This window comes from Coenobita brevimanus, chromosome 80 (genome assembly GCF_032717465.1).
Source record: "Coenobita brevimanus isolate Jiangsu-jjx chromosome 80, ASM3271746v2, whole genome shotgun sequence".
Taxonomy (NCBI): Eukaryota; Metazoa; Arthropoda; class Malacostraca; order Decapoda; family Coenobitidae; genus Coenobita; species Coenobita brevimanus.
The window spans coordinates 35,800,685-35,944,863 of record NC_137033.1 but is presented as its reverse complement, the minus strand read 5'-3'; the positions used below and the strand labels follow the sequence as shown (position 1 = coordinate 35,944,863).

At 40.8% G+C, this 144,179-nt stretch overlaps 1 non-coding gene across 1 annotated transcript; it reads left to right on the top strand.

Annotated features, from left to right (window-relative positions):
- The first annotated feature begins 73,124 nt into the window (after window positions 1–73,124).
- On the top strand, window positions 73,125–73,243 carry LOC145409437 (5S ribosomal RNA). The gene has a single exon (XR_013899093.1). It is a non-coding gene; the product is annotated as a 5S ribosomal RNA (ribosomal RNA).
- The last annotated feature ends 70,936 nt before the right edge of the window (window positions 73,244–144,179 follow it).

The following is a 144,179-nucleotide window of genomic DNA, read 5'->3' as shown; positions in this document are numbered from 1 at the left end:
GTTCTTTCATACAGTTTTTTACCAGCTAGCGAAGGTGGTATTGTCTTCAATTTGTCTGTGTGTCTGTGTGTGCGTGTCTGTTAGCACGATAACTTCGCCACCGGTAAAGGATATCATTATAAAAGATCGAGGTCAAGGTCATATTCTGAGCCGTGCTAGATATGTATCGGCTTGCGGCTGGTGTGATTCCCTTCTTGGGAGGGCAACTAATTTTAAACTATTTCGCCTGTTCCTAGGAATGTCGTTTGTCTTCATATTTTACGAAGAGTGATCGACGAGTTGCATCGACCCTCCTGACCATGAGAGGTTTACCATAGGCTGCAGTACATCGTCTAGCAGTGGTAAGAATGATTATTAGATGGTCGAAAACACAATGTCGGCGTTAGGTAAAATGCATCTATTAATTCACTGCAAGAGGTCTTTCCTTATCTAAACAAGGACATTCAGATAGCACATGCTTCCATCAAAACGGCAGACTGCCCTCTCTTGACCTCGATCTTTTATGTTTTTCAACCAGAATCTAATAACTTGTTCTTCTTATGGCCCTCAATCATTATTCCAATTCTGGTGTCGTTCCATCAAAGAGATTTCCATGATGTTGCTAACAGACAGACAGACAGATAGAAAAACCGACCCAAAAGCCTACCTACCTTGGTGGAGGTAACAAAAGTGTCAGATGATATCAAGATTAAAAATTAAGCAGACGTCATCGTAACAGTGATATATTCATCAACCGATGAACAACAAAACAGGACATTTGGTGGGCATCCCATACTCTGTTTGATTTAGAATGTATGTCACATCATTGTAAGAATTCAAGACTCTCGATTGTACTTAGTCCTTGCTATTAGCCTACTGTCTTTCTCCTATCGTCCTCAGTATCACTTGATGTTTTTCCTCGTTCCCGCTCTTGCTCTATCCCAAACAAATTATGTAACCCAACCCTCTACTCCCAATATAACTTGGCATCCCGTCCCTCTGCTTTATCCCGTATATGTTCCGTTGTCGCAGCAGTTCCGGGAGTATCCATGTCCCATTATCCCTCCCCGTGCCCCGAGTCTACCGCACCTCACCCCACGTCCCTTATCTACCCCATCTCACCCCACGCCCCCTTATCTACTCCATCTCACTGTTTTCATGTCAGGTTTTGCTCACCAACAATTCCAGCTCCACCGTCCAATTTCCCGAACATAAATGGTCTTCGTCTCTGCACTCACTAGTTTCTGTCTGGATAATGAAGGTGATTGCTTCTCTCTTCTTTTCTTACACGCAGCTATAAGTGGATGTCAAGATGATTTCAAATGCTCTAACTCCCGTCTCCCACAGTCTACCCTCCATCTGCCAACTCCATCATTATCCACTGCCATCTCATACACACAACTCACAGCTCTTCTGAATCTTTGTCTGTCCTGTTCCCCCAGTTTCTTGACCAGTCCTATTCCCTTTCCCCTCGCCTATCCCCTTTCTTCACCTCCAGGCCAACCTTTCCTCGTCCCCAGCCATCCCTCCTCCCATCCCTGCCTGTCGACGTACTGCCCTTACTCCTCCCCTACCTCCATGGATCCGTATGTCCAATCTATATGCTATAGTAACAGCATAATGATGAAGTGCAGTGTCCGGATTCAAAATCACACTCATGCTACTTCCTCACGTAACTAAGATGAGTTACTGGATGAGAAACAGGAAACTTGGGAAGACTTTGCACTACCATTCTTTATTAATACTGCAAAAAGCAAATCATAGTTTCGCAAGGGAACTGACTGTAGGCTTGTGAATTTATTTTCAGATAGCGTCGTTGATAATTGCAAGACATTTTTTTTATTTTTTTTTATCCATAACCAAAATATGAACACATTCTTTATAATGGATATGGCGCAGGATTTTCACAGTATATGCCTACTAAGAATAAAACGAGAAAGAGGAGGAGAAAAATTCTATATATGAGTCTGAGGTATACTCGTGCATTTAGGCCCATCATAATTACAGTAATTGTAGCCATCTATGCTTACATCTTCCGCATTTGAAGTCAAGGCAGTGTGCGTACGGAATTTGTTTCTCTCTCCTTTTTAGCCGTCCACTGCAGTTCGGAATTTATAGCCCCCCATAAAGCCATAAAACCACCATATATTCATCGTTATCTTGTTAACAGTTACAGGTGCGGTCATTTTCACATTTGTTTTCTGAGGTTAATCTTTTTCTATGTTATTCCAGCTGTCATCATACATATTTATCTCCCATAAAAGAGACTCTTTGTAGTGAAGGAATTAACGAGTCTAGTTTACTTCTCTAATTAAACCTTAGGGAATATAAATTAATGGTCAATAAGAAACAAGAGTAAAACTATGGTGGTGTAAAAATCTAAACTGGCGGCTAGGGTGTGGCGAGACCCTCTGCACAATGTTGCTATGTTTCCCAAACCCGCGATGTGAAACGGCTGTTATATATGTAAAAGGCATCACAAATAAGATAAACACATATGAATACAATGTTAACGTGTGTATTATAATATATGAGAGAACAGTAAACTTATTATGCATGAAATATTTATACGGCAATACAGAAACGTGGCATAAATATTTTACAATTTGCTAAAAAAAATGTAGTCACTTTTATTGGCATTTACCGTATTTCTGGGGTGGGTAATAATGTCGCAATTATGATTATAAGATAATGTGCAGGAAAATAAGTAAAAATATGCCAATCTCTTAGTAAAAGAAAAAATAATACATTAAACCCTCGTGAGCGGCAACACTCACACAGATCCAGACTAACCCGGCCAGAGCCTCCTCGTGTCACGTTCCTTTGTGTCCTTACCTCCTGGGTGGTGTGGAAATAAAGTCAGATTTACAGTATGTACAATATAATTTTAATGAAAATAACCAAAATGTATCCTAAAACACCACAGATGAGAGAGAGAGAGAGAGAGAGAGAGAGAGAGAGAGAGAGAGAGAGAGAGAGAGAGAGAGAGAGAGAGAAGGGGGGGAAGGCAGGCCAGGTGGAGGGGTTGAGGGATGGAGGATGGGTGGGAAGGAGGAGGGAGAGAGTGATTGAAAAATCATGGCACCGCACCAGCGAGGTCATCTGGCGACAAATGTAAAACAATAATAATTATTTTTAAATATAATTAGATATTAAAAAAAAATAAAGAAATGAAAGCATAAGTTTATAAGTCACTCATAAAAGGAACAAAATTCCCCAGGGTAGCGCACATCTCCCACAGAAGAGAGAGAGAGAGAGGGAGAGAGAGAGAGGGGGGGGCATCGCGCGTATGGAAAACGTGGCACACTGTACAGAGCTTCGTGCCCCACCCTAGCCGCCAGTTTAGATTTGTCCTACCGTAGACAGCGTTTGATGTCAAAGCTCCGCGATCACCAATAAAATTTATGATTTACTGCTGTAATTCCTCTTTCCTACCACACGAATCCCATTACGATCTTCCATAATCAATTAATCTTGCGGCCTTGCTCTGCCCTGTTACATAGTTTCGGAGAGCGCATACCTTCTCCCACGCCACGAAATTTATGATTTATTCCTGCAATCGGATACAGATCCACTTCAAAATCTATTCAGCCATTCCTTATCACACTGGTCACCCATCCACCATACTTCATTGAACTCTGATAACTTTTGAGATATGTTGTACACAAACTGACAAACGGATACGGTTGAATATGTTACCTCCATATAACTTCGTTGGCAGAGGTAATAAAAAAAAGTCATTGAGCTAGTGATTATTCTTCTTTTTTATGCTTGGATGGAAGTTAGAAAGCGTATTCATCATCATCATCATCATCATCTTCATTACCATTATCATTACCACCACCATCACCATCATCATCATCACCATCATCACATAAATCCCCCCCCACAAAAAAAAATATGGGCGGGGGGGGAAGGGTTCGAGATGTGGACAGTGCAAATGGGAATTTAACAAATGAAATACAATGACTTCTCTGTTATTTTAATATTGCTCCGGGCAGACTATTCTGTTCTGCTTATGTGAGATTTATTGAACTGGAGTGGGTTTGATACCTTCTTACTACCCTTTTCACTATGGAAGGACTAATTTTTTACGAAGTAAAATTAACTGGATAGTGCAGGGGCTTAGCATCGGTTAGCCAGTTCAAATAAAATCTTAAAATGGCTGTGTCCCCTTCACTCTTAGAACGAAGTGACTCCACAATGAAACTGTATTAGCAAGTCCGGTATACAACAATGAGTTTCTCAGTAATAAGCCTAGTGCCAGTAATAATACACGTTTAGCGGTTGTCAGTTCCTTCGCTTAAAAAATTCTATAACAATGTTTATTTGAATCACAATATAAAGTGACCGGTTACTGAAACTGGATTGTTAACTCTGGTGAACGAGGATGTTACCCATGGATAAGTTTAGTGCTAGATAAGTGAAAAGCTTAATACTTGTAAGTCAGTCTGCATAAAACTATCCAAATACTGTTTTTTCTTCTCTTTAAGTACAAGGTGACTGGATACTAAAATAGTTTGGCCGGGTGTGGTACAAAAGAATAAATTTAATATGAGGGTACGTTCGTCTCTATAAATCAGCTGATCCACCAGGTTAATATTATGAACGTGATTACAGTGTCAAGGCAATGTTTATCCTGCGACACAGGAAATTTACCAAGACTCCGGAAAAACGCGATTTTTTTTTTTTTTTTTTTTTTTTTTGCATATGCTTGGAACGACTAAGGCGTTTATTATGTTTACTGGCCAGACAAAGGATGAGGTTGGCCCTGCTGGCGCGGAAGCTGGGGAAACTCTATGGCTCAGGTAGTCGGTGGGGAAACGATATATGCCCAAGGGTGTGCGGGGAGGGCAGGTGTGTGTGTGTGGAGAGAGAGAGAGAGAGAGAGAGACAGACAGACAGAGACAGACAGAGAGACAGACACAGAGACAGAGACAGACAGACAGACAGGCAGACAGATATGGAATGACATGTGTGAGGTGGACGCAATGTGAGGCCAAATAATTATGGAAACGTGAGAGTACTCCAGTGTGGACATGAGGCTGAACAGGTGTGGCAGAAATGGGTAGGAAAATGTATGTAGGTGTGGGTGGTAGGGGTAGTTGATATGGGGAGAGAGAAAGAAAGGCAGGTAATATAGGCAGAGAGGGATGGTGGGAAGGAGAACAGGTTTGGGACTTGGGTGACATGATGAAAGTTGAGTAAGGCGATGTTGTGAAAAGAGATTACTTCTTGAAAAAAAATTAGTTTTAGAGTGACAGAGAACCACATTTTTCCCAGTGATATTCACAAGACTACCTGCAATATATTTTATGAGGAATAACATAAGATCTGGGAAGATACTGACCTCTCCAGTAGTTCCCTGTCTTTCAGACCAAAGCCGTGATTACGCCAGGGAAGTATTCTAAAGTGTATTTGTCGAGAAAAGTCCAGGTGTGTAGGAGAATGCCTTGGTACTAAGCGGGTGATGAGAATGTGATAGCTGGAAATTTGACAGAAAATTAGGCTACATAGAAGACAGCGGCTATAATTATATAGAAATTATGCTTGTATGACGAGTCATTTAGCAATCGATTAAGTAATCACAATTTATGCATCTACATAATATGTATAGCATATATACATCTATATGATATATATAAAATAAATATTATTATATTTATATTTTGTATAACATATATAATACACTATATATATATATATATATATATATATATATATATATATATATATATATATATATATATATATATATATACAGTATATAAACAGAACAGAGGAAGGAAAAACATATGAGTAAAAAAAATATATATAATCCATACACCAGATTACTGGTGTCCTCCATTCATAAAATATCTGTAACAGTTGGACTTGAACAGCTGTAGTTTGAAGTTTGTAGGGAAACAACTCTGGGGAAGCGAGTTCTAGAGAGAAGCAGCTCGGGGAATGAAAGAATTCTGATAGGCAGAATTTCTGCAATATTGCTGAGTGACGGTCCAGTCATGAACGCTACCAGATGCCCGTGTAGCGCTAGGGAATGCATGGAGAGGTGGCACAATGGACGTAACTTCGTCTGAGCATTTGCCAAAAAATTATCTGTAAAATGATGCAAGAGAGGAAACATTCCTTCTTACTTGTAGGGAAGGTATTTTATTAATAATAGCAGGGTTATTAATACTTCCAGCAGCTTTGCTCTGAATTTTGTCTAATTGTTTTAATGCAACCTCTGCACATCCATTCCACAAGGGTGAACAATATTCAAGCTGAGAGCGCACATGACACTTATAAGTTATAGCTAACTGCTCGTCAGTGAAGAAGTTACGGACTCTATACAATAATCCAAGTTTCTTTGAGGCGGATTTAGGAAGTGATCTGACATAAGAGGTCCGACTGAGGGTATTGTTAAGTGAGACACCGAGAATTCCACTACCTTTGGAGATGAGAATATTAGTAGCACTGAAGGTAATATACGAATTTGGCAATATCTGTCTATTAGTAAATTGTATACATTTGGTGTTACGGAACAGAGAAAGATAATGTACACATTAAGTGAGAATACTAAGAGTCACTTCTGTCCCGCAAAGTTCCCGGTTCAAAACAAAAGAGTTAGGTAAAATTACAAGTTAAAGTTTAATGCTCAAACTAACAACAAAACATTCAGGACTCATAAGGATAATGTAATGGCAAAAACAGGTTAAATATATGGTTAACTGCAATAGCCTCTATTAACACGAAATTAGCAAGAATAAATTTATCTAAGTCAGCCCTGTTAAAATGAGATAACCAGATAATACTCAGTGAATGCCAGATATATTATTACAGATACAAAATATTATTAATGATGGCTGACAACAAGAACCCTACATAAATTACAAAAACCTTACTAGGCCTAAGAATCAACCTTATGCTACACAGGACAAGAACAAAATGCAATAACACTTATACTCAAATTACACAGCTGCTAGATGGTTGGAGACTTCCTGAGCACTCACAATAATAACTGTACAGGGGAGGACAGAGATGTGGACAAAATGAGGAGTAGATCTAAGTGGCAATAATGCAGAGACTGAGCTCATTATATAGGGGCCAGCAGAGATTGATACAACTTGTAAGAAGGACGCGCAAATGAAGCCATAGGGGACAAAGAGCTGACAATCCTGCTCTGAACAACAGAAAGGACGACTTACTCTACTATAACGGTAGAAGGGGGGAACTGAGGCAGAACACGCTCGTGATCAAACATGCAGCATACTGTGCGTTAAAATTACACAAAGGATGATGAAATCATAGGCTATGTAACATTGGTTTTACTGGTATTAAATGGGACAAGGTTCTTTTGTCCCCATTCATTGATCATAGATAAGTCTTGATTTATGGAGATGGCTGTACTAAGTTGAGAGTTAGAGATATTAGACTTTGTAAATGGGTGTCTGAGTGTGAATGAACTATGAAGTGTCGAGTCATCTGCATATGAATGGATGGGATTGTGGGTGACAGATAAGAGATCATTAATATGAACCAGGAACTTCGTTTGGCACCAGAACTGACCCCTGTGGTACGCCGGCATTAATTGAGTGGAAATTAGAATATACGTCATCTACTTTTACTCTTATTTTTCTGTTGCTGAGATATGAGGAAAGCAGAGGAACAAAAGACGTTAGTCCATAGCAAGGGAGTTTGGATAGCAGGGAACGGTGCCATACGCTGTCGAAAACTTTAGAAATATCAAGAGCTACTGCATGAGTTTCTCCATGTAGGTCGATTGACTGCTGGATGGTATGAGTCAGGAGATTGAGTATGTTAGTGGTGGATCTTTCGTGGTGAAAACCATATTGTCTATCACTATTTAGGTTGTTGGATTCAAGATGTTTAACTACGTGCTTATTACTTAAAGTTTCAAATACTTTACCAAGAGAAGATGTGACAGCTAATGCTCAGTAATCAGAGGGGTCAGAGGAACTTCCTTTCTTTGGAACTGGGTGGATATTGGGTTCTTTCCATGAATTAGGGAATGAAGAAGTACGTATGTATAGTCTGAATAATTTAGGTAGAGCAGAGGCAAGTTCTGGGGAACATTTTTTCAAAACAATTGGAGGACTTCCGTCTGGTCCTGGTGCTTTGTTGGTAGGGAAATTGTCTAGGATGGATTTTACGTATCTTGTCTGAACATTTTAAGTGGAACAGTTACGGGAGAGTCAAGTTCTAGTACTGGGACGTTCTGACTGACTTCTTCTACGGTAGAATTTCTGGCAAATGTACTGGCAAAGATATCTGCTTTCCCACGCGAGTCATTAGTAATGTTGCTATCTGAAGATTTTAGTGGGGGAATAGATGATGACTTGTTAAAGTTATTATTGAAAAAGTTGAGAGTTGACCAGAATATTCTATTGTCATTAGGGCTGTTATGTAGTTTTGATGCTTGATTGTGAAGAAAGTTTGTTTCAGCGAGATTTATTACAGCTTTTGCATGGTTTCTAGCAATTTTAGATTGAGTGAGTGATTCAAATGTTTTTGATTTTAAGTAAGAGTTATATGCTAATGACTTTTGGGCTGTTGCTCTGGCACAGATGCTATCAAACCATTTTGGAGAGTTCGATCTTTTGGTGAACTGTTGACTTTGTATGAATAAATCCATACCAGCTAGTATTAAGTCGCAAATGTGAGACTAGTTAGAAGTGGGATCACTAGAGAAGAAAGACTGCCATGAAATGTCAGCAAGATAATTTCTAAATCCATCCCAGTTTTCCCTATCAAAGTGCCATTGGGTCACCCTGACAGGTTCAGAATGGGGAGGTTTGAGGGCGCTAACTAATGAGGCTTTGATGAGATTGTGGTCGGAGGATCCAAGTGGTGACAGTACCTGTGTCCCGTATTGATCTGGATTATTTGTCAGGAATAGATCCAAGAGATGGGCATTATGGTCAGGATTATCTGGTATTCTGATTGGTTGCTTTACCAGCTGCGTGAGATTAAACGATTCTGCAAACAGCTCGCACTCTAGACCAGCATCAACAGTCCTGGCAGAAATATCTATGATGATATCTCCCAGATTATGGAAGAAAAGACCACATATACATATACTATACTCGTGAGAGACTTCAATGTAAATGATGGCAAATCAAAAAATTAAGAAGCATGTTGGGAAAATTTACTGTGAGAAATGAATGAAAAGGGAGAAATGCTGGTAAATTTTGCTGAAATGTATAACATGAGAATATTGAACTCATTCTTTCACAAAAGAACAGGGAGCAAATGGACCTGGATAAGTCCAAATGGAGAAACAAAGAATGAAATCGACTTCATTATAGCAGATAAGAATAATTCGATCATAAAGGTCAGTTATCAACAAAGTAAATATAGGAAGTGACCACAGAAAGTTGCACAGCAAGATTCAATTTCAGAAGTGAAAGAAAGATTAAAGTTAAAAAGATAAGCTCAATAAAAGTAACGAAAACAAAGCAGCCTTTCAGTTGGAAATAACGAATATGTTTCAGGCTCTAAGTAATGCTGAATGTGACACTGATGAGTTGAATGACAGAATAACGAAAGTGCTAAGAGAATCAGCGGAACCAGTAGGAAAACCTAATAAACCAAAGCCAAGAAGTAGTTGGAAAAGACTTTCGAGCTCATGAAAATAGAAAAAGGAAATGAAATTAAAAACAATGAAAGAAGAAATTAACCGAGCGGAATTAAATAAGCTTATCAACAAGAGACATAGAGAAGAAAAACGAAAGACAAACATAGATCACATCAAAGAAACCATCAAAAAAAGGAAAGAGTCTGAAACAGGTCTGAAGTAAAATGGTACTAGGACTGCAACAATTTACATCACTGAACGACAAAAACGGTGAAGTCATTAAATGCAGAGATAAGATGGTGAAGAGAGTTGAAGAATTTTACAAAGAACTGTATGCATCAAAGACAGTAGTACCAAAAGCTAACAATTGTGTTGAAGCAAGTGAAATAAATACCTGAGGTAACACCAGACGGAGTAAACATTTCTTTTAAAAATATGAAAAAAGGGAAGGCTCCGGAAGATGATGGGTTTACTGTTGGATGCAGGAGTAGAAACACAAAACAGGCTCTCCCACTTATTGACTCAATGTATACAAAAGAAAAAAATTACCAAAACCTGGCGTATTGCAATAGCTATTTTGCTTTATATAGACGCAACTCAAAAGATCTTAGTAACTATCGACCCATTTGCTTATTATCAGTTACTTACAAACTCTTCACTGAAGTTCTTACGAACAGAATAGCAACAAATTTGGAAGAAAACCAACCTCGTGAACAGGCAGGGTTCCGAAGCGAGTACAATATTCGACTACTGATCATCTACACACAATGAATCAACTAATTGAGAGAACTACAGAATATAATAAACCACTATGCTTAGGTTTTGTTGATTACGGAAAGGCTTTTGACTCAGTGGAGCACATAGCAATTATAAATTAATTGCGAGAACAAGGAGTAAATGAGAACATTGTAAAACTGCTCGAAAATAGAGAACTGCTATAGTTATACATAAAGACTAGGAAAAACTTAAGACCGAGAAGGGCGTACGTCAGGGAAGTACAACGTCACCAAAATTATTTACAGCATGCCTAGAAAGCATATTCAGAAAGTTAGATTGGTAAAACAAAGCAGTAATCATAGGTGGTGAAAAGCTAAACCATTTAAGACTTGCAGAGGACATTGTCCGAATCTCAGAAACAGCAGAGACATTGCAAGAAATGTTAAATGACCTGAAAAGAGAAAGTCTAAAATTAGCGCTAAATAGGAACCGGAGTAAAACTAAAGTAATATTTAATCCACATACTGTACACCAATGAGCGTCATCAGAATAAGCGAAGAAATTCTTGAAGAAGTAAACGAGTACAATTGCTTGGGGCAAATAGTACAACTAACGAAAGACCATGATAGCGAAATGAAGGGATGCATTACAATTGGATGAAAAGCCTTGCGTAAATACTGAGACATTATGAAAAGTAGCTTGCCAATATGTATGAAACGAAAAGTATATAGCGGATGAATAATTCCAGCAATGGCATACGGTTTTTAGACTTGGAAACTGACAAAATCGGTGGGAAATAAACTAATCCGTTCTCAGAGAACAATGGAAATGTCAATGTTGGGAATATCTATTAGAGACAGGAAAAGATCAACTTGGGTGAGAGAGCAGATTAAAGTCAAAGACATTATAAAAGTTATGACAGAAAAGAAATGGAGGTGGAAGGTGAGCAGGCCATGTAGCAAGAATAAGGGATATCCAATGCAGCAAGAAGCTGACTGACTGGACACCAAGAGATTGTATGCGTAGCAGAGAAAGGCCAGACAGGAGGTGGAGAGATGAAATACAGAGAAATTTGCAGGGAAAACGTGGCAAAGATTGGCTCAGTCAAGGAAGTTGTGGTGAAGGTTGGTGAAGGCCTTTGCTCAGCAGTGGAATTGTAATGGTTGATGATATATATATATATATATATATATATATATATATATATATATATATATATATATACACGACCTCAAATGGTAAACATTTAAAGTTTTTATCATTCTTCCCATTTTAGAACTCATTTCCATTATTTTAAGCTTTTTTCTCTTTTAAGATAGGCCTTTTTGTGACCAAACAAGTGGATATTGAATTTCATGTATCTGCAGTGCAGCTGTGCCAACAGTAATCATGTATTAGTGGGGTGGCATTAATGACAGGGTGGGTGAGGTAAGTGTTGGCTCATTGCGTGAGGAATGGTAGGTGACGCCTCCAGTGAGAGATCACGCCCTGCCCTCAGGGATTATGACGTAGCCTCTTCCCACAGGTGGCACTATGAGGGCAAAAAGTGGTGACTCGGTAAGCAGACACGATAAAACATCAGAGAGGAATCTTCTGTGGTGGTCATGCATGCGCCGCACCTTGCCAGACCCTGCACACACACACACACACACACACACACACACACACACACACACACACACACACACACACACACACACACACACACCTTTACAACGTCTTCCATCCCTCCGAAATGACTTTTCACCGCACTTTAACGCCTGTCCACGCTCTATTACTCCATGGCACCACTTACTTCCAATTAAAAAAGAAAAAAAATCGACGTCTCCAGTACGATTAATCATGCCTCTACCCACAATCCTTGCCTCACCATCAGAAACCCTACCACACCACCACAAACCCTCCCATGTTACCACCACCCCCGGCACACCGCTCCAACACCTGCCACAGCACACCACCACATCTGTCACATCTCCACCAACCATGCCACACGACTACAGCCTCTGGCACAATACCTCCACCCCTGCCAAATCACCACTACCCCTTCCACACTACCACCAGCCCTACCACACCAATACCACACCCTGCCAAATCACAGCCAGCCCCTACCAATCCACCACTATCTCTGTATTGCAACTTACCATTATATAACATTCGCTTCACTCCATCACCATATCCAGGTACCAGTTCAAGCTATTAGCATAGTTTGGTCCAGCATTGTCACACCATATAGCGCTCATCAACATTACATGCCTTTACAGCTATCATATAATTTCTCACACACTAAGTTCATCTATTCTAAAGTCATTTCCCTCAACTCTGTCTCATTGTAGTGATTCAGACACACTCAGATTAAAGGAACAAACACACCTGTCTTCGTCCCTAACTCCATCTTCCACCACTTGCACACTAATTTTTATACCCTCACATCCACCAACCTGACCACAGCAGTCTAACATCATAAATTCATAATGCATTTGGTGTCCCTCACATCAGCACCACATTTGTTTCTACTACGACAGGATATTCCCATTCAACCGCCACAAACATTGACTCTCCACCACCTTGCCTGCTCACACTGTCAACAAACCTATTCATGCCACCATTACACCTGACCCTATCACCAGCAATTCTGTTCACACGACCACCGCACATGAGTGAGACACCAGAATCTTAGTTTTCCACATTACCACAGCACGTGCTGACCTCACCACAGTTACAAGAATTGGTTAATCCCTGTCGCAGTATTCCATCCTATTACCACAGTTTGTACATCACCTTCACACTAACTGACCCTTCTCATTTTCACCATCACCAGAGAGTAACACCAATCAAGTTTTTGTTCACGACGAAAGCTTTTACACATTTTAACCGAAATTTTCTTGCAGTAGAATGAATATCGTAGCAAGATGAGTCACTCTGCTGCAGATGTTAATGGAAGATTGTTTTTAATCCATGTCTTACAAAAATCTTTCCTAAGATTGCTGACATTGTCTATTAGGTACATGGATAGAATCTAAAGCGTATTTTAGAAACATTAATGACGATTTTTTTTTTTCCTCACCCAGTCGTTAAACGAGAAACAGAACCGTTCAAGGCCGCATAATATCATATGGCATAAACATGAGTAAGATCGTCTGAGTGTAACATGAGCAAAATAATCACATAGCATTATACTGAAGCGGTTGACCTCTTTAACAGAGATGTCTATCAGTCTTATTCTGAAGGACGACCGACGACATTTGTCAGCTGTGGAAAAAAAGACCCACGCCGGATACACTGTTGGTGTTTGGTGACTTCAGTGTTGTTACCGGTAATAATGGAAATGTTTTGACGAAAATATAAGTACACATGGTTCTGAAACCTCCTGGATTTGGCAAAATCTTGTAGGTTGAGAAATGCTGGATCCTAGTTCCGGTGGCCATAGCTTAACGGCTGGACTTGGTATTCCAATGACGCTGGTGTTGCTAGACAGACTGACCACGACTTGTAAGTAGTCAGTGGAGAACCCATTGTAACTGCTGGATTTCCAAGAGTGCCGAGTTCTTTGCTATTTATCCAAGGCTTGTTGTTGCTGCTTTGAAGCTGCAAATCAAGACTGTGAGAAATCCAATACGCAAACTAAAACTGTTACATTTTGAGAATCTCAGGGATAAGAAGTGGGTTCATGAGTATGAGGGAGCACTCTGAAATCGCTTTGAAGTGCTCAGTGCTCCTTTGGACCCTGTTGAAGAATGAGATTCCTTTAAACGTAATACCCTGGCAGTAGCTGATGAATGTGTTGGAGATTACTCAAGATTTAAGAAAGGTTACTTCTCACCAAAGCACCGGCTAAAAGTGAAGAGGGTCCTGCTGCCAGAATGACTGAGATTGGGAGCAGCGCATACTCCTATATTGTTGGGCAAGAGTTTTTCTGAAAGGGAGAAGAGGTAGGTAAGGGATTTTGTCAGAGATGAAGGATCCATTTTCATCTGAAAATTTTCCAACAGCTGTCAAGCCCTCACAAAAATCCGATAAAGACCCACTTATCAGGTCAGTTCTGTTGAAACAAAGATGAACGGTTTGATGTCAAAGATGAATGAGTACAGGACTCACTTGGTCGAGTGTTTTGAACAATTTCACATGGTAGAGCCCCTCAGGAAAGTGCTTCCATTTGTTGATGTGCAGTCACTGCCTGCTTTCCCACAAATCGATGATGCCGTGCATTTTCTAAATGAAATCCGGGAAGCAATTGTTAAGGTGAAAAGTTGAAGGACTAGTGTTTGTGGCATCTCTGTAGAACTGATCAAATCTGAGGGTGCTCCCGTGATCCGGGGTTCACCTGGAGTCATGGAAGCCGTTTGGCAGTATGGTGTTATTCTCTCTGGCTAAACAAAGGGTTTCATTAACCCTTTCTAAATATAGAAAGGAGTGCAACGTGACTGCAGTGATTGCCGTAATCTTATGGTGCTCTGTGAGTTAGATAATGTTCTTGCTCATGTGCTTTTGATGTAAATCTGGGTCCCGGTACCACAGTTTCAGAGTCCTGGGCACCACGGATTCACAGTTAAAAAGTCTACAATTGACAGGATTCCACAACTCTGAGCTCTCATGGAACGTTGATGGGAGCAGCAGGAGGGACTGACAGCAGTCTATGTTAATCTCAAGAAGGTATTGTTCTAGTAAACCAGGAGGACTATGGGATTCCTGCAATTCCGTATGTCCTCTATAGGAATTTTCTAGGTCATTGCTGGCCTGTGCTCGGACACCAAGCGTGGAAGATGAACGTCCGATTTCTTTTCACTAAGATGTGTAGTACAACAGAGATTTTCTTGCCATCACACATTCAACATATGCATGGAATGTGTGTTGGGTGGGGTTGTAGTTCAGAGTTACTTCAGAGTACCAATTCCCAATTTTGTGGTTTCCTACCCTGATTTTGCTGATGATGCAGCTATCTTAGTGGAGTCCCTGCAAGTTCTCCTGTGTGCTCTCGAGGTATTTCATGAGGAAGCAAAACCACAGGAACGAAAGGAAACCTGAGCCAAGAACAAGGTTCAGGTATTTCGCGGCTTGCTGGATGAAGCTGTACACTCTGTTCAGGCATCTGGTGAAGATATACAGGACTTGTTAATTTTAACAGTGTGATTCATAATGGTGGGTCAGGTGGTGAGATTACTCTTTGCATAAGTCTAGCTTAGCGGTACAAGAGACTCACTCAGTTCGAGTATTTGGCACTAACGATTATGTGCAGCAGGAAGAATATTCCCATCTTCGTGACGATGGTGCTCCTTGTCTTTCATTATGGCTGTGAGACGTTGATATTAGACAGCGCTATCTCACGATCCTTCAGAGGATCATGAAATAAAATTGATATGACCGAGTGCGTAATGAACAATTACCTGATAAAACTGAGTCAAACTCTGTTACCTGGATAATATGTGAACTTCAAATCCAGCTATAAAGAAACATGGCACTTCCTGGGAATGATCTTGTTCATATGGCGCAACCTGAGATACAATTTGGATTGCTGGAGACCAAGGGAGAGGTAGCAAACTTGCCTGCGAAAAGGACGACAACATCTGCCGCGAGTTGCTTGGAATGGGAAGAACTGCTGCCTGGAGACTTGCACAATGGCACCGCAGTGGAGTCAGATCATAAGCTAACGTGTGCACCGTCTCACCGTTTGAGTGAGCGAGTAAGTGAAGGTCTGATGATTATTTTTAACTTAGATGTCGCAGGACTATAAAAATTAATATTCTCTGCATATGCCTACCTTTTCACCAGAATACATCATCATCACTTCCTCCACACCCACTCAAACGTTTCTTCCATGGTTCTCAGGACGTAGCTGTATTTCCTGTTACACTCATCAGCACAATGAACCGTATTCTATGCTGGCTAAAATGTAACACTTCCTCAGCGATATATTTTTGAAAGCTACATCGTAACATCCTCCAATATGGTGCTAATGCATTTTCGGTATTTCGAACAAATAGCACATAAAAGAATATCAGAACATTATTCTTAAGAAACCACAAAGGAAAAGGTGCAAGGACGTCCCTTACGATGAGAACTGTTTTCATAGTAAAATTATATTTATAAATCAAGTGAACATTAAAGTATATTATGCATGATAAATCGCCGGGTTAAGAGTTGCCAAGAAATTAGTGCCAACAACAATACGGCTCATTTTCAAAGTATCATGGCTTAATAGGTTAAGTACATAGCTAAGGTTGGAGTACTACAAAATACGAAATACAAAACTGCGGCTCATTAATAAACGCACAATACTGAAAAAATGAAAAGATTAAAATGTGCTACGAGATCCATGCTGAAAGAAAACTAGTTACATGATCCTTCACGCTCTGCAGCACTTAAAGTCCTCCTTCATTTCACTGAGTTCTATAATATGGAGAGGCTATCTCCGCAGCCAGCATGTAGCTTTGGCCGCCGCATAGAAACACCACCACTCGTCGTTTCCGCCATGGAAATGCAGTTGGATCACTGTTCTTTGCTTGTTTCTGTTTAGCTGTTGCTTACATAAGCTAAGCAGTGGGCCACGGCATTAAATTTTCTGAATTCATCAGCTGATTTCAAAAGACGTGGGCGTCCGTATGGTGTAGATAAACATCAGCTCCGTCCCGGGCCCCTGTCGGCTGTTACACAAACTACATGGTCCTACCCATGAGAAAGCCTCTCTATACTATAGAGCTCAGTGCTTCATATTCACTTTAACCTCCGCCTTATCGCCCATCTGCTGCTCCACGCCCCTCATTCCCCACCGATTTCTCACAGCACATGGCATTATCCCCAAAACCCTTCTCTACGCCCTATTATCTCACCTCACCCTTTGTCCCTACCCCCTCCCTCTCATTCCCACTCCACCTCCTCTCTCTCTCTCTCTCTCTCTCTCTCTCTCTCTCTCTCTACTGCCGTCTTTCTGTTTATCTGCCTCCTACATTCATATCTCATTTACCATTAGCCTTCACTTTTCTGATTTACTTCATATGGTGTTAGAAAGTGGGTAGGACTGATACAAAGCACAGGTGGTGAAACATGACAGCTGAAGCAGACAGTTTTATGGTGTAGGTTTCGATGCTTTATTGTTACGGACTGAAATTAGCATGTGAACGTTCTCCCCACAAATTCAGTGGCAGTCGGTGTGCCTCGAACATATCACTCGCTAGAGCATCCTCCAGGCATAAGGCAACACTAAAACGACCAAGCCACCGAGTCACATCTCTTAATCACCAGCTCATGCTCCCTCACTCTCTCAACCCATGCACTCACCGTCACCCACTGCACACCCCGTCCTACAAAGCCATCGGTGTCTGAGAGCGGTCTTGGTTTCTTTGATCTCGAGGTTTACGAGTGGGCCAATACTGCCTTGAATTATGAACAGTAAAGTTGGTGGGGAACACGAGTGAGTTTGGTTAGGAGTTACCGTAAACTGTGTGAATGATGACCACCCTCTAACGCACCTAGACCAATGCTTATCTTTTCAGCCCTTGACAGAATCTCAGTCTCTCTCTCTCTCTCTCTCTCTCTCTCTCTCATAACTTGTATCCCCCCTCTAATTCTTCCTTTCTCCTTCCTTCCCTGATTCTCATCTCTCTTATATTCTTTTTTACTTTTCTTTCATCTCTTAAGTATGTATCAGTATTGCCAAAGCTCCTAGCGAACCTCTGAGCTTTTTTCTACTAGTTTGGCTTCAGAAAGGAAAAAAAAAAATTTCCTTTCTCTGAATCACTTACTTTTGTCTTTTTCCATCTCCTCGCCCCACCTTGGATTCACATGCACTCCCCTTGTTATCTTCCCATTATATTCTCTTCTACTATCCTCTCCAATTGCTAGTCAAGGCTGACTCTGATTAGGCGTGACCATTAAGTGTATGAGTGATGGTCGGCTCCTGCATGCACCTAAGGAACCTCCTCTCTTAGCAATCTCTTCCTCTTCCCTTCCCCTCATTTCTTTTTGAATCCCTTCTGATCTTCTCCACAGTCCCCTCCAATCCTAACCTGTCATTTCCTTATCTTTCACCTCCTCTTGTTCTGCTGTTCTTTTCATCCGCATCATATCCTTTTGCTGCTCAGCTCTCACTGTAGTCCCTTGCTCTCCTCTCCCTTCTTTGAAGTGATGAGGCTTTACTGGAAAGAGCATGGGTGGTGCTGAGGCTAAAACACAAACACACACACACACACGCAAACTCATGCTCGCACGTGCGCACGAACAGCTTGTAACTTCAGTAGTAATAGCTGGTGCTCCAAGGCAGTCTAACCCAGTTTGTTGATCCCGAATTCGTTCATCAGTTCACCTATACTTATCAAGACCATCGAATTCCTATACATTTATACATTGCTGCATTTATGTCAGGACAAGAGAAGTCTGCTGTTGGTGGTTTTCCTGGTTTTAATTTTCTTCGTACTGGAAACTCTAGTACTGTCCGCCCATGGCCAACATGACCAGGATTGTTTTCACAACCTGGATTATTTACACGACCACGACTACTTACACCCACCACAACTTGTTTAGCCTAGGAAAAGGTAACAGCTATCCACAAACCACTGTGATCAACAAACTTAAGGCAGCATACTTGTTTCAAGCAAGAGGAAATAAAAGAGGTCGGCCTTTTTCAATGGAAAAGCAGCGTTTTGACCAACAAAAGCAAGGTCGCTGAAGTCATTAGTTCCAAACCGTACAAGCATTTCGAAATTCCTCGTATATAATATTAACTTCCATTTCCGTTGTTGTCTAACACCACATCAATCTCTTATAAACTAAATGAAATTATTACCGTGACAGAATCCAACTCACCTGGAATTATCGCCATTACTGAAGACTGGCAAATTCTCCCGAAAACTATCAACATCACAAACTACAGCCTCTTCTATCACTTCGCTCTGAGCAACGAGGTGGCGGTGTAGTCATTTTCTGCTGGGATGAACTCATTTTTATTATAGTCTTTGTAGGCTTTTTAGTACCCTCACCTTAGCGATCTCTTTTAAATTATAACCTTAGAAATTTTAACACTATTAGTTATGGCTTAAGTATCTGCATTTTCTGCATAAATAGCGTACAACGGAATATTAATGTGCCATATCCAGAAGTGAAATTGAAACTCCCATGGAAAAAGAAAGACTACACCTCAGACACATTACATTTCTTGATCCACTGTTGTATGTACTGTTTCTTCTAAATTCCAACCTTCATATACTCACTCCTCCTTTTGGTACCTCTTCAGATATAGCTTCTCTTCCATCCTTATACTTCACGTCATTTCATAGCCCCTTCTCCCTGTGGTATGCCCTTCGTTTCCACTTCTCTTCCATTATGACAATTACTGTTTACTTTTTCTACATTCCAGCCTCGTATAAACTTGTAATTTTGATACAACTTCCAGAATCGATTTTCTTCCAGTTTCAAATATATTTTCTTTTCTGCCTGATAAGTCTTTCGAAAAATCTTTCCTTCCACTCTTCTGGCTATTTTATCTCCGTAATTTCCTGCTATCACCAGTGTTATTATATATTGACCTGTCTGTCTGTCTGTGTCTGTCTGTCTGTCTGTCTGTTGCTGAAGATTACAGTGTAACAGGCATAACAGAGTCTTGACTCAAAAACCAACAATGAATTTTTCTCAGCAGGATGCAACACAGAAGGTTGCAACATTTTCAATAGTGAGAGAAATAATAGAGTGAGGGCAATGTACTATTACACATTAAAGTAGTTGTAATTCCTGAATGCTCTATCGATAACAATGACAGCATATCCAGCTTAGCAGTATTCCCATAGCAAAAAATATTTGGCCTAATTTATTGTTCTCCGCACAGTCCATTAACAATGGCAGCAAAATTTACCACTTAATTGTTGAATTATGTAGCACCTCAAATACTATAATCTTTGGTGATTTTAATTTACCAGTTGCTTAATGAGGAGAGATTCTATCTTCACACACAGGATCGTGTCACTGTTTTGTCTAATGATTAAGTGAAACACATGAAACATTATGAGAGCTGTATCACAATTACATATTCGTGGTTGACTTGCCAGACTTCCTTAAGTTTCATATCTATTACTGATGGGATGACAGTATAATTTAACCCAGGAAATTCCAAAGCCTTAACACTGATTTTCGAAAATTGCTGCGGCCAAGAGACATATTCGGTCAGGCGATAATCGCCTGGCCGTTTTACCTTACCACAAAAGGCCAAGCACACTTAGTATACACCATGGTATAGAAAGATAAAGCAATCAGTATGCATCCAACTACTAGGGACATGAGAGACGGCATGGTTTGTCGTTGTTTAAGAGGAGAGAAAACTAAACATACTGTACAGTGCAAACATTCGGTTTAAGCTGAACTGTAGAAAGATGGATTACATTTTGCCATTCTTAACAGAGCATTCAATTATCATTATGCAGTAGATGTATATTAAAAATAATTTGGACAATTTTGTTTGAGAGCACTGAAAAAATTAATGACAATTACAGTTCATAATTATCAACTTAAGCGAAGAAAAAGTTAAATGAATAAAAAAAGAAATTATTTTAGGACAGTTTATTAATTATTGCAATACTGCTGACATGACAGTAAAAGAGAGAACAGATGAGTAATGGTTCATATATTTCAAGTAAATGTAATAGAAAAACACAATATATACATAAAAAAAAAAAAAAAAAATGCTGGCATCCACCTCCTCATCACCAGGATCAAATGGCATATCATGTCAGTGCTACCAAACGTCCGTATGATACACTGCAAAGCACACCGAAACTTGAACCTTTCAAATGATGTTTTCACCAAAATTCATGACACGACTTGAGTCTTTGATTTTACACTAACGCTCAAGAAAGCTCATTGCATCAGCTGGTAGATTGTCCAACATGAGGAGGTACTTCAATAGATATGGTTTTGGCCACATCAGAAAACTTAAAAAGTAATGTTATGGTAGAAGTTTAGTACTAATGACCATTGTATGAAAACCTTATATTTAGTGACGAAAATCTCAGGGTTAGTTACAAGAAAGTGTCGGACTATAGATGAGCGGATGTTCAGAAATTAAAGAAAATTATTGGTTCTAGTGACTGGAAATCGTTTGTTCTAACAATAGATATTAATGTAGCATGAAAATTATTCACAGATATTCTCAGTAACGCATAAAAGTTACATATTCCAACAAACAACAGACGGGCCGCTATAAATATTAAACACAAATGAAGGAATATGGTTACCAACTGTTGACCAGCAAAAAAAAAAAAAAAAAAAAAAAAAAAAAGAAAGCACAATAATTATATTACCAAAAGAAGGAAATTAAAAAAAATATGACCTTTGTCGTAAAGGAATCAAATTAATAAAATGAAGCATGAAAACCTCGTATCAGTAAATTCAGCCCTAAAGAATTTTTGATCTGTATCAGAAACAAGGTCATAGCACCAACACTTGGCTCATTAGTTGCAGAAAATGGAGAGCATACTGATGATCTAATGGAAATGGCAATGATTCTCAACACTTTCTTTGCATCCATATATACAATTGAAAATAAAAAAAATCCATTCCTCCACCTTTTCCTGTGGTCTTGGAAGAGGGTAAACTAATCAGTGACATTATTGATAGTGAAAATGATGTATGACTTGACATTGGTAAACTTATAGCGAATAAAACACGGGGACAAGATAAAATATCTCCGTGCACTCTGAAGGAAGCAGTGAATGAAATATCTAAGTCATTAACTGAGCTAGTCAAGAAATCACTAAGAAATAATAAGGTTTCTCAAGAGTGGAAACTAGCAAATGTAACTCCAGTATTTAAAAAAAAAAATCTCAAACAGAAAATTATCGATCAATAAGCTTAATTTCAGTGGTGTGCAGGTCGTTGGAAACCCTTATCAGAGACCAGTTTGTTTTGCTCATAGAAATCATCTCATAAATTTTTTACAACACAGTTTTCGAAATCGCTGCTCGTGCCTTACAAAAATATTGGATTTTTTCAATGATATGTTCAATAGTCACAATGAGACCAGATCAACTGAAACTGTCGATTTAAGAAAAAAATTGATAAAGTTCCCCATAAAAGACTACTGCAGAAATTGAGAGTGCATGTGTTCAACGGCAATCTGCCCAGGTGGATCGATAATTGACTTCAAGAACATAAATAGGGAGTCGTAATACCTGTAAATGATAAAGAGTCAGACTGGAGAGATGTTATAAGTGGAGTGCCACAGGATTGGGACCTATTCTGTTTTTTTAAAAAGTAAATTTTATAGATGAAGGTATATTTTGAAAAATATCCAAATATGCTGAATATTGTACAGTTGGAAACAGAACAGACATCCTGGCAGAGACAGGTAATTCAAAGTGACCATAATTGATCGTTTAACTTGGCCCAAACATCGAAGATGGATATTAATGTTAGTAAATGCAAAGTGCTAGACACTGGTAATAGAAATGAAAAAGCCAGTTGCACTATAAACAATATTCATCTCGATAATGTCAGTCTTGGAAAAGACTTGGGAATTATATTAACTGATCTTACAGTAGACCAAGCAACCAATATAAGGAGGTTGTTAAGAGAAACAAGAAACTAATCGAATTCATTGGTAGAACTTTCTAATCAAGTGATTTTTTTTTTTTTTTTTTTTTGAGTGCATGGAGGAAGGAAAAACAAAGAAAAAAAACACAAGGTATGTGCCTAAGGTCAGTGTTGTAGGTCTCGAGACCGGTCTCGAGACCAGTTTAATGTGGTCTTGGACTTGATATTGGTCTCGCTTGACGTGGTCTTGGTCTTGATCTTTGTCTCGAAGTTTCTGGTCTTGGAGTTTTGGCTCGAGACCAGGTCGAGACCAGCATTACAAAGTGCATGGTGGCGTGGGAAAGGTCGGAATTTATGTTCATGTATCTACCTATCTATCTACAGCCCGACGCCCTAATCACGCAAAGGGTGGCTGCAGACAAAACGCCTCCAAGTCACTCTGTCACCCACCATTTGACTGCCCTCCCCCAACTCACTCCCCCCTCCCTCATATACCTCTCAACTCCATCCCTCCACCTCATCCTCGGTCTTCCCCTCCCTCTCCCTCCCTCCACTTCACCTACATACACCCTCTTAGTCAGTCTTTCATTCTCCATTCGCTCCACATGTCCAAACCACCTCAGTGTATTTCTCCTAATTTTCTCAACCACACCCACATCGACCCCACAACGTTCCTTCACTTCTTTACTCGTTAACCTGTCTCTCCATGCCACTCCACACTCTCCCCCCAAGCAACCCACCCCCACTGCTCCCACTCCTGACTTGTTTCCCCCTAGCAAGGTCCATGCCCCACCTCCACACGTCAGGGCAGTGATCACATCACTATCATGCAACGACTTCTCAACTTCCACACTCACCTCCCTATTTCCCATTACTGCTCTCAGCAAACCAACAACTTTCCCTTTCCGCTGCACCCCCTCAAGCACCTCACCACCAAAAGTTCCATCCCCACTCATTACACCATCCAAGTACTCAAATGCACTCACATTATCCACATCCCTACCATCCAACCTCACTGTGCACTCCGTGACCCCACTCTTCTCAAACACCACAACTTCAATCTTGTTTACATTAACTTTCAGAATCCTCTTCCTACACATTGTCCCAAATTCATTCACCAAACCTTGCAACTCCCATTCATCTTCATTCAGCAATACTGAATCATCAGCAAACAGTAACACCGGAATCTTCCACATCTCACCCTCATTCACTAGAGCCACCCCCACATCCACTGCCCTACCTTGCACCTCCTTTACAACCCCATCCGTGCATATATTAAACAGCCATGGAGACATCACACATCCCTGTTTCAGTCCCACATTTACATCAAAGAACTCACTCTGGCCTCTATTCATTTGCATTGTAGCCCTAGCTCCTTCTTACATACTTTTCACAGCATTCAACAATTTCCCCTCCACTCCATATATTCTTAATATCTGTCACATACCTTGCCTATCTATTCTGCCATAAGCTTTCTCCAAGTCCATGAAGGCAGCATACACTTTCTTTCCCATCTCTAAATACTTCTCCACTAAAAATCTTAGAACAAATACCTAATCAACACACCCTTTTCCCTTCCTAAATCCCTCTTGTTCTTCTCAGGCTAGCTCCTCTGATATAAGTCTAACCCTGTCAGTGAGTATTCTACCATATATTTTTCCACTCACACTAAGAAGGCAGATACTCCTATGGTTACCAAACTCTTCTCTCTCCATTTTTCCTTTGTATAAAGGAACAATTATACCTGATTGCCAGTCCTCTGGAAGCCTTCCCTCTTCCCAAGCCAAGCTACACAACTTCCATATCCACTCCACAACAATCTCACCCCCATACTTCAGCATTTCATCACACAATCCATCAATTCCTGGGGCCTTTCTCATATTGATCTTCTTCATTGCTTCCACTACTTCCGCGTTACTGATCTCTTCCTCTCTCCTCTCACCTCTTCTTCTCCCAGCCATTCCCCAACCACTTATACTCGCACTGCTCTCACTCTCTACATGCAACAAATCCTTGAAGTGCTCCTTCCATCTCCTCAGTTTCTCTCTCTTCTCCACCAACAATCTATTATTCCCATCTTTCACTCCCTTTCTATTTCCCCTTTCACACTGTCTTATTTTCTTTACCTCCTTCCAAAACAATTTCTTACTCTCCCTCCATTTTCCACTTAGATTCCTCCCAAACTCTTCATCCACTTTCTTCTTACTCTCATTCACCAATATCTTCATCTCCCTTCTCCCGCTCACATATACCTCTCTCTTCTCTCTCTCATCTTCTCCCCTACCTCAGTTCGCTAACCATTCACTATATGCCTTCTTCTTTTGTTTCACAGCTCGTTTCACCTCATCATTCCACCATGCCGTCCCTTGCACACCCCTGCATTTCCTCCTCACTCCACAAACCACCTCACACGCTGCGCCTGTCTCTTCCGTGAATATCTTATATACATCTTCCATCCCATCATCTGCTCTAACCCATACCTTCCCAATCTTTCTTCCACTATGCTCTTATACTCTGCCATTTTCTCACTATCTTGCAGCTTCTCTACTCTTCTCACAGGAGCTGTTTCCTCCTGTCTTTCCCTTCGTCTCTTCATCCATTTTCTTTGCAACCTTACCCTGTTCCGAGATTCCATTCCCCCACCCTCTCCACACTCCTGCATCCAACACTTGTCTTCTCATTCGCTCATCCACACACACGTAGTCTATCATTGCCTTTCGTTCAACAAGTTCACCATCCATCCTCCTCATTACTCTCCATGTATACTGGTGGATCATCTTATGCCGAAAGTAGGTGTTGGCTATTGTCAACCCCTTACCAGCACAGATGTCCACCAAAGCACTACCATTCCCATTTACTTCAGCTGGCACACCCCACTGACCAACCACTCCATCCACTCGTACATTCCCAACTTTGCCATTCACGTCTCCAGTCAAAAACACTCTCTCGCTCCTATCAAACTTGCCCATACAGGCTTCTACACTTGTTCAAAACTCATCTTTCACTCTTGCCACTTGGTCCTCTGTTGGTGCATAAGCACATACAATCGCCCAAGCTTGTATACCTACTTTCATCCTCACCCATACAATTCTTGCACCCACAGTTCCATACTCTCTTATATTCTCCTTCCATCTCTTGTTTATAATCAAACATACTCCCTCTCTTGCCCTTTCATTCTCATTAACTCTCGCACATATTCCTAAACCATATTACCATTCTCTCACCCTTTCACCTTCCCATTTAGTTTCAGTCGATCCACATACATCCATTCTTGCATCCTCAAGCACCTGAACAATATCTCTTTCTTTCACTTCATCATTTGCTCCTCTCACATTCCATGTCCCCATCCTTAGAATGTCCTTTGTCCATTCCTTAGTCGTCAATGTATGGTCCATCCTTGTCCGAGGCGCTTTATTCGCTTGTTTAGATAGTTCTTTTTTGCAGGGTGGGGCACTAGCCCACCACCAACCCTTTCAGTCACCCCATACGACAAGCAGGGATTCTGGGGTAGTATTTTTGAAATCCCCCTACTCCCAGCGGGTTTCATACACGGAGAAAAATCATGGCTGATTCGATTCATGGCCCGCCATACATCTTTGTACTGTTTATAGATAGTGCCTGGCTAACGCTACGGTGATGATGCATGAGCCCTGCGAGCACCGATGGAGTGCGTGCGAGTCGAGAGATCATGCATGACGTGGCCATTCTCGCAGTGATAATCACCGTTTGGATACTAGCATGTTTGCAGCTCTGTTCACCTCTGTGTACTATCATATACGTGTATGGTGTATGCAATCCCCACACCCTTCATACACGAACACCACAGGTTTAGCTAGTTTGCTCGGAAAATGTAACCACAAAAAATTTCTATTTTCCCATGTTTCTTTCTTCATGTCAATGAAACAACGAAAGCAGAAATATTTTACCTAGATGTTCAGTTGTTCACATATATTAATTTTTTTAATATATTTCCTCCCATACAGGAGCGTAGCCAGTATATTGGAGTGATGGGGGCCAAGGCAGACATCAGTGACTTCCAATCTTTTGAGTTATGATCCTTCAGAGCTTCCAAATGGCTATCACTGAAGCCTGAAGTGACTTCTGTGACCTGCTTACAAGAAATCAGAATATTTTCTAGTGTTTCACAGCCACCCTCGTATTTCATACAACTTATTCACCCATGAGCAGTGGGCCATGACCATGTGGCCCAGTGGCGTTTCTAGCCCCACTGAAGTGGGGGGGGCCACCTGGGGGCCGATAAATCACCTGTAGTAGCAAGAAGGGCAGTGAGCAGGCTCGAATGAGAGCCCCTTTCAAGAAGGAAAGTTAGTGACAACTGTTCACTTAAAACAAATAGTGGGTACGACCGTAAGAAGTCTTTGGAGCACTTATGGAAGTAAAATGTATATTTTAAATTTATGAATATTTTTTGCTTCCCACCTCTGTATTCCGAAACCCCTTCGGTCTCTTGTGTAATTATCCTGAAAAATAGGCAGTCCCCCTCGACTGTTCACGAGAAACGAAAGATGAATATGTTGTGTATGGAACATTTGGGCACGAGTAAAAGCTCGGAGAGAAGTGCAAAAATTAGTCTTCCGAAAACCAGCTTTCGCATGAGGAAGATACAGCTATCCATGAGTACCCTGGCACTGACAAAGTATGTAACACCACACATTATAACTTCAATAAACGGACTTTCAAAAGTTTAAAAACTTAAAAAACTTTCAAAAGCCGGAACATCGGTGTGCAGGGCCGTAGAGATCTATGACCGCGCCCTGGGGTGCCTGGAAAAAGTTTGACAGTCCAGAAAAAGAAGCAAAATTGTCACAGTCCTGGTGTGGGCCCTGGTCCCTCCATACTCTTGAGTTTTGGCCCCGAGAATTATCCTCATTGCCCTCTTCTCTCTTTCATTCAACTCACGTACGATAATCAACTTAAATTCGTTTAAACGGTGTTGAATATCCCATCAATACATAATCTGCAACTGTGTGATTGGGGTACTAGTGCACTCATTTGAGGGGTCGAGACGCCATGAAAACTGACCAGCAGTGCAGCACCCGCAGGCTGCAGCTACTTTTCATTCATTCAGCAGACACATTAATTTTTGGTCTTGGTCTTGGTCTCGGAGGGTCGTTTCTTGGTCTTGGTCTTAGTCTCGGAGGATCTGGTCTTGGTCTTGGTCTTGGTCTCGAGGTGCCTGGTCTTGACTACAACACTGCTAAAGGTATCCTCCATTCATAAAATATTTATAACATCTGGATCTAAATATAAGTGGATTTAATGTTTGTGCGAAGCAACTCCCAGGAAGTGAATTCCAGAGAGCAGTAGTTCTGGGGTCAAATGAATTTTGATAAGCCAAGGTTCTGCATTGCGGGGGAAAAAGTGTAAGTTCATGGGAGCTCCCAGCTGCCCGAATAATTCGGGAGAAAATGTTAGAGGGAGGCACAATTGAAGCAAGTTCGTCAGAGCACTTACGGTAAAAATATCGGGAAAATAATGCCAAAGATGCAAAATCTCTACGTACTGATAATGAACAAAGGTCCTGTGTAATGGCCGGATTATTGATTAATCTAATGGCTTTATTTTGTTCAACTGCCTCATTGCAACCGCTCCACATCCAGTCCACAGTGGCGAACAGTATTCGATCTGAGAACACTCATGACTTTTGTATATTGTGGCCAACTGCTCGTTAGTGAAGAATTCACGAACTCTATACATAAGTCCCAATTTTTTTGAAGCATTTTTAGCAAGAGATTCAACATAAGCTGTCCAGCTTAGGTTGGTGTTTAGTGTGACACCTAGGATATTAATTGTAGTGGATATGGGAAAATTGACATCATTTACAATAATGTGGGAGTCTAAGGGATTCTTTCTGTTGGAGAAACTAATGTATATAGTTTACTGAGCATTAAATGAGACCAGATTTGTTTGTCCCCATTGAATAATTTTGGAAAGGTCCTGGTTCAGAGAAATTGCTGTTTATTTGTGAATTTATAATATCAGACTGTGTAAAGGAGGTACTAAATGTGGAAAAACTATGAAGTGTTGAGTCATCAGCATAAGAGTGTATTGGGTTATGAGTGACAGATGGGAAGTAATTTATATGAATGAGAAAGAGGGTTGGGCCAAAATTTAAACCCTGAGGTACGACAGCATTTATGGAATGAAATTGGAAATAAATTCCATCTACCATGACACTTATTTTTCTGTTATGAAGGTTAGAAGAAATTAGAGGAACCAGTGATGCAAGACCATAATGTGACTTCTTAAACAATATGGCCTGGTGCCACACTCAGACAAATGCTTTTGAAATAAAGTGCTATTGTGTATGTTTCACCTTGTTGGTCTATTGTTTTGTTAATCTGATGGGTAAGAAGGCAAAGAATGTCAACAGTTGATTGTTCTTGTCTAATTCCATACTGCTGATCATTGATTAATTTATTGATTTCTAGGTGCGTGAGTATGTGTTTGTTTATTAGTGTCTCAAAAACTTTACCGAGAATGGACGTTATAGGGATTGGTCTGTAGTTTCATTGATCAGAAGTGGCCTCCTTTTGGAGAACAGGATGGATATTTGCTTCTTTCAAGGAGGCTGGAAAACTTGAGGTACAGATGCATAAACGGAAAAATTTTGCCAATACAGGGGCCAACCCTGGGGAGAAATTTTTAAGTACTATTGAAGAAATTTCATCTTGACCAGTGGCTTTGTCTACTGAGAGATTCTGTAATACAGCTTGTACATATCTTGCATAAATCTTGAAAGGGGGTACTTGAGGGGAATAAAATCAAGTACAGGAATATTGTGATTTTCTGTATTTAGGGTTGAGTTTGTTGAAAAAGTATCAACAAGAGGGTTGGCTTTTCCATGTGGGTCACTTACTAGATTTCCATTGGGGGACTGTAACGGTGGAATGGAAGAGGTGGTAGTGAAGTTAGATTTGAATGAATTAAGGATAGACCAGAATATTTTATCATAAGGGTTGTTTAGTAGTTTGTTAGCTTGTCTATGAAGAAACTTTAATTTATAAAGATTAATAATAGTTTTGGCATGGTTTCTGATATTTCTATAATGGTTAAAAGCTTCTTTAATTTTGGTTCTTGTATAAGTGTTAAAGGCTATTGTTTTATGTTCTGTTACTCTAGCACAATTGTGGTCAAACCATTAGGTGTCCAAGGGGTGGAACACTGGTCACCGAAGTAAGGTGACCACATTCTTCTCTTGCAAAACAAACGCGTTGAAGTTGTTAAGATGGTGGCCACCTTACTCCAGCGACCACCATTAAATCCCATGAATGCCTTCACTTGATTTTATATATAGTAAATTAATTTTAATTTTTTGTGAAGATGAATGTCATGAAAAAATTTTGATTGTGATCGTAATGTTTATATAATTCCTGTTGTGGATAAATTCTGAGGAATCATTTCGTGAATAGAAAATAAGCTTAAATTTATCCAATTTCTACTTTTCATAGTGTGCCTTTTGTGCCAAACAAAGATGAGTAATCTCCAGTAAAAGTATGGGGAAGATTGGTTCATTAATTTATTTAACTTTTAACAGTTATATTCTTAGAATTATTTTTTTGACATTTTGTTTCCCTAAATTAGTTTCTTCACCACCTAGCGGTCAAAATTTCAACTTCTCCGTAAGTTTCCCTTTATGTCAACCTAAAAGGAATCTTAGTAAAAATCTGTACAAAATTGGTGTATAAATAAGGATTTTTTTTTTCCGCACTCCTACTGGTGATTTTGTAGGATTTTTTTTTTCAACTTTCAAAATATATAAGCATATTGCACCATCCACTAGCCTGCATTTTTTAATTTAGACATTTTCTCGTACTTGGAAATTTTCTCAATACAGACAAGTACGTAAAATCCATCCTAGACAATTTGCCTGTCAACAAAGCTCCAGGCCCAGATGAAATTCCTCCAATCATTTTGAAAAAAGTTTTCCCCAGAACTTGCCCCTGTTCTACCTAAATTATTCAGACTATGCATACGTACTTCTTCATTTCCTAATTCATGGAAAAAGCCAATATCCACCCAGTTCCAAAGAAAGGAAGTTCCTCTGACGCCTCTGATTACAGACCAATAGCTTTTACATCTTCTCGTGGTAGAGTATTTGAAATTTTAATGAATGAGCACATAATTAAACATCTTGAATCCAACAACTTAATTAGTGATAGACAATGTGGTTTTCGCCATGAAAGATCCACCATTGACATACTCAGTCCCCTGACTCATACCATCCATCAATCAATCGACCTACATGGAGATATTCATGCAGTAGCCCTTGATATTTTTAAAGCTTTCGACAGAGTGTGGCCCCGTTCCCTGCTGTCCAAACTCCCTTGCTGTGGACTAATGTCTCTTGTTTCTTTGGTGTCCTCATATCTTAGGGACGGAAAAACAAGAGAAGAAATAGATGATGTACATTTCAGTTTCCACTTAGTTATCGCCGGCGTGCCACAGGGATCAGTCTTGGTGCCAACCCTGTTCCAGGTTCACATTAATAATCTTTTATCTCTCACCCACAATCCCATCCATTCATATGCAGATGACTCAACACTTCGTAGTTCATTCACATTCAGACACCCATTTACAAAGTCTAATATCTAACTCTCAACTCAGTACAGCCATCTCCATAAATCAAGAGTAATCTATGATCAATGAATGGGGACAAAACAACCTTGTCTTATTTAATACTAGTAAAACCAAATATATACAATTTATTAATAGACAGATATTACCAGATTCGTATATTACCTTCAATGCTATTAATATACCCATCTCCAAAAGTATCGAAATTCTCGGTGTCTCACTTAACAATGCCCTCAGCTGGACCTCTTAATGTAAGATCACTTGCTATAGCCGCCTCATAGAAACTTGGATTGTTGTACAGAGTCCGTAACTTCTTCACTGACGAGCAGTTAGCTATAATTTATAAAAGTCATGTGCACCCTCAGCTTGAATATTACTCACCCTTGTGGAATGGATGTGGAGACGTTGCATTAAAACAATTAGACAAAATTCAGAGCAAAGCTGTTGGAATTAGTAATAACCCTGCTCTTATAAACTACCTCCCTACAAGTAAGAGGGAATGTTGCCTGCCTTGAATTATTTTTCAGATATTTTTATGGCAAATGCTCAGACGAAGTTGCGTCCATTGTGCCACCTCTACATGCCTTCCCTCGTGCTACACGGGCATCTGGCATTGCTCATGAATGGAATGTCATTCAGCCATATTGCAAAACTCCTACTTATCATTCCCCGAACTGCATCTCTCTGGAACTTGCTTCCCCACAGTTGTTTCCCTCCAGACTCAAACTACAGCTGTTCAAGTCCAGTTGTTACAAATGTTTTATGAATGGAGGACACCAGTAATCTGTTGTGTGGATTTTTTTTTTTTTCATTTATTTTTCTTCCTGTGTTCTGTTATTAAAAAAAATAATAATAATAAGTGCTAAGCTTAGAGGAATTTCTGCTTAAAATCACTGCAAAGTTGACCCATAAATAAGGATTTTATCCCAATTTTCCTTTTTGTTTTTCTTTTTTTTTTCAAACTTTAAATATTTATTAGCCTTTTGTGCCACGTGATGGCCTGAATCTTTGAGTTTTCACATTTTCTATCAGCACCAATCACAGAGGAACCTCCAGTTAAAATTTTTGTTAAATTGGTCAGTATATAAGGATTTTATCCCATTTTTACCATTTTTTTGTTTCGGCAAAGTTTGAAAACGAATCAGCATACTGCTGTGCCTGGTGACCTGATTTGTTTATTTTTGATGTTTTTCCTGTGTCCTGAGCACAGAAGACCTCCAGTTAAAATCTGAGCAAAACTGGTTCATAGATATGGATTTTATAAACCATTCATGGAGCATTGAGAAGTCCTGAATCTCTTTATCTTAACTAAGTATAGGTTACAAGACTTAATACAAGAATTCAAATTAAACAAAATCATTCGGGGGGGGGGGGAGGAATGCTAATCGCCTAGCAAATACATACAAGTTACCTACAACCATATATGAAGAAAATTCGTAAAACTCTACGTAATTCAGTCAACGCGATTAACATAATGCCAATCCGGATTTAAAAATATATGGCGGCTGATATTCAGCCGTCCTTGATCAAATCCTCACCAAAAGTGATAAAATTCTGCACATCCACATAGCTGCTGTTCCATCGAAGATGGATATTAATGTTAGTAAATGCAAAGTGCTAGACACTGGTAATAGAAATGAAAAAGCCAGTTGCACTATAAACAATATTCAACTCGATAATGTCAGTCTTGGAAAAGACTTGGGAATTATATTAACTGATCTTACAGTAGACCAAGCAACCAATATAAGGAGGTTGTTAAGAGAACCAAGAAACTAATCGAATTCATTGGTAGAACTTTCTAATCAAGTGATTTTTTTTTTTTTTTTTTGAGTGCATGGAGGAAGGAAAAACAAAGAAAAAAAAAAGATATGTGCCTAAGGTCAGTGTTGTAGGTCTCGAGACCGGTCTCGAGACCAGTTTAATGTGGTCTTGGTCTTGATATTGGTCTCGCTTGACGTGGTCTTCGTCTTGATCTTTGTCTCGAAGTTTCTGGTCTTGGAGTTTTGGCTCGAGACCAGGTCGAGACCAGCATTACAAAGTGCATCGCGGTGTGGGAAAGGCCGGAATTTATGATCATGTATCTACCTATCTATCTACAGCCCGACGCCCTAATCCCGCAAAGGGTGGCTGCAGACAAAACGCCTCCAAGTCACTCTGTCACCCACCATTTGACTGCCCTCCCCCAACTCACTCCCCCCTCCCTCATATACCTCTCAACTCCATCCCTCCACCTCATCCTCGGTCTTCCCCTCCCTCTCCCTCCCTCCACTTCACCTACATACACCCTCTTAGTCAGTCTTTCATTCTCCATTCACTCCACATGTCCAAACCACCTCAGTGTATTTCTCCTAATTTTCTCAACCACACCCACATCGACCCAACAACGTTCCTTCACTTCTTTACTCGTTAACCTGTCCCTCCATGCCACTCCACATGCTCCCCCCAAGCAACCTACCCCCACTGCTGCCACTCCTGACTTGTTTCCCCCTAGCAAGGTCCATGCCCCACCTCCACACGTCAGGGCAGTGATCACATCACTATCATGCAACGACTTCTCAACTTCCACACTCACCTCCCTATTTCCCATTACTGCTCTCAGCGAACCAACAACCTTCCCTTCCCGCTGCACCCCCTCAAGCACCTCACCCCCAAAAGTTCCATCCCCACTCATTACACCATCCAAGTACTCAAATGCACTCACATTCTCCACATCCCCACCATCCAACCTCACTGTGCACTCCGTGACCCCACTCTTCTCAAACACTACAACTTCACTCTTGTTTACATTAACTTTCAGAATCCTCTTCCTACACATTGTCCCAAATTCATTCACCAAACCTTGCAACTCCCATTCATCTTCATTCAACAATACTGAATCATCAGCAAACAGCAACACCGGAATCTTCCACATCTCACCCTCATTCACTAGAGCCACCCCCACATCCACTGCCCTACCTTGCACCTCCTTTACAACCCGATCCGTGCATATATTAAACAGCCATGGAGACATCACACATCCCTGTTTCAGTCCCACATTTACATCAAAGAACTCACTCTGGCCACTATTCATTTGCATCGTAGCCCTAGCTCCTTCTTACATACTTTTCACAGTACTCAACAATTTCCCCTCCATTCCATATATTCTTAATATCTGTCACATACCTTGCCTATCTATTCTGCCATAAGCTTTCTCCAAGTCCATGAAGGCAACATACACTTTCTTTCCCATCTCTAAATACTTCTCCACTAAAAATCTTAGAACAAATACCTAATCAACACACCCTTTTCCCTTCCTAAATCCCCCTTGTTCTTCTCAGGCTAGCTCCTCTGTTATAAGTCTAACCCTGTCAGTGAGTATTCTACCATATATTTTTCCACTCACACTAAGAAGGCAGATACTCCTATGGTTACCAAACTCTTCTCTCTCCATTTTTCCTTTGTATAAAGGAACAATTATACCTGATTGCCAGTCCTCTGGAACCCTTCCCTCTTCCCAAGCCAATCTACACAACTGCCATATCCACTCCACAACAATCTCACCCCCATACTTCAGCATTTCATCACACAATCCATCAATTCCTGGGGCCTTTCTCATATTGATCTTCCTCATTGCTTCCACTACTTCCGCGTTACTGATCTCTTCCTCTCTCCTCTCACCTCTTCTTCTCCCAGCCATTCCCCAACCACTTATACTCGCACTGCTCTCACTCTCTACATGCAACAAATCCTTGAAGTGCTCCTTCCATCTCCTCAGTTTCTCTCTCTTCTCCACCAACAATCTATTATTCCCATCTTTCACTCCCTTTCTATTTCCCCTTTCACACTGTCTTATTTTCTTTGCCTCCTTCCAAAACAATTTCTTACTCTCCCTCCATTTTCCACTTAGATTCCTCCCAAACTCTTCATCCACTTTCTTCTTACTCTCCTTCACCAATCTCTTCATTTCCCTTCTCCCGCTCACATATACCTCTCTCTTCTCTCTCTCATCTTCTCTCCTACCTCAGCTCGCTAGCCATTCACTATATGCCTTCTTCTTTTGTTTCACAGCTCGTTTCACTTCATCATTCCACCATGCTGTCCCTTGCACACCCCTGAATTTCCTCCTCACTCCACAAACCACCTCACACGCTGCGCCTGTCTCTTCCGTGAATATCTTACATACATCTTCCAGCCCATCATCTGCTCTAACCCATACCTTCCCAATCTTTCTTCCACTATGCTCTTATACTCTGCCATTTTCTCACTATCTTGCAACTTCTCTACTCTTCTCACAGGAGGTGTTTCCTCCTTTTTTTTTTCCTTTCGTCTCTTCACCTATTTTCTTTGGAACCTTACCTTGTTCCGAGATTCCATTCCCCCACCCTCTCCACACTCTTGCATCCAACACTTGTCCTCTCATTCGCTCATCCACACACATGTAATCTATTACTGTCTTTCGTTCAACAAGTTCACCGTCCATCCTCCTCACGACTTTCCAAGTATGCCTGTGGATCATCTTATGCCGAAAGTAGGTGTTGGCTATTACCAACCCCTTACCAGCACAGATGTCCACCAAAGCACTACCATTCCCATTTACTTCAGCTGGCACACCCCGCTGACCAACCACTCTATCCACTCGTACATTCCCAACTTTACCATTCACGTCTGCATTCAAAAACACTCTCTCGCTCCTATCAAACTTGCCCATACAGGCTTCTACACTTGTTCAAAACTCACCTTTCACTCTTGCCACTCGGTCCTCTGTTGGTGCATAAGCACATACAATCGCCCAAGCTTGTATACCTACTTTCATCCTTATCCATACAATCCTTGTACCCACTGTTCCATACTTTCTTTTATTCTCCTTCCATTTCTTGTTTATAATCACACACACTCCCTCTCTTGCCCTCTCATTCTCTTTAACACCCGCACATATTCCTAAACCATATTCCCATTCTCTCACCCTTTCACCTTCCCATTTAGTTTCAGTCGATCCACATACATCCATTCTTGCATCCTCAAGCACTTGAACAATCTCTCTTTCTTTCACTTCATCATTCGCTCCTCTCACATTCCATGTCCCCATCCTTAGAATGTCCTTTGTCCATTCCTTTGTCGTCAATGTATGGTCCATCCTTGTCCGAGGCGCTTTATTCGCTTGTTTAGATAGTTCTTTTTTACAGGGTGGGGCACTAGCCCACCACCAACCCTTTTAGTCACCTCATACGACAAGCAGGGATTCTGGGGGAGTATTTTTGTAATCCCCCTACTCCCAGCGGGTTTCATACACGGAGAAAAATCATGGTTGATTCGATTCATGGCGCGCCATACATCTTTGTACTATTTATAGATACTGCCTGGCTAACGCTACGGTGATGATGCATGAGCCCTGTGAGCACCGATGGAGTGCGTGCGAGTCGAGAGAGCATGCATGACGTGGACATTCTCGCAGTGATAATCACCGTTTGGATGCAAGCATGTTTGCAGCTCTGTCCACATCTGTGTACTATCATATACGTGTATGGTGTATGCAATCCCCACACCCTTCATGCACGAACACCACAGGTTTAGCTAGTTTGCTCGGAAAATGTAACCACAAAAATTTCTATTTTCCCATGTTTCTTTCTTCATGTCAATGAAACAACGCAAGCAGAAATATTTTACCTAGATGTTCAGTTGTTCACATATATTAAATTTTTTTAATACATTTCCTCCCATACAGGGGCGTAGCCAGTATATTGGAATGATGGGGGCCAAGGCAGACATCAGTGACTTCCAATCTTTCGAGTTATGATCTTTCAGAGCTTCCAGATGGCTATCACTGAAGCCTGAAGTGACTTCTGTGACCTGCTTAGAAGAATTCAGAATATTTTCTAGTGTTTCACAGCCACCCTCGTATTTCATACAACTTATTCACCTATGAGCAGGGGGCGATGATCATGTGGCCCATTGGCGTTTCTAGCCCCACTGAAGTGGGGGGGCCACCTGGGGGCTGATAAATCACCTGTAGTAGCAAGAAGGGCAGTGAGCAGGCTCGAATGAGAGCCCCTTTCAAGAAGGAAAGTTAGTGACAACTGTTCACTTAAAACAAATAGTGGGTACGACCGTAAGAAGTCTTTGGAGCACTTATGGAAGTAAAATGTATATTTTAAATTTATGAATATTTTTTGCTTCCCACCTCTGTATTCCGAAACCCCTTCGGTCTCTTATGTAATTATCCTGAAAAATAGGCAGTCCCCCTCGACTGTTCACGAGAAACGAAAGATGAATATGTTGTGTATGGAACATTTGGGCACGGGTAAAGCTCGGAGAGAAGTGCAAAAATTAGTCTTCCGAAAACCAGCTTTCGCATGAGGAAGATACAGCTATCCATGAGTACCCTGGCACTGACAAAGTATGCAACACCATACATTATAACTTCAAAACGGACTTTCAAAAATTTAAAAAATTAAAAAACTTTCAAAAGCCGTAACATCGGTGTGCAGGGCCTTAGAGATCTATGACCGCGCCCTGGAGTGCCTGGAAAAAGTTTGACACAGTCCAGAAAAAGAAGCAAAATTGTCACAGTCCTGGTGTGGGCCCTGGTCCCTCCATACTCATGAGTTTTGGCCCCGAGAATTATCCTCATTGCCCTCTTCTCTCATTCAACTCATGTACGATAATCAACTTAAATTCGTTTAAACGGTGTTGAGTATCCCATCAATACATAATCTGCAACTGTGTGATTGGGGTACTAGTGCACTCATTTGAGGGGCCGAGACGCCATGAAAACTGACCAGCAGTGCAGCACCCGCAGGCTGCAGCTACTTTTCATTCATTCAGCAGACACATTAATTTTTGGTCTTGGTCTTGGTCTCGGAGGGTCGTTTCTTGGTCTTGGTCTTAGTCTCGGAGGATCTGGTCTTGGTCTTGGTCTCGGAGGGTCTGGTCTTGGTCTTGGTCTTGGTCTCGAGGTGCCTGGTCTTGACTACAACACTGCTAAAGGTATCCTCCATTCATAAAATATTTATAACATCTGGATCTAAATATAAGTGGATTTAATGTTTGTGCGAAGCAACTCCCAGGAAGTGAATTCCAGAGAGCAGTAGTTCTGGGGTCAAATGAATTTTGATAAGCCAAGGTTCTGCATTGCGGGGGAAAAAGTGTAAGTTCATGGGAGCTCCCAGCTGCCCGAATAATTCGGGAGAAAATGTTAGAGGGAGGCACAATTGAAGCAAGTTCGTCAGAGCACTTACGGTAAAAATATCGGGAAAATAATGCCAAAGATGCAAAATCTCTACGTACTGATAATGAACAAAGGTCCTGTGTAATGGCCGGATTATTGATTAATCTAATGGCTTTATTTTGTTCAACTGCCTCATTGCAACCGCTCCACATCCAGTCCACAGTGGCGAACAGTATTCGATCTGAGAACACTCATGACTTTTGTATATTGTGGCCAACTGCTCGTTAGTGAAGAATTCACGAACTCTATACATAAGTCCCAATTTTTTTGAAGCATTTTTAGCAAGAGATTCAACATAAGCTGTCCAGCTTAGGTTGGTGTTTAGTGTGACACCTAGGATATTAATTGTAGTGGATATGGGAAAATTGACATCATTTACAATAATGTGGGAGTCTAAGGGATTCTTTCTGTTGGAGAAACTAATGTATATAGTTTACTGAGCATTAAATGAGACCAGATTTGTTTGTCCCCATTGAATAATTTTGGAAAGGTCCTGGTTCAGAGAAATTGCTGTTTATTTGTGAATTTATAATATCAGACTGTGTAAAGGAGGTACTAAATGTGGAAAAACTATGAAGTGTTGAGTCATCAGCATAAGAGTGTATTGGGTTATGAGTGACAGATGGGAAGTAATTTATATGAATGAGAAAGAGGGTTGGGCCAAAATTTAAACCCTGAGGTACGACAGCATTTATGGAATGAAATTGGAAATAAATTCCATCTACCATGACACTTATTTTTCTGTTATGAAGGTTAGAAGAAATTAGAGGAACCAGTGATGCAAGACCATAATGTGACATCTTAAACAATATGGCCCGGTGCCACACTCAGGCAAATGCTTTTGAAATAAAGTGCTATTGTGTATGTTTCACCTTGTTGGTCTATTGTTTTGTTAATCTGATGGGTAAGAAGGCAAAGAATGGTAACAGTTGATCGTTCTTGTCTAATTCCATACTGCTGATCATTGATTAATTTATTGATTTCTAGGTGCGTGACTATGTGTTTGTTTATTAGTGTCTCAAAAACTTTACCGAGAACGGAAGTTATAGGGACTTGTCTGTAGTTTCATTGATCAGAAGTGGCCTCCTTTTGGAGAACAGGATGGATATTTGCTTCTTTCAAGGAGGCTGGAAAACTTGAGGTACAGATGCATAAACGGAAAAATTTTGCCAATACAGGGGCCAACCCTGGGGAGAAATTTTTAAGTACTATTGAAGAAATTTCATCTTGACCAGTGGCTTTGTCTACTGAGAGATTCTGTAATACAGCTTGTACATATCTTGCATAAATCTTGAAAGGGGGTACTTGAGGGGAATAAAATCAAGTACAGGAATATTGTGATTTTCTGTATTTAGGGTTGAGTTTGTTGAAAAAGTATCAACAAGAGGGTTGGCTTTTCCATGTGGGTCACTTACTAGATTTCCATTGGGGGACTGTAACGGTGGAATGGAAGAGGTGGTAGTGAAGTTAGATTTGAATGAATTAAGGATAGACCAGAATATTTTATCATAAGGGTTGTTTAGTAGTTTGTTAGCTTGTCTATGAAGAAACTTTAATTTATAAAGATTAATAATAGTTTTGGCATGGTTTCTGATATTTCTATAATGGTTAAAAGCTTCTTTAATTTTGGTTCTTGTATAAGTGTTAAAGGCTATTGTTTTATGTTCTGTTACTCTAGCACAATTGTGGTCAAACCATTAGGTGTCCAAGGGGTGGAACACTGGTCACCGAAGTAAGGTGACCACATTCTTCTCTTGCAAAACAAACGCGTTGAAGTTGTTAAGATGGTGGCCACCTTACTCCAGCGACCACCATTAAATCCCATGAATGCCTTCACTTGATTTTATATATAGTAAATTAATTTTAATTTTTTGTGAAGATGAATGTCATGAAAAAATTTTGATTGTGATCGTAATGTTTATATAATTCCTGTTGTGGATAAATTCTGAGGAATCATTTCGTGAATAGAAAATAAGCTTAAATTTATCCAATTTCTACTTTTCATAGTGTGCCTTTTGTGCCAAACAAAGATGAGTACTCTCCAGTAAAAGTATGGGGAAGATTGGTTCATTAATTTATTTAACTTTTAACAGTTATATTCTTAGAATTATTTTTTTGACATTTTGTTTCCCTAAATTAGTTTCTTCACCACCTAGCGGTCAAAATTTCAACTTCTCCGTAAGTTTCCCTTTATGTCAACCTAAAAGGAATCTTAGTAAAAATCTGTACAAAATTGGTGTATAAATAAGGATTTTTTTTTTCCGCACTCCTACTGGTGATTTTGTAGGATTTTTTTTTCAACTTTCAAAATATATAAGCATATTGCACCATCCACTAGCCTGCATTTTTTAATTTAGACATTTTCTCGTACTTGGAAATTTTCTCAATACAGACAAGTACGTAAAATCCATCCTAGACAATTTGCCTGTCAACAAAGCTCCAGGCCCAGATGAAATTCCTCCAATCATTTTGAAAAAAGTTTTCCCCAGAACTTGCCCCTGTTCTACCTAAATTATTCAGACTATGCATACGTACTTCTTCATTTCCTAATTCATGGAAAAAGCCAATATCCACCCAGTTCCAAAGAAAGGAAGTTCCTCTGACGCCTCTGATTACAGACCAATAGCTTTTACATCTTCTCGTGGTAGAGTATTTGAAATTTTAATGAATGAGCACATAATTAAACATCTTGAATCCAACAACTTAATTAGTGATAGACAATGTGGTTTTCGCCATGAAAGATCCACCATTGACATACTCAGTCCCCTGACTCATACCATCCATCAATCAATCGACCTACATGGAGATATTCATGCAGTAGCCCTTGATATTTTTAAAGCTTTCGACAGAGTGTGGCCCCGTTCCCTGCTGTCCAAACTCCCTTGCTGTGGACTAATGTCTCTTGTTTCTTTGGTGTCCTCATATCTTAGGGACGGAAAAACAAGAGAAGAAATAGATGATGTACATTTCAGTTTCCACTTAGTTATCGCCGGCGTGCCACAGGGATCAGTCTTGGTGCCAACCCTGTTCCAGGTTCACATTAATAATCTTTTATCTCTCACCCACAATCCCATCCATTCATATGCAGATGACTCAACACTTCGTAGTTCATTCACATTCAGACACCCATTTACAAAGTCTAATATCTAACTCTCAACTCAGTACAGCCATCTCCATAAATCAAGAGTAATCTATGATCAATGAATGGGGACAAAACAACCTTGTCTTATTTAATACTAGTAAAACCAAATATATACAATTTATTAATAGACAGATATTACCAGATTCGTATATTACCTTCAATGCTATTAATATACCCATCTCCAAAAGTATCGAAATTCTCGGTGTCTCACTTAACAATGCCCTCAGCTGGACCTCTTAATGTAAGATCACTTGCTATAGCCGCCTCATAGAAACTTGGATTGTTGTACAGAGTCCGTAACTTCTTCACTGACGAGCAGTTAGCTATAATTTATAAAAGTCATGTGCACCCTCAGCTTGAATATTACTCACCCTTGTGGAATGGATGTGGAGACGTTGCATTAAAACAATTAGACAAAATTCAGAGCAAAGCTGTTGGAATTAGTAATAACCCTGCTATTATAAACTACCTCCCCTACAAGTAAGAGGGAATGTTGCCTGCCTTGAATTATTTTTCAGATATTTTTATGGCAAATGCTCAGACGAAGTTGCGTCCATTGTGCCACCTCTACATGCCTTCCCTCGTGCTACACGGGCATCTGGCATTGCTCATGAATGGAATGTCATTCAGCCATATTGCAAAACTCCTACTTATCATTCCCCGAACTGCATCTCTCTGGAACTTGCTTCCCCACAGTTGTTTCCCTCCAGACTCAAACTACAGCTGTTCAAGTCCAGTTGTTACAAATGTTTTATGAATGGAGGACACCAGTAATGTGTTGTGTGGATTTTTTTTTTTTTCATTTGTTTTCCTTCCTGTGTTCTGTTATTAAAAAAAAAAATAATAATAAGTGCTAAGCTTAGAGGTATCTCTGCTTAAAATCACTGCAAAGTTGACCCATAAATAAGGATTTTATCCCAATTCTCCTTTTTTATTTATTTTTATTTGTTTGCAAACTTTAAATATTTATTAGCCTTTTGTGCCACGTAATGGCCTGAATCTTTGAGTTTTCACATTTTCTATCAGCACCAAGCACAGAGGAACCTCCAGTTAAAATTTTTGTTAAACTGGTCAGTATATAAGGATTTTATCCCATTTTTACCATTTTTTTGTTTCGGCAAAGTTGGAAACGTATCAGCATACTGCTGTGCCTGGTGACCTGATTTGTTTATTTTTGATGTTTTTCCTGTGTCCTGAGCACAGAAGACCTCCAGTTAAAATCTGAGCAAAACTGGTTCATAGATATGGATTTTATAAACCATTCATGGAGCATTTAGAAGTCCTGAATCTCTTTATCTTAACTAAGTATAGGTTACAAGACTTAATACAAGAATTCAAATTAAACAAAATCATTCGGGGGGGGGGGGAGGAATGCTAATCGCCTAGCAAATACATACAAGTTACCTACAACCATATATGAAGAAAATTCGTAAAACTCTACGTAATTCAGTCAACGCGATTAACATAATGCCAATCCGGATTTAAAAATATATGGCGGCTGATATTCAGCCGTCCTTGATCAAATCCTCACCAAAAGTGATAAAATTCTGCACATCCACATAGCTGCTGTTCCCTGAAGGTTTGGTGAAAAGTAGTTCGCAACTTTTCGAGATAGTATGGAAACACACACACACACACACACACACACACACACACACACACACACATGCACACTGACAAAAACTATATCGCCTTGCCTTAATAAAAGCATGCGACAAATATTTAAGGGACACGATAATTTGGCTATCGATAAATATTTCAGAACTGATCGCTCAAATTACACTAGAAGTAATGGGTTACAAAATTATCGGCAAAGGATTTCAATCACACTCAGCATTTCTTCTTTAACAGAGTTGTAATTGTATGGAGCAAAGTGTCCTCCAATCTAGTAAATTGTGATTCAGTTCTAAACTTCAAGAATTGCTTCGATATGTATCAGTCTTCGAACCTCAGCTAAGTATGTTCACTTCTGGATAATACATTTCTGTAGAGTATATAGATAGATAGATAGATAGATATAGATATACAGTAGCTAAAGATATAAATAGATAGATAGATAGATTTTTTTTCTTTTTGTCAGAGCTTGGATGATGCAAATTGCAGAACAGCATTAATAAATTTTGTTGCCTTAACTTTCATTTTCAATTAGTGTTTAATATGATTCCCCCCCCCCTTTTTTTTTTCTTTTTTACGATATTTCCATGACAGCTGTTATGTGTGCATGGTTGTGGTTCTCACTATTTCTTCCCGGTTTCGGCTGATGGGATTGGTGGGTGGGCGGGAAGGGGGGTCTTCATGCTTTTCTATCCCTGTCTTTAACTGATAGAAGTTTTGTGCCTTATAACCTTCCCTATAGCAGACAGCTGCGATAGTACCAACAACTTTATTGCTGCTTGCTTCACTTTATACTTGTGTGTGTGTGTGTGTGTGTGTGTGTGTGTGTGTGTGTGTGTGTGTTTCTCCATCATATAGTTTCTTTCCCATTTCATTTTCTTTAATTTCTATACCAATTAATTCCCATTCGACTTTCCGATTCAGTAATTATCACTTGTGTTGCTGTGTCCGTTGCTACCACGTATATTAATCTTTCAGCACGCTACCTGATGAGGATTGAGTGCTGGTGCTCCACTTTCATTATCAAGTGTACCTGAAGACTCCCTGTCCCCTTTTACGTCTCCTCAGCATGATGTGTGGCCTTTGGCTGGAGCAAGATATATTGGAATGATTCTGAGTTAATTTGGTCTTTGTTCTAATGACTGAGTTTCGTGTATCGAGTTTGGCCTTAGTCATTTTCTTTTTCCTTATCACTGTCACTATGGTATTATTCCACTAACACACACACACACACACACACACACACACACACACACACACATAAATATATATATATATATATATATATATATATATATATATATATATATATATATATATATATATATATATATATATATATTGTTACGGATCAGAGAAAGCTAATGTACACTTTAAGTGAGAATACTAAAAATCACTACTGTCCCGTAAAGTTTCAGGTTCAAAACAAAAGATTTAGGTAAAAATTACAAGTTCAAGTTTAATGCTCAAACTAACAACAAAACATTCAGGACTCATAAGGATAATGTAATGGCAAAAAACAGGTTAAATATATGGTTAACTGCAATAGCCTCTATTAACACGAAATTAGCAAGAGTAAATTTATCTAAGTCAGCCCTGATAAAATGAAAATACACTGGGTAATGCTCAGTTAATGCAAGATAAATTATTACAGATACAAAATATTATCAAAAATGACTGACAAAAAGAACCTTTACATAAATCATAAAAAATAACTCACTAGGCCTAAGAATTAACCCTATGCTACACAGCACAAGGAAAAATGCAACAACAGTTGTACACAAATTACACAGCTGCTAGATGGTTGGAGACTTCCTGAGCACTCACAACAATAACTGTACAGGGGAGGACAGAGATGTGAACAAAATGAGGAGCAGATCTAAGTGGCAATTAATGTAGAGACTGAGCTCATTATATAGAGGCCAGCAGAGCCTGATACAACTTGTAAGAAGGACGCGCAAATGAAGCCATGGGGACAAAGAGCTGACAATCCCGCTCTGAACAACAGAAAAGACGACTTACTCTACTATAACGGTAGAAGGGGGGAACTGAGGCAGAACACGCTCGTGATCAAACAGGCAGCACACTGTACGTTAGAATTACACAAAGGATGATGAAATCATAGGCTATGTAACACCTCCCCACAATGAAAAAGAAATTTACAAAGGAAATTTCTTATTACTCTAAAACAATCTGTCTAAAGTCTAGATAAGCAATCTGCAATAACACTTTCTTTCCCCTTGACATGCTGTATGTCTAATGAATACTCCTGAAGAAGTGGACTCCATCTTGTCAATCTCTGATTTTTATCTTTAAACTTACTAAGGAATTTCAGTGGGTTATGATCGGTATAAATGGCAATGGGGTCAAAACCAGAACACAAATAAAATGAAAAATCCTGTAAACCCAAAATCAAGGCCAAAAGCTCTTTCTCAATAGTTGAGTAGTTCTTTTGAGGTGGAGTGAACTTCTTACTGTAATAAGATACAGGATGTTCAATACCCTGATCATCCTCTTGCAGCAAAACAGCCCCAGCTCCTGTATCACTTGCATCAACAGCCATCTTAAAAGGCTTAGCAAAATTTGGAGTAGCGAGCACTGGCTGACTTAATAGGATAGCTTTAAGTTTGCTGAAAGAGGATTCACAGTTATCGGTCCATGCAAATTCAACTCCCTTTTTCAATAGGTCTGTAAGTGGTGATACAAGAATTGAAAAGTTAAGAACAAATCTCCGGTAATAACCTACCATTCCCAAAAATCTTTGTAGCTCTTTCCTACTTTTAGGTCTGGGAAGATCACTTATAACCTGAACCTTAGCTCCTGGTGGTGCAACATGTCCATCACCAATTACATACCCAAGGTACTGAACTTTAGCTTGACCAAACTCACACTTTGATAAATTAGCTACAAGATTAGCCTGAACCAAACGCTCAAGAAATTTACTGACATGGCATAGGTGATCTTTCCAGTTGTCACTGAAGATTAATACATCATCAATATAAACAACACACCCTGCCAAACCCTCTGTTACAACATTCATGAGCTTCTGAAATGTGGCTGGTGCATTCTTCATACCATATGGCATTACCGAACATGCAAAAGTCTTCCCTAGTGTTACAAAACATGAGATCTCCCTAGCACGTTCAGTCACAGGTACTTGCCAGTATCCCTTTAACAAATCAAACTTACTTATGTACCTAGCCTTTCCGATCTTGTCTATGCAATCTTCCACACGAGGGAGAGGGTAAGTGTCTGTTTTGGTTATCTGATTAACACGTCTGTAGTCGATGCAAAGCCACTGTGACCCACCTGGCTTAGGGACTAGAGTGACAGGAGAACTCCACTCGCTCTGACAGGGCTCAATCATCTTGTGGTCCAACAGGTAGCCAAGCTCCTTCTCGATGAGAGGAACTTTCACTGGGTTCACACGGTAAAGAGGCAATTTAATTGGCTTTGCGTCTCCAACATCGACATCATGCATCAACACAGTGGTTCTTCCTGGAGTGGCACGGAACACTTGCGGGTACTCCTGCAGTAATGCCGAAAACTCCTGCCTTTCCTCGGGAAGTAGATGAGAAAGCTTAGTCTGGAGATCATTCATGATATCAGGATTCTTCCCCAAACTATCACTCAGGCTCATACTGCATGGGAGAGCTTCACTTGCAGACTGAGGTGGAACAGCTACAGTGCGGACTGGATTATTTTCGTCCCGCCTGTGATATAACTTTAGTGTGTTGATGTGACATAGTTGCTTGCTCTTTCTACGATCTGGTGTGGCGATGACATAGTTGACATCACTGAGTTTCTTCTCCACGAAATAAGGACCACTAAACTTGGCTTGAGGAGGTTGCCCATGCACTGGTACCAGAATCAAAACCTGATCTCCTGGCTGAAAGTGGCGTAACCTGGACTTCTTATCATACTAAGTCTTCATCTTCTCCTGAGCAGTTCCTAAATTCTCTCTCGCCAGCTGTAAAGCAGTGGACAGCCGTTCTTTGAACTTCATCACATACTCCAGCAGGTTGACGTCATCTTCCTCTGACAGCCAGCATTCCTTGAGTAACTTAAGGGGTCCTCTTACTTCATGGCCAAACAGTAGTTCAAAGGGTGAGAAGCCCAGTGATTCATTTGGAGATTCTCTTGCAGCAAACACAACGAATGGAAGACCTTTATCCCAGTCTTTCTGATGTTCCAAACAGTATTTCTTGAGCATCGATCTGAGTGTTTGATGATATCTCTCCAACGCTCCTTGGGTCTGGGGATGGTAAGCTGAAGACGTGATCTGGGTGATGCCCGAGTCTTTCAGAGACTGCTTGAAAACATTTGACATGAAATTACTTCCCCGGTCTGACTGTACCTCCTTGGGCAGACAAAACTTTGTGAAGAACCATAGCATTTCCTTAACCACGTTCTTTGCTGAGATATTTCTAAGTGGAATGGCTTCAGGATAACGAGTAGCCATATCAATCAGGGTCAACACATAAGAAAATCCTGAAGAAGTCTTAGGAAGAGGGCCCACAATATCCACCAACACACGGGTGAAAGGCGCCTCAAAAGGAGGAATGGGAACTAGAGGTGCAACCTTTTCGGTCTGATTACACTTCCCCACAACTTGACAGGTGCGACAAGACTTACAATACCAGGAAACATCCCTGAAGATACCTGGCCAGCAGAAGTGTTTCAAAATGCGTGCCACAGTCTTCCTCACTCCAAGGTGTTCTGCCAAACTGGAATCATGAGCCACTCTAATGATATCCTGCCTACAAACACAAGGGATGACAACTTGATGTACAACCTCCCATTCACAGTCGGCTGATGCTGTTGGGGGTCTCCACTTCCTCATAAGTACTCCTGACTTTATATAATAACAAATAGAAGCATCGGCTGACTCTTCCTCACAGCAAGCAGAGTTAGCTAGACCTTTCAACTCAGGGTCAGCAACCTGCAACTCAACCAACTCTTGACGAGACAAATTATCAACACTACGGGGTACTGCCTCATCTGGTGAGTGGTCCAAATTAGCAAGAAAAGTGTCAGCTAGGATAACATCATCATCATCATTATCCTCTAAATCACCAGTAACTTTAGACTTAGCCCTAGTGACAGCACATGCAGGGAACACATCAGGGACATCGCAATCCCGGGTCGCAGCCACTGGCTCACTAGACAACTGAGGACCTGGACACACTTGACTTCCACCAATATCATTTCCAAGTAAGAAAGTTACACCTGACATTGGGAGTGTCTCAACCAACCCAACCATAACGGAACCATTAACAAAACCAGACTCTAAATTCACTCTGCACAGGGGGACAGAGAAGTAATTATTCCCTACACCTTGTAAGACTACAGTTTCATCAGAGGAATTAACATTAAAGCCTAGAACACTGGTCAGCATAAGGGATTGGCAAGCACCTGTATCACGATATATTTTAACTGGTTTCCTGTCATTACTGTCCAGAGGACTGATAAAACCATCAGACAGGAAATTAGCACATGAACTCTTGAGAGTGTCACCCACGTTACTGCTCAAAAGAGGAGCTCCATCATGAGAATTTAAGTTACCCCTCAAAGCAGGTTCAGTTAACTCAGTTAAAGAATTCTGGGAACTCTCAAGAGTGGACACTAGACCAATTGACTGAATTTTTAAAGACTCCTTTTTGTTCACATCACGCTGTCTCCTGAAACATCTCTCCGTAGTATGACCAAGCTTACTACAATAAGTACATTTACTTTTCTGAAATCTAGAGGTGAAACTGGTATTAACTTCGTGAGAAACATCATCTTTATTCTCTTTCCTTTTACCTGTACTCTGAGTAGAGGCAACGTACTTACTCTCAGCTTTCCCTTTTTCTCTAGAATATCTCTTATGAGTGAGAACATATTCATCAGCTAAAACTGCAGCATCAGACAAATTATCTATTCTTCTCTCATCAAGATATAGGCTTACATCTTAACTAATACACCTTTTGAAGTCCTCCAGCAAAATCATCTGCTTAAATTTGTCAAAATCAGAATCCACATTCTTAGAATTTAACCACTGCTCTAACAGATCTTCTTTGATTTTTGCATACTCAACATTGGATTGCTTATCTTGCTTGTAAGTTGTCCTAAATTTTACTCTATAGGCTTCAGGAACAAGCTCATAGGCCTTAAGAATCAAGCTCTTAACTACATCATAATTATCAGATTGATCCTGAAGCATAGATGCATAAGTTACTTGAGCTTTACCGGTGAGAACAGTTTGAAGGAGTACTGGCCAATACTTTTTGGGCCAATTAAAACCTGTAGCTACCCTCTCAAACAACTGAAAATACTTTGTTAAATCAGATTCATTAAAAGGAGGGACAAGTTTAACATTTTTAGCCACATCAAAATCATCAGAGCTAGATGATCCAGTTCCATCTTGTTTCATGCGATACTCATGGTCTGCCTGAATCCTGGCAAGTTCAACTTGTGCGTGTATCTGTGCCTCCTGAATACGAGCCTCCGCCTCCTGAGCACGAGACTCCTGCAGGGCTAGCTGTAACTTAGCTAGTTCAATCTGCGTTTGCGCATGTGAAGGAGTTACGTTAAACAGGCTTTCATTAATCATGTCGACAATTTGATCTTTAGAATGATGAGAGCGAACAGCAATTCCCAATTGTTGAGCAACAAGCTTAAGTTCATTCTTTGTTCTGTTTTCTACATCCAACACTGTTTGCACATTTGACAAAAAATCTTTGGCTTTATCAAGTGTAGTAATAGTAGACATCATGAATAAATCACAGTCACAAAATATCAAACAATATCCTTATGATAATATCCTGAATATCCTGATAAGAGGTCGCCAAATTTATGTTACGGAACAGAGAAAGATAATGTACACTTTAAGTGAGAATACTAAAAATCACTACTGTCCCATAAAGTTCCAGGTTCAAAACAAAAGAGTTAGGTAAAATTACAAGTTAAAGTTTAATGCTCAAACTAACAACAAAACATTCAGGACTCATAAGGATAATGTAATGGCAAAAAACAGGTTAAATATATGGTTAACTGCAATAGCCTCTATTAACACGAAATTAGCAAGAGTAAATTTATCTAAGTCAGCCCTGATAAAATGAAAATCTATCTATATCTATCTATAGCCCGACGCCCTAATCCCGCAAAGGGTGGCCGCTGACAAAACGCCTCCAAGTCACTCTGTCACCCACCAGTTGACTCCCCTCCCCCAACTCCCCCCCCCCTCCCTCATATACCTCTCCACTCCATCCCTCCACCTCATCCTCGGTCTACCCCTCCCTCTCCCTCCCTCCACCTCACCTACATACACCCTCTTAGTCAGTCTTTCATTCTCCATCCTCTCCACATGTCCAAACCACCTCAGTGTATTTCTCCTAATCTTTTCAACCACATCCACATCTACCCCACAACGTTCCTTCACTTCTTCATTTGTCAACCTGTCCCTCCATGTCACTCCACATGCTCCTCTTAAGTAACTCATTTCCACTCCTCTCACTCTTGACTTGTTCCCCTCTTGCAAGGTCCACGCCTCGCTTCCATACGTCAGGGTAGGGATCACAATACCATCATGCAGTGACTTCTTAACTTCCATACTCACCTCCCTATTTCTCATCACTGCTTTCAGTGTGCCAACAACCTTCCTTCCCTGCTGTACCCTTTTCACGTACTTCATCCCCCAAAGTTCCATCCTTACTCATCACACTATACACTGGGTAATGCTCAGTTAATGCAAGATAAATTATTACAGATACAAAATATTATCAAAAATGACTGACAAAAAGAACCTTTACATAAATCACAGAAAAAAACTCACTAGGCCTAAGAATTAACCCTATGCTACACAGCACAAGAAAAAATGCAACAACAGTTATACTCAAATTACACAGCTGCTAGATGGTTGGAGACTTCCTGAGCACTCACAACAATAACTGTACAGGGGAGGACAGAGATGTGAAGAAAATGAGGAGCAGATCTAAGTGGCAATTAATGTAGAGACTGAGCTCATTATATAGGGTCCAGCAGAGCCTGATACAACTTGTAAGAAGGATGCGCAAATGAAGTCATGGGGAGAAAGAGCTGACAATCCCGCTCTGAACAACAGAAAAGACGACTTCCTCTACTATAACGGTAAAAGGGGGGAACTGAGGCAGAACACGCTCGTGATCAAACAGGCAGCACACTGTACGTTAGAATTACACAAAGAATGATGAAATCATAGGCTATGTAACAATATATATATATATATATATATATATATATATATATATATATATATATATATATAGTGTTACATAGCCTATGATTTCATCATCCTTTGTAAAATTCTAACGTACAGTATGCTGCATGTTTCATCAAGATTCGCCTCGTGGCTTCCATAGTGACCAAGCTTCCGTGTTCTACCTCACTCCCCCCTTCACCTCCCTTATAGTAAAGTCGTTCTTTCTGTTGTTCAGTGCAGGAGTGTCAACTCTTTGTCCCCTATGGCTTCATTTGCGGGTCCTTCTTACAAGTTGTATCAAGCTCTGCTGGCCCATATATAATGAGCTCAGTCTCTGCATTAATTGCTACTTAGATCTACTCCTCATTTTCTTCACATCTCTGTCCTCCCCTGTTCAGTTGTTATTATTTTTGTGAGTGCTCAGGAAGTCTCCAACCATCTAGCAGCTGTGTAATTTGAGCATAAGTGTTGTTGCATTTTTTTCTTGTACTGTATAGCATAAGGTGTTAATTCGTAGGCCTGGTGAGGTTTTTGTGATTCATGTGGAGTTTTTGATGTCGGCCATTGTTAATAATATTTTGTATCTGTAATAATATATCTTGCATTAACTGAGCATTATCCGGTTTTCTCATTTTATCAGGGCTGACTTAGATAAATTTACTCTTGCTAATTTCGTGTTAATAGAGGCTATTGCAGTTAACCATATATTTAACCTGCTTTTTACCATTACATTATCCTTATGAGTCCTGAATGTTTAGTTGTTAGTTTGAACATTAAACTTTAACTTGTAATTTTACCTAACTCTTTTGTTTTGAACCTGGAACTTTGCAGGACAGTAGTGATTTTAGTATTCTCACTTGAAGTGTTTATTATCTCTCTCTGTTCCGTAACATAAATTTGGCGACCTCGCCAGGATGTTCAGGATATTATCATAAGGATATTGCTTGATATTTTGTGACTGTGATTTATTCATGATGTCTACTATTACTACGCTTGATGAAGCCAAAGTTTTTTTGTCAAATGTGCAAACAGTGTGTGATGTAGAAAACAGAACAAAGAATGAACTTAAGCTTGTTGCTCAACAATTGAGAATTGCTGTTCACTCTCATCATTCTAAAGATCAAATTGTTGACATGATTAATGAAAGCTTGTTTAATGTAACTCCTCCAGATGAGCAAACGCAGATAGAAATAGCTAAGTTTCACTTAGCCCTGCAGGAGGCTCGTGCTAAGGAGGCTGAGATTCAGGCCCGTGCTAAGGAGGCTGAGTTTCAGGCTCGTGCTAAGGAGGCTGAGTTTCAGGCACAAGTTGAACTTGCTAGGATTCAGGCAGACCATGAGTATCGCATGAAACAAGGTGGAACTGGATCATCTAGCTCTGATGATTTTGATGTGGCTAAAAATGTTAAACTTGTCCCTCCTTCTAATGAATCTGATTTAACAAAGTATTTTCAGTTGTTTGAGAGGGTAGCTACAGGTTTTAATTGGCCCAAAAAGTATTGGCCAGCACTCCTTCAAACTGTTCTCACTTGTAAAGCTCAAGTAACTTATGCATCTTTGCCTCAGGATCAATCTGATAATTATGATGTAGTTAAGAGCTTGATTCTTAAGGGCTATGAGATTGTTCTTGAAGCCTATAGAGTAAAATTTAGGACAATTTATAAGCAAGATAAGCAATCCCATGTTCAGTATGCAAAAATCAAAGAAGATCTGTTAGAGCAGTGGTTAAATTCTAAGAATATAAAATCTGATTTTGATAAATTTAAGCAGATGATTTTGCTGGAGGACTTCAAAAGGTGTATTAATAAAGATGTAAGCCTATATCTTGATGAGAAAAGAATAGATAATTTGTCTGATGCTGCAGTCTTAGCTGATGAGTATGTTCTCACTCACAAGAGATATTCTAAAGAAAAAAGGAAAGCTGAGAGTAAGTACGTTGCCTCTACTCAGAGTACAGGTAACAGGAAAGAGAATAAAGATGATGTTTCTCAGGAAGTAAATACCAGCTTCACCTCTAGATTTCAGAAAAGTAAATGTACTTATTGTAGTAAGCTTGGTCATACTACGGAGAAATGTTTCAGGAGACAGCGTGATGTGAACAAAAAGGAGTCTTTAAACATTCAGTCAATTGGTCTAGTGTCCACCCTTGAGAGTTCCCAGAATTCTTTAACCGAGTTAACTGAACCTGCTTTGAGGGGTAAATTAAATTCTCATGATGAAGCTCCTCTTTTGAGCAGTAACGTGGGTGACACTCTCAAGAGTTCATGTGCTAATTTCCTGTCTGATGGTTTTGTCAGTCATCTGGACAGTAATAACAGGAAATCAGTTAAAATATATCGTGATACAGGTGCTTGCCAATCCCTTATGCTGACCAGTGTTCTAGGTTCTAATGTTAATTCCTCTGATGAAACTGTAATCTTACAAGGTGTAGGGAATAATTACTTCTCTGTCCCTCTGTGCAGAGTGAATTTAGAGTCTGGTTTCGTTAATGGTTCCGTTATGGTTGGCTTGGTTGAGACACTTCCAATGTCAGGTGTAACTTTCTTACTTGGAAATGATATTGGTGGAAGTCAAGTGTGTCCAGCTCCTCAGTTGTCTAGTGAGCCAGTGGCTGCGACCCAGGATTGTGATGTCCCTGATGTGTTCTCTGCATGTACTGTCACTAGGGGTAAGTCTAAAGTTACTGGTGACTTAGATGATAATGATGATGATGAAGTTATCCTAGCTGACACTTTTCTTGCTAATTTAGATCACTCACCAGATGAGGCAGTACCCCGCAGTGTTGATAATTTGTCTCGTCAAGAGTTGGTTGAGTTGCAGGTTGCTGACCCTGAGTTGAATGGTCTAGCTAACTCTGCTTGCAGTGAGGAAGAGTCAGCTGGTGCTTCTACTTGTTATTATATAAAGTCAGGAGTACTTACGAGAAAGTGGAGACCCCCAACAGCATCAGCCGACTGTGAATGGGAGGTTGTACATCAAGTTGTCATCCCTCGTGTTTGTAGGCAGGATATCATTAGAGTGGCTCATGATTCCAGTTTGGCAGGACACCTTGGAGTGAGGAAGACTGTGGCACGCATTTTGATACACTTCTGCTGCCCAGGTATCTTCAGGGATGTGTCCTGGTATTGTAAGTCTTGTCAAACCTGTCAAGTTGTGGGGAAGTGTAATCAGACCGAAAAGGTTGCACCTCTAGTTCCCATTCCTCCTTTTGAGGCGCCTTTCACCCGTGTGTTGGTGGATATTGTGGGCACTCTTCCTAACACTTCTTCAGGATTTTCTTATGTGTTGACCCTGATTGATATGGCTACTCGTTATCCTGAAGCCATTCCACTTAGAAATATCTCAGCAAAGAACGTGGTTAAGGAAATGCTAGGGTACTTCACAAATTTTGGTCTACCCAAAGAGTTACACTCAGACCGGGGAAGTAATTTCATGTCAAATGTTTTCAAGCAGTCTCTGAAAGAGTTGGGCATCACCCAGATCACGTCTTCAGCTTACCATCCCCAGACCCAAGGAGCGCTGGAGAGATATCATCAAACACCCAAATCGATGCTCAAGAAATACTGTTTGGAACATCAGAAAGACTGGGATAAAGGTCTTCCATTCGTTGTATTTGCCGCAAGAGAATCTCCAAATGAATCACTGGGCTTCTCACCCTTTGAACTACTGTTTGGCCATGAAGTAAGAGGACCCCTTAAGCTACTCAAGGAATGCTGGCTGTCGGAGGAAGATGACGTCAACCTGCTGGAGTATGTGATGAAGTTCAAAGAACGGCTGTCCACTGCTTTACAGCTGGCGAGAGAGAATTTAGGAGCTGCTCAGGAGAAGATGAAGACTTGGTATGATAAGAAGTCCAGGTTACGCCACTTTCAGCCAGGAGATCAGGTTTTGATTCTGCTACTGGTGCATGGGCAACCTCTTCAAGCCAAGTTTAGTGGTCCTTATTTAGTGGAGAAGAAACTCAGTGATGTCAACTATGTCATCGCCACACCAGAACGTAGAAAGAACAAGCAACTTTGTCAAATCAACATGCTAAATTTATATCACAGACGGGACGAAAATAACCCAGTCTGCACTGTAGCTGTTCCACCCGAGTCTGCAAGTGAAGTTCTCCCATGCAGCATGAGCCTGAGTGATAGTTTGGGGAAGAATCCTGATATCATGAATGATCCCCAGACTAAGCTTTCTCATCTAGCTCCCGAGGAAAGGCAGGAGTTTTCGGCATTACTGTAGGAGTACCCGCAAGTGTTCCGTGCCACTCCAGGAGGAACCACTGTGTTGATGCATGTTGTCGATGTTGGAGATGCAAAGCCAATTAAACTGCCTCCTTACCATGTGAACCCAGTGAAAGTTCCCCTCATCCAGAAGGAGCTTGGCTACCTGTTGGACCGACACCTACCCTCTCCCTCGCGTGGAAGATTGCATAGACAAGATCGGAAAGGCTAGGTACATAAGTAAGTTTGATTTGTTAAAGGGATACTGGCAAGTACCTATGACTGAACGTGCTAGGGAGATCTCATGTTTTGTAACACTAGGAGAGACTTTTGCATGTTCTGTAATGCCATATGGTATGAAGAATGCACCAGCCATATTTCAGAAGCTCATGAATGTTGTAACAGAGGGTTTGGCAGGGTGTGTTGTTTATATTGATGATGTATTAATCTTCAGTTACAACTGGAAAGATCACCTATGCCGTGTCATTAAATTTCTTGAGCGTTTGGTTCAGGCTAATCTTGTAGCTAATTTATCAAAGTGTGAGTTTGGTCAAGCTAAAGTTCAGTACCTTGGGTACGTAATTGGTGATGGACATGTTGCACCACCAGGAGCTAAGGTTCAGGTTATAAGTGATCTTCCCAGACCTAAAAGTAGGAAAGAGCTACAAAGATTTTTGGGAATGGTAGGTTATTACAGGAGATTTGTTCTTAACTTTTCAGTTCTTGTATCACCACTTACAGACCTACTGAAAAAGGGAGTTAAATTTGTCTGGACCGATAACTGTGAATCCTCTTTCAACAAACTTAAAGCTATCCTATTAAGTCAGCCAGTGCTCGCTACTCCAAATTTTGCTAAGCCTTTTAAGATGGCTGTTGACGCAAGTGATACAGAAGCTGGGGCTGTTTTGCTGCAAGAGGATGATCAGGGTATTGAACACCCTGTATCTTATTACAGTAAGAAGTTCACTCCATCTCAAAAGAACTACTCAACTATTGAGAAAGAGTTTTTGGCCTTGATTTTGGGTTTACAGCATTTTTCATTTTATTTGTGTTCTGGTTTTGACCCCATAGTCATTTATACCGATCATAACCCACTGAAATTCCTTAGTAAGTTTAAAGATAAAAATCAGAGATTGACAAGATGGAGTCCACTTCTTCAGGAGTATTCATTAGACATACAGCATGTCAAGGGGAAAGAAAATGTTATTGCAGATTGCTTATCTAGACTTTAGACAGATTGTTTTAGAGTAATAAGAAACATCCTTTGTAAATTTCTTTTTTTTTTGTGGGGAGGTGTTACATAGCTTATGATTTCATCATCCTTTGTATAATTCTAACGTACAGTATGCTGCATGTTTGATCACGATTCGCCTCGTGGCTTCCATAGTGATCAAGCTTCCGTGTTCTACCTCACTCCCCCCTTCTCCTCCCTTATAGTAGAGTAAGTCGTTCTTTCTGTTGTTCAGTGCAGGAGTGTCAACTCTTTGTCCCCTATGGCTTCATTTGCGCGTCCTTCTTAGAAGTTGTATCAAGCTCTGCTGGCCCCTATATAATTAGCTTAGTCTCTGCATTAATTGCTACTTAGATCTACTCCTCATTTTGTTCACATCTCTGTCCTCCTCTGTACAGATGTTATTATTTTTGTGAGTGCTCAGGAAGTCTCCAACCATCTAGCAGCTGTGTAATTTGAGTATAAGTGTTGTTGCATTTTTTTCTTGTACTGTATAGCATAAGGTGTTAATTCGTAGGCCTGGTGAGGTTTTTGTGATTCATGTGGAGTTTTTGATGTCGGCCATTGTTAATAATATTTTGTATCTGTAATAATATACCTTGCATTAACTGAGAATTATCCGGTTTTCTCATTTTATCAGGGCTGACTTAGATAAATTTACTCTTGCTAATTTCGTGTTAATAGAGGCTATTGCAGTTAACCATATATTTAACCTGTTTTTTGCCATTACATTATCCTCATGAGTCCTGAATGTTTAGTTGTTAGTTTGAGCATTAAACTTTAACTTGCAATTTTACCTAACTCTTTTGTTTTGAACCTGGAACTTTGCGCAACAGTAGTGATTTTAGTATTCTCACTTGAAGTGTTTATTATCGCTCTCTGTTCCGTAACAATATATATATATATATATATATATATATATATATATATATATATATATATATATATATATATATATATATATATATATATATATATATATATATATATATACCCGGTACATAGATAGATAGATATGTATGTGTGTGTGTGTGTGTTTGTGTGTGTGTGTGTTTGTGTGATAATTCATGTTAGTCTGCGTTATTATTTCTCTCTAAACACATTTTTTCATTCTGGATATTGTCAGTATCCTTGGTAATATTCCACAGTGTGTAATGATTTTTATTGTCATCATTATCTCTTATTTTACTCTGTGTGCATTTTTCTCGTATTAATTTGTATAATTTTCTGTTTCATTCTTCGCTGTGTACATATTGTTCTAATACAAATTTTTCTGTGTCCGAAATCAGTGTATATTAGATATTTTCAACAGATAAAAAGAGATTATATATCAGGAGATGACTTGATTTAGACCATCACACTAGGCGTGAATGAGATAGCTTAGGCCTGTAGTTGCAGTGTGGTGTGGAAAGTCTGTAAAGTGTTGACAGGTGAAAATATGTGGCATGGAGGAAGGGGTGAGGGTGGGGGGTTGATGTTTCTGGGAACAGACAATGTAGTCTACACCAACAGTCAACAAACGTAGAAGTAGAGACAGGGAAAATAAGAGAAGAGAGGAAGAGGGAGGGGGAAAGGATTAACAAGAAAGAAATGAAATAGGGAAGACAAAAAAAAAAAAAAAAGGTAGAGGGGGAGGAAGAGGAAAGAGACCTAAGGTTGAGGCTGGCAAACGAAGTGAAATTCAACTTCGTTCTTGGCATGGCATATCATCTTCATTCTGATACTTTAGTACTATAAACCAATCTATCTATCTGTCTATTGCCAGACGCCTTAATCCCACACGCAGTGGCCACAAACAAATCGTCTCCACGTCACCCTGTCCCCCGCCATTTCACTACCCTGCTCCCAGTTCACATCCCCCTCTCTCATATACCTCTCCAATCCATCCCTCCACCTCATCCTCGGCCTTCCCCTCCCTCTCTCCCCCCTCCACCTCACTCACATACACTTTCCTCGTAAGTCTCTGGCTCTCCATCCTCTCCACATGGCCGAACCACCTCAGTGTGTTTCTCCTAACACTTCCTATCACATCCACATCCACACTACAACGCACCTTCACATCCTCATTTGTCAGTCTGTCTCTCCATGTGACTCCACAGGCTCCTCTCAGATAATTCATTTCCACTGCTCTCACTCTTGACTTGTATCCCTCCAACGACGTCCAAGCTTCACTTCCATACGTTAGACTTGGTATCACAATACTGTCATGTAATAACTTTTTCACTTCCATGCTCACTTCCCTGTTTCTTATCACTGCTTTCAAGGAACGAGCAACCTTTCTTCCTTGTTGTACCTTTCCAGCACTTCACCCTCCAAACTTCCATCCGTAGCCATCACACTATCCAAGTACTTAAACGTACTCACATTTTCCATTTCCTCATCATCCAACCTCACTGTACACTCACTGACTTCACCTCTCTCGAAGACCATAACTTTACTCGTCCCTACATTCACCTTTTGATTCCATTTCCTACACACTCTCCCAAACTCATCCACCAAGCCTTGCAGCTCCCTTTCGTCTTCACTTAACATAACAATATCATCTGCAAACAACAGTACAGGAGTTTCCAAACGCTACCCTCTCTCATTAGGGCCACTCCAGCATCCACTGCCCTGACTTGTATCTCTTTTATGACAACCATGTATCTCATTTATAACAACCATGGAGACATGACACATCCCTGTTTCAAACCAACTTTCAAAGAGAAAAATTCACTTAGTTCACCATCCACACGCACTGCAGCCTTAGCACCATCATACATACTCTTCACAGCATTCAACTTCCCATCTGCTCCATATATTCTTAATACTTTCCACAATCCTTGTCTATCCACCCTGTCATATGCTTTCTACAAATCCATGAAGGCCACATACAACTTCTTTCCCTTCTCAAGAAACTTTTCCACTAAAGACCTAAGAATGAATATCTTATCTACACAACCTCTTCCCTTCCTAAAACCTCCCTGTTCTTCTCCAACTATTTCTTCTGTTATTTCCCCAACTTTGTCAATAAGAATCCTACCGTATACTTTTCCTAGTACACTAAGAAGACAGATGCCCGTATGATTACAACACACTTCTTTTTCCTCTTTCCCTTTGTAGAAAAGAATAATTTTACCTGGCTTCCAATCCTCCGGGACTCTACCTTCCTCCCAGGCCAATCTGCACATCTTCCACGTCCATTCTACTACTACCTCTCCCCGATCCTTCAGCATTTCACCACACACTCCATCAATTCCTGGGGCTTTCCCTAATTTGACTTTCTTCATTGTTTCCACAATTTCCACCCTACTGATTTCTTCCTGTTTTTTCACCTCCCTCCTTCTCCCAGCCATTCCCCAGCCACTTATACTTCGCATTACTTTCATTTTCTATGTTCGACAGTTCATTAGTGTTCTCTTCATATGCTCACTTTTTGTCCCTTCTCAACTAGTAATCTACCATTTTTATCTTTCACTCCCCTACTAACTTCATTGCCACACTGTCTGATTCTCTTTACCTCGTTGCAGAACATTTTCTTACATTCCCTCCACGTTACACTCAAATTCTATCCAAATTCCTCATCCACTCTCTTCTTACTCTCTCTTACTAATCTTTTCACGTCTCTCTTCCTTTCTAGATACAATTCTCTCTTCCATCTCTCAACTTCTATGCCCCTACATCTCATCCATTCATTATATGTTTTGTTCTTTTGTGTCACAGCCTGTCTCACTTCTTCATTCCACTATGCTGTTCCTCTCACCCGCTTTTGTCTTCTCTTCACCCCACACAACACATTACATACTGCACATATTTCTTCTGTGAATATCTTGTACACATCTTCCACGTCCTCCATCTGCTCCGATTCATATTTACCCAATCGTTCCTCCACTTCTCTCTTATATTCTGCCTTATTCTCATCCTCTTGTAATCTTTCCACTCTCCTTGCATCTACTCCTTCCTCCCGTCCCTCACTTCTTCTGTTTCTCCATTTTACTTGGATTCTGAGGTATCGGGGTGAGATTGTTGTGGAGTGGATATGGAAGTTGTGTAGATTGGCTTGGGAAGAGGGAAGGGTTCCAGAAGGCTGGAAATCAGGTATAATTGTTCATTTATACAAAGGAAAAGGGGAGAGAGAAGTATGTGGTAACCATAGGGGTATTTGCCTTCTTAGTGTGACTGGTAAAATATATGGCAGAATACTCATTGATAGGGTTAGGCATATGACAGAGGAGCTAGTTGGAAAAGAACAAGGGGGATTTAGGAAGGGAAAAGGGTGTGTAGATCAGATATTTGTTCTAAGATGTTTAGTGGAGAAGTATCTAGAGAAGGGAAAGAAAATGTATGCTGCCTTCATGGGCTTGGAGAAAGCTTATGACAGAATAGATAGGCACGGTATGTGGAAGGTATTAAGAATATATGGGGTGGAGGGGAAATTGTTGAGTACGAAGGAGTTAGGGCTACGGTGCGAGTGGATGGTGAGCTGAGTGAGTTCTTTGATCTCAATGAGGGACTGAAACAGGGATGTGTGATGTCTCCATGGTTGTTTAATATACATGGATGGGGTTGTGAAGGAGGTGCAAGGTAGGGCAGTGGATGTGGGGGTGCTCTAATGAATAAGGGTGAGATTTGGAAGATTCCGGTGTTCTTGTTTGCTGATGATACAGTATTGTTGAGTGAAGATGAATGGGAGTTTCAAGGTTTGGTGAATGAATTTGGGACAGTGTGTAGAAGGAGGAAGCTGAAAGTTAATGTAAACAAAAGTAAGGTTATGGTGTTTGAGAGGAATGAAGTCACAGAATGTACAGTGAGGTTGGATGGTGAGGATATGGAGAATGTGAGTGCATTCAAGTACTTGGGTAGTGTAATGAGTAAGGATGGAACTTTGGGGGATGAAGTGCGTGAAAGGGTATAGCAGAGAAGGAAGGTTGTTGGTTCATTGAAAGAAGTGATCAGAAATAGGGAGGTGAGTATGAAAGTTAAGAAGTCACTGAATGATAGTATTGTGATCCCTACCTTGATGTATAGAAGCGAGGCGTGGACCTTGCAAGAGGGGAACAAGTCAAGAGTGAAAGCAGTGGAAATGAGTTACTTGAGAGGTGCATGTGGAGTGACATGGAGGGACAGGTTGACGAATGAAGATGTGAAGGAACATTGTGGGGTGGCTGTGGATGTGGTTGAGAAGATTAGGAGAAATACACTGAGGTGGTTTGGACATGTGGAGCGAATGGAGAATGAAAGACTGACTAAGAGGGTGTATGTAGGTGAGGTGGAGGGAGGGAGAGGGAGGGGTAGACCGAGGATGATGTGGAGGGATGGAATTGAGAGGTATCTGAGGGAAGGGGGGTGAGTTGGGGGGAGGGTAGTCAAATTGTGGGTGATAGAGCGACTTGGAGGCGTTTTGTCTGTGGCCATCCTTTGCGGGATTAGGGCGTCGGGTTATAGATAGATAGATAGACTTGGACCTTGATTCTGACCACCACCAAGTGGTGGTCAGAGAGTCCACTCCTCCAACCTCTATATACTCTTGCATCCATTACACATCTTCGCATCCTTTCATCCACACACACATAATCAATCATTGCCTTCCTTTCATTCAGTTCACCATCCACCCTTCTCATCACCCACCATGTACACCTGTGGATCATTTTGTGTCTCAAGAGGGTATTGGCTATAACCAACCCCCTCCCAGCACAAATGTCCACAAAAGCACTGCCATTCTCATCTATCTCAGCACGCACACCCCACTCAGCAACTACTCCATCCACTTTCACATTTCCTACTTAACCATTCATATCACCAAAAAAAAACACTCTCTCATTCCTTTCAAACTTTTCCATGCACACTTCCACATTTGTCCAGAACTCTTCTCTCACTCTGCTTGCACGATCTTGCATTGGTGCATACATGCACACAATCGCCCGCATTTGTAGTCCAACTTTCAGTCTTACCCACACAATCCTTGACCCAACTGATCCATACTCTCTTATATTCTCCTTCCATGTGTTACTCACAACAATACGGACTCCTTCTTTTGCCCTGTCATTCTCAGCTACTCCTGCACATACACCCCATCCATACTCCCATTCTCTCACACTCTCACATCACCATTTAGTTTCAGTTAATCCACATACATCCACTTTTGCACCCTCAAGCACCTGGACAATCTCTCTTTCACCTCATCATTTGCACCCTTTACATTCCACGTCGCAATCCGTACCACGTCCTTTGTTCGGTCCTTAGTCGTCATCTTTTGATCAGTCCTTGACCGAGGCTTCTTGTTCGTATTTTTAGTTAGTTGTTTTCCGGGGAGGGGCACTAACCCTATAAACCTCTTTCCTTAATTTCGTTATAATAATCATAGTAATAATAATAATAATAGTAATAATAATAATAATAATAATAATAATAATAATAATAATTACAATAAAAATAAGTGCTAACAACAATAATGATAATAAGAATAATAACAACAATAATAGTAATAATAATAATAATAATAATAATAATAATAATAACAATAATAATAATAATAAATTATTATTATTATTATTATTATTATTATTATTAATGAAGCGCCAAGAACTCTGGCCCCGAGCTGTCGACACAAAAGGTCGCTTAGTATGCCTACGCCGTACTTTGTGCATAGACTCGCCATACAACTGCTACAATCTCCATGACATGGTTCGTTGTGGATTGAAGGAGGCTAAAGGTAAAATAAGTCTACCCCATATGACCTTGACCTTCAACCCCTTGCCAGTACTGACCTAATCAGTTCCTCGTCCCTTCATGCTGTGTCATCGACAAAAGTTTGGTCGAAAACCATCAAGGGGGTCAGGAGGTATCGTGCCCACACCCAAATGACACTGATCTTTGCCCCTTGACCTTGCTGCCCTAATCAGTTCATTGTCCATTCATACTGTTTCACTGACAAAAGTTTGGTCGAAATCCGTTTAAGCAGTTCATGGGATATCGTGCCCACACCCATATGACCTTGACCTTTGACTCCATGACGTTGCTGACCTAATCAGTTCATCGTCCCTTCACACTTTGACACTGACGAAAGTGTGCTAGAAATTCGTCTAGAAGTTTAAGATACATCGCGCCTCTACTCATATGACCTTGACCTTTGATCCCTTGACCTTGGGTACCTATTAAGTTCATCATCCCTTTATATTGCATCACTGACAAAAGTTTGGTCGAAATCCTTCAAGGGGTTTTGGAGATATCGTGCTCACAAGGATAAACTAATTCGACCCCATATGACTTTGATCTTTGACCCAGTGATTTAATTGATCTAATCATTTCATCATCTCCTCATTCTGCATCTCTGACAAACGTTTGGTGGAAATCCGTCGATGGGTTCAGGAGGTATCCTGCCCACAAAAGTGTTACGGACGCACGGACCCATGCACTCCCACGGACCCACGGACGGAGAAAGCAGTCACTTACTGCCTCTTCCGCTAAAGGTGGGCAAAGGCATAATGAGGCAGTAACAAGAAACAGACAAAATGAAAACAGAAAAATAGAACCATGAACCTCATAACCAGATGTGTCACGCAGTCATTCACACATCAGTCAATCCATTCAAATCCTGGTTCTATTTCACAATGAAAACATGTTTAATTAACAAGAAAATACCAAAGGTTATTATCTGAAGATAGACCGTTACAGAAGAGGTGCGAAAGTGTCTCCTAAATTAAAAAAAAAACAGCACTTGCAATTCTCACTCGCCAGTCTGACCTTAACAAAATGCCTAGACTATCATAAGAATCACACAGAGTGCCGCCGGAGCCACCGGAGATCTGGTTGCAGATAACTGGTCTGGTGATGAGTATCGTCGCAAAGCCGAACAAAAAGCGACAAAAACTGGGAGAGGCACGTAATCTTTTAAAGTCTGAATAGATGCCGGGATCTTAAGGCAAATACTAAGGGCGCTTCAGTCTCCTTTAATGTTTGTAACTGAGAGCCTCCTCATTTATACCTAACTTGAACGGCATGAGACGTGGCTGTCTGTGCCGCAAAACCTTTCCAATTTATTCACTACATTTGGATTAAAAACTTGGATTATGAACCTATGATATTTTCTCCGCTTCATATCTGGATTTCTTGATACTTACGGTACTGTACTTTCTGTGTTCTGCTTTCTGTACTTCTTTTACCAAAATATTAACTAATCTCTCTCTTTTTTTTTTCCCCCCCTCCTACTTCATTGTATCTGAAAATAATGAGTGTAACAATATGACTGGGAGACAGCGTCTGGTAGTACATTATGAAGTAACTTTAGCCACCATGGAAGATGTTCTGAAGAGACTGAAGCCTGATAATAAGGACTGTCTGGGAGAGAGAGAGAGAGAGAGAGAGAGAGAGAGAGAGAGAAATCATAAATACATATACATACCCAACATTTCTCTGGCCAACACTGCTAGGAGGCTCGTTCATAGAGACCTTTATAAAATATGTCTTTTACAGCAATCATGCGTTATTAGCTAAACAGGTTCAAGACTACAGACTCATGAATAAGGAAAATCTCTCTCTCTCTCTCTCTCTCTCTCTCTCTCTCTCTCTCTCTCTCAAATTCACTACATTGATCCGAGTAAGAGATTAGTTATTTGTAGACAGTTTCAATGCACTGGGGAACTCTGCGTAGCGTGTTGCAGGAGGAAACGGCTTCAATTCTGCAACTGATAGCTGGGAGTATTGTAAGAGAAAAAAAAAAAAAAATGCTCTATCAGGATGAGTTCACAACTTAACCGCTCTTGAGCTACAGGTACAGATATCCTAATGGGCGAATGCTGTCTCTGTCATAATTCGCCCGTAAGGTTATATCGGTACCTAACTCTGCTTGTTGATATGGAATTTTAACCTAGAATACCCTCAATTACCATTTCCCAAAGTTAGACATATTCCTACTGGCCGCCTTGTTTAAGGAGAAACCCAAAGACTTATTTATTTATCTTTATTAACAACAGAAAACCTATTCAGAACAATATTGGGCCACTGCATAATGCAAACAATGTTTTTCGAAACTCTGATAATGATATCGCGGGCATTCTGAGTTCTCAATATTCTCATGAGTTACTAGATAAACAGGAGACAACATCCCTGATTCAGGCATTGCTCACTGTAGATCTTCTAGAATAAAATATGTCTCTGTAAGATTCTAAACTTGGCGGTAACGTTCACGTTTGACTAGTCTGAATGAGTTCTTCCACTGCAAACTCTCGGAATGTGACTGATGCCAGGCAGCTGGCATTCTTTATCTGGATTTCCAGATGGTTTTCGATAAATTACCTTACAGAAAGTTAATTACTAGTCTTCGCACACTGGGAATTCGGGGAGATCTAACTGCTTGGATTGAAAACTGGCTGGCTAACCACTGCTGAAGAGTGATAGTCAATGGACAAACTTCTGACTGGACATCAGTTACAAGTGGAGTCCTCCAGGGCTCAGTTGTAGGACCGATAACATTTATCATTTGCATGAATGATATAGACGTGGGCATCGTCAGCCAAACTGCAAAATTTGCAGACGACTCAATGGTCGGAGATAATGCCTCTTTCACACACACACACACACACAAAGTTCTGTATCAGCACTCCGTTAAAACAGAGGAGTGATATGATCAATTCAACCTGGACAAGTGCAGCATGATGCAAATCCGTCAAGCAAATCCAAAAACCAAGTACTCTCTGATGTAATGTGATATCAGCAAAAATGACTTAGAGGTGGATTCCTTGCACTACTCAATATTTACCTCATGTTATCCACACAGTTCATTTCAGTGTTATATACAGACGCAGCTTAGATGCAGAAAGAAGGAAATAGTCCTCCGTCTTTGCAGTTCTCTTATGAGGCTTCATCTGGAATATGCAAAGCACTACTTGTCACCAAGCCTGAAGAAGAATCTTGCAAAGCTTGAGGGAGTCCTGGCACAGGCTGACAAACTGATCCTAACCATCAGGCACATGGTATACCATAGGAGAAATCAGGCACTGGGCTTCTTTGTTAAAGACTAGTCGTTTGGATAGCCAGCTAGCTGATATTTCCAAGATCCTTTGTGGATTTGACAATGTTGACTTCCACCACGTAACTAAACAGCAGCTCAACGAGGAACAATGGATGGATGCTTGACTTGAGGCATTACCTCCAGAATATATTAGGTAATTACTTCACATATAAAACTTGTAGTACCGGTACTTGAAATCGGCTGCAGGCTCAGATCGAGGACGGTTCCTTGACAAAGAACTTCAAAGCTGGGTTAGACAAAGTTTTGTTGAGTCTACTCACAACTTAGTGGTAAATTGAATGTTTTTTCCTTTGCTGTAAAATTTCCTAACTCTGCCTATTTTCTCAAGCTTAGGTGTACCTCCCCTTCCGTGCCCAATCTGCAGGGAGGGGGGGAGGGGGGAAAGAGCCTTCATATTTGCACTGTCTTTCTCTCGCTGATTGAGTAGCGACGTGTACCTGGTAACTTCGCTCATACTGCTTCCTTGATATGGGTCGGAAAACTTTCAAGATACTGATTGTCAGTGTAACTTACTCCCTCTCTTTTACACACACACACACACACACACACACACACACACACACACACACACATGTTCCAACACATAGTGGCACAGTCACACAAACTAATCAGTCGTTGTAGAAATAGATACAAGAATGACGTACGATTAGGAAGACTGAGCCACAGAAGATGATAAGCCGAAAACTCTGGCCCAGAGCTGTTGACGCAGAGGGAAGCTTGGTACGCCTCCGCAAAGCCTTGCACACGGACTTGCCATACAGCCTTCGTGACTGGGTTCATTGTGGATTCAAATAAGACTAAAGATAAACTAAGTCATCCCCTTTGACCTTGCTGTCCTAATCAGTTCATCATCACTTACGAAAGTTTGGTCGAAATCCGTCGAGGGGTTCAGGAGATATCCTGCCCACACCCATATTACCTTGACCTTTGACCCACTGACATTGCTGACCTAATCTTTTCATTGTCCTTTCATACTTTCTCACTGACATAGGTTTGGTCAAAATCCTTTGAGGGGTTCAGGAGATCGCAACCACATCCATATGGCCTTAACCTTTGATCCTTGACCTTGCTGACCTAATCATTTCTTCGTCCTTCCATGCTGTATCATCGAGAGGTGTTTGGTTGAAATCCGTTAAGGGGTTCAGAGAATATAGCGCCCATGCCCATGTGGCCTTGACCTCCCTCGACCTTGCTGACCTAACTACATCGTCCCTTCATTCTGTATCACTGGCAAAAGTTTGGTCAAAATCCGTCAAGGGGTCGACACCCATATGACCATGACCTGTAACCCCTTGACCCTGATGACCTAATCAGCTCATTGCCCCTTCATGCCGTATCACGGCAAAAGTTTGATCGAAATCCATCTAGGGGTTTAGGAGATATCGCACCCACATCCATATGACCTTGACCCTTGGCCCCTTGACCTTGCTCACCAAATCAGTTCCTCGTCCCTTCATATTGTATCACTGACGAAAGTCTGGTCGAAATCCGTCGAGGGGTTCAGGTGATATGGCGCCCACAAAATTAAATCGAAACCATATGACCTTCACCTTTGCCCCCTTGACCTACCTGACCCAATTAGTTCATCATCTCATACTGCATCACTGAAAAAAGTTTGGTAGCAATCCGTCGATGAGTTTAGGAGATATCGAGCCCAACAACAGTGTTACTATCGCACGGACCCACGTACGCACGAACGCAGGCACAGAAAGACAGACCAGTCACTTAATGCCACCTCCAGCATAGGTGGGCGAAGGCATAAAAATGAACCAAGAATGGAGCGAGGAAAAGAGAAAGAAAGGATAAACAGAAAGGGAGGGAAGAAAGTGAGGTAGGATTTGTGAAGGTGACGCAGCGGCATGAGGTATGAGGTGGGATGAAAGGCAGGGGGATGAGGTAGGAGATGTGAAGATGGGGAAGGGATGGTGAGACAGTGAAGGAAGGGTGGGGAAGTTGGGATGAATGGAAAGACGTAGACGAGTGAGGCAGGAATGAACCATATGGCAGTAATGAAAAGTAAGGGAGTGGGGAAGAGGAGGAATGTGAGGCTGAAGGGTGAAAAATGGAAGGATGAGATAGGTGGTGGAATAATGAGACAGAAGAAAGTGAGCCAGTAAGGTAGGTAGAGAGAACCAAGTATCACATGATATGAGGCAGGAAAGTGGGACTTGCGGAAGGGTAAGGAACGTGCGGCAAAAGGGGCAGGTGGTAGAAGATTAAGGTAGGAAGGACAGGAGGTCGGGAGCAGATCGGGTAAAATTGGGGAGAAAGAAATGCTAGTGATGCATGAGACACAGGAGCTCGAAAACTTGAGTAATAATGGAAAATGAGGATATTGACAGAAGAGTTTGGACAGTTCAGGGAAAAGTGAGACAGGAGCTGCAGGACAGGAGAGTGTTATAAGCATAAGGGGGATTGAGGCAGGAGATGCAAGAGAGTAAGACAGGCGACCCAGAGGAGTGGGATAGGGAAAAAGTCAAAAGTGAGCAGTGGGGGGGAGGGGGGAAGAGTGGAGTGAGACACGTGTGGTAAAAGAATGAGAAAGTGGGGTAGGAGATCGAAGAATGAGGCAAAAGAAATATCTAGTTGGTGATGTATAATGAAACAGTGGCGTATCTGTGAGAGAGGGGTAGAAAAAGGGTGAGACAGAAGTGCAAAACTGGGGAGTAAGACAGAAGTGAACTGAAAGGCCGTGTGAGACAGGAGAGGAAAAAGTGCCTTTAAAAGTCAGGCACATAGAAGCGTGACTGAATAGAATGAGGAGGAAGAAAGCGATGTAAGAGAAGAAAGATGGTACAGAGAAGAGGGTAAGGAAGAAGAGAGTGGGGTAGGAGAAGAGAGTGAGGAAGTAGAAGCGAATGAGTCAGGAGAAAAGAGTAAGGCGAGAGATGATAGTGAAGCAAAAGAGCAGAATGAAGTAACAGAATAGCAAGAAGCAAGGGAAGAGGTTGAAGGAAAATTAAACATATTTAGGAATGGGAGACAGAGGCAAAACGTGGGATAGAAAATGGAACAGCAAGGCATGAGGTCGAACATTAAAGAGAGAGAAATTAGTTGTTAGACTTTTTTTCGTAACGGCGGTCTGTATGATCGAGCAAACCCGTCGATCACAGGTAAGCAACTGCTTCTGTGGGGCCGTCCTACATGTTCTGGACAATACAGATCATAAGCTGTTTCAAGATTCGGCTGTGGTAGACAGCACCTCGCCAGACACGGACCAGGGTCCTTTCAGTGGCGAAATGCAAGGAAATATGAGAACTTATGACGCACAGACGGGCGCCCCAACTTACTTACCCAGGCTACACAGTACCAGCACGAGAAGGCTCCTAGTCAGCGCCTGAAAAAATAGACAGAAAATAGAAAAGAAAGAGTAAGACAGGAGAATGAGGAAAAAGGATAAGGCAGAAGAGTGAGGCAGACAGGAACAGGTGCCATGCTACAGCAGGCAAGCTGGTGACAGTGTGTTTGTGGCTGCCGATCATTAAAAAGCATGACTACGCATCTCGTCTTGTTTTTTAAGCGGTCAAACAATATGCCTTTTTAGCATGTCTCATCATTGCAATATTAGTGCACGCGCGCTCGTGCGTGCATGTGTGTGTGTGTGTGTGTGTGTGTGTGTGTATCTGTGTCTGTCTGTTAGTGTCTGAGCAGGTGCTCGCGCGCTTGACAGCAGCATGTTCGCAAGTAGATAGGTTGAAAGGAGTGCTTGATTCAGAGAAATGCAAGCTTACGAGACTAAACAGATAGCAGGCGCCAAATTAAAGAGTTAATTGACGAAGATATGAGGAACATTATAAATCGTGATGCTTATTTTTTTGGTATGATCATTTTAATTGGTAGGCAGATTGCATTGAAGACTGAGAAGACAGTTCCAGAGGCGATCAGCTATCGACATAAGGAAGCAGTGCTGGAGCGCCCCCTAATCAACAAGAGTACAGAGACCAAGGTGATAAGTGGGGAGGGTCGGGGAGTTCAGAAAACCTTGAATGGTAGGAGACTGGAGAGGATGGCTGAAGAAACATTAAGATGTGTGAGTTAATAAAAGGTATGACAGTAGGCATGAGGGAGATGGTAATGAGAGGGAGAGAGTAGGGAGACGGATGGAGTAGAAAGAACGAGGGAGTTACAGGAGGGAGGAAGTACTGAAAGTGAGGCGGTAATGAGGGAAAGGGGGTACAGAAAGGGACAAGAGGAAAAATGATAGGGAGGGAAAGAGGGACAGTGAGAAGGGATCGTGAGAGGGTGAAGGGGGAACCTATGAAGCAGGGAAAGACAGAGGAAGGGGAACGTTGAGTGAAAGAGTGGGAGGCAGTAGAAAGGAAAAATGAAAAAGTTAAAGGTAGGAACTGGGAACAATAAGACAGAGGGGATACCAGTGAGAGAAGACTAAGTGAAAGGAAAGAAAGAGTGAGGTCAATGAGAGAGAGGGAAAGAACAACAAAACTAAGGAAGGGTGAGGAGACGGGTATTTGTTATAGGGAAGTGGAGGATTTAGAATTTGGAAAATAAGACGAAAGGGAAGGCACTGGGAGAGGGGGTGGAGACAAATGATAGAGCGAAGGAGGGGAGGTGGGAAGGTAAAAAGGGAAAGGGTCAAGTGAGATGGGAGGAAGGAAGGGGAAGGTTTTAGGGGAGGGAGGTAATAGGAAGGTTAGGATAGGATGGTACCAGACAGGGGAAGATTAAAGGGGAGGACGGAGCAAGTTGGATAGAAGGGAGTGGACTGAGAGGATCAAGTTAAAATTTGGTTAGGGAAGAAATGAAAGGGAGTGCAGGGTAGGAGAAATGGATGGTACAATTCTAGAGGGGAATTAATGGGAGAGATGAAGGGGAGCGGATAGTAGGAGGGAAGTGAGGGAACAAATAGATGTATAATACAAGTGCGGGAGGCAGGTCAGTAGGGGTCAGGACAGAATAGGACTGTGGCATTGCCTGTTGTCAGCACTCTAAGCTTGTCGTAGTACATTTGCCTCCAGACCTGTGGCTGTACGTGCTAATCACTGGGTAGACGTGATGGTTGGAAGAGAATAAAGAAGAAAGAGAGATTGGTTAGAAGGGAAGAGAGAAGATAAGGAAGGAAGAAGAGAGGTTTGGAGGGAAGACGGGGCAAGGACGAGAGGCGAGAAAGAGAAGAAGACGAGGTGGAAGAAAATGGGGGAAAGAAGAACAATAAATGACAGAAGGAATAAAGAAAAGACAGACAGGATGGAGAAGAAAGGGAGATAGGATGACGAAGGAAGGGAATTAATTGGGGAATAAAGGGAGTTAGGTGGGAGAAGAAAGGGAGACAGGTGGTGAAGAATGTGAAGTGCGGGGGGAGGAAGGGGAGAGGAGAATGGGGAATGTAGGAGGAGGAAGACTGAAGGAAGAAAGTAGAAAAAGAGAATCGTTAGGATTGAAAGAAAGGGGGGGTAGGATATAGAAAGGGATGAAGGGGGCAATGGCGGAGTAGGAAGTACCAATGAGTTAAAAGGAAAGCAAACAGCAGTAGGTCTAATTTGTTACAGAGTATACCATAAGTACATCTAATTTTATGAGTAATAAATAAGGATAACAAATCAAAAGTACATCAACTTTTATTAGTAATAGATAAGCATAACAAAGCAAGAAGGAAGGACATGAATAAAGAGGGGGGAAGAATAAGTAGCAAGGAGGAGAAAGAAGAGGAAGACAGTCAGAGAAGATAAAGGAGTAAAGCAGAGGAAGAAAAGGAACACAGAGGGAAAAGGAATACAGAGGGTGAAGAAAAACGAATGAAGAGAAGGAAGAAAAGGACTACAGAAGAGGAAGAAAAGGAGATCGGAGGGTAAATGACGGGGATAAAAGCTAGGAATAAGGAATGAGGAGGCATAGGAGGGTAAAGATGATAGAAGAGAAAGGGAAGGCGAAGACACGAGGAAAGAAAGTGATAGACGATGGCAGAAGGGGTTGGAAGGGGGGAAGAGAAAAAAACTTCCTATTAATTTTAGCAGTAAACAATCTCAGGCTCTTATGACAAAATCTTAACTGATGAATATTGTTTGTCGTTAGCTGGAATACATCACTGGAGAAGTTACAACTATGAGAGGGCTAATGGTGAGAATGATGATGGGATTACTGAAAGTTAGCCAACGGCCATACCACGTTGAGTACACCGCTTCCCGTCCGATCAGCGAAGTTAAGCAACGTTGGGTCTGGTTAGTACTTGGATGATTGACCGCCTGGGAACACCAGATGCTGTTGGCATCCCTACGTGTCAAGTGGGGTTGGTGGAGGATTAGTGCCCCTCCCTGTAAAACAATTAACTCTAAGCCCTTGGCCACCCCGTCTGGGATACATGGCGTCTGGCGATGAATGAATGAAGGGACTGTCCTCTTCATTCTTTCATATTTTTTATTAACTTATGCTATTCCTTCCCTTTCTCTCCTTGTTTTTCAATCTCCAACTGCTCAACTCCTTCCTCCATAATTTTCCGTACTCCTTACTAACATCTGTCATTTCTTTCTCTCTTCTCAGTTTTCTACAGCCTTCAGCCTTCCTTTCTTAACATTCTTCCGTAGGCCTACTTCCTATTCACTTTGTTACACATTATTCTCCTCTCATTTTTCCTTTTGTCAATATTACCATATTCCTCCGTATTTGCTATGCACCCCTTCCCTTAACTGTACCTCAGCCATCAAGTCACTTATTCCATCGCATCCTGCAAGGAGAAAAAAGTCGGTGGGGTGTATTGTGCAGATCTGAAGGCACGTTAGTCGAGCAAGAAGAGTTTAGTATGAACAAGACTACCGGGTTATGAAGGCGGCTTTTATCTGAGTCCCTTTCCCATCCGTGCGGCGGGATACACAAAAATGTTATTAAGTAGTTATGAGAAATGGGTAGGGTGGGTACTGAGGGACCCAATGACTACAAGAATATATGCTAAAGAGCACTGTTATTCACCTAAATGAAATACATGTTTTTTTTTTTTTCCCTTTACCTTGGTATCTTATTTTTCCCCCTCTAAGAAACCCTTCCAAAATGCGTATATATCAAGCCTAAGCCTGGACCAGAGTGGGTGTGACGCGGGGCAGTTGTAAGTGCTGTTATGACCCGCTCTTTACTACAAAACGTTTGTGCAGTATTTTTTTTTTTTTTAAGAACGGAACTCAGGAAGGAAAAACAAATGAATAAAAAAAAATAATCCATACACCAGATTACTGGTGTCCTCCGTTCATAAAATATCTGTAACAGTTAGACTTAAACAACTGTGGGTTGAAATTTGGAGGGAAACAACTCTGGGGAAGCGAGTTCCAGAGAGATGCAGTTCGGGGAATGAAAGAATTCTGATTGGCACAAGTTCTGCAATATGGCTGAGTGACATTCCATTTACCGAAGAAATATGTGCAGCATGTGATGTGGTGTGTGGAAGGAAGAGAAGAAGGAGGGGGGTGCAAGGAACAGCGTGGTGGACTGAAGAGGTGAAACAGGCTGTGGCACAAAAGAAGAAAGCATACAATGAATGGATGAGAAATAAGGGCGTGGAAGAAGTTGAGAGGCGGAAGAGAGTTATATGTAGAAAGAAAGAGAGAGGTGAAAAGATTAGTAAGAGAGAGTAAGAAGAGAGTGGATGAGGAATTTGGAAGGAATTTGAGTGTAAAGTGGAGGGACTGTAAGAAAATGTCCTGGAGAGAGGTGAAAAGAGTAAGACAGGGTGGAAGTGAAGTTAGCAGGGGAGTGAAAGATAAAAATGGTAGATTACAAGTGGAGAAGGGAAAAAAAGTGAGCAGATGGAGAGAACACTTTAAGGAATTGTTGAACGTAGAGGATGGAAGTAATGCGAGTATAAGTGGCTGGGGAATGGCTGGGAGAAGGAGGGAGGTAAGACAGGAAGAAATCGGTAGGATAGAAGTTGTGGAAGCAATGAAGAAAGTTAAATCAGGGAAAGCCCCAGGAATTGATGGAGTGTGTGGTGAAATGCTGAAGCATGGGGGAGAGATAGTAGTAGAATGGATGTGGAAGATGTGCAGATTGGCCTGGGAGGAAGGTAGAGTCCCGGAGGATTGGAAGTCAGGTATAATTATTCCCTTGTACAAAGGAAAAGAGGAAAAAGAAGTGTGTGGTAATCATAGGGGCATTTGTCTTCTTAGTATAATAGGAAAAGTGTATGGTAGGATACTTATAGACAGAGTTAGAGAAAGAACAGAGAAATTAGTTGGAGAAGAACAGGGAGGCTTTAGGAAGGGAAGAGGTTGTGTAGATCAGATATTCAGTCTTAGATCTTTAGTGGAAAAGTTTCTAGAGAAGGGAAAGAAATTGTATGTGGCTTTCATGGATTTGTGGAAAGCATATGACAGGGTGGATAGACAAGGATTGTGGAAAGTATTAAGAATATATGGAGTAGATGGGAAGTTGTTGAATGCTGTGAAGAGTATGTACGATGGTGCGAAGGCTGCACTGCGTGTGGATGGTGAACTAAGTGAATTTTTCTCTTTGAAAGTTGGTTTGAAACAGGGATGTGTCATGTCTCCATGGTTGTTCAATCTGCACGTGGATAGGGTAATAAAAGAGGTACAAGGTAGGGTAGTGGATGTTGGAGTGGCCCTGGTGAGAGAGGACAGTGTTTGAAAACTCCCTGTACTGTTGTTTGCAGATGATACTGTGTTGTTGAGTGAAGACGAAGGGAAGCTGCAAGGCTTGGTGGATGAGTTTGAGAGAGTGTGTAAGAAACGGAATCTAAAGGTGAATGTAGGGAAGAGTAAAGTGATGGTCTTTGAGGGAGGTGAAGTTAGTGAATGTACAGCGAGGTTGGATGGTGAGGAATTGGAAAATGTGAGTACGTTTAAGTACTTGGGTAGTGTGATGAGTAAGGATGGAGGTTTGGAGGGTGAAGTGCTTGAAAGGGTACAGCAGGGAAGAAAGGTTGCTGGTTCCTTGAAAGCAGTGATAAGAAACAGGGAAGTGAGCATGGAAGTGAAAAAGTTACTACATGACAGTATTGTGATACCAACTCTAACGTACGGAAGTGAAGCTTGGACATTGTTGGAAGGACACAAGTCAAGAGTGAGAGCAGTGGAAATTAGTTATTTAAGAGTAGCCTGTGGAGTCACGTGGAGAGACAGGCTGACGAATGAGGATATAAAGGAGCGTTGTGGTGTTGATGTGGATGTGATAGGAAGCGTTATGAGGAACACACTGAGGTGGTTTGGCCATGTGGAGAGGATGGATGGTGAAAGACTGACTAAGAGAGTGTATGTGAGTGAGGTGGAGGGGGGAAGAGGGAAGGGGAGGCCGAGGATGAGATGGAGGGATGGGGTGGAGAGGTATATGAGAGAGGGGGGTGTGAGTTGGGAGCAGGGCAGTGAAATGGCAGGGGACAGGGCGACTTGGAGGCGATTTGTTTGTGGCCACCCCAAACGGGATTGAGGCGTCTGGCACTAGATAGACATTCCAGTCATGAGCGCTACCAGATGCCCGTGTAGCACGGGGGAAGGCATGGAGAGGTGGCACAATGGACGCAACTTCGTCTGAGCATTTGCCCAAAAATTATCTGTAAAATAATGCAAGGGAAGCAACATTCCTTCTTACTTGCAGGGGAGGCAGTTTATTTGTACAGTAATGGCAGGGTTGTTAATGATTCTAACAGCTTTGTTCTGAATTTTGTCTAGTTGTCTTAATGCAACCTTTCCACATCCATTCCACAAGGGTGGGCATTATTCAAGCTGAGAGCGCACATGTCTCATAAATTGTAGCTAACTGCTCATCAGCGAAGAAGTTACGGACTCTGTACAATAATCCAAGGTTCTTTGAGGCGGTTTTAGCAAGTGATATGACATGAGAGGTCCGGCTGAGGGCATTGTTAAGTGAGACGCCAAGAATTTCAATACTTTTGGAGATGGGAATATTAGTAGCACTGATGTTAATGTACGAATCTGGCAATATCTATCTATTAGTAAACTGTATATATTAGTTTTACTAGCATTAAAAGAGACAAGGTTGTTTTGTCCCCATTCACTGATCGTAGATAGATCTTGATTTAAGGAGATGGCTTACTGAGTTGAAAGGTAGTGATGTTAGCCTTTGTAAATGGGTGTCTGAGTGTGAATGAACTATGCAGTGTTGAGTCATCTGCATATGAGTGAATGAGATTGTGGGTGACAGATAAGAGATCATTTATATGAACCAGGAATAGGGCTGGCGCCAGAACTGATCCTACAAACTCAAGTGAACACAGAACACGCAGTTCGACTCCAAACACACCATTCCTGAAATCTTAGCTAGATGAATCAATCCTTTTTATTGTTGTTAAAATCAGTGCTTGACTGCAAGAGCCTACGCTTAGAGTTACTACAGGATCACGTGAATATAAAAAGCAGTCATTACCAAGCATATATGACAAACAGTGCATTAATTCTAGCCGTGTGTGTGTGTGTGTGTGTGTGTGTGTGTGTGTGTGTGTGTGTGTGTGTGTGTGTGTGTGTGTGCGCGTGCGTGCGTGTGTGTGTGTGTGCGCGTGCGTGCGTGTGTGTGTGTGTGTGTGTGTGTGTGTCTGTGTGTATAGTACAGCTAAAACTGGAAAGAGGATTGCGATGAAACTTGACAGGATGATTACGACTGGGTCACAGATGGGTCTATTTCAATTTCAAGTCAACTGGAGTTTTCTAAAGGGCTGTTTTGGCCCCTACTAATTGTCCTCATTTTACATTACGCGGAACGCGCTGAGCTGAGGTTATCTGGCGTTGACGCAGCTATTAGTCGGTTTCAAGTGACGGGATGCGCGGTTGAAAAACAGTCCTCATTTAAACATTCAAATATCGCAAAAAATCATGCTTTCATCTTCAAAATGGGTATCATTTGCATCGATATACAATTCTGTATGCAACTGTCCAAAGACTATTGCACGCAGATCCACAGTTTTTGAGCCAGCTGTGTGTAACTGAAACATTTGGTGGGCGGGGAAAAACATGAATCACTGAAAACTGGTTATGTTCAACACAGGCACGATGCTTAAAATTAAAGTATGAGAATATAATTTGTCAATTTACTCTCCAGTGCTATGTTGCACATTCGGCTGTCTAAACAGCTTCCTATACATTCTGCCATTCTTTTTTTTAAGACACCTGAGTAGAGTGAAGCCAGTTGCCCGCACAAGGATTAGAACCCTGGCGTTAACGGGCCGGCAACTTTGAGGTCGTCGATGCTAACCAGTCGGCCACCACTTCTGTTGTAATTACGAGAGGACTGGAAACAAAATCCGTGCAACTGCAAACGACTGAGATTCGATGGTGAAGCCTGAGAGCCTTTCACAGGAGCAAGTGCGCAATGACCTGATAAGGCCGCAAAGCTCTTGTTATACCTAGTTCCTCCCTTGAGAAATATAAGTGTGTAACCTAAAATAAGGTGCCATTTCATCAAAATTGCTATGCCTAGTTCTTGATTACAAGAAATGCTTTATGAATAATTATCCAAAGCATGAGGTTCCTACCGAATCCACTGGCTAAACCGATTCACAGTGACGTGTGGGTCAAATAAAACAAGAGAGAAACGGCAGAAGAGATATTAATTCTTTATATAACGTTGCAGACTACACAAAGTCCTTTTTTTATAAAAACTGGTAATATGGACCCTCTGATGATAGGCTCAGTGGTGGATCTGCGTTTTGGGAGGAGGGGATGAGAACCAAGCAATGATGCATCATATTTCATAATATGTGTCAGAAATATTTTTTTTATACACTTTTTTGTTTGATGAGCATTTGCCTAACACAACCTTAAGTATTTTCACATAAGTCTCTTAGGAGGATTAGGTGTAATTGATATCTCAGCTCACCTAGTTATTATTCTCCTATCCCCTAACTAATTCCCCATTGAATTGGCCAGTTCATAAAGGTTACTTAGCTAGAAAGAGTCGGACAACAGATGACGACGAGCCTGATGTTTAGGTGGGTTGCCTGGGGTTCCAAGCGTCCTTGAAGTGCGTATTTACAATGTGCTACTTGAACCAGATCTAGAAGCAAGGTGACTAACATGGCGAGCTTCTCCTCCCTCACAGGATTTGAAGAGGTGCCAACTACTTATTAATTACAATGCTAAATACAGTCCTGATATATATACAAGGTGAATCTAGCTAATTAATCTTAGTTTTAATTAAACTAAAGCCAAGCCAAATATTCCCTTTATCTACGTAAATATGTTAAACCCACATCTGCTTTTTATGTGAGGGCTTTTCATCCTCAGGACACGTCATCTACCACACAGACGCAGTTTAGGTCAATGGAATTTTCCAAAGTAATTACATGTATTTACAATATAGTTGTCCACTCAGGGTTAAATGCAGTAGCATTTAATTTATTAATAATAAGAATTATTAAAGAGAAAGTAATCTGTGGGTTATAAAACCTCTTGATTAGTTATTAACGCTCTCCAGGTTTTCCTCTGCTTTTGACCAGGGATGACTATTTTTGAAAAGTAAAGAGCGCAACCACCCTGGGGGAAAATATTTCCCACAGTTTTGGGGCCGTGCAAAAAATGATACGCTGAATCATGTAATGTGACCCTTAGCGAGGAGTTCTCTCCATAGGTCTCAAGAACCCTGTGCTGCGGCAGTTTTAGGTCGCACATCATGACCCATTTGGTCTCCAGCATTCACTGTCTCCAGGGTAGCCGTTACCTCAAGGAGTACCAATTTATCAATAGTTTTTATGTTGGTATGTCATCTACATATTATTTTTACTAGTCTCAGCACCCCCTCTGAACCTGGGTGCATGGAGATCACCTTAGCTAATGGCCACTGGGATCTTGGTTGTTCTGTTTTTACTAGAACCACATCTCCTATGTTTATAACAGACTTGTTGCTGGCAGCCTGAGCCTCATAAAATCTTTCACATAGACTCAAAAGATATTCTTCACTCTAATGTCTATTCCAGGTGTCCAATACTTTTTTCAGACGTTGATATCCCTTCGGCAGATGTTGTCCTAATTCATTATTTTCTATGGTAGGATCATCTACTTCTTCCTGGATATCCACACAAGGCACCGGATGGAGCTTTCTGCTGTATAACATAATTATGAGCCGAAGTCAATGCCTCAATCGAAACGCCAGTGTCATCTAAATAGGTTAAAGGTCTATCATTAATCCTAGCTTCAATTTCAGTTATCACTGTTCTTAACTCCTCTCTTGTGATTTTAGTTCTGTTTAAGGTTTTCCTTAGGCAGTTCTTCACAATACCAATCATTCGTTCAGTAAATCCATTTTGCCATGGTGCTCTTGGAGCTATGAACTGCCAGGTACAATTTCGGATTCCCAGCACCGACTTAACCTTTGGGTCATTCGTTTTATTTAAAATAGAGGTGCTGGTCCAAAGAAATTGGTTCCATTGTCGTTTATTAATTTATTAGGACAAGACCTTCTAGCAGCAAATCTTCTAAATACGTTCAGGAATGTCTCTGAACTCAAATCTTCTGCCATTTCTAGATGGACTGGCCTTGTGTAGGTGCAAGTAAACAGACATATATACACCTTATGGGGAGTTCCCTCACCCGTAACAGTTATAGCCTCTGTGTAATCAACTCCAGCTACTTTGAAGGGCCAACTTACATTTACCTTATCCCTTGGTAAGGCAGGTGGTCCTGGATAGTCATATGGTCGTTGTTCATACCTCCTACACGTAATGGAACCTTAGAGATATTTCGTTATGACCTGTCTACCCTTAGGGATCCAATACTTTTCCCGGATTCGGGGCAAAGTCTGTGGCACCCCCCCCTGGAAAGTCAAATCATGGGTTTCCTTTACAATTAACTGTACAAAATAATCGCTCTTAGGTAATAATACGGGAGAGACAAATCAGCCTTTATTATTCGGACCCGGCATCTAATTAGACCCTATCCATCTAAGAACAAGCCTAAATCTCTTATTAGCTTATTCTTGTCCCCAGTGCCTTTGCCTAAAAGGTCATATATCTCTCCGTAATAATTCATTTGTATCCTTTTCAGCCAATATTCCCTGGGATCTAACTTCTGAAACCCCACTTTCTTATTCAAAAATTTAACAACTAATTTAATAGTGTTAATAAGTTGTCTTATTGATGAGAATCTGCCAATGTCAATTATTTCTGGCTCAGGTACTACAAGATCCAAGTTTACTACACCAACCTCAGCAATACTCTACTGTTTCTGCGCAGGCCAATCTTTAGTGAGCAACCATTTAGGACCTTTAAACCACAAGTTATCTTTGATCAGTCTCTTTACATTCGAACCTCTCGAGAGCAGATCAGCAGGGTTTTGTTTAGAGGATACATGCATAAATTTAAATTTGGAAGACAGCTGTTTAATAGTCTTCACACTATTGCGGACGAAAGGAATTTTACTCTCTTCCTTTCCTAGCCGGTAAAGACAAATCTCACTGTGAGTCCATATATAGATATCCTCAAACAGAGTATCAAGAGTAGTGGTCAAATACCTGGCCAATTTAGTTCCTACTTCTATAGAAGCCAGTTCCATATGAGGTAGGTTCTTCCTTTAATTGGAGCAACTCTGGCTTTGGACATAATAATCTTACTATCCTCTCCTGTTGCGAAATAAGCTACTGCTCCATATGCCCTTTGAGAAGCATCACAAAGTATGTGTAAACGTGACTTCTCGTTACTGTTTATTTTCCTGGGAATACATATGCTTCATGTAGTTTCAAACTCCTTTCTAATCTGTTCCCATTGTTCCACATATGTCTCACCCAGTTCAGTGTCCCAGTCCAACTTCTTTCGCCAAGCATCCTGCACTAAACATTTGTCCCTAATAACTATAGGACTGACCAATCCTAATGGGTCAAATAACGTGGAGACCTGACTTAACAAGGACCTCTTGGTGTGAGTGACATTAGGGAATTTAATTGGTTTCAAACTTATTACATCAGCTGTTGTATCCCAGTTAAGACCCAACACATTTTGAGTTTTGGGAATGTCATTATCTGGATATTTCTCTTTCATTTTATTCCCCATATGCGGTGAATTTGTATTCCAGCTCTGTAACGGCAAATTTGCCTTCCCACATTTGGATGGCTACTTCATAAGCCTTCAATGCTTCCGCCTCAGTATCAGCAACACCTTGCAAATTATCCATGTAAAAAGCCTGCCCTATTTCTGGGCATTTGGCATTTCCAAAATGACACTTTAAACTGTTGCAAAGTAGGAAAGGACTTGCACAAGAGCCATAGAGCACTGATTTGGAAACAGTAAGTATTCAATGGACTATCCTCATTTTGAGGGTTTTGAGGCCAGAGGAATTTTGTAAATTTCCTATCCTCCTCTCTCAATATTATTCTGAGAAAAGCCTTACTAATGTCTGCTGTATAAGCATAAGGTTTCTCTCTGAAGCTTAATAATACATTCCCTAGCTTCTCTGTTAGTGTAGGTCCAGACTACAGGCAATCGTTCAAGCTAACTGATCCCTTGGACGTTTTACTGCTATAATTGAAAACAACCCTTATGGGAGTAGTTACTGAATTCTTGGTTACACCATGATGTAGTAAATAATGTCCCTCCTTGTGGTTAACAGGGATTTCTACCTCTTCTATAAATTTATTCTTCAACTGATCTTTTATAATATTATCACATATGGTTAGATGTTCTGGTTTATCTCTCAACTTTCTTAGAAGAGAATTTAACTGAGCCTTGGTTGCTTGGTAATTTGTTGGTAACTCAGAATGGCTTAGTTTCCATGGTATTCCAACCCAATACTCTCCATTCTTAAATTCCACTGACTGGTTATGTAAATCCAAAGTTATTTTATCTTCAGGGGCTGGCTCCTCAGAGTGTATTCCTACAGTCTTGATCCCATAATTTGTGTACAGGTTCATTTTTTTCATCCAGCAAGTCATTTATCTGAGTAGGTTCTAGTTCTGCACATATTCTAGCTACCATCAATGACTGTGTGGGGGTAACAAAGACTGAGTCTACTAGTTTAGCCTATCCTTTAATTTCTTTTGGAAAAGGTCACTGACCCATAATAAGGTTACCTCCTGGATTCTTGAACATCTGTACCTTATTCTTCTTGAAAGTTCTATGTAGGAATATTCCACAGTAATCAGAACCAGTCATCATTTTTATGGGACCCACAATATCTGATTCCACATTCCGTTTAGCCAACTTTATTCCTGAGTTTTGTAGATGATCAGAGGTTTCCTTCAGTCCTTTTATATATATACTTGTCTCCATAATACCCAGTACAGCTGCTGTTATATGGCATTTATATTTGCCTAGTTCTATTACAGGTCTAACTAAATCAAAAGACTGAGCTTTCTTAGTAGTTAAGAATCCCGTTCTAGCTAGATTTACCTTGCCAATAATAGGTAACTTTGATTTCTTCACAATGTCTGCAGTAATGAAGGTTTTCTGAGCACCCGTATCAAAAAGAGTACATGCTAATAGGTTTCTATTCTCAATCACTACCTTCACATCTGCTGTTGGAACTGGAACTGGCATTATTACTGGAGAATTCCCCTTAGCAATTGTCATATTCACACTTGCAGGTTTAGGAACCTCATTTTTCATCCTTGAGCATAAAGTACTATGATGATGATCCCTTTTACATTTCAAACAAAGATTGTGTTTAGTCTTGCAGTCTGCGGAAGTATGCTCGGAGTTCATGCAGATTATACAACACCCCTGTTCCTGAAGCTTTCCCTCTCTAGAAGCATAATCAGGATACTGTTGACAAGATGCAGTGGAATGTTGCTCTTCACAAAATGCACAAGCTTTCCTGTCCTTTACCATGAAAGGTTTTACTTCCTTATTTTCATCAGCTTGTCTGTTCCTTGTTTTTAATATTTTATCCTCAGCCTTTAAAGAGCTAAGGAAAGTACCTATCTCTTCTTTAGGCACATACTTAGCCTTCTCTGACTTAGGTTTCCCAACCAGTTGGTTAGTGGGTTTTTTCTTTATTTCAGTCTTCTGCTTAATCTCAGCAGGCTTTACTGTTCCTTGCAAATGTTTACAGAGTTGCATTAAACCTTCCTCAATCTCCTCACAGGAGAAATTATCGTTTTGGTACCTACCATACAAGGCATCCTTGGATTTTGATAGAAGTTTTAAAGGACACAATTATGGACAGCACTCAATCTGCTGCCTTAATATCTTCGTAAGTACCTAAAGCCTTTAAATTACAACTCATTGCAATTCTAAAATTTTGCAAGGAATCTGAATCATGTTTAGGTATGGGTAATTCAGTTAGAGCCTTCAGTAATTCGGTGATAACCTGCTTCCTCTCTTCGTAGTTTTGTCTAAGGATGGTCAAGGCCACCTTGTAATTGTTTTTTTCCACTCGTAATTCTTTTATCAGCTTGTAAGGCGTTCCCTTGACCTGTCCTAGCAGATATGTGAGTTTGCTTACATTAGGGAGATCTGTTCTACGATGTACTAAGTATCTGAATTGATCCCAAAAGGATTTCCAATATTGCTCCCCATCAAACTTCGGAAGCGAATTTTGTGGTAGTACAGCTTTACTTCGCGCTGTTCCACAACTTGTATTTTTGTATTTCCGCGGCAGTCGCAGCCAATTTTGACTAGTAATTTCACTACGGTTAAGTATTCTTCTAATTTACCTTCAAATTTTGTAGTCTCTGACTCTAAGATATCTTTATCATCAGCTTTTACTATGGCTGCTTCTAAATTTACATAACCTTCTTCATACTTAGTTCATCGGTCTTTCAGTATATTCAGGAGACTATTTAATTTCTCCCTGGACAGAGGTGTTTCATCTAACGATTGTTTACAGTCATTTATGGCTCTCGTTACCCATCCTGCCTTACTACTAAAAGATCTCTGTAACAGTGAAATAGACATATTGACTGATTTCTAATTTAATAAATTATCCATTAATTTCAACCACAGATTTACCCCAACTTAGTAATTATCTACTTATTTTAGATTTTGAAGAGTGTAGGGATTAGGTTTATGGTATTAACCTATCCCCCTGGGTTGTAAACCTCTAGGGTTATATCTTATCCTCACACTCATTTTCCAAATAACCCATTGTCCCTGAGCTCATAGCTATTTATCTCTAATAATATCATAGGCCCACCCATAGCTTGTATAGCATAGAACTGTCCTTTCTTGAGTTCTACGTAATTTATAAATTTCTGCAGAACCTCTTCTCTGTCATGATGATTCCAATGTATACCATCGGCCTTTAGTGTTGCTTGGAAAGGCTTTGCATTAAAGTGGATAAAATCCTTCCCCTTCCTAATTCTTTGCATCTTCCTGTTCACGGCTCTGCTAATTAATTTATACGTGCTATAGCAAACTGGTGAATCATATGGTAGGTTTCTAGGCTCAAGGAGGTTATGGTTACCGAGGATTTACATGAACCTTCTACGGCTCCTACCACGGCAAGAATGTTTTCCACAATTTCATGAACTTCCACATCTTCATATCATTTCCTCCCAGGAAAAGGATAGTGCTGTCATGCTGCCAATCTAATATGGCGTTTAGCCTTTCATCATCGGAAAAAGAACTTCCCTTCCACCCGGAGCTCAGTATACTGTATACGTATTTCCACTTCATCTACTTGTACAGAACTTGGTAGTAGGCTGTGCCCAACGAACACAACCTTAAAAACATTCAGTGCTTCAGCTCACATCAGTTTTCCTCATTTTCAGGGGCACCGCAAAAAAATGTCAGAAATATTTTTTATACACTATTGTCTGAAGAGTGTTTGTCTAACACAATCATAAGTAAATTCACATAAGTCTCTTAGGAGGATTAGGTGTAATTGATATTTCAACTCACCTAGTTATTATTCTCCTATCTCCCAGCTAATTCCCAATTGAATTGGCCAATTCATAAAGGTTACTTAGCTAGAAAGAGTCGGACAACGGATGACGACGAACCTGATGTTTAGGTCGGTTGCCTGGGCTTCCAAGCGTCCTTGAAGTGCGTATTTACAACGTGCTACTTAAACCAGATCTAGGAGCAGAGTGACTAACATGGCGAGCTTCTTCTCCCTCATATGATTTGAAGAGGTGCCAACTACTTATTAATTGCAATGCTAAATACACTTAGATTACATCATGATACATACTAAAACCAAGCCAAATATTCCCATTATCTATGTAAATACATTACACCCACTCTGCTTTTTATGTGAGGGCTTTTCACCCTCAGGACACGTCATCTACCACACAGACGCAGTTTAGGTCAATGGAACATTCCAAAGTAATTACATGTATTTACAATATAGTTGTCCACAAGGGTAAAAATAATATGGTTGTTTTTAATGCATCTAAGACTCAGTTCTTACACCTATCAACCGGACAAAATCTTCAACAGGTATACCCATTAATGTTTAATAATATTCAACTTAATCCTGCATCATGCTTGAACATGCTTGGGATTTCATTTACTCGGGACTTATCTTGGAAAGATCATATTACATATCTTGTAAAATCTGCTTCCAAGAGATTGGGTGTGCTAAGCCGACTCTGCTCTTTCTTTACCCCTGCACAATTGTTGACTATACAGGGCTTTTATCCACCCCTGTGTGGAGTACAACTCTCATGTGTGGGAAGGCTCCCCACATACAGCCCTTCTCAATAGGGTGGAGTCATAGGCTTTTCATCTCATTAACTCTCCTCCTCTTACTGACTCCCTTCAACCTCTGTCTCTTCGCCGCACTGTTGCATCTTTATCTCTTTTCTATCGCTACTTTAATGGTCACTGCTCCTCTGAACTGTCTGCTTGCATTCCTCCACATTTACGACGGGCGCGTAGCACCCGTCTGGCAGCAAACTCTCATCCCTTTTCTGTCCAACTCTCTAATGCAAGAGTTAACCGTTACTCCCAGTCTTTCATTTATGCAACAGGTCAGCTCTGGAACTGTCTCCCTCTGTCTGTATTTCCTGCTGCCTATGATCTCCAGTCTTTCAAACGCAGTGTGTCCAGGCATCTCAAAATGATCGGATCTTGAATTTGGCTCTCTATTGTATTTTGTTTTTCTCTTTGAGAGAACTGTTACTGCGAGCTCATGGCCTTTGGTTCCTTCTTCCTCGCATAAAAAAAAAGTAGCATTTAATTTATTAATAATAAGAATTATTAAAGAGAATGTAATCTGTGGGCTATAAAACCTCTTGATTAATTATTAACGCTCTCCAGGTTTTCCTCTGCTTTTGTCCAGGGACGACTATTTTAAACTCACAGCCCATCTCTCGTCTCGGCAAGACCTCTTGGCGGGACCAGCTCTCCACAACAGCCGTACCAGCCGAGGGACGGGCCCGTCGTTTCTATCTGAGGGAGTGCCCTGGTCTGCCCAGTGCCCACCAGGAGGTCGAGGCTCCTCCGCCCTAGACTATCCGGCTGACGACTCTCCCTCCACCACGACCTGGACCTGGGCTGTGCCATCTGTGACGACCAGGACCGGGACTCCCCTCTGTGCTTACACCTGCCACTGCTGGAGAGCTGGAGTGAGTTTACATCGCCCTTTCCACCATGGGCATGGGGATTGAGGGCAGTGTCAGGGCGGTTTTCCATCTGAGCTCGTCGGCGCCTCCTCCATCGGCGCCGTGTCGTCTACCTGGCTCTCGTCCAGCCCTGCCCTCTTTTGACCATCGTGCTGCCGGTCTCACCATCCACCGTCGAGTCGTTCTGGGGCTTCCATCTGAGCTCGTCGGCGCCTACTCCATCAGCGCCGCGATATCTACACTGCTCTCTCGTCACACCCTGCCTCGTCGATCATCGGGCAGCCGATCTCACCACCAACCATCGCACCTTCCTCTGCCTCTGCCGCCTTTCCCTCGTTCGACAGTTTTGCTGTCCCCGCTACGCTCTCATTTGAGAGCTTCTTTCTGCATGTTCCCTGACGGCCTCTTAGGTTTGCCCGTTTCACAACATGTGCGGGGAGAATATCACAACACAACACAACACGACTATTTTAAAAAGTAAAGAGTGCAACCGCTCTGGGGGGAAATTTTTCCCACAATATGTAATGCTCCTTTGTTTTTGATGAAAAATGGAGAAACTACTTTTACTATACTCAGTTTAATTTCATGACAAAGATCCCTAACTCATTTCATCTCAGCTGGTGGTTAAATGTAGTCATGTTGGTGGGTTGAACTGACCAGTACCCAAGGAGATTCATTCCTACGTCATAACTATGGCTCATCGAATTCCTTGCAGACTCTACTTAGTATTCGAATGGTGGGTGTGGCCTATGTTTGTAAGGTAAAGGCAGTCATAATTGTTTTGTTCTACTACTAGTACTACTACTACTACTACTACTACTACTACTATTACTACTACTACTATTGCTACTACTACTACTACTACTACTACTACTACTAATACTATTTTAACTTCCCACATCCCTGTGGAAACCTGTCTCATTTCTTTCAGTGTCATTATTATTGTTATTACCATTATTATTATTATTACTTATTTTTCAAATTGCGATTTTTCAAAGGCTGTTTGGCACAGGGCCTTCAAACGTTGTCAACTTAGTCCGAGAGCTGTCCGCCTCGTCTGGCCATATATGGTGAGAGTACATCAACCGGATCTCAGGATATCATCCGGAACACAGGAAAGTAAGTCAGCCACGCAATCTCAAGAACCACCTAAGGTAGGAAACTGAAATTTTAATACAGTATAATATAGCTTTAAGGGGAAGTTGTGAGGAAAGGAGTATGGGTCCAGCTGGTTGATCATTCTGAGATTGCCTGGGGGGAAAAGACTGGGACTTTTCCAGATATTCCGGATGTCATCTATATTTCCATGAAGGATTGAAGTTTCAGCCACCAAACTTGGTGACCTTAAAGATGAATGACCTAAGGTGACATGTACAACATCAGTGACCTTGCCTGGGGTCAAGTATTATTACTTCTCCTGATAGCCTGTTCTGGATGTCACCTAATTTTCCACGAAAGATTGAAGCTAGGCCCACCAATCTTAGTTGACTAATACACTGTAATGAACTAAGATGGCATTGACAAGATCAGCCACCTTGACCACAAAGTTCAGTTATAGCTCGACTTCTAGTAGGCAATGGCTGTGGGAAGTTTTTCTTGACCAAAATTGTCCTTGGGCAATTTTATGGTGTTTAGTTATTACTAATATTTATCATCATCATCATCATAATCATCATAGTATTATTATCATTATTATTATTATTATTATTATTATTATTATTATTATTATTGTTGTTGTTGTTGTTGTTGTTATTGTTTTTGTTGTTGTTGTTGTTATTGTTATTGTTATTGTTGTTGTTGATGTTGTTGTTGTAGACATTATGACTTCTGTGGGAAGGGGGTGTAAGGAAACACATCTCTATTTCACCCGTGTTTCCTTCCACCTATCTATTGCCAGACGCCTCAATCCCGTTCGGGGTGGCCACAAACAAATCGCCTCCACGTCGCCCTGTCCCCCGCCATTTCACTGCCCCGCTCCCAACTCACACCCCATCTTCGGCCTCCCCCTCCCTCTTCCCCCTCCACCTCACTCACATACACTCTCTTCGTCAGTCTTTCACCCTCCATCCTCTCCACATGGCCAAACCACCTCAGTGTATTCCTCCTAACGCTTCCTATCACATCCACATCCACACCACAACGCTCTTTAATTTCCTCATTTGTCAGAATGTCTCTCCATGTGACTCCACAGGCTCCTCTTAAATAACTCATTTCCACTGCTCTCACTCTTGACTTGTGTCCTTCCAACAACGTCCAAGCTTCACTTCCATATGTTAGAGTTGGTATAACAATACTGTCATGTAGTAACTTTTTCACTTCCATGCTCACTTCCCTGCTTCTTACCACTGCTTTCAAGGAACCAGCAACTTTTCTTCCCTACTGTACCCTTTCAAGCACTTCACCCTCCAAACCTCGATCCTTACTCATCACAATACCCAAGTACTTAAATATACTCACGTTTTCCAATTCCTCACCATCCAACCTCGCTGTACATTCGCTGACTTCACCTCTCTCAAAATCACTTCTCCCCCCACATTACACCACAACAGAAATGCAATCACTTAGAATATACACTGGCAACAAACCAAACAAAACAATCTCTAGTACATACATTCCCCCCCAGTCATCCCTACAGTACCATATAATTACTCTCTTCAAGTACACCACATCACTAACATACCCAACATCATCCTGGGTGGTGATTTCAGTGCCAAGGTGTCGGGCTGGCATGTAAACAACCCTGACAGACAGAGGGCTGGTACTACAATCCCAACCAGATAATCTTTTCATCCTCATCAATCTTCATCAATATACCCATATCCCACACCAAGCCCTCTTTCTCCCGTCATTCCCAGACATCACCTTTTCCTCCCCAAACCTCTTCCCCACAACATCCTGGAGAGTGGTCAAAACCCTTTGCTCTGACCACCTCCCGATCATCATCACTGCCAAAACTAGTATCACCCAAGCTGGCCACAGACACACATGCACTAATTATAAGAAAGCCAACTGGGAGGCCTTCACAACTGAAAGAGAACAACACTTTGAAGAACAGATCAGTACACCCATCACAAACATCAATTAACACCGCTGTGAACACTATCAATACAATTATTTAAAAATTAGACAAAAGACACATCCCTTGAGGCAACAGAAAGAGACACAACCTCATTTTCACATCAGAAATTCAAGGCCTCATCAGTCAACGTGTCACACTATTACACCCCCCAAAACCCCACACACAAGACTTCATACAACAAATATAAGACCTAAAAACTCAAATAAACAATAAAGTATCAAAGCAGCAAACATTCCATTGGAATAATTATATCCAGACACTTGATCACAAAACAAACACCAGCAAACTCTACAAAACACTAAAGAGCATCACACTCTCCAACAGCAACAGCACACAATCATATGCTGCCATCACAACAACAGGCACCATACCCTCAAAAAAACACAAGCAAACACTGTCATCAATCATTTTTCACACGTCAGCCATCTAAATCCTCCATCGCGACGACCGACGTGTCATCCAATTCAAGATGCAGTTCCCCACAGACCCAGACTTCACACCCTTCACTTACAACCAGACGAAGCACATCATTAGCAGCCTTAAGCACTCATCTGCCAGTGACCCAGACAACATAAGCAACATACACCTTAAACACGTTGGACCTCAAGGCATACAAGCACTCACAAACATATCAAACTACAGCTACTCACACAACACAATACCCAACATCTGAAAGCCGCTACACTCCACAAACATTCTTCTCACGGACCTTACACAGAGTTTTTCATGGCACCAATTCAGCTAGGCCATCACACAGAACACTCATAGCCACACTAGACATTAGCAAAGCTTTTGATGCCATCCCCCGCCACAACCTCACAAACTGCGTCCCCCAAGGATTTGTTTTGTCCCCCATACTCTTTAACCTATACATGCACAACATACCCAAACCCCACATACCACAAAAACACATAGCTTCCTATGCAGACGACATAAAGCTAACATGTACAGTAGGCTACACACCAAAATGCAAACACAGCTGCACTCATCCCTCAACCTTCCCTCAACACACTACATGAATGGTTCATCACAAACAGACTCACAATAGCCCCTGCCAAATCTACAGGGACCCTTCTTACAAACTGGACAGCAGAACATTGTCATATACCACATCTCACCATAAACAACACTCCCCTACCACACACACACACATACACACACACACACACACACACACACACACACACACACACACACACACACACACACACACACACACACACACACACACACACACACACACACACACACACACACACACACACACACACACACACACACACACACACACACACACAAAATCCATGGTGTAAGGGCGCGGCCACACCTGCTCGAGACATGTGTTGGCAACATGTTTCAAACTTTGCCTGGAACAAAGTTACGGACATGAAACACTATTGTCTCGAACATGTTGGCAACTCTGCTGGAATCATGTTGGTAGCACAGGTGTGGATGGGGCTTTTAGCTGTGGACATAAATCTAACACAACAGTAAACCTTTACATGCGACCGTGGTACCATTTCAAAATCTGTCTTTGACATCCTGAAGAAATTACGAAATTATGAACTATCCCCTACTTGCACCGGTAGCAGTCTAATGACATCTCAAACAAGGTCATTTACAAAATGATGACCATCACCATAGGGGTTAGCCTAACGTGATGGACGCACCCAAAATCGCCGAAGAGCTCATGATTTTTTGTCCCTGCTGTGCACATAATAAAACCGTAGCGGCTGCGGCAAGCAAGGTGTCTTTCATCGCCATGTTGCTGGGTACTGTCTCTCATAAGTCTGGACCACACCACTACTTCACCTTTGTTTCGAGCATGTCAGTGACTTTCTCGAAAACTTTGTTTGTGACATATTACTAACATGTTCAAGGCATGAATGTAACATGTCACGAGCAATGTTTCTGACAATGGTCGAGGGCAAGTGTGGCCGTACACTAACATACAATCCATTAATGTCATTTAAACAACACATCACAAACATTAAAAATAATTTAACACCAAAACTCAACGCCCTAAGGTCACATGCCCTTGCAACATTTGGACACAACAAAGAAACCACCACCACAGGATACAAACGCTATATACGTTCAGCGATGCATTATGCAAGCCCTGCTTGGGCTTCTAATCTCACTGAAACACACCACAACACTACAATACAGTCCATACAGAACAAGGCCCTAGAAATAATCACAGGCTGCACAGCTACCTCACCTACAGCCCACCTAGTGTACACCAAGAAACCAAAGTCCTCTAAGTCCAGGATCATCTAGACATGAGAGGCACACAAATTCTTGCCACAGCCTCCACAAACCCACACCATCCACTGCAGTACATGGCACACACCAAGGAACATCAAAATAACACCCATCACACGATATCATACACAAATACTGTCACCTCTCCTCCCTCGCCTGCCTCAAACCAGCTTCCAGAAGCATATCCATGCTCAAATCACTAGCCTGTCTGTTCAGTCACTCAAAGACAACACACAGCTGCATGCACGGCCTCCTGTTATCCACCCTTGTGAATCCTACGACCTCGTGAGGACAGGGTCCACCTGGCCAGGCTGAGATGTGGACATCATCCAGCCCTCCTGAGTTATCAGAAGAGGCTGGATGATTCCGTCGCTGATGCCTGTCCAGGATGCAACACAACACCTCATACTACTAAGCACATCATGGAAGACTACATTCCACACAATTGCCTTTACCAACAACACAACATACACTCTTTGAGAGCTCTTTGGGAAAGCCCGGTCTCGGACGAGGCCTTCTCTATGGACTATTCGTCCACACTGCCTAGGGAACAACTACTACTACTACAGTTGCGTGGAGGTCTAGCGGGTTACGTCATGCCAGCCAGATGAGGGCTGCTAGAGCTTACATGTGAGAATTGGCTGGAGGTTCATTGTTCACATAATGATGATTCTGTCTAGTCTCTGTCGCAATAAATGTCAGGACCAGGTACCCGAGCCCCCGATTCCAACAATGTTGATAGGACATAATTGCAGTGGCTGATATAATGCTAATTTCATCATCATCATCATCATCATCATCATCATCTCAATATTTACATTAATAATAATAATAATTATGATAATATTATTTTACAGTATTCTTACTGTTATTATTAATCGTTATCATCATCATCATCAATATTATTATTATTATTATTATTATTATTATTATTATTATTATTACTATTATTATTATTATTATTATTATTATTATTATTATTACTAGTATTAATTATTATCATTATTATTATTATTATCATTATTTTATTATTATTTTTTTTTACGATTGTACTTATTACATCATTAAATGTATCTATTTGTTTTGAGGAGGCACGTTCTCATGTGTGCACAGGTTCCTCTTCCCCCTACATCCAGCACTACACAGGATCTGTTAGGTCCGACACTTAAAAGAAAAAATTAAATTAACGAGTTTCTTTGTTTTTCTCCAAATTATTTTCCTCCCGCTTGGTTTTAATTCACAGATCCTGTGGATCTCCTCAAAACAAATAGATTCATCACACGGTTGGTGTGGACATCACAAGTCAGACGGTAAGAGGTGAATTAGGAAACTGGTCTGACATTTGGTTCTGTGTGTGTGTGTGTGTGTGTGTGTGTGTGTGTGTGTGTGTGTGTGTGTGTGTGTGTGTGTGTGTGTAAGTACATGGATGCGTGCGTGCGTGCGTGAGCATGTGCATATGCATGGAGTGTACGTGTGCGTGTGCGTCTAAGTGTGTGAAGAAAGGAAAAAGATTTGAGAAACTGCAAAGCATGTATACCATCCAAAAATTATCAGATAATAGCAAAAACTTTAAAAATCTTTCTAAGACGCCAGAACACAGTGCGGTGGCTCAATTGGTAGAGAGGTGGCCTGCAGTCCTAATGGACCCAGGTTCTTATCCCGGATGGAGCATGGAACAGTTTAAGGATTTGAATTTCATTAAAATCAGACTTTACTGATGTAGCAGAAGATCCGCCGACATGTCGTAAAAATACCCCCGCTAATACCAGTACACCAGTCCTGTATGAGACAGCCCTAGCACGTATTCAGTATGGACGGTGGGTGTTAGCGCCGAAGTGGTGACATGAAGAGGTGTATGGTATGTAGGAGGACTACTGGGCCTTGACAGCTGGCTGTGAAGCCTGCTGTCAAGGCCCAGCAGAGTCCAGAGTCCAGAGTCGGACACACACACACACACACACACACACACACACACACACACACACACACACACACACACACATCCACAGCAGACACAGACAGGCATATGCATACACATACAGACACAAATACAGGCACAGTTACACCCACACTCATTAATACACCCACACATCCCTCTCCTCTCTACGCAGCCTTACACACACACGTTATAACCCACTTTTCATTTTCCCGAACAAGATCCTTAATATCACTGAAAATTGACTTGAAAAGATACGAGTTTTTATGGAAAGGAAATTGTGGTACCGATACTTAAAATCCCTGAGTGTATGTCGTATAATCTGCTATAATTTGCAGGACTGAGTATAACTAAGAGAGAAGTCTGCCAGATATTGTGCCAAGAATTACAGTCACCCGAAATATATTAGGTACAACTGAGAGAGCCGTCTGCCAGATTCTGTTTCAAGAATTACAGTCACCCAAAATATTCTCCTCCTCTCGTTTCGCTCCATTCCCCGCTAAGAGATTCTCAAAGTCCTGAAGAGAGCTGAAAAAGTAAAAGAGAGTATTGCGTGTGGAAGGTAATGACCATGATAGCTGGTCGTAGTACCGCTGATCCCCTCTAGATATATCCCGGTATGGAGGTGCAATCATATCCCAGGCTCTTGTCTGATCTTTCTTTTGAAATAATTACACTATTATTCTGATTTTTTTTCCCCAGAGACACTGGTTAAGCTTCAAAAGTAGACACCAGGTAATTCCCTGCAGCCCCAGACATTTTTTTTTTTTTTCGCCTTTCCTTCCGATTAAATGCCATTTTCTTCAGTTACGAGCAGATGTCTGGCACTGAAGACGTTAATGAAGTCTGCTTTAAATCTCTTTATTCAGAAAAGATTTCCGCAAGTTGAATAAAATCGTCTGGACATACGACTGTAACTAAAATAGCAATGAGGTTAAGGCTGAATTAATCTCTACTCTTGAACACTCTGAGGAACAAAGGTTGACATCAGTTCTATCTATCTTTCTATTGCCCAACGCCGCATTCCATCAGGGGTGACCGATAATTTGCCCTCCAGGTATTTTTACCCGTACTCAGTTAACAACCTTTATCAGCCCATGACACACCACTCTCTATTATATACTTTCTCTCTACCTCATTTTCAGTCTCCCGGGCCATCCTGCCCACGTCTGACACGGACGGGCATTTCTACTGACCTAAATATGTTCAGGCAGTATTTTACTGGTTCTGAAGGGTAAATGTAGAACCAAGAAATACCAGTATTTTTCACTGAAGAAGAGCCTGCCTTATGCAAGGATCCTGGCGTAAAAAGGTTCTGGACTGTAGGGGTATTGCCGCTGCCGTTGCGACACTAATCTTATCTGAACATAAGCCACGTGGACTGTAGGCTGAAGCTGGCCTACACTCGTAGTCCTCCACCATCTTTTCAGGGGATGGAGAGAGAGCTGAGGTACCTTGCCTGACAGGACAGCAGAGTTCCACCGCAGAGTTCCAGCACAGAGAATTGGGTAAACAATGCAGATGGATTTTTTTCTTTTTTTAAGAGTAACTTGGGCTTCTGGTTGAGAGTCTAGATCTTCCATCAAACAAACTCTAACGAGGTGTGAATGTCTGGATAACACAAGAATGGATATATTATTGCGCCATCTTAAATATCCTTTGTGTGGGATGGAACCCTGGTCAGGAGGACTGGAACACACGAATGTTTCTGATCTAACCACTGAAGGCTTCTGAAGCTGTCTGCCATCACACACAGCATCTTGCACCTCGTCTTAAATCATGTTGAAATCGATCATCAAATAGTCCACCTCATCTCCAACTCAAATAATCTCAATATTGTCCAATGGACAGGCCACCAAGAAAGACCATTGGACCATTTCACCTCATCCCTAATTTAATTCAGAATTATTCATTAGGTGCCCTTTAGGCAGCTTATCAGGTGAAGACAACATACCATTCACTTCACATCAACTGAGATGAGCTGTGGAGGCAATTTACCGGTACCTAACTTAACTCTTGGACTAAGATACCGTACCTTTCACATTGCATTATTTAAGATCACATGGTGCTAATCTACCACTCTCTAATACAACACTGGGATCAAGACATCATACCCTTCACATCGCATCATTTGAAATTAGTTGTGGGGATAATCAGCCGCTCACTTATATATATATATATATATATATATATATATATATATATATATATATATATATATATATATATATATATATATATATATATATATATATATATATATATATATATATATTTATTTATTTATTTATTAAAGAAGATGAACAAAGGAAGGGAAATAAAATTAAATGATGAAATAATGATTATACTGCAGACTTCAGGTGTCCTTTATTCATTAAAAATATTTAACAGAGGGACTTAAACTGCTGAATGATGAGGATTGGAGAGAAACTATTCTAAGGAAGCGAGTTCCAAAGAGATGCAGTTCGAGGAATAAAAGAATTCTGATAGACACAAGGTCTGCAATATGGAAGTGTGACAGTCCAGTCATGAGCGCTACCAAATGTCTCTGTAGCACGGGGGATAGTGTGGAGAAGTGGCAAAATGGATGCAACTTCGTCTTAGCATTTCCCACAGAAATTCCGTACAATATTGGAGTCAATTGGTATTTGCAGAGTTATTAATAATTTTTATAGCACTGTTCTTAATTTTCTCCAGTTTTCACGAGCAAGCGACCAAAGTTATGTGAGCGATGTTTACTCTGTTATGTTTGTAATTGAGCTGCCCGGCCTGGTCACACCCGACCATCACTCTAAACCAGTGGTTCTCAACTCGTTTCAGGCCATGGACCACCAGCCCAATTAAAAAAATATCGTGGACCATTTCATTTTCGAGTAATGATAAATAAAGCATAGACAACAAACATTTTGGTTAGAAATATATTTCTTACAAACAGAATTTCGAGAAATGATATAAAATAGTAGACAGCTGACATTTTGGTCTGAATATTATTTCTTCCAAACATAATTTCCAGGAAATACATGAATACTTCTCTAACATTTTGCTGTGAAATTTATATCTAACAAACAGAATTTTGAAATTATGTACGAGTATATAACTAACATTTTTCTTTGCAACCAGACATTTGGATTCTCTTCTCACTGACAAGCTTTTCAATGTTAGGAGTGGTACTTGATAATGCGCAATGAATATCGCTTTCCACTGCAAGCCGATTCCTCTGTTTGGATTTAATGTGCAACAAACATGAAAATCTGCTCTCACACATGGAAGTTGATGCAAATGGCAGAAGACATCTGACTGCATGTGTTGACAGATTTGGGTAAGTACCAATCACACTGGAATAATCAAAAGGAATAATACAATAAAATGAATGGCCAATTATTTATTTTAATAAAATTTTTCGTACTGAATTTCCAATGAATTAAAAAATATATTCACTAATCTCCAGTTTATTATATACCACATACCTATATAGTGAACGTCCTGTGGACCACCCAAAAAGTCACCATGGACCACTGACCAGTTGAGAACCACTGCTCTAAGCAAAAGTTAATACGAGTAAATTTACTTCTTTGTGAAGCAGAGTTGAAATTTTTTCTGTATGTGATACATTCATTCAATAAACTTTAGCAACCAAAAACTCACCCATAGAAGCATAGGAACTCCCTGGAATTACGAGTTTTCCAATATTTTGTTTCTACATTAATTAATGCATACATATAATTATGCCTTTACCTATCTATCTGTCTATCTATCTGTCTATCTGTCTATCTATCTATCTATATCAATCTATCTATCTATTTATCTATCTATATATATATATATGTATATCTGTGTATGTGTGTGTGTGTGTGTGTGTGTGTGTGTGTGTGTGTGTGTGTGTGTGTGTGTGTGTGTGTGTGTGTGTGTGTGTTTACTTATTTAACGTAAAAATTTATTTATATATATAAGTATATCTATATCTATATCTATCTATCCATCTATCTATCTATCTACCTATCTATATATATATTCATACATCTGTATCTATCTATCTATCTATCTATCTATATATATATATCTATTTATCTATCTATCTATCTATCTATATATATATATATATATATATATATATGTGTGTGTGTGTGTGTGTGTGTGTGTGTGTGTGTATTAACATTTATATATACATACATATTTATGTATATATAAATATATATTTCATTTTAATACCAGAACAGACGAAGGAAAAACAACTTAGTAAAAAAGATAATCCATACATCAGATTACAGTAGCTACTTGTGTCCTCCATTGATAACAGTTGGCCTTGAGCAGCCGTAAGTTGACGTTTGGGGGGAAACAACTCTGGGGAAGCGAGTTCCAAAGAGACATAGTTCGGAGCAGAAAAGAATTCTGATAGGCGGTAGTTCTGCAATATGACAGTGTGACATTGCAGTCAAGAGCGCTACAAGATGCCCGTGTAAGCCAGGGGCAGGCATGGAGAGATGGCAGAATGAATATAACTTAGTATTAATATATATATATATATATATATATATATATATATATATATATATATATATATATATATATATATATCTATATACAGAGAGAGAGAGAGAGAGAGAGAGAGAGAGAGAGAGAGAGAGAATCTCTCATCTCATCGCATCAGCCGTTTGAGTGTCCACTGCAGGACCGGCCTATCCCGACCGAAGTCGGGACGATACAGCCAGTGTATCTCTACCAAGTGGCTTAGGCTGTCTAGTACATCTTGTAAGTTGGGTGAGAAGTGCATATAAATGTAATTGTAGTGTTGGAGTGGCTTTGGATGTGTGTGTAGTCTGTGAACCAAGTGTAATTGGCCCGCCCGTGCAAGCCGACTGGGTGCAAGCATATTTCATAGTATGCGACACTGGTTCAACCACAGCACCCCTTGTGTCCGCCAATGCAGCACGTGGCCTGAAGAACGCTCCCAAAGTTTATTACCCTGGCGGGGCACGAACCCTCTTTCTTCAGTGTACGAAAACGCACGCTTTACCACTTTACCACAGGGACTCCTATAAATATATATATATATTGTATGTATATATCATATCATCTTCATCATCCGGACCTCCTTTCCCACCGTAGGGCAGGGTGAGGAGTACCAATATCCAGACAGCCTTAATTTGCCCAATCCAGTGGGCCAGGCTTCCATTCACTCACCATTCAAGTCCCCGGAATTCTGACTTTATCTGATTCGCAAAAAAAAAAAAAAAAAAAAAATCACCACATTCTGTAGTTTGATATAAACGTATCGACAGAGCAAATACGGACGCTGTCACGTTAAAAAGGGGTGCCAGATCCCTAATCATGCGTTTCTCCTCACAATATTCAACCAACCAGCTCGATCTCTTGTCAGTCCCCTAGCCTCGCTGACCTCCAAACCTCTCTTCCTCATACACTCATCTACCATATCCCTCCACCTTCTCCTTGGCGTACCTCACCTCCTCCCTCCTTCAATTTCGCTCAGATAAACCTTTTTCACCACTCTATTATTATCCATTCTCTCCACATGACCATACCATCTCGGTAAACTCTCTTCGATTCTGATGTCCAGAGGCTACCTCACTCCATATCTTTCACGAATCACATCATTTCGTATCGTATCCACTCTCTGTACTCCACATACAGTACATTCCTCAGGAAGGAAAGTAGTTGGGGTAATGAAGGCCTGATAAGAAACAGAGGCTTGAGTACTGCAGCTACACTAGGCTAACATGAAGGAGTGTTAGTGCCAACTTTAACATATGGATATGAGACTATCGTCTACCTATCTATCTATCTATCTATTGCCAGACGCCTCAATCCCGTTCGGGGTGGCCACAAACAAATCGCCTCCACGTCGCTCTGTCCCCTGCCATTTCACTGCCCCGCTCCCAACTTACACCGCCCTCTCTCATATACCTCTCTACCCCATCCCTCCATCTCATCCTCGGCCTCCCGCTCCCTCTTCCCCCCTCCACCTCACTCACATACACTCTCTTCGTCAGTCTTTCACCCTCCATCCTTTCCACATGGCCAAACCACCTCAGTGTATTCCTCCTAACGCTTCCTATCACATCCACATCAACACCACAACGCTCCTTTATATCCTCATTTGTCAGCCTGTCTCTCCATGTGACTCCACAGGCTTCTCTTAAATAACTCATTTCCACTGCTCTCACTCTTGACTTGTGACCTTCCAGCAATGTCCAAGCTTCACTTCCATACGTTAGAGTAGGTATCACAATACTGTCATGTAGTAACTTTTTCACTTCCATGCTCACTTCCCAGCTTCTTATCACTGCTTTCAAGGAACCAGCAACCTTTCTTCCCTACTGTACCCTTTCAAGCACTTCACCCTCCAAACCTCCATCCTTACTCATCACACTACCCAAGGACTTAAACGTACTCACATTTTCCAATTCCTCACCATCCAATCTCGTTGTACATTCACTGACATCACCTCTCTTAAAGACCATCACTTTACTCTTCCCTACATTCACCTTTAGATTCCGTTTCTTACACACTCTCCCAAACTCATCCACCAAGCCTTGCAGCTCTCCTTTGTCTTCACTCAACAACACAGTATCATCTGCAAACAACAGTACAGGGAGTTTCCAAACACTATCCTATCTCACCAGGGCCACTCCAACATCCACTACCCTACCTTGCACCTCTTTTATTAAACATCCATGAACAGATTGAACAACCATGGAGACATGCCACATCTCTGTTTCAACTCAACCTTCAAAGAGAAAAATGCACTCAGTTCACCATCCACACGCACTGTAGCCTTAGCACCATCATACATACTCTTCACAGCATTCAACAACTTCCCATCTACTCCATATATTCTTAATACTTTCCACAATCCTTGTCTATCCACCCTGTCATATGCTTTCTCCAAATCCATGAAAGCCGCATATAACTTCTTTCCCTTCTCTAGAAACTTTTCCACTAAAGATCTAAGAATGAATATCTGATCTACACAACTCTTCCCTTCCTAAAGCCTCCCTGTTCTTCAGCTAATTCCTCTGTTCTTTCTCTAACTCTGTCAATAAGTATCCTACCATACACTTTTCCTATTATACTAAGAAGACAGATACCCCTATGATTACCACACACTTCTTTTTCCACTTTTCCTTTCTACAAGGGAATAATTATACCTGACTTCCAATCCTCCGGGACTCTACCTTCCTCCCAGGCCAATCTGCACATCTTCCACATCCATTCTACTACTATCTCTCCCCCATACTTCAGCATTTCACCACACACTCCAACAATTCCTGGGGCTTTCCCCAATTTAACTTTCTTCATTGCTTCCACAACTTCTATCCTACTGATTTCTTCCTGTCTTCTCACCTCCCTCCTCTCCCAGCCATTCCCCAGCCACTTATACGCGCATTACTTCCATCCTCTATGTTCAATAATTCCTTAAAATGTTCTCTTCATCTGCTCACTTTTTCTCCCTTCTCCACTAGTAATCTACCATTTTTATCTTTCACTCCCCTGCTAACTTCACTTCCACCTTGTCTTACTCTTTTCACCTCTTTCCAGAACATTTTCTTACAGTCCCTCCACTTTACACTCAAGTTCCTTCCAAATTCCTCATCCGCTCTCATCTTACTCTCTCTTACTAATCTTTTCACCTCTCTCTTTCTTTCTACATATAACTCTCTCTTCCGCCTCTCCGCTTCTTCCACGCCCCTATTTCTCATCCTTTCATTGTATGCTTTCCTCTTTTGTGCCACAGCCTGTCTCACCTCTTCATTCCACTACGCTGTTCCTTGCACACCCCTCCGTCTTCTCTTCATCCCACAAAGCACATCACATGCTGCACATATTTCCTCTGTAAATATCCTGCACACACTTTCCATGTCCCCCATCTGCTCCAATTCATATTTGCCCAATCGTTCCTCCACTTCTCTCTTATACTCTGCCTTTTTCTCATCCTCTCGTAACATTTCCACTCTCCTTACAAATACTCCTTCTTCCCGTCCTTCCGTTCTTCTATTTCTACATTCTGATTGGACCTTGATTCTGGTCACCACCAAGTAGTGGTCAGAAAGTCCACTCCCCCAACCTCTATGAGCACTTGCATCTATTACACATCTTCGCATCCTTTCATCCACACACACATAATCAATCATTGCCTTCCCTTCATTCAGTTCGCCACCCACCCTTCACATCACTCGCCATGTATACATGTGGATCATTTATGTACAAATGTACACTAACGCACTGCCATTCTCATCTATCTCAGCAGGCACACCCCACTCACCAACTATTTCATCCACCTTCGCATTCCCTACTTTACCAGTCATATCACCGATCAAAAACACTCTCTCATTCCTTCCAAACTTTTCCACGCACACTTCCACATTTGTCCAGAACGCTTCTCTCACTCTTGGCATGAAAATGAAAAGTCAAGAGTGAGAACAGTGGAGATGGGACTGCTAAGAAATGTATGTATTATGTACATATATAATATTCTTGTATATATTATATTAATCGGTCGCCTTTATTAAGGCAGAGCAATAATGTTTGTGTGTGTGTGTGTGTGTGTGTGTGTGTGTGTGTGTGTGTGTGTGTGTGTGTGTGTGTGTGTGTGTGGTATGTGTGTGTTTTCCCATTATACTGTATCTCATGAACGGCTTATCAACATGAAACCTTTAGAGTATCAATATATGGCCAATATCTCCTCGCCCACCCCCTGGAGGGCGAGGCCTCTTGCCTCCAAGGGGGTGGTGCCGCCCCCTGGGCCCTCCACAAAGAAAGGCATCCCCCAGCTCCCCCCAGAGAGGGCCGCCACCATCCGTCCGCCCCCGGAGGGAAGCCACCCCCCCTTGGGGGGAGGCGCTTGTAACATGGCCAACAGCATATTCTGGCAGGTGATTAGCATTCGGTTCCAGAATGCTTTTCTTTAATTATGTTCAGTACATATATATATATATATATATATATATATATATATACTATTTAGAGAATCACAAGGGCTTCTACAGTACATATATCCTCATCGTTATTGGCTCAATTTTCGGTATACTACTTCTACCATCATCAGAGCTTCAAAAAAGAAATAAAGGAATTTACATGTAATATTCTTCCATGCAATACTGTAGTCATAATAAGTAACAAAAACTTCGTTAAATTCTTCATAAAAGCCTGAAGGAGAAAAGTGGAAAATTAATAGTTTTGTGTGAAATTATTCTACTTGAAAATATTGAATTAAACGAATAATTCAGGCAAAATAAAAAAGGCATGTTGGTTCTGATAGGTAAAACTGATAGAAAAACAAAAATAAAAAAATGAAACCACATACCAAAGTGTTGCAAATATTCACTGACGTATCAAAAGCCTTCGTAAACACTAGCATAAAAACCCTAACTAAAAGGTTAAAATTAATAACACTAGACGACGCAATGGTTAGTAAAACTTTGCTTCGTAAGAAACCTACGAAAACAGTAATGCATTAAAAAAAAAAATAAGAAGCTCCCATTACATATGATTTAAAAACAGTAATTCTGCAGATACCTCATTACTGCAGGCAGAAGGTTTCTCCTTGTATGACATAAGAAATTACAGTATTAACAGGCCACAATCTGAGGAGGAACCGGTCAACATAAAAAAATAATTTTGCTGGCCAGAGAGAGAGAGAGAGAGAGAGAGACAGACAGACAGAGAGGCAGAGAGAGAGAGAGGGAGACAGAGAGAGAGAGAGATTCAGCTAGTCACAAATTGTTGGTGTAATTGTCATTATTGCCTTGTATACATAATATAGATAATATAGTATATACTTTCAAGATGTACTTGTATCACAAGCTGAAGCAAATTATGTCGTAGTGTTTCGACCATAGAGGAATGCTGGGGAAAATTTTATAAACAGCCTATCTAAATGATGTGAACTATCATTATTCAGGTTTCTAGGAAACAAATGTATCTTTTGATACAATTTATGTATCTGAGGGTATAAGAAAATATATTCATTACTGATAAAGTTGACATTACGCAGCCGGTACTATTAGGCTACTGTTAGCACGACTGACGAAGTTTAATGATACCGACGTACTGTTATAACAGGCTACTGTTTGAAGAGCAATTTCGTTTTATATTGATACTCTCCAGCCTCAGTCTCCAGTCAATCCATTCCCTAGAGTCTAATTAAATTGTGGAAAGATTAAACCTCCAAGTAACTGCCTCGTCAGATTAAAATCTCTTTCTGAACACTTGTGGCCTGTGATTTTGTTGTAATTCAGGTTTTTACATGGGGATCGGTTTAAAACTGAGATGTGAATATGAGCCATAGAATTTAATTTGTCAGGTGCCACTCTAACTGGATGGGAATATTCAGTGACGAATCCGGCTACTCAGGTCCAAAATGTTATAGTCTCGTCACCCCATAAACCTCAGTGCAAATTAATTTCATTATAAGCATTAACTCTCCACTGTAACTTGAAACCCCCAAATAATGTAACTAACATATTGCTCAGTCCAGCTTGTGATGAAGCACCCCACCCAAGAAAGCTTTTAATGCCAGTTATGCAATACCATAGAAATCTCCATAATGGTCATGTGTGCAATCTGTTATTTACACATGCTCTAATTGCAATTTTCTTGTGAGCGTCGGCTACCAAGATGGGGCCACTGTCTGTAGCTGATGGCGTTGGTTGTCCACATGGTAGTTTTGATCAGCACACGTGGTCATTTGGAACTGTAGGATCAAATACTAGTCATTGTGATATGTGTCCCAGGCTCCACGCCGCCACAAAACACAGAGTTCCGTAATCGAGTGGGCAAGATTTATCCAAGGTCTTAAGTTTATTTACTCCCCCAACGTCTTATCTCATACTTTGATCTGTGTAATAAAGTCTGATGGTAATCGATGCCGGGCAAGAAACAGTCTCGTTTATCTCCCATCTCCACCTCGAGGTGCTTCAGCTTTTGCTTTGCTATCTGCTGCTAGCACTCACCACATTACACCACTTATCTTCTTGCATAATCACTACGTTCTCTTCATCTGTGGTTTACGTCAAGTTTAGCTTTTAAATCCACAGTAAGTTGCAGAAAAATTACCACATTTATATTGCTACCTGACTCAATAGTTGTTTCAGTTCTCAGTACAGAATGTATGGATAGTTGTGATACTTTTAACACCCCTGAAAATGAAGAGCGTCTCAAATGACCCTCATCAGAATTACAGGATATGATCCAAAATATCACAACAATTTCCATATAGTTCTCGTAACTGTGGCTGAGCCGTTTACAGAAACTTTAAAATATAGGGTTGTAAGAGGACAGAATTTTCAAGTTCGTCTTGTCGTGTATGGCAGGAGAAAGATAAAAATAAGTCTGGGGTTTGATTGCAGTTTTATTTTCAAAGAGAGTTATTTTGACCAGAGCAGTTCTAAGGTGAGGGAGGTTTATGTTAGCTAACGCCATGTCCTCTACTCTTGCCTCTTCCACCATGCCTCTCCTGTTTTCCATTGTGTCTCAGCACTTTCTACCCAGTCTCCAATTTCCCCCTTACATGACTGGTTGGGTCATGTGTGTGGGCACGCGTATGAATCTGTGGTGATTTCCCTCAGGTGTGTGGTGCAACTTTACCATGACGTCATGATGTGCTGTGTACGACATTCCCTAGCTAGAATCTCCACTGCTGTTTCCCCCAGCTCTCTCGAATTTAGGCACGACTTTCCTCAAACATCTATATTATATATTAACAGCATATGAATCTCTAATTGCTATATAGTGTATTATGATATTTAGTCCCTTGACATTGCTTGGTCACGCCAAGCTGTTGTACCTACGAGCAGGTAGTAACAATTTACATATTCTATCATAACATTTTAGTACATGGTATTCATCACAAAATGGTATAGACACAATAATATTGTAGAAACATAACATATCGTAGTAATATATTGTATGGAGTAAATAACTGGTAGTAAAAACTGAACACAGAACATTGCATTGTAGTGATATAATGCATATATGCATTAATACAATGGAAATATAATGGCAGTACTATGAAAAGTCTATAGTAGTCAATTGTATTAAGAATCAGCAAAATGTAATGTAAGTATCATCCATCTATCTCTGTCTGTCTGTCTGTCTGTCTGTCTGTCTGTCTCTCTCTCTCTCTCTCTCTCTCTCTCTCTCTCTCTCTCTCTCTCTCTCTCTCTCTCTCTATATATATATATATATATATATATATATATATATATATATATATATATATATATATAATAGATACATGTATATCAGTTTTATCACATATGTATAGTTAGATTAATGCTGTATAAAATGTTACCACATAGTTTTCCTTCAAGTTTTCTCTGTATTTTTTCTTTGTATATATCTATCTGTCTATCAATTGCCAGGCGCCTTAATCCCGTACGGGGTGGCCACAAACAAATCGGCTCCACGTCGCCCTGTCCCCCGCCATTTCACTGCCATGCTCCCAACTCACACCCCCCTCCCTCATATACCTCTCTGCTCCATCCCTCCATCTCATCCTCGGCCTCCCCCTCCCTCTCCCCCACCTCCACCTCACTCACATACACTCTCCTCGTCAGTCTCTCACTCTCCATCCTCTCCACATGGCCAAACCACCTCAGCGTGTTCCTCCTAACTTTTCCTATCACATCCACATGCACATCACAACGCTTCTTTATATCCCCATTTGTCAGCCTGTCTCTCCATGTGACTCCATAGGCTCCTCTTAAATAACTTATTTCCACTGCTCTCACTCTTGACTACTGACCTTCCACCAACGTCCAAGCTTCACTTCCATATGTTGGAGTTGGTATCACAATACTGTCATGTAGTAACTTTTTCACTTCAATGCTCACTTCCCTGTTTCTTTTCACTGCTTTCAAGGAACCAGCAACCTTTCTTCCTTGTTGTACCCTTTCAAGCACTTCACCCTCCAGACTTATTTCCTTACTCGTCACACTACCCAAGTACTTAAACGTACTCACATGTTCCATTGTCTTACCATCCAACCTCACTGAACACTCACTGACTTCACCTATCTCAAAGACCATCACTTTACTCTTCCCTACATTCACATCTAGATTCCGTTTCTTACACACTCTCCCAGACTCATCCACCAAGCCTTGCAGCTCCACTTCGTCTTCACTTAACAATACAGTATCATCTGCAAACAACAGTACAGGGAGTTTCCAAACACTACCCTCTCTCACTTAGGCCACTCCAACACCCACTGCCCTACCTTGCACCTCTTTCATTACCCCATCCATATACATATTGAACAACCATGGAGACATGACATATCCCTGTTTCAACCCAACCTTCAAGGAGAAAAATTCACTCAGTCCACCATCTACACGCACTGCAGCCTTAGCACTATCATACATACTCTTCACAGCATTCAACAACTCCCATCTACTCCATATATTCTTAATACTTTTCACAATCCTTGTCTATCCACCCTGTCATAGGCTTTCTCCAAATCCATGAAGGCCGCATACAACTTCTTTCCCTTCTCTAGAAACTTTTCCACTAAATATCTAAGAATGAATATCTGATCTACACAACCTCTTCCCTTCCTAAAACCTCCCTGTTCTTCTCCAACTAATTCCTCTATTATTTCCCTAACTCTGTTAATAAGTATCCTACCATACACTTTTCCTATTACACTAAGAAGACAAATGCCCCTATGATTACGACACACTTCTTTTTCCCCTTTTCCTTTGTACAAAGGAATAATTATTGTATATATAATTTATTATATTGGCATAATATACACAATTGACTCAGGGGGTCTCACTTTAATTATTACTCTTACTCCCGTTAATACTGATTCCAAGTTCACAAACCTTGCTTGTGTTCTGAACATAGCCAATGGTAAAATTCTAAATATAATGGAGAAGTAAGAAAAAAAAAAAAGTTAGATCACATGTGACTAATGAACTTTAACTGGGAAACTTTCAGTTATCTATTTCATAGCATATATATATATATATATATATATATATATATATATATATATATATATATATATATATATATATATATATATATATATATATATATAATGTTCATTTGTTTTTGAAGGATCCAACATGCTTGTGTGCGTCGGCGTTGGTCACCTAATAGCGGCTCTGCATGCTGCACGATCTATTGCAGCTTCCCTATTCAGTCCCATATCCCTGAGGTCACAATGAATGACCTGGACCCAAGCTTTTTTCGGTCTACCTCTCGGAACCCTTCCCCTAACATTAACACTTCTCATTTTCTGCACCCAATTATCCATCCCCCATCCTCTCCACATGTCCAAACCATCTCAATCCACCTCTCTTCATCACAACACCAATCCACTCCAGTCCCATCCTATCCCTCAACTCCTCCATCGTAAACCTAGCCCCCAAGGCCTCAAACTCAGGGACGCACTGCAAATCCACCTAATCACTTCCATTTCTGAACGTTTGAGCCTGCGAATATTCTCTTCCTTTACCTCCCAAGTCTCACTACCTTACAGCATTACACTCCTAACACATGCTGCATACAAAAATCCCATAGAACAGTGGGAGAGCCCTCTCGATATCAGGAGAGGCAACAGCTCCCTGATCTTCCATTCACTCCTCACTCTAGTCGCAGAGCTAGTAGTTCCAGCCCCACTTCCAGCACATAACATGTCTTCCAAATAACAAAACTGTTCCTCACACTCAAGAGACTCACCAGCAAGTTCAATCCTTTCACGCCTGATAATCTCCACCTGCTCTCCCCGACACACCGCACCCATGAAATCAGCATTATCTTGCAGTCTACCTCTAGTACCACTACATCTCTTATGCACCCACTTATCACAGAAACGGCAGAAGATGGAGTTACTTCCCACTCCCTTGTGGCAAAGCGCAAGTGGCCACTCTCCCTCTTCATTGACAGTACTGCCACCAACCCTAGATACCATCACATTTGTTTTATGTGCATTTGCTCTTATGCCCTTGTGCCTCATACCATCTCTCCATTTCCTAAATCTTTCCTTCTTCTTCCTTTCATTCTCTGCTTTCAGCACCAAATCATCAGCATACAAGACCTCCCATGATAGTCCATTTCTAAAGTTAAGTGAGAGGGCTTCAAGAACCATGATAAACAACAAGGGGCTCAAACCTGACCCCTGGTGCACAACAACATTCACAGAAAATTCATCACTCACATCTCCATTAACCCACACCTGGGTGCGAACAACCTCATATATGGCCATAACCACCCTAACCAGCCACTCCTCGATTCCATGCTTTCTCATTGCCCACTTCACCATCTCTCTAGTGACTTAGTTGAAGGCCTTCTCCAAATCAACAAAAACAAGCACAGTTCCCTTTTCTTTCCTATATATTATTCCTGAAGCTGTCGAACAATGAATATGGCATCAGTTGACTCTTTGCTTGGCTTAAACCCAAACTGCATCTCATCAAGATTCACTCTCGGTCTAATCATACCTTCTAGAACTCTCTCCATTACCTTCATTATCTGATCTAAAAGCTTTATGCCTTTATAATTTCCTCTTTCCAAGGCATCACCTTTCCCCTCATACACTTTAACAGTTACATTCTTCAGCCAATCATCTGGGACAACACACTCATATAGAATCGAATTCATCAGGTCAGTGACTAAACTCACTCCTATATCTCCCTGAGGCTTTCAACATTTCAGCAGTCAACCCAGACACACCTGCTTCCCCACTTCCATCCTGCCTATTGCCCTGCTTACAGTGCAGGGTCAATCAAAGGCCAAGGGCCAAACACTGGATGTGCAGACTCCAAACCTCCCCTGTTAGAGTCAAACTCCTCAATCAACAACCGGCTTAAATGCTCTCTCCAGGCATCTTTAATATGATAATATCCCCCTTTCCTTTCCTTCATCATTCTTCATACACTGCACACCTATGATATCCTATTCTGCCTTTTCATCTGATTTGCTACCTCAGATATCATAGTCTTCCTTTTCACAGGATTTAGGTTGGCAAGTAAAAGCCTCTGTGACTCAGACTTTGACCTGTAAACCTCTTTTCTAGCCCTACACTTAGCAGCCAAGTATTCCTCTCTGTTACCACCTTTCTTCCATTCCTGGAAAAGCCTTCTTTTCTCCTTAACTGCAACTTCTACACCCTAATCCCACCACCAAGTTACTAAATCAGTAGCCCTTAAGAGGTTGCTCTTGAGGGCTCTGTACTGTTCATTAATACTTCTTTCAACGTCTCCCTGTTCAGCCAACATTCTCCTCATCTCCTTATAGAAGGCTTCCCTTACTGCTTGGTTTTTCAGGTTGCATAATTTCCTCCTAGATGCAGAGGTCCTCTTTTTCATTACTCGCTCCTTAAGCACCATGTCGCACATCAATAACTTGTGTTGCTGCACACACTCCTCGCTCCCTATAACTTTAACATCCCTCATTAACCTCCTATCAGCCCTAATGACCAGGAGATAGTCTATCTGGGTGCTGTTTCCACCAGGCTCGTGTAATCAACCCACTCTCTCTCTTCCATAAATGTGTGTTGCACATAATCACGTTCATTGCCTCTCCAAACCCAAGTAACCTTTCCCCTTCCTCATTTCTTGTATCATCCCCCATGTATGCATTCATATCCTTGAGCTGCGTCACCTACATGATCATTTACGTGGCCTCCCAAAACTACAGTCTCATCATCCCCCATACCATTTACTGCACGTATTAAGTCATCACAAAATCTATCCTTCACTACTTCATCCAATCATGCCTGTGGAGCATTCATTGATTTAAATGCAACCATTTTTTGGCAGAGTATAAGAGCATAGTGGAAGAAAGATTGGGAAGTATGAGTTAGAGCAGATGGAAGGGGTGGAAGACGTACGTAAGATACTTACGAAGAGATAGGCGCAGCGTGTGAGGTGGTTTGTGGAGGGAGGAGGAGCTGCAAGGGTGTGCAAGGGACAGCATGGTGGAATGATGAGGTGAAACGAGCTATGGAACAAAAGAAGAAGGCATATGGTGAATGACTAGTGAGTTGAGGTAGGGGAGAAGATGAGAGAGAGAAGAGAGAGGTATATGTGAGCAGGAGAAGGGAGGTGAAGAGATTGGTGATGGAGTAGACGAAATTATCTCTTCCCCACAAGCCTTCCTATAGGGAATTACAGTATGAAAAGTATACTGTTCGTAATTTTTTTTTTTTTTGCCTACTATCTTAGCTGAAGTGAGACCTCTTATATTAAAGAGGCTCTGAAGAACACATCTGACACACGTCAAGAACACAAACATGGCAAATTGATCTTGCATGTCCTCCTGAGTCTGCAGCTCCGTGTTTCTGGTGCATTAGCTCTTTGCTGAATGAGGCCGATCGCCAAAATAGACAGACAGATAGATAGATATAGATATATACTGTACTGTACATATGTACTTATGTGTGTATACACAGTGCATGTGTGTGTGAAAATACCATCATCATCATCATCATCATCATCTGGACCTTCTTTCTCACCCAAGGGCAGGGTGAGGAGTAGCAACGTCCAGACAGCATAAATTTGTCCAATCCAAATAGGTCACACTTCCATCCACTCATATATATATATATATATATATATATATATATATATATATATATATATATATATATATATATATATATATATATATATATATATATATTGACGGAGCAGAGTATATGGCAATTATAAATTCATTGCGAGAACAAGGAGTAAATGAGAACACTGTAAAACTGCTCGAAAACATATAAACAGGGAACTGCTTCAGTTAAATTACATAAAGACCAGGAAAAGATTAAGATTGAGAGGGGTGTGCCTCAGGGTAATACAATTTCACCAAAAGTATTTACAGCATGCCTAGAAATTATTCTCAGAAAGCTTGACAGGGAGAACAAAGGAGTTAACATAAATGGAGAATCTGAACCATTTATGATGACATAGTCCTAATCTCAGAAACAGCAGGGTGGGTCGACCAGGTGGCTAGGCAGCGTGTGCGAACGGGATGGGGTCGGTGGGTTGTGTTGGATGGGTTAATACATTAGTGGCTGAGTGGGTGGGCGGATATGTGGATCCCCGGATGACAAAGCAGGGGATGGACTTATATGGCTAGTAATCATATAACTTGTCGTTGTTACTTGGATTTTATTACATCCTTTTGAAGACGTTGTATAAATATCTGGAACTAAACTATACAGTGGGGGCATTCTATTGAAATCTGCAAAAACTTTAATATAATTACTTCTCATTGTGTGCGAGTATAAGTGCTTGGGGAATGGCTGGGAGAAGGAGAGAGGAGAGGAGGGAGGAAGAGATCAGTAGGGCGGAAGTATTGGAAGGGATGAAGAAGATTAAGTTGGGAAAGGCCCCAGGAATTGATGGAGTGTGTGGTGAAATGCTTAGGTATGGGGGTGAGATTGTTGTGGAGTGGATATGGAAGTTGTGTTGATTAGCTTGGGAAGAGGGAAGGGTTCCAGAGGACTGGAAATCAGGTATAATTGTTCCTTTATACAAAGGAAAAGGAGAGAGAAAAGTATGTGGTAACCATATGGATATTTGCCTTCTTAGTGTGACTCGTAAAATATATGGTAGAATACTCATTGATAGGGTTAGGCATATGACAGAGGAGCTAGTTGGAGAAGAACAAGGGGGATTTAGGAAGGGAAAAGGGTGTGTAGAACAGATATTTGTTCTAAGATGTTTAGTGGAGAGGTATCTAGAGAAGGGAAAGAAAGTGTATGCTGCCTTCATGGACTTGGAGAAAGCTTATGACAGAATAGATAGGCAAGGTATGTGGAAGGTATTAAGAATATATGGAGTTGAGGGGAAATTGTTGAGTGCTGTGAAGAGTATGTACGAAGGAGCTAGGGCTACGGTGCGAGTGGATGGTGAGTTGAGTGAGTTCTTTGATCTCAATGTGGGACTGAAACAGGGTTGTGTGATGTCTCCATGGCTGTTTAAAATATGCATGGATAGGGTTGTAAAGGAGGTGCAAGGTAGGGCAGTGGATGTGGGGGTGGCTTTAATGAATGAGGGTGAGATTTGGAAGATTCTGGTGTTGCTGTTTGCTGATGATACATTATTATTGAGTGAAGATGAATGGGAGTTGCAAGGTTTGGTGAATGAATTTGGGACAGTGTGTAGGAGGAGGAATCTGAAAGTTAATGTAAACAAAGGTAAAGTTATGGTGTTTGAGAGAAATGAAGTCACAGAGTGTGCAGTGAGGTTGGATGGTGAGGATATAGAGAATGTGAGTGCATTCAAGTACTTGGGTAGTGTGATGAGTAAGGATGGAACTTTGGGAGATGAAGTGCATGAAAGGGTACAGCAGGGAAGGAAGGTTGTTGGTAAACTGAAAGCAGTGATGAGAAATAGGGAGATGAGTATGGAAGTTAAGAAGTCACTGCATGATAGTATTGTGATCCCTACCCTGACGTATGGAAGCGAGGCGTGGACCTTGCAAGAGGGGAACAAGTCAAGAGTGGGAGCAGTGGAAATGAGTTACTTGAGAGGAGTATATGGAGTGACGTGGAGGGACAAGTTGACGAATGAAGAAGTGAAGGAACGTTGTGGGGTGGATGTGGATGTGGTTGAGAAGATTAGGAGAAATACACTGAGGTGGTTTGGACATGTGAAGAGAATGGAGAATGAACGACTGACTAAGAGGGTGTGTGTAGGTGAGGTGTAGGGAGGGAGAGGGAGGGGTAGACCGAGGATGATGTGGAGGGATGGAGTTGAGAGGTATATGAGGGAGGGGGGGGTGAGTTGGGGGGAGGGTAGTCGAATGGTGGGTGACAGAGTGACTTGGAGGCGTTTTGTCTGCGGCCACCATTTGCGGGATTAGGGCGTCGGGCTATAAATAAATAGATAGATAGACTTTTCATTGAATGAAGGTGTATTTGTACAAATAACAATACACCTCATAGTAAGATAAATGAAAGTAACATTACATGCGGCAAGACGCGAGGGTGAGTTAAGCCTGAGACACCCGATCCATCCGCCTAACAAATCAGTGGTTTGGTGGGAGTAAGGAGGGGCAGTTGGGGGGTGGATGTGTGTGATTAACCTGCCCTCTAGTGACAGACTACCCTGTCCCTTTATTAATGCTCATGACTGTATATACGATATATATATAGATATATATATATATATATATATATATATATATATATATATATAGAGAGAGAGAGAGAGAGAGAGAGAGAGAGAGAGAGAGAGAGAGCTGCCGTGGCTCAGTGGGTTAGAGCGCTCCGCTCTGACCGAAGGGTCGGAGGATCGAATCCATCCAAAGGTCATTCGTAGACATCAGGAAGGACATCCGGTCATAAAATGTTACACACTCCAATCCAAAAGCCCTCTTTATAAAAGGGGCAACGCCTTAGCCCTTCGGGGATACATGGCGTAAAACCAAATTATATATATATATATATATATATATATATATATATATATATATATATATATATATATATATATAGATAGATACACAGTAGCACATATATATATATATATATATATATATATATATATATATATATATATATATATATATATATTGTTACATAGCCTATGATTTCATCATCCTTTGTGTAATTCTAACGTACAGTGTGCTGCCTGTTTGATCACGAGCATGTTCTGCCTCAGTTCCCCCCTTCTACCATTATAGTAGAGTAAGTCGTCCTTTCTGTTGTTCAGAGCAGGATTTTCAGCTCTTTGTCCCCATGGCTTCATTTGCGCGTCCTTCTTACAAGTTGTATCAAGCTCTGCTGGCCCCTATATAATGAGCTCAGTCTCTGCATCATTGCCACTTAGATCTGCTCCTCATTTTGTTCACATCTCTGTCCTCCCCTGTACAGTTATTATTATTGTGAGTTTCTCAGGAAGTCTCCAACCATCTAGCAGCTGTGTGATTTGAGTATAAGTGTTATTGCATTTTGTTCTTGTACTGTATAGCATAAGTTTAATTTGTAGACCTCGTGAAGTTTTTGTAATTTGTGTAAGGGTTCTTTGTCAGTCATCATTAATAATATTTTGTATCTGTAATAATTTATCTTGCATTAACTGAGCATTACCCAGTGTATTTTCATTTATCAGGGCTGACTTAGGTAAATTTACTCTTGTTAATTTCATGTTAATAGAGGCTATTGCAGTTAACCATATATTTAACCTGTTTTTTGCCATTACATTATCCTTATGAGTCCTGAATGTTTTGTTGTTAGTTTCAGCATTAAACTTTAACTTGTAATTTTACCTAACTCTTTTGTTTTGAACCTAGAACTTTACGGGACAGTGGTGATTTTTAGTATTCTCACTTAAAGTGTACATCATTTTTCTCTGTTCCGTAACATAAATTTGGCGACCTCTCATCAGGATATTCAGGATATTATTATAAGGATATTGCTTGATATTTTGTGACTGCTACTTATTCATGATGTCTACTATTACTACACTTGATGAAGCCAAAGATGTTTTGTCATATGTGAAAACAGTGCGTGATGTAGAAAACAGAACAAAGAATGAACTTAAGCTTGTTGCTCAACAATTGGGAATTGCTGTTCGCTCTCATCATTCTAAAGATCAAATTGTTGACATGATTAATGAAAGCTTGTTTAATGTAACTCCTCCAAATAAGCAAACGCAGATTGAATTAGCTAAGTTACAGCTAGCCCTGCAGGAGGCTCGTGTGAAGGAAGCTGAATTTCAAGCACGTGCTAAGGAGGCTGAGTCTCAGGCTAAGGAGGCTTGTGTTAAGGAGGCTGAATTTCAGGCCCGTTCTAAGGAGGTTGAGGCACAAGTTGAACTTGCTAGAATTCAGGCAGACCATGAGTATCGCATGAAACAAGGTGGAACTGGATCATCTAGCTCTGATGATTTTGATGTGGCTAAAAATGTTAAACTTGTCCCTCCTTTTAATTAATCAGATTTAACTAAGTATTTTCAGTTGTTTGAGAGGGTAGCTACAGGTTTTAATTGGCCCAAGGAGTATTGGCCAGTACTCCTTCAAACTGTTCTCACCGGTAAAGCTCAAGTAACTTATGCATCTTTGCCTCAGGATCAATGTGATAATTATGATGTAGTTAAGAGCTTGATTCTTAAGGCCTATGAGCTTGTTCCTGAAGCCTATAGGGTAAAATTTAGGACAACTTACAAGCAAGATAAGCAATCCCATGTTGAGTATGCAAAAATCAAAGAAGATCTGTTAGAGCAGTAGTTAAATTCTAAGAATGTGGATTCTGATTTTGGTAAATTTAAGCAGATGATTTTGCTGGGGGATTTCAAAAGGTGTATTTATAAAGATGTAAGCCTATATCTTGATGAGAGAAGAATAGATAATTGGTCTGATGCTGCAGTTTTAGCTGATGAATATGTTCTCACTCACAAGAGATATTCTAAAGGAAAAGGGAAAGCTGAGAGTAAGTACGTTGCCTCAACTCAGTGTACAGGTAACAGGAAAGAGAATAAAGATGATGTTTCTCAGGAAGTAAATACCCGCTTCACCTCTAGATTTCGGAAGAGTAAAAGTACTTATTGTAGTAAGCTTGGTCATACTACGGAGAAATGTTTCAGGAGACAGCGTGATGTGAACAAAAAGGAGTCTTTAAATATTCAGTCAATTGGTCTAGTGTCCACTCTTGAGAGTTCCCAGAATTCTTTAACTGAGTTAACTGAATCTTCTTTGAGGGGTAACTTAAATTCTCATGATGGAGCTCCTCTTTTGAGCAGTAACGTGGGTGACACTCTCAAGAGTTCATGTGCTAATTTCCTGTCTGATGGTTTTGTCAGTACTCTGGGCAGTAATGACAGGAAATCAGTTAAAATATATTGTGATATAGGTGCTTGCCAATCCCTTATGCTGACCAGTGTTCTAGGCTCTAATGTTAATTCTTTTGATGAAACTGTAATCTTACAAGGTGTAGGGAATAATTACTTCTCTGTCCCTCTGTGCAGAGTGAATTTAGAGTCTGGTTTTGTTAATGGTTCCGTTATGGTTGGGTTGGTTGAGACACTCCCAATGTCAGGTGTAACTTTCTTACTTGGAAATGATATTGGTGGAAGTCAAGTGTGTCCAGCTCCTCAGTTGTCTAGTGAGCCAGTGGCTGTGTCCCAGGATTGTGATGTCCCTGATGTGTTCCCTGCATGTGCTGTCACTAGGGCTAAGTCTAAAGTTACTGGTGATTTAGAGGATAATGATGATGATGATGTTATCCTAGCTGACACTTTTCTTGCTAATTTGGACCACTCACCAGATGAGGCAGTACCCCGTAGTGTTGATAATTTGTCTCGTCAAGAGTTGGTTGAGTTGCAGGTTGCTGACCCTGAGTTGAAAGGTCTAGCTAACTCTGCTTACAGTGAAGAAGAGTCAGCCGGTGCTTCTACTTGTTATTATGTAAAGTCAGGAGTACTTATGAGGAAGTGGAGATCCCCAACAGCATCAGCCGACTGTGAATGGGAGGTTGTACATCAAGTTGTCATCCCTCGTGTTTGTAGGCAGGATATCATTAGAGTGGCTCATGATTCCAGTTTGGCAGGACACCTTGGAGTGAGGAAGACTGTGGCACGCTTTTTGAAACTTCTACTGGCCAGGTATCTTCAGGGATGTTTCCTGGTATTGTAAGTCTTGTCACACCTGTCAAGTTGTGGGGAAGTGTAATGAGACCGAAAAGGTTGCACCTCTAGTTCCCATTCCTCCTTTTGAGGCGCCTTTCACCCGTGTGTTGGTGGATATTGTGGGCCCTCTTCCTAAGACTTCTTCAGGATTTTCTTATGTGTTGACCATGATTGATATGGCTACTCGTTATCCTGAAGCCATTCCACTTAGAAATATCTCAGCAAAGAACGTGGTTAAGGAAATGCTAGGGTTCTTCACAAAGTTTGGTCTGCCCAAGGAGGTACAGTCAGACCGAGGAAGTAATTTCATGTCAAATGTTTTCAAGCAGTCTCTGAAAGAGTTGGGCATCTCCCAGATCACGTCTTCAGCTTACCATCCCCAGACCCAAGGAGCGTTGGAGAGATATCATCAAACACTCAAATCGATGCTCAAGAAATACTGTTTGGAACATCAGAAAGACTGGGATAAAGGTCTTCCATTCGTTGTGTTTGCCGCAAGAGAATCTCCAAATGAATCACTGGGCTTCTCACCTTTTGAACTACTGTTTGGCCATGAAGTAAGAGGACCCCTTAAGTTACTCAAGGAATGCTGGCTGTCGGAGGAAGATGACGTCAACCTGCTGGAGTATGTGATGAAGTTCAAAGAACGGCTGTCCACTGCTTTACAGCTGGCGAGAGAGAATTTAGGAGCTGCTCAGGAGAAAATGAAGACTTGGTATGATAAGAAGTCCAGGTTACGCCACTTTCAGCCAGGAGATCAGGTTTTGATTCTGCTACCAGTTCATGGGCAACCTCTTCAAGCCAAGTTTAGTGGTCCTTATTTCGTGGAGAAGAAACTCAGTGATGTCAACACTGTCATCGCCACACCAGATCGTAGAAAGAACAAGCAACTATGTCACATCAACATGTTAAAGTTATATCACAGGCGGGACGAAAATAACCCAGTCTGCACTGTAGCTGTTCCACCCGAGTCTGCAAGTGCAGCTCTCCCATGCAGTATGAGCCTGAGTGATAGTTTGGGGAAGAATCCTGATATCATGAATGATCTCCAGACTAAGCTTTCTCATCTACCTCCCGAGGAAAGGCAGGAGTTTTCGGCATTACTGCAGGAGTACCCGCAAGTGTTCCGTGCCACTCCAGGAAGAACCACTGTGTTGATGCATGATGTCGATGTTGGAGACGCAAAGCCAATTAAACTGCCTCCTTACCGTGTGAACCCAGTGAAAGTTCCTCTCATCCAGAAGGAGCTTGGCTACCTGTTGGACCACAAGATGATTGAGCCCTGTCAGAGTGAGTGGAGTTCTCCTGTCACTCTAGTCCCTAAGCCAGGTGGGTCACAGCGGCTTTGCATTGACTACAGACGTGTTAATCAGATAACCAAAACAGACACTTACCCTCTCCCTCGCGTGGAAGATTGCATAGACAAGATCGGAAAGGCTAGGTACATAAGTAAGTTTGATTTGTTAAAAGGATACTGGCAAGTACCTATGACTGAACGTGCTAGGGAGATCTCATGTTTTGTAACACTAGGAAAGGCTTTTGCATGTTCTGTAATGCCATATGGTATGAAGAATGCACCAGCCACATTTCAGAAGCTCATGAATGTTTTAACAGAGGGTTTGGCAGGGTGTGTTGTTTATATTGATGATGTATTAATCTTCAGTGACAACTGGAAAGATCACCTATGCCATGTCAGTAAATTTCTTGAGCGTTTGGTTCATGCTAATCTTGTAGCTAATTTATCAAAGTGTGAGTTTGATCAAGCTAAAGTTCAGTACCTCGGGTACGTAATTGGTGATGGACATGTTGCACCACCAGCAGCTAAGGTTCAGGTTATAAGTGATCTTCCCAGACCTAAAAGTAGGAAAGAGCTACAAAGATTTTTGGGAATGGTAGGTTATTACAGGAGATTTGTTCTTAACTTTTCAATTCTTGTATCACCACTTACAGACCTACTGAAAAAGGGAGTTAAATTTGTCTAGACCGATAACTGTGAATCCTCTTTCAACAAACTTAAAGCCATCCTATTAAGTCAGCCAGTGCTCGCTACTCCAAATTTTGCTAAGCCTTTTAAGATGGCTGTTGATGCAAGTGATACAGGAGCTGGGGCTGTTTTGCTGCAAGAGGATGATTAGGGTATTGAACACCCTGTATCTTACTACAGTAAGAAGTTCACTCCACCTCAAAAGAACTACTCCACTATTGAGAAAGAGCTTTTGGCCTTGATTTTGGGTTTACAGCATTTTTCATTTTATTTGTGTCCTGGGTTTGACCCCATAGTCATTTATACCGATCATAACCCACTGAAATTCCTTAGTAAGTTTAAAGATAAAAATCAGAGGTTGACAATATGGAGTCTACTTCTTCAGGAGTATTCATTAGACATACAACATGTCAAGGGGAAAGAAAATGTTATTGCAGATTGCTTATCTAGACTTTAGACAGATTGTTTTAGAGTAATAAGAAATTTCCTTTGTAAATTTCTTTTTCTTTGTGGGGAGGTGTTACATAGCCTATGATTTCATCATCCTTTGTGTAATTCTAACGTACAGTGTGCTGCCTGTTTGATCACGAGCGTGTTCTGCCTCAGTTCCCCCTTCTACCGTTATAGTAGAGTAAGTCGTCCTTTCTGTTGTTCAGAGCAGGATTTTCAGCTCTTTGTCCCCATGGCTTCATTTGCGCGTCCTTCTTACAAGTTGTATCAAGCTCTGCTGGCCCCTATATAATGAGCTCAGTCTCTGCATCATTGCCACTTAGATCTGCTCCTCATTTTGTTCACATCTCTGTCCTCCCCTGTACAGTTATTATTATTGTGAGTTTCTCAGGAAGTCTCCAACCATCTAGCAGCTGTGTGATTTGAGTATAAGTGTTATTGCATTTTGTTCTTGTACTGTATAGCATAAGTTTAATTTGTAGACCTCGTGAAGTTTTTGTAATTTGTGTAAGGGTTCTTTGTCAGTCATCATTAATAATATTTTGTATCTGTAATAATTTATCTTGCATTAACTGAGCATTACCCAGTGTATTTTCATTTATCAGGGCTGACTTAGGTAAATTTACTCTTGCTAATTTCATGTTAATAGAGGCTATTGCAGTTAACCATATATTTAACCTGTTTTTTGCCATTACATTATCCTTATGAGTCCTGAATGTTTTGTTGTTAGTTTGAGCATTAAACTTTAACTTGTAATTTTACCTAACTCTTTTGTTTTGAACATGGAACTTTACGGGACAGTAGTGATTTTTAGTATTCTCACTTAAAGTGTACATCATCTTTCTCTGTTCCGTAACAATATATATATATATATATATATATATATATATATATATATATATATATATATATATATATATATATATATATATATATATATATATATATATATATGCTGTAGATAGATAGATATAGATATATATAGATAGATAGATATTTTTTTATACAAGAAAGATGAAGCCAAAGGCTAGGAGCCAGCATTAGAGAGCTGGACAGAAAAGGAATGAGAGCTTGTTGCTAAACGGGTGTTACTCGCCTACTGTAGTGGTGGAGAGATGCAGACACACAGTTCAGAGGAGCAATGACCACTGAAGTAGCGATAAAAAGAAGGTAGAGATGCAACAGTGCGGCAAAAGGACAGAGGTTGAAGGGGGCCGGAAAGAGAAGGAGAGTTACTGAGACAAAACGCCTTTGACTTCGCCTTGTTGAGAAGAGCTGTATGTGGGGAGCCTCCCTAGACATGAGGGTTAACTCTACACAAGGGTAGATAAAACCTGTGTATAAAGTCAACAACTCTGCAGGGGTAAAGAAGGCGCGGAGTCAGCTTATCACACCTAATCTCTTGGAAGCAGATCTTTTCAAAATAAATCCCGAGAGAATGAAATCCTAATTATGTTTAAAGATGATACAGGAATGAGTTGGATATTGTTAAAAATTAAAGGATACTCATGCGGAAGATTTTTGTCAGGCTGAAAGATGTAAGAAATGAATTTCTGAGCCATTACAAACAAGATTACTTTTACCCCAATCAGGGATATGAGCCAAGTCAGACATTAGATGTGCCATAGCCTCATCCTTTGTTTTTTGAAGTTACTACTGAGATGGCTGCAGTGGGAAACGAATGGACGGGTGAAGGGTGGAGTCATCAGCGTATGAGTGGATAGGGTTAGATGTACAGCATTGGTCACTGATGAATACAAGGAAGAGAGCTGGTGATAGGACAGAGTCCTGAGGAAAGCCACTGCAGATAGCTCTGGGGGAAGAAGGGTGAATGTCTACAACAGCAGCTTCGGAACGAGCAAAAAGGAAGCCCAAGTTGAAGGACGGATATAAGGATAGAAATCCGTAACAGGGCAGTTTGGAATATACAGATTTATGCCAGACTCTGTTGAAAGCCTTGGAGATGTCAAGTGAATGCCAAAGCTTTAGCCAAAGTCCCGAAAGCAGGATGACCAGGAGTCTGAAAGGTAGGTGAGAAGATCGTTAGTGGAGGGTCCCTGGAGGAACCTACACTGTCGATCTGAAAGAAGGTTGTAATATTAAAGGTGCTTTAACTTTTTTGTGTGTGTGTTAAAAACCGACTCAAAAACTTTTGAAAAACAGGATGTTAAAGCAACTGGGGGAAAGTTAGAAGGTTAGGAATGGTCACTCTTCTTTGTGACTGACTGAATGAGAGCAAACTTCCAGCAAGAAGGAAAAGTACAAGTTGACAAGCAAAGGCGAAAGAGTTTACTTAAGCAGGACGTAAGCGCGGAAGCATAGCTCTTGAGGACAACAGAAGGGACTCCATCAGGCCCATAATTATACCTTGTTAGTATTGAGGCCAGTAACGGCAGAAAATACATCAAATGAAAAATTTTTTAATATCAGCCATGAGGAAGTCAGGGGGAGGAAGTGATTAAGAACAACACTAGAATCGTCTAAGGTGGAATTGAAAAGGAAAGTCTAAGAGAAGAGTTCTGCTTTATTAGTAGAGTAAAATTAGCTACTGAGCCATTAGAGTAGAAAAGAGAAGGAAAGGATGATGAGGTAAAGATGTTTTAAAGGTTTTTGGCAAGGTGCCAGAAGGAGTGGGAAGAATTTGATTTGGAGAGTTTAGAGCGTTTAGTACGATTGAAATTATTCTTAGCAGAGTGAAGAACAGACTTTTCTCGTTTCCTGGCAAAAACATAAAAGAGATGAGATTCAGGAATTGTTGGCTCCAGTACCTTTTGGGGGCCTTCTCCTTGTTGTGGACAGCATTAGTACAAGCGTAAGTAAACCAAGGAATTTTTGCATTAGTCACAGGATATGAGGAAGGAATTTGTGTTTCCATGCCCGAAAGACTAACCACCATAATGCGCAAGGCACACTCAGATGGCTCTCGGCCATGAAACAATACTCATTCCAGGGAAAATCAGAGATGTACTGCCTGAGGGCCTCCCAATCTGCAGCCCCAAAGTGCCACAGCCATTGCTTCTTGGGACATTCTAAAACCTTACTGGAATGATAGGACTGGTTAAGGTGAAAAGGCTGTCATCGGAGGAGCCCAATTGAGAGAGAGGATTAACAGCATAAGCAGACGGATTAGATGCAAAGAAGAGGGGAAGTATGTTGGTTCTCTCCAAGGTGGTCAGGGATACAGGTAGGGTGTTTTACCAGCTGCTCTGCGTCATTAAGGATAGAAAAGATCCAGGCTTGTTCACCAGGTGGATCAGTGAAGCGTACAGTCAAAGGTGGTGGTGAACATTGAAATCGCCTAGAATGGAGATTTCAGTGAAAGGAGAAACTGATAGGATGTGTTCCATCTTAGAAGTAAGATAGCTGAAGAATTTTTCTTAGTCAGTAGAATTAGAGGATACGTAAACAACACATATATTTAAAGAAGGACAGGTAGCCGAAGCCTGCGAGTAGAGTACTCTGAAGATTCAGGCTCAGGAACATGAGAGCAACATATGTCGTTGCTTATATATGTACAGCAGCCATCTTTGGCTTTGAAATGAGTATAGAGGAAGTAGGAGGATACAGAAAAGGGTTTGCTATCAGTCGCCTCAGACAACTGAGTCTCAGGACTGCCTCAAAATATATTAGCTCATTCATATTTCATCTTCATTAAAGTCTTTTGTAAGCTTAGGATTTCACATCCTAGAACGCTTTCCGGTGACCACGTTGTTGGTATCACATTATTTTGAATATTACTGGTGCTAACATTAGTAAATCAATATTTTTTCTAGTTCTCATGGTTGCATAACTCTCTCTCTCTCTCTCTCTCTCTCTAATACCAGAATGTTATATACAGCAGACAGTGATTCAGAGACTGAGACTGCTCTCTTACGATCTTAACGACTTGAGCATTTTCATTTCAGCAGAAGTTAAATCATTTTATTCAGGCGAATCAGAGAAGCCTACGAGTGTTGGTATCATTATCGCTGACAGTTACGGTGACTAACATTAACAAATTCGAATTAATTATAGTGTCATGTGTTCCGGACGCTGATATTCGCGCTTCGGCCACTGCCAGGACGTAATTAAGATTTGTTTTTCCATGAAGGATAAGGCAGACAGAGTGCAGATTCATCTCACGTCATGTTCATGAAGGGAAAAAAAAAAAGTTATTGAATATTTTCGTAAGTAATTTTAGAGCAATGGACATAAACCTACTGTGGGAACTTGTTTTTTTTTCCAGGATGAACTATTGAAACGTGATAATGAATCGTCCCACGTTTGATTTCCCCCTCACAAATGTATCACTATTACCAGAGGAAAATTTCCGTAAGCTATTTTCCAAATATATGTTCATGTTTGTTTTCTCTTTACGACGAAAAAAAAAAAAAAACTAATTACCTAGCGTGCATATTCTTACTAAAAAACGTCTAGGTTTAAGTAAGAACGTCTGATGGTACCTTCAATACAATTAAATGCATGACTCTAATGAAGGAAAAAAGGGCAATATGCAGTAATCAAGTAGATAACAACGCACTAAACGGATACATGGAGATATTCAGCAATAGAAGAAAATGGATGACACCATAATCAGTGAATGTGTAGCGGTATACAGTAATAAAGTAAAATGGATGACACCGTATTGAAGGAACAAATGGCGAAATGGAGTAATAAAGAACATTGGATGACACAGTATTGAAGGGACAAATGGCAATGTGCAGTATTTTCAACTCTTTATCCTACAAAATCACCCCCACCAAACTGAATAAAAGTGTTTGGAGGTTGTATGAATGTAGCAGATGTATATATATATTGCTGGCCATGTGATGAGAAAGGAGTATGAGAGATTGACTCGGAAGAGCGTATGTGAGTGAGGTGGAGAGAGTGTCAGGAAGGGAAAGGGGGATGTAGGATGGAGGGATGGGTGGAGAGGTATGTGAATGATGAGAGTGTGAGGTGGAGAGAGGGGAGCCTGTTGACGGAGGACAGATTGGCGTGAAAGTGATTCGTTTGTGGCCGCCCCTTCCTGGATTAAAGCATCTCCCTACTGATAGATAAACGAACAGATAGATGCCCGCCAGACAAATAAATAGATTATTGTACGAAGGGCGTTCGTGGTGATATAGATTCCATCCCCATTAATATGCAAATCCCCCAGTAGGAAGAATAAAGTTGGGTTTTCGTAACTCGTATAATGATAAAATACAAACAATAAAAGTTATCTTACTAAACTAGTTCATGGCCATATATTTTCTCAATAGCTACGGAAGGGCCTCATTAAAACTTACCAAGAGAACAAATTACTTATCCATCACCAGGGTTCAAGGAAAGAAGTCCTTTAAAATTTGAATAAAGAATATGTACTATTACCGTAAACGTACCTCCACTTTGTTCCTTCAACATAACTAGTAACATCGTGCAGGCATCTGTATCATGTCCACCACTTCATCACAGCTGTGGACATTGTACGTTATTCTCAGTGGTTTAGGAGGTTTAGTGACAGGTCGTCATCAGTGTTAACTTTGCATTTCGCACACTGATATCCTATCGCATGTCATCGATACTGGTAACGTTAATATCATATAAATATTATAAAAAATCGTTAAGAGGAGGTACTACGAAGTCTCTCATGGCAGCAAGAATATGTAGGATTCATGGTAGTGGCCTTTGTATTCATATTTATGGTAACTCTGACGGAATAATTCCTTTTTGGAATGTGCCTTTACACTGCTGTAGTTCAACGACGCATGATGGCACATGAAAAACCTCTACTGATTTTATTAACCATTTTAGACCAAGAGCCTAGCTTTCATTTTTTAACATGAAAAATAAAATGCTTTTAGCATTGCACCCGGCAATTGTGATCAGGATGAAAAGCATCCCGGTAGTTAATAATATAATACATTAATTAATCTGTACTGTTCGAAATGTACCTTTTGAGCTGAAAAATGTTTGTCAGAAGATAGCAAGAATAAAGTTTTAAACTTTCGTCATTGTACGGAGCGAGTTAAACTTGTCAGTTCATAAACAGCTTTGAATCAACCCCATACCTGTATTAGCGAGCAAAGCATTATATCAGCCGGGCTATCGACTGAGAGGGTGCAGTAAATCAGACTTAGAAAGATGTAGGAAATAATGCTAACAGTGAAAAAAAAAATAAATAAATAAAAGGCAACACTGTATTCCTGAGCGAAATATAGATCATCGTGTTCTAGAATTTATTTATAGAATTCTGAGTAAGAGGACATCAAAAGTAACACTACAACAGCTTGTTTTGGTGAGGCCAAACCTGGATTACGTATGGCAGATTTGGTGTCCGTACAGTGCTGTAGATTTTAATTCCATACAAAATGCGCAATGCTGCCAGACTGACAGGACGATACATAACATACGCACCTTTCAATTAACCAAAAAACAAAAAGTATTGCACTGTAAGAAGAACGGCACATAAAAGACGTCATTGTAGTGAGGAGGTTACCATAAATAATAGAGCGAAGTCCACCGTTTAGCAAGCGATCGTGAATGACTCTAGTTACTGACGTACAGGTTGAGAGAGAGAGAGAGAGAGAGAGAGAGAGAGAGAGAGAGAGAGAGAGAGAGAGAGAGAGAGAGAGAGAGGTCATTAAGGTTAAGTGAACGTAAGTCTTTGTAGTATTTAATATAATACTGTGTTAGCTGGGTGATAGATTTGAAGCTGAGATTGGCAAGACAAAGCAACGTTAAATGACAAACCAGGCAACAGGCAGTCAGCTGGATCGGAGTTAGGTGTGTGAGCAGCTATGAAGAGTCTACATATCCCTAACGTTCACTCTCTTAAAGGTAAACAAAGCCGTAATTGGCTTACCTGGCTGTATATAGACAAGCAGTCAGGTGATGGTTCTGGTATGTGGCTTTTCTCCGCCAGCGTGAAAGAGCACCAACGGAAGAGAGAAGTAAAGCCTGGGCTAGAGGTCGAGAGGAGCGGGAAGAGATGAGGTTGTAGTGATAAGTGTGCCGAATGTGACGGAAGAAGGGAATGGTGTCAGTGTGTTAGAGGAAAGAAGGGGAGAAGGCGCACGGAACGGGTGCCACCTGTGAATTGCCAGGGAACGTCCTAGTAATATGGCTATGGGGGTGGAGAGAGGAAGGAATGGCTGATATTTTGTAAAGTTATATTTAATCAAAACGTTTGTTATAAGATAGATTGAAAGACTGTGATGGTGGTGGTGGGGGAATAGCTTGCTATAAACTTGGTGAGCAATGAAAAGATTGATTTCTGTGGACGTAAGGGATCTGTGCAGAGTATTAAAGGAGATTGGTGAAAGCATGAGAAGAGAACCACATATTATTCAGTCACGGGAATCTAAGGTGTAGGCTAATGGAAGACACTCTTTACCCTGCACATGGAAGTATAGATTTTTTATTTTAAATAAAGAGATTTTATAAGGGTTCCATTTATATTAACGACAAGGTGAGTGAGAAATCAACCTGTCCGATTAAAAAAAAAAAAAAGATGAATCACCCTACTAATATTCCATCCACCCTTAAGCACACTTTACTACCATTATACTCTCTTAACATCTTCCACCAGCTATCTTCCCACGGCACCGAACGAAACACCCCCTTTAACCCTCAATTTGGGTTCCATCATATGTGATCAAATGACGACGTGTAGTTCTCTTCCCATGGTTTGTCCACAGTCTGCCTTGCTACATATTTTCAGTCCACACGTCCTCAGCCACTCCGAAAAGTACCCTGTCCACCATGTATTTCTGTCATACATACATACAGATTTATTTTTTTTACAATAACAGAACGGAGGAAGGAATATAAAAAAAATTAAGCACAAATAATCCATACTCCTGATTACAGGTTTCTTCCATTAATAAAAAATCTGTAACAGTTAGACTTGAAGAGCCGTAGGTTGAAGTTTGGGGTGGAACCGCTCTGGGGAAGAGAGTTCCAAAGAGATACGGCTCGGGCAATAAAAGAATTATGATAGGCAGAGGTTCTGCAGTATGGCAGTGTAACAGTCCAGTCATGAGCTCTACCAGATGCCAGCGTAGCGCGTGGTAAGGCGTAGAGAGGTGGCACATTGAATGCAACTTCATCTGAGCATTTGCCACAAAAGTATCCGCAAAATAATGCAAGGGAGGCAACATTCCTTCTTACCTGTAGGGGAGATAGTTCATTTGTAATAGTAGGATTATTAATAATTCTAACTGCTTTGGTCTGAATTTTGTCCAGTTGTTTTATTGCAACCCAGCCTCTCCACATCCATTCCACAAAGGCAAGGATATTGTAGCTGAGAGCGCCCTTGACTCCTGTAAATCATAGTTATCTGGCCGTCAGTGAAGAAATTGTGGACTTTGTACAATAATCCAAGTTTCTCTGGAGTAGTTTTAGCAAGTGATCTAACATGAGAGGTCCAGCTGAGGGCACTGTTAAGTGAAACACCGGGAATTTCAATAGTTTTAGAGATAGGAATATTAGTAGCACTGAAGATAAAATAGGAATCAGGCAATATCTGTCTATTAGTAAACTGTATATATTTGGTTTTCCTAGCATTAAATGATACAATGTTATTTTGTCCCCATTACATGATCTTTGATAAGTCTTAATTTATGGAAATTGCTGTACTGATTTGTGAGTTAGAGATATTAAACTTTGTGAATGGGTGTTTAAGTGTGAATGAATTGTGAAATGTTGAGTTATCTGCACATGAGTGAATGGGATTATGGGTGACAGATAAGAGATCATTAATATGAATTAAGATTAAGGTTGGAGCCAGAATTGATCCATAGGGCACACCGGCATTAATCTTTTGCAAATTGGAATAGACATCATCTACTCTTACTCTTATCTTTCTGTCACTAAGGTATGATGAAATCAGAGGAACAAACGATGACAGACCATAGCAAGCGAGTTTGAATAGCAGAGAGCGGTGCCACACACTGTCAAAAGCTTTACAAATATCAAGGGCTACTGCATGAGTTTCTCCATGTTGGTTAATTAACTGATGGATGGTATGAGTCAGGAGGTTGAGTATATCAACAATGGATCTTTCGCGGCGAGAACCATATTGTCTATCACTAATTAAGTTGTTGGATTCAAGACGTTTAGCAATATACTTATTAATTACAGTTTCAAATGGTTTATCAAGAGAAGATGTGATAGCTATTGGTCTGTAATCAGAGGGGTCAGAGGAACTTTCTTTCTTTGAAACTGGATGGATATTGGTTTCTTTCCAAGGATTAAGGAATGAAGAAGTGCGTATGCATAATCTGAATAATTTAGCTAGAACAGGGGCAAGTTCTGGGGAACTATCTATCTATCTATCTATAGCCCGACGCCCTAATCCCGCAAAGGGTGGCCGCAGACAAAACGCCTCCAAGTCACTCTGTCACCCACCATTCGACTACCCTCCCCCCAACTCACTCCCCCTCCCTCATATACATCTCAACTCCATCCCTCCACCTCATCCTCGGTCTACCCCTCCCTCTCCCTCCCTCCACCTCACCTACATACACCCTCTTAGTCAGTCTTTCATTCTCCATTCTCTCCACATGTCCAAACCACCTCAGTGTATTTCTCCTAATCTTTTCAACCACATCCACATCTACCCCACAACGTTCCTTCACTTCTACATTCGTCAACCTGTCCCTCCACGTCACTCCACATGCTCCTCTCAAGTAACTCATTTCCACTGCTCTCACTCTTGACTTGTTCCCCTCTTGCAAGGTCCACGCCTCGCTTCCATACGTCAGGGTAGGGATCACAATACCATCATGCAGTGACTTCTTAACTTCCATACTCACCTCCCTATTTCTCATCACTGCTTTCAGTGTACCAACAAACTTTCTTCCCTACTGTACCCTTTCACGTACTTCATCCCCCAAAGTTCCATCCTTACTCATCACACTACCCAAGTACTTGAATGCACTCACATTCTCCATATCCTCACCATCCAACCTCATTGCACACTCGGTGACTTCATTCCTCTCAAACACCATAACTTTACTTTTGTTTACATTAACTTTCAGCTTCCTCCTCCTACACATTGTCCCAAATTCATTCACCAAACCTTGCAACTCCCATTCATCTTCACTCAACAATACTGTATCATCAGCAAACAGCAACACCGGAAGCTTCCAAATCTCACCCTCATTCATTAGGGCCACCCCCACATCCACTGCCCTACCTTGCACCTCCTTTACAACCCCATCCATACATATATCAAACAGCCATGGAGACATCACACACCCCTGTTTCAGTCCCACATTGAGATCAAAGAACTCACTCAGCTCACCATCCACTCGCACCGTAGCCCTAGCTCCCTCGTACATACTCTTCACAGCACTCAACAATTTCCCCTCCACTCCATATATTCTTAATACCTTCCACATACCTTGCCTATCTATTCTGTCATAAGCTTTTTCCAAGTCCATGAAGGCAGCATATACTTTCCTTCCCTTCTCTAGATACTTCTCCACTAAACATCTTAGAACAAATATCTGATCTACACACCCTTTTCCCTTCCTAAATCTGGGGAACACGGTTTGAAAACAATTGGAGGAATTCCATCTCGACCTGGAGCATTGTTGGTTGGTAAATTATCTAGGATGGAATTTACGTATCTACTCTATACTTAAAATGAAGATGTTTCTGGAGAGTCAATTCTAGTACAGGGACGTTCTGGCTGACTTCCTTTAAGGTACTGTAGAATTTCTGGCAAAATGTACTGGCAAGGGTGTTTGCTTGATCACGCGGGTCACTGATGGTGATATCATCAGAAGATTTTAGGGGGGGAAAGGGTGTTGACTTGTTATAAGTTATTATTGAAGAACTGAGAGTTGACCAGAATATTCTATTGAAATTAGAATTATTTAATAGTTTGGATGCTTAGTTGTGAAGATAGTTTGATTAAACAAGATTAATTACTGATTTTGCATGGCTTATAGAAAATATAAAATAGACTGAGTGATTCAGATGATTTAGATTTTAAGAAAAATGTATATGCTAAGGACTTTTGGGTCGTTGTTCCGGCACAGCTGCTGTCAAACCATTCTTGAGAGACCGATCTTTCAGTGAACTGTTGACTGGGTATGAACAATTCCATACCAGCTTGTTTCAAGTACGGCAATTAATGTGGGGATGGGTAGAACTGATGTCACTGGGGAAGAAAAACTGCCATGGAATATCAGCAAGATAATTCCTAAATCCATCCCAGTCTTCCCCATCAAAGCGCCATATGGTCATCCTGACTGATTCAGAATGAGGAGGTGTGGGGGGGCTGACTAATGAGACTTTTAATTAGTGGTCAGAGGATCCAAGGAGTGACAGTACATCTGTCCTGTTTTGATCTGGATTATTTGTCAGGAATAGATCCAAGAGCTAGGCGTTATGGTCAGGATTATCTGATATTCTCATTGCATACCTTACCAGTTGCGTGAGATAAAACGCATCTACAGACAGCTCGCATTTTAGACTAGTATCGAGGCGTGGACCTTGCAAGAGGGGAACAAGTCAAGAGTGAGAGCAGTGGAAATGAGTTACTTGAGAGGAGCATGTGGAGTGACGTGGAGGGACAGGTTGACGAATGAAGAAGTGAAGGAACGTTGTGGGGTAGATGTGGATGTGGTTGAAAAGATTAGGAGAAATACACTGAGGTGGTTTGGACATGTGGAGAGAATGGAGAATGAAAGACTGACTAAGAGGGTGTATGTAGGTGAGATGGAGGGAGGGAGAGGGAGGGGTAGACCGAGGATGAGGTGGAGGGATGGAGTTGAGAGGTATATGAGGGAGGGGGGGGTGAGTTGGGGGGAGGGGAGTCAAATGGTGGGTGACAGAGTGACTTGGAGGCGTTTTGTCTGCGGCCACCCTTTGCGGGATTAGGGCGTCGGGCTATAGATAGATAGATAGATAGATCGTCAGTCCTGCCAGAATCCAATAACCATTCTGCAGAAGCGTACGTTTGTGCGTCAGCCAATCATCACCCGAGTTTTAAGCCCATTTAAAGAATGGTGAGAGCTTCATTCACAAAAGAATACTACGGTAGTAGGGTTTGCCTTAAGTCACAACATTTCACAACCTTGGAAAAAAAGTGTATCTCTTTCACTGTGGCCAACTGTACATTAGTTTAGTGAAGAATTGTCCCTGACCTTATTATTAGAATAGCATATTTTTCATATAACTTTTTTATCGTTTACTTATATCGGTATTATTTTACTATTTAAACTGTCTTCTATTAATCTCTACGTCTATAACATGTTGGGAGACATCTTATTTACTCGGCGGGAGACAATTGTACGTGAGCGGATGTTTGTAGCTTATTCATCATGAGTCAGACGCTGGTAGAAAGTCATGAATAGGCAGTGGCCGGCTACCTTCTTATCAGATCTGCTGAGGAGACTTTCTATGTAAACACAGCGTTATTATGGACCTGGGCAACACACACAAAGGAAGCTCTCTACCTTTACCCTGAAGTTTGGAATAAGAGTTAGAGATCAGCTAGACTCCATAAGTGTAACACAGCTCCCTCCAAGTAAAGCATCCAGATGCAATTCGAAGTCTTTAAGGAAAAAAAAAAAAACTGAAGTCTTGATGATACAGTATATTTGTGGGCCCACATCTCACAAACTTGTGGTGGAGAGATATCTTTTAAAACAGTGGTCGGGGAACAGGTGCAAATTACCCCAAATGGGGTAAATCTAAAAATTTTGGGGGTAATGAGTGCGGTATGAGTGGTATTGTGTGGGGCATACCACTGATTTTTTACACAAACTATGTAAGTGTAAAGAGTTAGTGCACAAGATATAAAACCATGTGTCATGTATACTAAACCATACACAACAATTTTAGGGGCAAATCGGCTTGTTTTTTTTTTACTTTGAAGTCTGGGGGTGATTTCATTTTACTCAGAAATTTTTGCGTGAATACCCTGAAAAAGTTCCCCGACCCTTGTCTTAGATGTTGGATGAAGAGTGTGAAGGAAGTGCAGAAAGTGAGAGATGGGTGGAGAGGGTTCAACAGTATATATGAGGACAGAATCGGCTAGTCTGACAGGGTGAGATGATAAACCCTGTGAAAATGATCAGTGTGCTTTTCCTGGTATGGATGTGGCGATGGTGCTGTGCACGGTACACGCTCGGGGAGAAGTAGATATATCGTTTTAAAATTACCTGCTTCAATAGGGTGACGTCTTTCCTGTTTAATTCTTACTATCTTGATTTTACTCAGATCAGGAGGGGACTTTTCGAACTAGAGGGATGAGCTGTGGATTTCAATGACTCCTGTACTAATGAAGCCCTCTCCTCAGCCGAATAAAAGTTATTGATAGTGTCAGAAACGACTATAATTACCTTCCTCTGTTTAAGGTGGCCATAAACAAAGAGCCACCCTTTTGTGCTGACTAATAAGCACCAGAGAAGATAGATTACTTTTTTTTTTTTAGCCGAAAGTGAATAGAGAAAGAAAAAAAACAAAATGACAGGTCGAAAGAATACGGCTATCATGTGCTTAGTGCTCTCTCGAGGTGAATGACAGACATGTCTAGTCATATTTAACTGGTGGTGTTTGTGTAATGAAGGAAATAACTTGAATTATTGCGTATTACATGACAAATGTGACAGTAAAGTTAGCACAGGGATCCTCCGGTGACGTCTTTCGGTATTGCCCTGGCTATCACCGAGTTATCTTATGTAACTCTTTTTTTTTTCAGCTGTAGAGGTTAGATACACCCTTCCCTAACCGCTTCTTTACTAATCATCTCTCCTAAGCATAATATAATCGTCAGGATACAGCAAGAATAAAGTGAAAAGGACATCCTTGGGTTGAAGGAGTTAATTACTAGAATGTTCTGTTGTGGAAGAAAATCTCTGATTATAGTGCATTGTAGCTCAGTCAGGTGTACAGATGGTCTGAGGGCGGGGTGAGCACAGGGGTGAGCCGGGTCAGCACTGCCTCATTTTGAGGAGGCAGGGGTCACACCACTAATATCCGCCAGCTGACGTACTCTCCACCCTTGTCAGCTGTGTGATGGCCGGGCTCACCTGCGTTGGCACAAAGGATTTCCTCGCGCTGTATCACTCACAGTTTTTCACGCGCTTTGGAACAATAACATTAATTTTTCCGTGACCATTTTTCTTCTCATACTCCTTATACTGAGATAATTTTCCTCTGTTTAAGTCAGTGAAGGGGTTCATGCATGTTATATCTAACCACTCATGTGCGAAAAGTTTGAACTGAATAAGACAATATGATAAAAGGAACATTGCTCAAAAATGATGTAGCTGCAGCGGAAAGGTTCAGTAAACAATCATCTGTATAGCTGTAATTTCACTAGTTGCATATAAAGATTCTTCTTTCTTTTTTTTTCTGTATGCTAGGCTCTGTAGAACATCAATATTTCGGATGATTCGATAGAGCAGACTTCGAAAATTGTTAGTTTGTTGAAAATATAAAAAAAAAAAAGTCACCGCATTTAAGAAGTTAAAACTGAGAAATAAATACTATGATCATATTTTTTTTAGGCATCCCAGGTCATTAACGATGGATACTGGCATACAACAAGTGTGTAAGAGTAAGGTGGTGTGTGATGAGGAACACGGTAATAACTCTAGGGTCTTCACGCTGAATTAATTCCGAAGAGAATTTTTTTGAATAATTGTCGTGTAGCTTTGTAATACCGAGGCATCTGGTATGCTGAAAATTTAAGATGTAATGGAAAGCTGAAAGAAAAAAAAATCTGGTGAATACAGGAAGTTGGGGGACACCCAACAAGCTTTTTTTTTATACCAAAAACTACTGAACAACAAGGGCTTAGGTGCAGGTGTAGTGCCATGGTGAAGCACCCATTTGTTTGTGTGCCACTTGTCTGGACATTTTTGTCACACGTCCTCCCGGAGCTGTTTCAAAACATTACAATAAAACACTGCACTGACGGTCTGTCATTGAGGAACGAACTCCGCACGAACAATGCCCTCCATGTTGAAGAAAGTGATGAGCATTGACTTCACACTGCTCTTGACGTGACGTGCCTTCTTTTGCCCGGGCGAAGCTGGGCTCTTCTACTGCGATGATTGTTGTTTGGTTTCTGGGTCGTACCTGTGAACCCAGCTTTCATCACCAGCAATGACACTTCAAAGGAAGTTGGGGTCGTTTCTCGCTATTTCTGCGAGCTCCCTGCAGACCTCCAGATGCTGTTGTTTTTGCTTATCAGTCAGGAGCCTCGGGAGACTCTAGGCGGCGATTCATATCACGCCAAGGTCGCTAGACATAATGGCAGGTTCTATGCAATAGGATAACAGTGTCACAAACATCATGGATTGTCATCCTGCGACCTTTGAGCATTGTTGCACGAACTTTGGTCACACTGTCAGGAACTAAATTAGTGGAGGGGGGACCAGAACGTGCATCGTCATTTGTTGACGTTCATCCCTTTTTAAAACGCTTAGACCAGTCGTAGGTTTGTGTAACCCCTAAAGCATATTCATCAAATGCTAGTTATTACATTTTATGAGTTTCTGCCGCTTTCATCCCAAATTTCACAAAAAACTTGTTGTACACACGTTGCTCTTTACATCCCCCATTTTTTAGATTACAAACTTTGCAAACTAAGCCAAACGCAAGACAAAAACACACACACACACATGCATGGAACGCATCAAACCTGAACATTGTTGGTTGACACACCAACAAACAAAGGTTGCGCGCACTGCCACCTGGCATCCGGACACCGTATTACAAGTGATTGCTGCCCTGCTTTCAAATTTCGGGAACTTTTGGGCCACTCTCGACTATATATATATATATATATATATATATATATATATATATATAATTTCCTGTGACACCCACGGGATGCATAGGGCCTCGATGAACTCTCTCCACCAATATTTGTCTCTTGCCATCTCCTTCAGGTCCCACCAACACTCCTCTCCTGCTTCCTTTTTCATTATATATATATATATATATATATATAATATGTGTGTGTGTGTGTGTGTGTGTGTGTGTGTGCAACCTGTCAGCCACCGTTACAGAAAGCTGTTATATTCACCACCACTCATACCGCACAGGTCGGAGTGTGTGGATCCGAAAGGAAACATGCAGTGGCGATTAGGGTTCGAGCCCCTCACAGAAGTGGATGCTTTAAGGCACAATGTTATTGCCACCATACAGCGTTGATTTGCGATCTTACTGACAACCATGAAAATAAATCTTGTCTGTTGGCTGATTGCAGATTTTTTTCCTCACATAATACAGTTCAAGGAAGAGCCTTTCGTCATTGCCTAAATTGTTTGGACTGAATTATCTTGACTAAGACCCCTACATGGAGCAGTATTGGACTGATTTAATGGATGGATGGATACTGAGGTAAGTTATGCTGATATTCAAAGCTGGTAAACACGAGAATAGAAAGGTGAAATACACAAAATCATTCGCTAAGGAACACGTGAAATCTAAGGCAATGAGAATACAGTTTTAAGCCCGAGGGAATGGAAATAAAAAATTGATAAAATCGTTGGTCTTGTTAATGCAACTGTTAATTGGCAAAGTGTAACATAATGCAATCGTTTTTCGTTACATAATTGTTACAAAAGTAGAAGAGATTAACATGAATGGCACGAAATATTTTTGCCGATTTCACAACAAAATTCACTTGTATGTTACCTAAACCTTTCAAATACCGACATAGTTTCCACAAGCACCATCGGGTACTAAAGGATATTAAAGCATAAAAAAATGAATAAAATGCTGTTATAAAGGTACTGTGAAATTTCTTAAACTCAAGAATGTACGTCTGGAAGTCAGACACAAAGTAAAAAAAAAAGAAAAAAAAGCGCAGCGATTCCAGCTGTCGTCTTACCTTCCCACGATCTTGAGTCAAGTCATATTAGTACACTTTGCAACATTGATAATTCAGGTTCATTTTAGACATCAAAAGTAGGCAGGAAAAACAAAATAAACCTGCTTTAGGGTATTAAAGGAGGCTGCCAGGTCTCCGAAAAAAGCACTTCTTACTGACTACCACTTCAGTCTTGCGTATTGTTAATTAACGACCTCGCTGACATTACCCGTCAGTGGATCAAATTATGCTATAGCCGGGGTCCTCAAACTGTTGGTGGCGGGGATCGCGAGATGAGTTTGGGGGATCGCGAAATGAACTCTAGGAAGGAAAAAAAAAAAAAAAGAAAAGAAAAGAAAAAAGAAAATGCGATCGCTTTCCAGTAGTAGGTGTATTTTTTCTTAAAGTAAAGCAAATGTAGTGTAATAACGACTAATACAGTGAATGTTTCAAGCAACTTTTAAGCAGTGTTATGTATTGCACTCAATAATTCGCGGTATGTTAAAGGTGTGAAAGGCACTTGGAATGTTGGGTGAGATATATATGCGGAAACTGTGTTAGACAATCAGTGTTTGCACAATATTTTATGTATACGAAACGTTGGACAACGATACGAGTACAATACAAAGGTTGCTAGGCCTGTATTTGTAGTATTCTTAACAGCTGTTGCATGCTTATTGTTGAAATTTATGGTACATTCTGAAAAAAAGAATAAAGGATTTTTGCTATTATGTCGAACTGTGGTATTTACTCATTGGTGTATTACGTTGCATAATATTGTTTGGCATGTTTTAGTGTCCAAAGAGGCAACTGATGAAAAAAGTTGCGATCTTTGACCAGAATCAAGATATTAATATTGGCGAGACCTTTTTTCTTCTTCACAACAGGCAACTTCAGATTATGTACTCCTACTTTGAAACTTACTGGGGTCGGAGAGTTGTATAGATAGATAGATAGATAGACAGACAGATAGATAGATAGATAGATAATTAGATAGATATAGATATATAGATATAGATAGATAGATAGATAGATAGATAGATAGATAGATATCCCATTCGCACCCAGTATCCTCAATATACGACGGAACTGGCATTTTCAAAATTTAATACATAAGAGAGCCCCCGGGTAGGGACCTATAAGCTTTGCGACTATGAGCTGACAGGCGGAGGACTGTACGCCTAGCACCCTTCCAGCAAAATCCCTCGCAGAGGAATTCCGGGACCCAATGGGATATATATATACAGTATATATATATATATATATATATATATATATATATACAGTATATATATATAGGAGGCGGTGGCTCAATCGGTAGGAGGCGGTGGCTCAATCGGTAGAGAGTTGGCCTGCAGTCCTGACGGACCCGGGTTCAAATCTCGCTGAGGCAGGGAACAGTTTAAGGATTTGAATTTCATAAAATCAGACTTTACTAATCTACCAGAAGGCCCGCCGACATGTCGTAAAAATACCCCCGCTAATACCAATACACCAGTCCTGTATGAGACAGCCCTAGCATGTATTCAGTATGGACGGTGGTTGTTAGCGCCGAAGTGGTGACATGTAGAGGTGTGCGGTACGTAGGAGGACTACTGGGCCTTGAAAGCAGCCTGTGAAGCCTATGCCCAGAGTCGGTCATATATATATATATATATATATATATATATATATATAGATGCAGAGACTTCACTTCACCGTGAAGATATGTATGCAAACTACCCACAGGAGAAATGAAAGGAGCGACAGTGAGTACTTTCGTATATTACATCTTCAGAGTGAGACAGAAACGTAAAGGGTAGAGGTCTTTTATGCACACCCGCAGCAGGTAGTGGCACACAGAACAATGGTGCTAGGCGTACTGTCCTCCGTCTGTCAGCTCATAGTCGCAAGCTCATAGGTCCCTACCCGGGGGCTCCCTTATATACAAAATCCCGTGTAAAAGCTGTAACAAATTTTACATAGGACAATCTGGAAAAGATTTGGAAACTAGAATCTCACAACATAAATACAGTGTAAGGACAGCCCAACCGAGTAGTGGTTTATTTCAACACAAAGCATCCAGTGATCACCATATTGACTGGACAGGCTCCAAGATTCTAGCAAGATCAAAAAGCTTAGATGAAAGAAATGTATAGAATCTTGTCTAATTTCTGGCACATATGAAAAGAATGTAAACATGAGCTATGGTCATTTTAAGTGTGATAAAATGTTAACTGAATTAATTTTAAAGCAGTATCCCCCAGACCAACACGTGATTGTTCCCTGTCATCTCCTGGTGGTGTAGTCACACCTGTGTGGGACACACCAAGCATTAATCCTCTAGGTCTTAAGTTAAGCAGCAGTATTTATCCCCTCTTCCCCTCCCCTCTCCCCTTCCCCCTCCCTCCCACTCCCCTTTCCTCCCCTCTCACTCCCTCCTCCTTTGGCACGTGCATTTTTTAGATTCAGGTCATCCTTTGTTGTGTTCCACTCCCTGCTGCAGGTGACCCTAAGTTAAGCCGCAGGTAAAAATTCAGGTCATCCATTGTTCTGTGTGCCACTACCTGCTGCGGGTGTGCATAAAAGACCTCTATCCTTTACGTTTCTGTCCAACTCTGTCTGAAGATGTAATATACAAAAGTACTCACTGTCGTTCCTTTCATTTCTCCTGTGGTTAGTTTGCATATATATATATATATATATATATATATATATATATATATATATATATATATATATATATATATATATATATATATATCATCAGCCGTTTGAGTGTCCACTGCAGGATCAGCCTATCCCAACCGAAGTGGGGACGATACAGCCAATGTATCTCTACCAAGTGGCTTAGGCTGTCTAGTAGAGATTGTATGTAGGGTGAGATGTGCTTGTACGTGTATTGTAGTGCTGAAGTGGCTTTGGATGTGTGTGTGGTCTGTGAACCAAGTGTAATCGGCCCGCGCAAGCCAACTGGATGCAAGCATACTTTATAGTATGCGACACTGGTTAAACCACAGCACCCCTGATGTCCGCTAATGGAGTACGTGGCCAAAAGAACGCTCCCAAACATTATTACCCTGGCGGGACACAAACCCTCGTTCTTCAGTGTACAAAAACGCGCACTTTACCACTGTACCACAGAGGCTCATATATATATATATCCCATTGAAGCCCAGTGTCCAGTGTATTGGACAGAACTGGGAATATTCAAATCTTGATAAAGTAGGGAACCCTCGGGTAGGGACCTATGAGCTTCGCGACTATGAGCCGATAGGCGGAAGGCGGTACGCCTAGTACCCTCCCCGTGCAATGTCTCGCCCAGCAACTCCGGGATCCAATGGAATATATATATATATATATATATATATATATATATATATATATATATATATACAGTATATATATATTATAGACGATATTGATCTCTTCACTACCAGGAGACTCTTCTAAGCGGAATAATATCATATAGGTATAGGAAGGACGAAATATAAAATACATCATCGACCTGAGGAGATTCATGGATGACAGAGCCTTATCTGACCTAACTTACCTCGGACAGAAAAGAATTACCGTTACGCTGGGACCGTATGAATATACTCTCCTAAGCCTAAGTTGTGTAAAACACTGTTTACATACGATCGATAGTGTCTTTACCTGTGCAGCTATCGATCCTTTCAGAATCCTATAAAAGTGCATATTTCAGTGACAGTGCAGAAAACAAAGCTATCCGTGATAGAAGTTATGTTTGAGACGGGTTTTTGCTGTAATTTGGTATGGATCCTTTAAAAGTTCTACCCCTGGAAATTTCAGGGTTGGAGAAACGCGCGGCTCTGCAGAACTGTTTGGGTTGAGTCGTGATATTTGGGTGGATAATGCCAGTCAAGATGAAATGTCTGGTTGGCTGGAGGGTTGAACGGGAGAATGTGTTTGGGAAAAAAGTGCAGTACATACGGGGATGAAATGGTTAGACTGGTGCTGACGATGAGAAATGCGCTGGAGATGAAAATACCTCAGGGGTAAGAAAAGGAAATTAGAGAGATATTCAGGAGGATGAATATGTTTAAGGAAAAAGTACGTAAGGTGGAAGAAAAGCGAAGCTGAATAAATGTTTTCAGTGAGGTATGTGTTTGAGAATGGAACATGTAAGGTGACATCAAGGAGAAATTAATCTCGTATTTCTTATTTATGTTGATGAAAGAAATATATAAAGGATGTAAATAATTCAAGTGTTGTTAAGGATGTGAAATGTGTTGGCAAAACCTATGGTAGGGTAAGAAAGGGCACGACTGGTGCTGAAAATGGGATTTGTGTGTGTGTGTGTGTGTGTGTGTGTGTGTGTGTGTGTGTGTGTAAGAACTGGTATCACGAATAAAAGTTTGTCGGCATTTTCCTGCCAGCTGCGTCTAAGAGCTGAGAAGTATGGGTGACGGGACAACGGCGACAGGGGATTAACGACGAACTTTGCTCGCGGCAGAAGATAAAGGAGAGAGAGAGAGAGAGAGAGAGAGAGAGAGAGAGAGAGAGAAATTTATATTGGTGTGAGGATGATTTGAAAAAAATAAAGTTGGGTTGGTACTGAGGTGGGAAAGTGCTTGGAAACTAAGTAGGAGAAGAACGGTTAAATTGGTACTGAGGGCGGGAAATGTGACTTTTTAAAAAAATATAAGGAGGAAGAAATGAAGATTATGGTGGTGCTGAGGACGCGAAAAGTGTTTGGCAAAAAATGGGAAAGAGGTAAGAAAGGTTAAACCAATTAGACATTAAGCCAACGACGGGAATCCTGTTTTGTGAAAACTACATTAAAAGCAATATTCAGATAAATGAATGAATATATTTTACCTTTAGTAAACCTTTCTTTAACTTAAAAGAATAAACCGTTGTAAAGATCTGATTAACCTCTACACTGCCACGGGGCTCTCCTAATCTGAATGAAATTGACAGTAGTAAGAACACACTAAAGTACAAAACTACAAGATAGATGCTGGACCATCCCTGCCGTAATACTGAGCATCCGCAAAGTGTAATGGAATAACGTACTTAGCTTATGAAAAACGATAATGAATTACAGAAGGACAGCGCCGCCCATAGAAATGATTTCCCGTGTAAATGTCACCAAACTGAAGACGTTAAGTGCCTTCCAGTATAATACATCGAATAAAAAAGTGATTTATTTTTTTCACTCAAATTTCCAAGTATGTGAAACTATTTTCTGTAATTACAACCAGTAAAGTGCTCTTTGTGAGCGCATGACGAGCGAGCAAGCAGCATGTTCTCACATTTTTCCTCTGACACGCGGAGGTAGGATTGTCAGATTTGTTATTTCTCGAATTCGAGTAAAAAACTTAGGTTATGCCGTTTCCATAGTAACATCGATGAGGTTTGAATATTCAACGGCGCATCTACTTACGTTACTATGAAGCTCACATACGTTGCTTTCAACTTTGATCCTGCATAAGCATCGTTTCGTACGAACCACATGGAATACTCATAATGGCCGAGTAGTTTCAACGAACTGCGGCAAATTGTTGGCTAGCAATCGCAGGATGAAAATAATGACTTTCGGCCATTGATTAAAATTAGATTCGCCCACTTAGTACCGAGGAGCATGTATTATGAAGTGAAGAAAACTTAAGTTCTTAATCTAGCTCAGGGTTTGTTTGAGCAATATAGGTTCCAACGGTACACCAGTGCTGATGTAAAGTGAGGCGTCGTAGAAGTCATCACACTCGTAATGCTAAATTGTACAATCTCCGCTGTCAACCTGCCGTGTCGACGAAACTGAAACGATAAGGACTTGGTTATTGATGGAGATTATTAAAGCCAGAAATGGGGTGTTTTCCCTTGATGATTTCACCATCAAAGCAGCTAAAACGATTAATTCAATTTTATAGGCGGAATCTCCGATATTTAGTTGCTAGAGCTGATGCCACAAACAGTGTAACGACGAAAAATTGATATCGTAATTGAAGTGTTCACCGATTAGTGTCGAACACTCCCTTGGAAAACGAGATTCCAGAGAATTTGTACGCCTTTATGGATGAGTTTCTATTTGATAAAATATGTTGAATGAATGTATTATATACAGAAAGAATTTAAACTTTATTTCACATACGAATAAATTTATTAGCTTCTACTTAGCGTGACGGTCAGGTTGGGCAGGGCCTGGTCGCCAGGGCAGATCATTTCCAAATTTAACTGGGAAAATACATCGCTTGCTTGCTTCGCTCGCTCGCTCGTAGTAGGAATGAGTTTTATAGTTCTTTTTTTTTTTTTTTTTTTTAGACGGGCCTAGTAACCACATATACCAACAGCCAAATTTTAAGTCATACTGTATTGCTCATTTTAAGTAATCGTAATGAGCTTTTTTTTTTTTTTTTTTTTCTTTTAATGTAGACTTTCGGCCAAAACTCCTTTTGCTGTCTCGAACCTGTTTAAAAAACTAGTGAGATCTTTATACAGTAACCAGTAATAATCAAGTAGGCTGGGAGGGTTATCTCTCTTCATTAGTTCGGAATCCCAGACACATAAAAGAAGCTGCACAGTAAGAACGATGTGATGTTACAACGCTTCTAACTTTCTTGGCTAACGCTGATTACTTAAGCAACATCTCACTGAATTCAGACACAGTTTCGAGATGGAATTTTAAATCTACTGTTCGAAACTGTAC